The sequence below is a fragment of the Phodopus roborovskii genome, unplaced genomic scaffold (genome assembly GCF_943737965.1).
Source record: "Phodopus roborovskii unplaced genomic scaffold, PHOROB, whole genome shotgun sequence".
In the NCBI taxonomy this organism is placed as follows: Eukaryota; Metazoa; Chordata; class Mammalia; order Rodentia; family Cricetidae; genus Phodopus; species Phodopus roborovskii.
The window spans coordinates 41,982,114-42,097,500 of record NW_026126433.1 but is presented as its reverse complement, the minus strand read 5'-3'; the positions used below and the strand labels follow the sequence as shown (position 1 = coordinate 42,097,500).

The window sequence follows — 115,387 nt, the reverse complement described above, 5'->3', positions numbered from 1 at the left end:
TCATTTCAGCAAAAATGTTCCTGGTGATCTCTGGCTGCTAACCCTGAAGAATACCCCTGCCTCTATAGCCTGAAACTCCAGCTAGAGACACCACAGGGTTCTGAGTGCTGGTGGACAACACCTGCCCCTCAACTTCTTCCCCACTGCAGAAGGAACATCAATTAAAACATGTTTGTTTACTTTTCTCCTGTGGTCATATATTGTTTATGATTTATTAAAGCCACTGGAGATCCAAAATAGCAAAGCAGCCATATTAGTTAACTATAGAAGCTAAATGATGGTAGTATACACCTTTAATCCCACCACTTGGGAGGTAGAAGTAAATGGATCTCTGTTAGTTCAAGGCCACAATGAGCTACACAAAATTGATCTCATCCTAAAAAACAAATCACACAAAGATGATCTCAGCACTTGGGATCACACACCTTTAATACCAGCACTAGGGAGGTATAAAAGGCAAAGGGTCTAGAGAGTTAGTCTCCAGCCACATTGAGGAGAGCACAGCAGTCTGAGCGAATCTGAGGAGCAGTGAAGTCGGGAGCAGCCCGAGGATTGCCCCTTTGGTGTGAGCTGAGATAAAGGTAAGAACTAGTGTCCCCCAGCATCTGTCTCTGAGTCTTTTATTCTCTGTACTACATTCTCCTAGCAGAGAAAGACACTGGGCTCTGTGAAGCCCTAAGATAGACAGGCAATGACTTTGGGAGAAGTATTGCCTTGGAAGTGAGTAAGATTGCTGAATGGTTTAACTAACTCATCCTCAAGTGATGCTGGTCCCCAGACAGCATGTCCAATCACTGACCAATACACACATCCTCCGGTGTTATATCCTCCTTCTCCAGTGCCATCCACCACTCTCTGAGTATCACTGCTATTCGCCCTTCCCCTCAGAGGAATGTACCTCTTCCTCCTGGGTGTTGCTTCATTCCTTGGGCATAGGGTTATTTCAGTACAATTACATGCCATTATATTGTTTACATAGCTCCTTTGACAATTCCTAGGAAATGTTTATGAAACTGTTCTTGTTAAGCCAGTGTTTTCTTGTAAAATTGCACAGCTGCATAAACAAACAAAAGAGAACGACATCTGGCTAAGATCAGTGTTAAAATAAAACGTATACTTCCTGTAACACTAGACTTAGCATTTTATTGTCTCTAATGATGGTTTGTGTTCATTCAGTGGCATATCACAGATTGCAGTCCATCCTGCATAGTACATAAAGCAATGGTACAGTTCACCCATGAAGCCTTATATTTGGTGGCTGATAATTCTGACATCAACACAGAGTTGCTATAATGGAAAAAAAGAACTTCCTACAAGCCTGAAGGCTAGAGCTCAAATCCAGGGTCTGGTATTAATTATATACAACTGATTTAGATGTTAACTTTACATCCAGAAAAAAAAAATCCATTCTGATCATTGATTGGCAGATTTTAGCTTTTCTTTTTTTAAGACTTATTTTATTTGTGTGTGTGTGTGTGTGTGTGTGTGTGTGTGTGTATCTGTCTCTGTGTGTGTGCGCGTACACACATATGCACCTCACACATACAGATGCCAAGAAGACCAAAAGAGAACATTAGATCTGCTGAAGCTGAAGGAGCCAGATTCTTCCTCATACCCCTCCACCAGCCCATGAAATATGCAGATGGCCTAAGGTTACCAATTGGATGTTGTAGCGCAGAATTCTGACCCTTGCTATAGAGAGGCAAAGTAAGTCCAATGCAGCTTCATGCGTGGAATGCTACTATTTGGGGGCGCTTCTGGAAATTTGGGGAAGAGGATTCTAGTTAAAGAAAGTGGGTGCTGAAGGCAGGCCTTCGAAGGTTACACTTGTTATAAGCTCCTGTTCCCTACATTCTCTGTTCCCTACACTTTATGAGTGGGAAACTCTGCCCAAGCACGCAAAACCAAGAAACTGTGGCCTAAACCTTCTGTAACCATGAACCAAATAATTCTTCCTCTCTTGATTGTTCTTGAAAGTATTTGGTGTAATCAGACTTTTTCTTTGGGACCTTCAGTTCCCCAGTAATGGCACAAAGACTTATTATTAATTATGAAAGCTCAGTCGGTAGCTTAGGCTTGTTTCTAACTGGCTCTTATGACTTAAACTAACCCATTTCTATTAATTTACTTTCTGCCTTGTGACTTTATTACCTCATTTCTGTATTGTCCATCCTGTTTGCTCTGCAATTCCTGGTGTCTCCCCACGACTCTGCCTTCCTCTTCCCAGCATTCCTTCTGCCCCCAAAATCCTGCCTAGCTACTGGTAGTTTAGCTTTTTATTAAACTAATAAGAGTGACATATCTTCACACAGTATAAAGGAATTTTCCACAACAATTCAGGTCACAGTTACAAAAAACAAAATGTCTAATTTACAAAGTCAGAGAGCTAGTGCTTCAACAGCAGCATGAAGAGCAGCAGCCTGGGGAGTCTGATGGCCAACCTAATGAGATTCAGTCCCTGGACCAGCTATGTAACCATCCCTCTGTGAGTCTCTGTGTCTCTTCTGATTTTCTTAAAATTATATAAATCATGTTGGAATCAAAACCCACCCTAAGCTAGAATATCCTTATTTTAAAGAATTATACCTCCAAACCCTTGTTTTTAAATAAAATTGCATCATTGCATACTTGGGATAAAGACTATAGCATATCTTCTTAGAAACTATAATTCAACCCACAATAACAATCATCTTATTTCTCTCCAAAATTTTTAAGGTATATGTATGTGTGTGGGTATGAGATTGTGTACAGGTGAGTGTAAGTGTTCATGGAATCATGGAATACAGAAGAGGTCATGAAGCCACTGGATCTGTAGCAACAAGCAGTTTTAAGTTGCCCAACATGGGTGCTAGGACTCAAACTTGGGTCCTCTGCAAGAGTAGTACTGATCTTAATGACTTAGCCATCTCTGTAGCCCCTGTGTCTTAAATTATGTCTATATATTTCTTTGTGTGTGTTTATTTATCTACTCACAAGCCAAACTATTTCCTCTAAACTAAAATACTCCTTCCTGGAAAGATGAGGGTGGCTCTTAAGACTCTGGAAGTAAAAGAAACATAGAAGTCCAGGGAAGTAAGCACAACTTACACATTCAACGAGTCTTTCTCCAAGCTTATAAAAGTTGTAAAGAATTCCTGGCATCTGGGCAGTGGTGGCACATGGCTTTAATCCCAGAACTCAGGAAGCAGAGACAGGCAGATTTCTGAGTTTGAGACCAGCCTGATCTACATAGTGAGTTCCAGAGACCTGAAACTCCAGTTTATATCCTCCTGCACAGTGTAAAGAGTTGTCACTCAAACTGGTTTAATAAAAAAGCTGATTGGCTGATAGCTAGGATTTTCTAGGCAGAGAGAATGCTGGGAGGAAGAAGGGTGGAGTCAGAAAATGCCAGCCAGACACAGAGGAAACAGGACATGTAGAAAATGAGGTAACAGACCATGAGCCACATGGCAGAGGGTAGGTAAGAAATATGAGTTAATTGAAATGCAAAAGTTAGCTAGTAACAAGCCTGAGCTATCAGCCAAGCATTTATAAATAATATTGTTTCTGAATGGTTATTTGGGAGTGGCTACATGACAGGAACTTCCAACTACATATGTATGTCTACTATATGTGTGCCTGAGGCTCAGGGAGGCCAGAAAAAGGCATCAGAAGCCCTAGAACTGGAATTTAAGACAGTTGTGGGGGATTGTGGCACTCAGCGTCTAGGATCATGAAGAGGTTTCACCCGCAATGAGCTTCCTTAAAAGCTTCCCGCCTTATGCTCCGGCTGCAGCAGCCAGACACTGAGGCTGTGCTGAACCAGAAGGGGCTCAGCTCTGGCACCCTTTACATTGTCAAGAGTCTCCTGTCTTGGTTAGATGATTCTGGATTAGGATTCTCATTGGAATACCCCACGATTAGTTTCCAGGGACCCAAACGCTTATCCTCAAGAGCATCTGTATGTTATGGTGAATGCCAAATTTGGAGAAGAATCAAAAGAATCTCTCTCTGATGAAGATGAGGAAGACGGTGATGATGTTGAACCCATTACTGATTTGTGCCCAGCGATAGCTAAATCAGCATATTCTTTTATAATGATAGGCGAGAACTTGGTGTGTCTTCCAGGCCAGAGTGGGGCTGGTGAAAGGCTTTTTCCTTCTCCAAAACTTACTTTGCAAGACAGACCATAATGAGACAGCCAGCTGTCACCAGTAGAAGAGACTGAGACCTTTACCAACAAAGGTGAATTAACTGAGCGGGTATTTGTGGTTCTCATTTATCCCCCAAGCTTCCTGGGTGTCTTCCTTAATAGGCCTCTAATTCCTGCCTTTGCTGTGTGTACATCTGTCAGCCAGAAGGCCTACGAGGTAAAATGTACAGAGCTCACACTATACAGACTGGGTAAGAAACACGCTGAAGAGAGCCTCAGAGGGGGCGGGCTCTATCTAGCCTTTTCCACAGAGGCGTGGGTCCTTTACTTCAGGCTGACTCTATCACCTCCAGGGAACACCTCAGCCACACCTCGCCAGGACACAATACTTCTGTGCTAGCTTCTGCCCTCCTCCTCATTCCCCAGTTGCTCTATTATATTCTCCCAGCTTAGGTCCTTGACTGTCTGCCCTCTTAGCTTTCTGTAACACAATAAGCAATCTGTAATGAAGTTTGCAGAGTACTCTTGATGTTTTTGTCTTTGTAATAGTTAACAAATAAATCTAGGTTTTATATATCAAAAAAAAAAAAAAAAAAAAAAAAAAAAGACAGTTGTAAAGAGTACGGTTTTTCCGCCCGCCGCCACTGGTCTTGTCCCACCGCCGCACCAGCCCCAATTAACACACAGAGACTCTGTATTTGATATAATTTTGTTGGCCTGGTTACTTGTTTCTTATCCGCTAGCTCTGTCTTAATTATTAGCCCATTTCTATGTATTTCCACCTGGTCTTACCAGGGAGAGGCGGCTGGCGGTTCTTCCTTCTCCAGACTCTCCATCTTGACTCCTCCTTACTACTTTCTATTTCCTCCTTGTCTCCTAGTCCCGCCTATCTTGCTTTCCTATTGGCCAACAGTGCTTTATTCATTAACCAGTATGAGAAACATATACAAAGTGATATCTCCCATCAGATAGTTGTGAACCACCGTGTGGGTGCTGAGAGAGTTGAATTCAGGTCCTCTGGAAGAGCAATCAGTGGCCTTGACCACCGAGCTGGTGCCACATGGTAATACCCTGTCTCAAAAAATAGATGTAGATAGATAGATAGACAGACAGACAGATGGGGTGGGTATGTGGCACAGGCCTTTAATCCCAGCACTCAGGAGTCAGAGATAGAATGATTTCTGTGAGTTTGAGGTCAGCCAGGGATACACAATGAGACCTTGTCTCAAAACAAAACAAAAATTAGTCATATTGCAATATGACATTGCCTTTATAACTCAAGTCCTATATATTCAGTAGTCCATACCTATTGCCCCCATCTTATACATATTGCCTCATCTGCAGCTTGTCCCAAGCCACCTCTTGGTGGTACCAAAAGATCGTCTTCCTTATATTGTTCCAGTGACATAAGGAGTAATTTAAATACAAAAACAAAAGGGAACATGGAGATGATGGAAATAAACACAACTGACCCTAAAATCTTCCAGAACAGTCAGTCCATAATGCCTCACTTTCCAAATGTGTAATGTAAACAAAGCCACTAAGAAAGAAAGGTAGCTGAGGGCTGGACAGATGGCTCAGCAGTTAAGAGCACTGACTATTCTTCCAGAGGACCTGGGTTAAATTCCCAGCACCTACATGGCGGTTCACAACTGTCTGTAACTCCAGTTCTAGAGGACCTGACAACTTCACACAGACATACATGCAGGCAAAACATCAATGCACATAAAATAAAAATACATAAATTTTAAAAAAAAGAAAGGCAGCTCTTTTGAAGTCTACCATAAAGTCCAGACAGTTTATACTCAGATAACACAATATTGTTCACAAGTATACGTCTGAATAAGGGGAGGGGGGAATGGAAGCTCTGGACCACAGAAGTTAACCCTTGAGCTGAAAAGGTGACTGCCCTGCAACCTGGTGTAACCACTCCTTTCCATCAAACTCTGAGGAGCAGGTGGGGGTCAGGATTTCCTGGCCTGTCTGAGATACACAGTGAAACCAAACAAAGAAGGGTGTGGTGGCTTGGCTCATACCTGTGAGGACTCTTGCTGAGGCAAGAGGTCTGCTGTGAGCTACAGAGTGAGACTTTGAAAAAATATCAACTATAAGACAGGCTGAGTACCTGAAATCTTGCAGTCAACTAAATCCTCACTATATGGACTACCTAGACCCTGGGCCTACAGAGACCATTTGACCACACTCTAGAAAGGAAACCATCTGGGGATCAGAGGCCCACCCTAGGTACAGAGACTGGCAACCTGCTGGAGAAAGTTGACACTGACTGGACAACAAGTGGTGTCTGCAAGTCAGGGAGAAAATGGGATAGAAAAGGAAGAAAACACCCAAGATGGCATAAAGATATGAGAACATAACCCAGACCACAGAGAACTGCAAGCCAATCATTTATCATGGGTGGAATGTATGCTGTAAGGCAAGGGGCAAGTGATAAGTGTGTCCCCTGGATTGTTTTAAATTCCTTCAAGGTGGCAATAAAGATTAATCCTCACAGCTGGTACATGAGAAGAACCAAGAGTCCCCCTGGGGACTATGGATTTACCCCTAAGGATTGTGGACTTCAAAGGGGACTAAAAACCTCCTTATAATGGGAGAGAATGAAAGCCAGAGAAATTTCAACCAATGCCAACCCTGAATGATCCCCAGGCTGGTAAGACACTCTAGGAAAGTACCAATTATGTTAAAGTTCATGATGTGAAGTTGTTCTATAGAAATACATTAATGGTCCTATTATTAGAAAACCCATAATGTAAAGGGGCCATGATTAACTAAGTTCCCTTCAAGTGGTTTTAAAAAGTGTGAATAAGGGTTGGGGGACAAATATGGCAAAATATTAACAACAGTGAACCCAGGTAAAGGAGTTCCAGTCAGTTGTGAGCTACCTGACACCAATGCTGGAAACCTAACTATAGTCCAAGCACTGGAAAAAGATAAACACGGAGGTCCTAGGTTGCTTGTTTACTTTCACAAAACTGTTGAACACTTTTCAGCGTTGTTAAATAATCTTTAAAAACAATACTTGATCTTAAATTAAATAAGTCTTACTTTACTAAAACTCACAGTCCTTTTGTCTCAGCACTGAGAGTTCGGCAGTATGCCAACCGTGCCGGGCTGAAAAGACTTTCAATGGGATTAATCCACCTCCTTGCTGCATGGCAAGCAGGCACTCTGCCACCGCGCTGCATGCCCAGACTTTAAGGACAAGATCTTTTTTTTTTTTTTTTTTTTTTTTGAGTTATACATTTTCCCCCACTCCCCTCCCACCCTACCCCCCACGTTCCCAATTTACTCAGTAGGTCTTGTCTTTTTCTCCTTCCTAGGAGGATCCATGAATGTCTCTCTTAGTCTCCCCTTTGTTACCTAGGTTTCTGGGGTTGTGGCCTGTAGGCTGGTTGTAAGGACAAGAATTTTTTTTTTTTTTTCAACTTTTTTGTTTCGTATTTATACAATGGCGCCAAGAATGGAATCCAATCCCTCATGCTTGCTCTATAATGGGCTCTGCCCATAAGAGGCATACTTTCATTTTAATTTTTTTCCCCTTATGTAACCCTGGATGACCTGGCATTCGCTATGCAGACCATACAGGCCTGAAATTCAATGATTCCCCCTGCCTCTGCCTCTGCCTCTACCTACCAGTGCTGGAATTAAAGCTCACAAAGGACGCCAAAGGCCAAAGTCGAGCTTGGAAATCGGACCAGTCTGAACGCTTTTATACCTGGCTTTCGCTCTGACCCCTGGTGGCAGCCCAGCGCCTAGCGGCAACAGGGACATTCCGGAAACCCAGGGAGCGCACGCGGCCACTCGTCCATATTTACATACCCACAATGCACTGCACAGGGGTAGTTCCTTCATTTGAAAGAGCAATGCACTTTTTTGTTTGTTTGTTTTTTTTTAATTCATCCTAGTTTCTTAATTTGGTAGAAATTTCAAAATGTTTATCTTAGTTGAATGAAGCAGTCACTGTCTGTAGGGGAGAATAGTTACCATTGGTGAACTAGGAGGTACAGTCGGCCGAGAACTGTGCACCTACCAAAACAAAGCATACTCTGGTTTCTCTTCAGATCGTATAAATCTTTCGCCTTTTACTAAAGATTTCCGTGGAGAGGAACAATTCTGAGTCTTAAACTAATTTTTTGAGGCCTTACACTTTTGTAAGGCTAATAATGGTGTTCAAAGGATAGACTTGTGAGCTTATAGTATAGGAGGTAGCTGAAGAAAGTAAATGCTCTCCCAGTTCTTGGTGGGTGGAAGTATGCGATTACTTGGCCGAAATACTTAAGTAATCTGCACCCATGAAATGTTAGTGATATCAACAACATTATTGTACGTTATTGTATGTAAACTAAGGAAAACCAATAAATGTGTATATATATATATATACATACATATATACACATATATTTGTTATTTTGTTAGGATTCTCTTGAACAGGGAGATTATTAAAAGAGTAGAAGCAAGGAGCCTAGTGTTTTGTTGTTGCTGTTATTGTTTTACCAAGCTTACTTTCTACAATATGACTTGAGTAAATCTATTAACTCTTTGTATTATTTGTAAATACTTGTTTCTCTTAAACAAGACAGGCACCTACAGTTCCCAGCAATTTCAAGGAGGTCAACGCAGGTTTGAAACTCAGGTTCCAGATGATGTGGTGCCCCTTTCTGGTTCCCATCAACACCAAAAACATCCATACCAAAGATAAGACGTTAAATGCAAAAAAAAAAAAAAAAAAAAAAAAAAAAAGGGGGGGGGCATTGGTGGTGGCTCACACCTGTAGTCCCAGTACTAGGGAGGCAGAGTCCAATGTCTGTGAGTTCGAGGCCATCCTGGTCTACAGAACAAGTTCCAGGACAGGTTCCAAAACACAGAAATTCTGTCTCAGAAACTCAAAACAGAATTTTTTTTTTCTCTGTGTTCTCTCTGCCAGGTCCTAGTAGAGTCAAAACCCAACACAGCAGGTGCACCAGGCTGCAAGGTTCCGCTGAAGTTTCCACATAAAAGCCATGTCTAAAATTCTTCAAAGTTGGTTGGCTTACTATGGTATGGGGAGTTAGAATGTTGCAAATCCAGAGCCAAATTATCTTTGGTCCCGTTAATAGACCTTCATTGCTCATATTTGTATCTAACCTACCATCTCTCAGCTATGGGGGGGGGGCTTTAGAATATTTGAATTTAGCAAACCAGTAGCCTCTACAAACCCAAAAGCCAAGAGTCTCCTACTGTGCTGTAACCTGCCTGCCTGGGGTTCCCACCAACGTGGTGGTGTTTGAAAGGCGTCTTGATTTACAGATCTCTTTTGTTTCTCGACTTTAAAAATTTCTTGAACTATAAAAACTTCATGAAGCTACTTCCCTGTTAGAACTTGTTATTCAAGGCAACCCAGAGAAGACGGAGCAGCTGCACAGATGGGCAAAGTCAGAAATCTGAGCAGCGTCAAAGCCTAGGAACCTGGACTGGGCGTGGCAACAGAGCCTGGGCTAGTCCGCAAGTAGGAACGAAGCCACCTGCTGTAATAGGGACGGACTCGTTAAATGGTGCTGCCCAGACAAACTCAAAACCTCAATGACTTAATGCAACCGTGCTTTAGTGCCTGCTAGTTCAAAGTCACTGCAGGTCTGCCTGATTCTACAGGGCAACTGTCTCCCAAGGAGCAGCCCGGGAATTTCATTCTGAGGGCTTCAGAGCTGCAGAAGGGGGTAGATCTGCAGGCCTTACAGATCTGCAAGCTCCTGCAGACTACTCATTCCTTCCACATGGAAATGAAATAGGCCATTTTGCTCCAAGCCTATTATTCAAAACTAGTCAAATGTCAAGTGCCACCTCACCCTGCCCCCACTCCTCTTGCAATTAGGTTTTACCTAATGTGGGAGTAGAATTCAAAGATGTCACCCACAATCTGTTCCCTCCTTCTATGTACTCCTCTCATCAAGAAGTGGGTGTAGCTAAGCATGGTGTCCCTCACCTTTAATCCCAGCACTCTGGACGCAAAGGCAGGCAGATCTCTAGCCTGGTCTATATATTGAGTCCAAAAACAGACAAAAATTGAGGTTCTAATCCCAATGGCTCACAGCCACCTGTAAATCCAGTTCCAGGTGATCCTATGCCCTCATCTGACTTCCAAGAACTCCTGAACACATATGATACACATACATATACATACACGTAACATAAATACACAGATTTTTTTTAATATATGGTAAACTGAAATGAGAAGCCATTACTGTGGATTGAGTTCTTTGTGGGACCCAAACGAGATAAGACCAAACCAAATAGATTAATCTAACAGACTGAAAAGTTAAAGAAGCAGTTGGAGCCCAAACACAGCTAAAAGATTCTACAAACAAGAGAGTCCAGTCTCCCAAGTCACCACAGGGAGGAAGTACATTCTGCTTTAATCCTTAGAGGAAAAAAAAAAAAAAAAACTATAGCCTCCTGTTACCAGGCAAATCTCCCCACCCCATAGTACTCTGATCCCTCAACCCTCTCTCAAAACCCAGATGTGCCCCTGTCCAACAGGAGCTGCCATTCTGCTCTGCAGAATGAAGACTTCCACCATTCATGAGGTCCTAACAAAAACCAATTAGAGGCTTGTCTGTCCCTCCTGGGATGGGTAGGGGAGTGAGAAGTTAGTTACAGATGCAATTGGCCCTGGATAGCCTAGAGCCATGCTCCTGCTAAGTGCACATGCCTCAACCACAGAACCACACTCCCAGTCCTGGAAACTGCTCTTAGAAGCTCTTAGTAAAGGAAATCACATCAAGACAGAAATTTCCATTTGCAAGAGTGTCACCAGAGAAGCACTGAGTTAAATCTGCAAAACAAATATTACTGTTACTCACTTGCTTTTCCTGGCTCTCTCAAAGACGGTATTTTAAAAACCTGAACTCTACGCCTCCTGTGTGAAACTTACTCATTTTTCTGGCTGTTTGCCATGTATACATCAAGCATGAAATACAACTCCCTCTCCACCCATGGTTTTTTGTCTTTTACGGCTTTGGTTACCTCTGTTAAACTGCAATCCAAAAATATGAAATAAGAAACTTCTAGAAACCTAAAAGGAAATATGTTTCAAATCTCATGCAGGTCCAAGTAACATGAAGAGCCTCACACCGCTACCCTACTGGTCTGCTCCAAGCCCTGAAGCATTAAGATTGTCAGAGCATCTGTGGTGTTAACATGAAGAAACAACAATGTATAGACATGTGTAGAATCCAATATTACTGTTGCCCAAAGCACATGCATCTGTTCACCCAGAAAGCCAATACTCAGCAGGCAAGAGCTACCAGGTAGGAAATCAGGTTTATTCAAGGACCGACACACAGAGATGATGGAGGAGGCTAACATCCTCCCAAAAAAGACTGTCTCAAGAAAGCCAGGTATAGGGAAGGGATTCTTATATAGGGAAGGAAAGGAGGTATGTGGGGCATGGGCAAAAGACCTTAGGCTAAGTAGTATCTTCAGTCAGGTTGCGGTGGCCATGCATGTGTTTAATCCCAGCACTCAGAAGCAGAAGTAGATGAGTTGAAGACTAGCCTGTTCTACAGAGTGAGTTCCAGGACAGCCAGGGCTACACAGAGAAACCTTATCTAGAAAAACAAAAACAAAGTATCTTCAGGCTTCTAAGGTATCAGTTTTTATTTTATTTTATTCCATTTTTTTCTTTCTATATGGAACATCATAATTAACCTCAACTTCCTAGAACCTTTTCTTGTCCTATAATTCTTTCTTTTCTTAGATTGATTTATCCATGCGGATGTTTTGCCTGCGTGCATATATGTGCACCATGGAGGCCAGAAGAAGTCAGATCCTCTGGAGCTGGAGTTACAGTCGTGAGCTGTGGTGTGGGTGCTGGAAATCAAACCCTGGTCCTTTGGGAAAGCAGCCAGTGTGCATAACCACTGAGGCATGCCTGCACCCCTCTAAGTCAAAGCTTCTCCCGACATTCTTTAATGTCCATGTAGGGCACCTGCAGCCTTGGGCTCATTACACAGCTGCTGGATGCACACAGAAAGCTTGTGTTCTAATGATGCTTCAGGCTGATATGGGGCTCCACTGTTCCCAGAAACTTTTGAGACCTACACTGATCCCAGCCCAGAATTACCTACACAACCTTGTATATAATGTCATTAGAGAGTTTGCTGGTCATAGGTGTTCAAGCTTTAATAACCAGAAAAGAGCTTCTTAAAAAAAAAAAAAAAAAAAAGGAAGGAAGTTTATCTCTGTAGCCCAGACTAGCCCCAGAACCCAGTCTAGCTTCCCACTCATCTTTCTGCTCCACCTTTTGAGTTTTGAGGGTTGGGGTTATCAGCAGGCACTGCCATACTGGGTCTTTGTTCTCTTATTTAATAAGTGTATACCCCAGAATCATAAATAGTTTCATGTTTCCACACGTTCTCCATAATTATCATTCAATGACTGGGTAAAAGTCCATCGGTCTACGTGCTCTAGTTTAACAATCAGCTTATTGTGGAGAACTTGGTCTCCCTCCAGCTTGTTACATTTACCAATCACGCTACAATGAATGTCTTTCACCTGTATGTGTGTGTGTGTGCGCTCTTTTGCTTTGTTTAATTGTTTCCCAAGGGCTTATCCCCATGAGAGCCATCACTGGACTTCAGGGTGTGAACAATTTTATGGCCACTGAAACACAATGCTCTAATGGGTCTCAGGAAGGTTGTGACTACCAAGCCCACTCATCCACAGAGTGGATCCCAAAAGCTTACCAAAGTATTGCTGGCTGGGTTTTTGCTTGAGTTGGGAAGGGTGGGGTTAGTGGTGTTGTTTTGCTGAACATTAACACAGGAAAAAATAAATCCTCAATTTAAATGCTACTTGTGATTGCCTGCTTTCTTTCTGCATTTACTAAAGATAAGCAGGGACTCTGGTACACCTAGAATAGGGTGATTCCAAAAGATGAACTACCACATAGACTTCAACTGCTTCAGACCAATCTTGCCTAGTAAGAACTTAAAAGGGCAGATTTTAGCAAGAAAAAAAAAAATAATCTGCACACCATGGTCCATGCCTGTAATTCAAGTACTCAGGAGGTGGAGCCAGGAATATCAGGGGTTCAAAGCCAGCTAATACTGAGTTTGAGACCAACTTGGGACATAAGAAACCCTGTTTCAAAAATAAAATATAAACAATTTTATTTAAAATGTATTTATTTAAAATTTTTTTTCTTGCTTTGTTTTTTCCCAGACAGGATATCTCCTTAGCTCTGCCTATCCTGTAACTCACTCTGTAGACCAGGCCCGACTCGAACTTACAAAGATCCACCTGCCTCTGCCTCCCAAGTGCTAGGATTAAAGGTGTATGCCACCATTGCCCGGCATAAATAATTTTAAAACAACCATTCAGTTATGAAGAATAGTATGGACACAGACACACCTATGAAGGTACTTTATAATTAATTAAATATTTCCATTTTTTATTTATTATTATTTTATGTATTCCAATGTTTTTGCCTACAAGTATGTAGAGACTGTGTACGTGAGATGCCTACAAAGCCCAGAAGAGGGCAGCAGATCCCCGGGAACTGCAGTAAGAGAAGGAGCCAGCCTGTGGGCCTTGGAAACTGGACTTGGATCTTCTGTGAGAAGGGCTCTTACTAAGCCATCTCTATAGCCCCTGAACCAGGTGATTTAAATAGCAGATATGTAGAGGCTGGTGGAGTGACTCGGTGGGTAAAGCTCAGAAGCCTGACTACACCTGTTCAATCGCCCAGAGCCCACGTAGAGGTAGGAAGAGAACCTACTCCACAAAAGTTGTCCTCGGATGTGTATGGGTGCATGCACAAACATAACACACACACAAATATCTTTTAAAAGAAAGTTCAAGGCTGATATCTGTAACAGAAAATTCAAGGTCTGACCCACTTGAGATCCCTTCCTCAAAATGAAAACAAGCCCAACACTCTGGAGGCTGAGATCTCTGTGAGTTCAAAGCTATCCTGACCTACATAACGAGTCCAGGCCAGTCAGAGTTGCATGGAGGACCATGTATCAAAAAAGAAGGAGAGGTAGCACAAGATATCAAGAAAAGAAATTCCTCTTTACAACAGCTTCCAAAAGTACGTTCCCCAATCTCAACACCATTTTTAAAAACTGCCTCGGCAGGCACGCGTGTGCGCGTGCATGTCGCATCACTGCACAACCTTGTGGAGCCAGCTCTCTCCTTCCTGCATGTAGGTTCTGAGGATGAAACTAGGTGGCCAGGACCCCCTGAGCCATCCCGCCAGTCCTACGTAATGCTTTTCATGATCTCCTTTCTGTTTTCTCCCCTCATCCCATCCACAATTAGCCAGCACCCCGCCTAGCCGGCAGGGCTGCCTCCACCCTCCCATGCCCCGCCCCGCCCAGCAACACACACTCCAGGGCCCTGCCTGGCCTGGATTGAGTAAACTTCCCTGTGAGAAGTGCCTTTCCGGTTCAGGTCTTTCTCCGGTTCTGCATCTCAGAACCGGTCTGGCGGGGATCTACTCTCAGGCGGTGGAATGAAGTCGTCAGAAATGCTGGTGGGGCTGGCAAAGACTGGAAGAATAACAGTTCCGCCCTTACACACGTACACACACGCAACACATGCACACAAGCAAGCACACAGAGGCTCACACAGTACCCCCAACGCATCCCTGCATGGCTCTTCCAGCTCAGCCTCAAGTCTCCCTGCTTCGTATTCTACCGGAGCTGACAGGTGGAACCGGGACTCGAGCGTTTTTTCACATACATGTGAGTCGTGCACACATTTGAATCTGCACGTGAAAAAAAATCCTCAAGAGCTGCCCCCTGTACTATATTCAAATCAATGCAGGGCTCGGCTGGACCCTAAAATGTTGGTGTTCGTTAACCATTCAAAGGCAATTAATTCTCCACATGTCTATTGGGCCATGATGGAGTCAAATTAGGGGAGGTCACAGGAAGCATTGTGAGAAGTAAAAGGCTTTGGAAACTCTGGAATTCACTTTCAGAGAAGTCACATCTGGATGCTTCCTCTGGGACAGCTTGTTGCTGCTGCCCCTGCATATCTTATGAGGTCCAAAAGACATAGCTCCCAGGGAGACGAGTGATCAAAATTTGCTGTTGAAAAAAATTTGTATTTTAGCTCAAGGTCTACATCCTTTAGGTAGAGAGTACTAGGCAGGAAGAGAAGAATAAAAAGTCAGTAGCCAGCTGGGACAGAATGGAAATCTGTCAGCTTCACCTCCTACAAATGGCATGAACCAGCACTGATGATATCCTTCCTGAGATAGACAGCAAGCAATTGCTACCCTGTCTGTGACCCCTATTGAGATGTACAAATACTAATGGGCGATGCCTTTTGACATGAATAGCATGGTTAATAGCCAGTAACCCCTTTGGTCATGGCCGGTTATACCCTTTGATGGAGAGCTGGAGATTCCTAGGACAAACAAGCTGTAGACACTCACTGATGAAAAATCCCATGTCCCAACCTAAGACAGCAGCCTGACACCAGAAAGTCTTGCACATCTGTCATTCTGGCACTTAGAAGGAGGGAGGCAGGAAGGTCAGGAGTTCAAGACTCTCCTAAGCTCTATGTCTCAAGTTTGAGCCCAGTCTAGGCTACATAAAACATTGTTTGGAGAAGGAAAGGGAGAACTGTTTTACAACCTTCAGAAGACCAGTCTTGAAGCCAGAAAAGGGTCAGTCTCAACTTTGTGGTTTTACCCCCCCCCCAAACCATCCTGTCTTGCCCATCCCCACCATACACACACACACACACTCAGAGTCAAGCTGGATGGTGGTGGTGCCCGCCTTTAATCCCAGCACTCAGGAGGCAAAGGCAGGTGGATCTCTGAGTTTGAGGACAGCCTTGTTTACAGAGCGAGTTCTAAGACAGCCAGGGTTACACAGAGAAGCCCCGGGGGGGGGGGGTGGAGCCTTCAGTACTATTCACTAGTACTATGCAGCTGCTAGTCTAAAGCATTTATGGCAGAAACTAGGGTGTGGTGTTAGGAGGGGGATGTGCTGGTCAGGTGACCCAGTGCCAGAGTCAACCATAGCCTTTACGCAACAGCACTCATTTAGGAGATAACCCATCAACAAAACCCAGCTCTCTTCCTTCATTCTTGGCCTCCAGCAAGAACATTCTGGAAACTTCTTTGGGGTCCCTGATCTAACTGACCATTTTCTACCTCCTCTTCTCATCAGTGGCCTGAGGATCACTGCCTCAAAAAGAAAAGACAAAACAAAGCCCAGCATGATAATGCATGACTATAATCTCAGCACTCAGGAGGCAAAGGCAAGTGGATCTCTGTGAGTTCAAGGCCAGCCTGGTCTATAAAGTGAGTTCCAGGATAGCCAAGGACTGTTATACAGTCTTGAAAAGAAACAAACATGAGCTGGACAGATGGCTCAGTGGTTAAGAGCACTGGCTGTTCTTTCAGAGGTCCTCAGTTCAATTCCAGGCACCTATATGTCTTATAACCATCTGTAATGGGATCTGGTGCCCTCTTCTGGCACAAAGGCATATGTGCAATAAATAAACAAACAATAGCAATAAACGTTCTTAACTGCTGAGCCAGCTTTCCAGCTCCTCATCTGATATTTAAAGTTTGCTTCATTTTTAAACCATATAAATTGCTTCCTTTGAGCAGTGTAAGTCAGAAAGGCACTGGGAAGATTTTCTCTTGAAAACCCACACATACTTGGGTGTGCACTGTCCTTTTCCTGTGTGATTCTCTTTAAACACCCACACTTCGATCTGAAGTGTGTACTAGCTCTTATCTCTACTTCATAAACTCCATGACTCTCTACTTCACTCTGGCCTGCCCTGGCGCTCTCGTCTGCAGTGTAGCCAGGGATCCGCCTTGACCTGAGTTAGGTCCCAAAGCGGTAAACTCCTCAGGCTACTGACATCAGTGCTAGGCTACATCTTCCCACCACAACTGGCATATTTCCTTAAGTATTTCCCAAGCAGGCTGTTTCACACTGAGCCTCCTCCCAAGCCCTGTTTCCCTGGATCTGGGTGGCCAGCAACTTGTATGGATGCTTCCCAGAAGGCTTGGAGAATCAGCTAAGTTAGTATCATATGTGCAAAGCCCTGGATTTGATCCCCAGCCCCACACAAAACCAGAAGTGGTTTGAAGTATGTCTACAGTCCCACTTGAGAGGTGGAGACGGGGGATCAGATGTTCTGGGTCATCCTCTGCCACATAGTGAATTTGAGATGGGTGTGGGCTGGTGAGACTCTTTCTCAGAACAACACACACAAGAGAAAGGGAGGAAGGGAGAAAAGAAAAGAAAAATCTTGCCAGGCAGTGGTATCTCACATCTTTAATCCCAGCACTTAAGTGGCAAAGGCAGGCAGATCTCAATGAGTTTGAGGCCAGCCTGGTCTACAAAGCAGGTTCCCGGATAGCCAGAAAAATTCTGTCAAGGAAGGAAAGGAAAAGAAAAGAAAATTCTTCCCAAGGCATCTAAATTCCATGCATATCTTCAGCTGTTGCAGTGCAAGTTACTCACTTGTTCTAAGTTACTAAGGTAAAACTGCTTTACTCCCATGAAATGCCATGTGATAAAGTCTCCTTGCAAAGAGACCTCAATATGTGAAGTGCTTGGGGACCCGAGATCAACCCCCAACATTCAGGTAAAAACTGGGCATTAGGTGTGCTTATAATCCCAGCATTGGAGAAGAGATGTGTGAGTGAGTCCCTAGGTCGCTGGCCATCCAGACTGAGCTAATCTGTGCATGCCAGGTCCCAGTGAGAGACCCTGTCTCAAAAAACAATGTGAACAGTTCCTGAGGAACACCACCAGAGGTTAACCTTCACAGACACACACCCACCAAAGACTTGATGACAAAGAATCTTGCTTGGCTTCTGGCGAGTTAAGGCATGTCCCTGGGCTGGCCCTAAATGATGGCTTTAAAAGCCTCCCTGAAAATCCTCAACGCTGCCAGGAAACTTGACTGTTCATTCTAGTCAAAGCCTGTTAATAAAGACAGGTTCCAGATAGATCCCCAAGCAATTACTTGAGAAATGGGGATATGGCTCAACATATCCGGTTTTCCAGGACTCTGGATCTCCAACAGATTCATACATAAACACACACACTCCAACTTTCTCTTTCTCTGCTCCTCTCTCCTCCCCCATTAAAATCTAATACTGCAAGCTGTCTTCTCCAGAACCTGCACACTGTCTCAGGCTTCGATTAAAGCATATCCCAGCGCTACTGCTGGCCTTGAACCAATTTGACCTTCTTAAAATGGGGACCCTTAAAACAAAGGATCTGAAGCTACTTCTCCAGATTTCTACAACAGTCTCATGCTGAGAGCAAAAACTGCCCCCAAAACTCCTGATGCTTGGGAACCAGGAGTATGCAACAGAGCCCACCCCCCAAAACCTTCCCCTCACTTTCACTCTGGGAGGGGTTGGGGGAGGCAGCACAGCTCCATCCTTTTGTGAGCATTATCTAACTTTGTCCTATCCCTCCTATAAATTGTAACTATTGTGGGTGTGAGAAATGTTCTGTTTTGTTTTCCCTATCAAAGAGTTAGGTTACCAATGACTAATTTTTTTGTTTGTTTTTTTGTTTCTCTGTATTGCTTTGGAGCCTGTCCTGGAACTCACTCTGTAGACCAGGCGGTCTACACAGATCTACCTGCCTCTGCCTCCCAAGTGCTGGGATTTAAAGGCATGGGCCACCAACACCCAGCTGGCTAATGGTTTTTTTTGAGGGTTTTTTTTTTTTTTTTTTTTTTTTGTCTTGTTTTGCTTTGTTTTTGAGATAGAGTCTCACTATGTAACTCTGGCTGTTCAGAAACTCGCTATATAGACCAAGCTGGCCTCAAAATGACAAATAACTGCCTGTCCCTGCCTTCTGAGCGCTGGGATTACAGATAGGTGCCACATCTGACAATGCAAATCTTTTCATTCCCCATATATACAATTTCCCTATGCATATAAGTCTGTGTACCACGGGCTTGCAGTGCCTAACAAAGACACATCAGATACCCTGATACTAGAATTACAGACAGTTGCGAGCCAGGACCCCTGGAAGAGCTGTCCATCCCTATCCAGGCATTCTTAAGAAAGTTTTTTTTTCCCCGTATTTTACATATCGATACCAGTTCCCTTTTCCTCCCTCCTTCCCTCTCTCCCTCCCCGCCATGCCCCCTGACCACTCTCCCATCCCATCCCCACTCCCTCCCACTCCACAGGGAGGGTGATGCCTTCCAGGAGGGATCAACAAAATCTGTCAAGTCATTTGGAGTAAAGCCTAGGCCCTTCCTCCTGCCTCTAGGCTAAGGGAGTATCCCTCCATGGGGAATGTGCTCCCAAAGTCCTTTCATGCACCAGGGATACATCCTGGTTCCACTGTCAGAGGCCCCTTAGATTGCCCAGGCCTTCTAACTGAGACCCATATGCAGGGGGTCTGAGTCAGTCCCATGCTGGTTTCCCAGCTTTCAGTTTGGGAGCCCATTAGTTCCTCCTTGTTCAGGTCAGCTGTCACTGTGGGTTTCTGTAACCTGGTCTTGTCCTCCCTCTCTGCATCTGGATTCCAGTTCAGCTCAGTGTTTAGCTGTGGGTGTTTGCTTCTGTTTCCATCATCTACTAGATGAGGACTCTATGATGGTGGATAAGTTAGCCATCAGAAGCATCTCAGTAGGACTAAGGCCTCAGGCCACACCACTTCTCCAAGTGGGAAAAGTCACTAACAGTCAGGCACTATCAGCTAACTTTCGCTTTTTTGAGAAAGGACATCGTGTGACTTAGGCTGGCCCCAAATTTGTGTAGAGAATGAGACTGTAGAGACTCTCTTGCCTCAGCCTCCCTAGCTCTTGTTTGCAGGCAGGCACCACCACACCCAGTCCTGGATTGACTCGACTATGAAGGGAGGGGACAATGTTATGACTCTTTTATCTGAAAACTTCCAGCTAGAAGTAATCTTATGATCTTTTGGATAATTTAGAATGCCCTGTCTCTGTCCAGGGCCATAGTTAGAACTCAGCTCCCCTTAGAGTTTCAGTTACTGAATTTTGAGGAAGGATGCATCTTAAATTGCTTTCAACCATGCTAATAGCTTAGTAGCAAACCGCAAATGAATCAGTTTTTCCATTTTATACGTCTCCTCTTAATCCTGTGATATGGAATCCATATCAAGTGATGGAATCCAGTCAAGGTTCCATGGTTCATCAGGACCCATAATGCTCCGGAACCAGCCTCTCTCTCAAGTGCCTATGATGCACTCAGTGAGTGGAGCCCGTCTCTGTCTCTGATCAGGTTCCCATCTTGCTCACAGTGAATGGAGTGGGCAGACAGCTAAAAGATAGCAAGGGTAAGTATTTGCCACTAAAGAAAAGCAATTTGAATTGGACAGTAAGACCTCTGCAACCCTCGCTCATGCCAACCAAAAGAGACTGGTAGTGCTCTATGATTCTAAGTCTTCAAGCAAGCTTTGGGGTGCATTGCTGAGAGGTGCCGACAGAAAGATTGCCGGTGTTCCTGTTGGAAAGTTCTTGGAGGACTCTTGGAGTGCCAGCCAACAGCCCTATATGGCAGAGCAAGTCTGTGGGTCACTGATGGAAGGAGCAGTGGCAAAGGTCTCGTATTTTCAGCAGGTCTTGGAGCCTCTGTTGGTTAAGGCAGGAATGAGTCACTCTGCTTGTGGTCAGTTGGGTCCTAGAGGCTGGCTCTCTCAGGACAGGATGTCCCAGGAGTTTATCTCTGAGGAGTCTCCAAGGAACAGCTTGGTGGGGCCAGCCCCCCCCCTTTTTTTTTTTTTACAGTTGTTGTATTTCATTCATTGTGATTTATTAAACCAATATTCTGTGCCTCGGACATTTTAGAATAGTTTCTAGCATGCACAATCATGCTGCAATCAAATACTTTTGTGAATACGTATATTCATACTGTTAGAGATATATCTTCAGGGTAAATGGCATGAGCTACCAGGTCACAGGCTGAATGCATATGTAGATTTGCTAAGATATTGCCAAACTGTTCTCTACCAGAGTTATACATTTTTGTGTTCCTTCCAAATCTCTATGGAGCACTTGTTTTTCATAGCCGCGCCAACTGAGTCTGCTGTCAAGCTCCTGGGTCCCTGCCAATCAGATAGGCCAGGCTATTTTTAATTCTTCATGCAAATTTAGCCGCAGCAAATCCTGCAGGTAACTAACATCAATTTGGAAGTGCCAAGCCAGGGCGGGCTGGCACCACCTGGTGGCAATATATTCATTGCAGTAAAGCGCTCCTTTTCACAAGCTATTGTGCCTTTGCACTTAAGTACTTCATTTCTTACCCCTTTTTCCCTAAACAAAAGAGAAATAAATGATCCCCGCAGTAAAGCATAACTTTCCCCTAGTGTTGTAGCATGTGCTGCATCCCAAATATGAAGAAATTGCAAAAAACAATGAAGTGTCATTGGCATAAAAGTCCTATGTGGGGTGGGGATGTGACTCAGTTCCTTCCTAGCTTAGTAGCCCTCGCTTGGGTACCCAGCACTGCATCGTGCATCTGGTGTAGTGCCACATTCCTGCAATCCCAGCACTCAGAAAGTGGTGTAAGAAGAGCAGGTAGAAGCAAGCCTTCTAGAGAGTTGGAAGCTAGCCTGGGATACACAAGACCCTATCCAAACAAGCATAGGAAAAGTAACATCAGAAATACTTTTATTCCAATGACTACAGAAATACAAACTGAAATAGTATAAGCGTCCATACAATGCTCTAATTGGAAGGGAGGAACCAGGGGAAAGAAGGGATGGGATTATTGCAAAAGATTCAGACCTCGGACAGAAACTAACAGTACTTTATAGGTTATTGGAGTGGTCTGTGGTCTGGAAGTTTTTGTTAGTCATGAGGATGGTATTTTTGATAGTTAGCTGGGTGTGGTGGTGCATACCAGCTATCCCAGAAGTCCCAGACAAGTGAAAGATACTGGCTCAGAAAACCAAACCAAAACAAAAATTCTACTTATGAAGAACACCTTTAATCCCAGCACTAGGGAGGCAGGGGCAGGCAGATATCCATGAGTTCCATCCAGGGCAGTCAAAAGTACACAGTAAGACCCTGTCTCAAAAATAAACAATAAAAATAAGCAAAACCTCTATTTATGGTTTAATTTGACTTTCCCATTTTAAGATACAGATCCTTGCAAATACCATGGAGACATCCTGTACTTGGGTTTTTTCCTCTTGAGATAAGGAACCAAGTACATTCCACACATTGTTGGCAAGGAAGGAAAGACATATTTGCTGACTAACAGGCTGTGGATTAAGGCAGGTGAACCAGAGCCTCCTTGACGGTCCTCATTTCTACACTAAGGTCCTTATTTCCACTTCATGGGGCTCATCAAACAAGAAAAGCTCTTGCCAGGTGTGGTGGTCCACACCAGCAATCCCCATCAGGCTACACAGCAAGACAGCAAGTCTCTTTTTTTTCTGTTCTGTTTTTGTTTTTCAAGACAGGGTTTCTCCTTATAACAGTCCTGGCTGTCCTGGAACTTGCTCTGTAGTCCAGGCTGGCCTCAAACTCAGAGATCTGCCTGCCTCTGCCTCCTGGGTAACAGGTCTTAGATTTTCAAATCTAGAATGACAACACTTTAGTTCATAAAAACAAAAAAGTATTCCACAGGGCTGAGCAAAAAAGTTGGTACCAATATTTGTACCCAAACTGGGTCCCTTTTTCATCTTGGGAGTATGCCAATTAAACGGTGGAGGTTTTTATTGACAAAGAACAGAAGGGATCAACTCAAAATTCAAGTCCTTAACCTTTAGTGATTAGGAAAATTTGATAAGTTTAGATTAAAAAAAAAAAAAAAAGATTTGCCAGGTGGTGGTACACACAGTTAATCCCAGCACTTTGGGTGGCAGAGGTGGGTGGGTTTCTGGGAGTTCCAGATCAGTCTGGTCTACAGAGCAACAGGGCTACAAAGACAGCCAGGGCTACACAGAGAAATCCTATCTTGAAAAACAAACAAATATTTTTTTTGAATGAGTATTTTGAACCATCTAACTTCTTTTGTTTTGTGTAGGTAGAGAGAAGTATACTCCTGTGTAAGGGATGTGCATACGTTTTGGGATATGCATACATGTGGTAGATGCTGGTCCCCGTGTTCACCCCATAGGCTGTGGGAGGATGCTGGGCATTTTCCTCTGTCAAACTCCATTTTATTCCCTCCAGACAGGGTCTCTCATCAAAAGCAAATTAGGCTGGCCATCAGTCCCCAGTAATCTCTGTGGTCCACCAAAGAGTTATAGACATCTAGCTTTTCGTGTGGGTGCTCAGGATTCAAACTTAGATCCTTGTGTTTGCTCAGTAAGCAGCCTTAACCCACCCCAACCAGGGGGCATGGTTGTCAGGAAGTGTTTTGTTTTTTTGAGACAGGGTTTTTCTATGTAGCTTTGGAACCTGTCCTGGAACTCGACCTGTAGACCAGGTTGGCCTCGAACTCACAGAGACCCAACTGTCTCTACCTAGGGATCAGGAAGATCAGGATGTAAACTCAGTTACTGTTCCAGTACCTTTCTGCATGCTGCCAGGCTGCTCCCTGCCATGCTGATAATGAACTAAGTCTCTGAAATTGTAAGCAAGCCCCCAATGAAAAGCTTTCTTTCGTAAGTCGGTTCCCTGGAGCTCATTGGCCAGCCAGTCTAGACAAATTGGTGAGCTCTAGGTTCAGTGAGAGAGGTGGAGAGCTATTGAGGAAGACATCTAACACTGATTTCCACATGCATGTGCACACTGCATGAACATACATCACACAAAAGCAGAACCAGAAGACACCTTGTTCAGGATTTTTGCTTTGGCTACCTTTTCAGGTGAATGAAAAACATACAACTCTCACCGGTGAATGATTAATGACCAAAGGACCACCGTGGAAAACACTGATAGGGCGAATAGACCATTATGCCAACCTTTATTTGCTATGGAACAATCTTTTACTACCGGTTATGAGTATGTATCATTCTCATTGATTAATAAAAAGCTGGAAGCCCGTGAGCTGGGCAAAAAGTTAGGCAGGAAAGCTAAACTAAGAATGATGGAAAGAAAGAGGGTGGAATGAGAGACACCAGTGAGCCACCCAGGGCAGGTAAAACCACAAGCCATGTGGCAGTACACAGATTAATAGAAATGGGTTAATTTACATGTAAGAGCTAGTTGGTAACAAGCCTGAGCTATCGATTGAGCATTTATAACTAATATAAACCTCTGTGTGGTAATATGGGAAATGGCTGCCAGGTATTTGGGAACAGGCAGTTGGGACAGGAAATAACCAATTACATTTCTTAGGCAGGCTTTACTTTTATTATTATCGACATGGTCTCACTTAGCCTGGACTGTTCTCAACTCATTGCAGCTGAAAAAGATCTTGAATTCCTAATCCTCCTGCCTCTGTACAAGGATGGGCCACAACTGGCTGCTGGCTTTTGTTCTTAAGGTATTAGGAATTGAACCCAAGACCTGGAGTTTGTCAGGCAAGTACTCTTCCAGCTGAGCTATATCCCCAGCCCATTATTTTCTCCTTAAAGTCTCCTTCTAGCTACATGTCTCCATCCAGAGTTGGGGATACAAAGGGATGTGACAAGTTCCTTGGCTTTTCTGTGCCCGTGAAATGGGTTAGTAATAACACCTAGTAATTCATGTTTGAAAAAAGGTTCTACTAGCCATGGTGGTGAATGCCTGTAGTCCCATTATCCTATTATTCAAAAGGTAAGAGGTCAGGGAAGTGGGAAGTTCCATGCTTTGTCTCTTTGTTTGGGCTATATAGAGGGAGAACGTGTGTGTGTGTGTGTGTGTGCGTGCACACACACACACACACACACACACACACACACACACACGTGCTGGAAAGATGGCTTAGAAGAGAACCAGCTGTCTTGCCGAGGACCAGGTCTAATTCCCATAATGCACCTCACAACTGTATGTAACTTCTGTTCCAGAGGATCTGACACCCTACCCTGTTCTGGCTTTCACTGGCACCAGGCACACATGCACAGACATATGCAAAGCTCTTATCTACATAAATTAAGAAAATCAATTCCTGTCTCGAAAAAGAAAATTTCCATTTCATACTGGAGTTTCATACCCAAAGCCAGAGAAGGGATAATAAATATACTGGAGCTTAAGAATTTAAAAAGCTTCTTATAGATTACTGTGCTGGCTACATTTATGTCAACTTGACACAAACTAGAGCCATCTGAGAGGCGGAACCCTCAATTGAGAAAATGCCTCCATGAGATCATGCTGTGGGTTAACCTGTAGAGCATTTTCTTAACTAGTGATTTATGGGGTAGGGTCTAGCCTATTGTGGGCTGATGATCCTGGGTTCTATAAGAAAGCAGGAACTCAGTAAAAGAAAGAGAACTCGGGGCTGGGGCTTATTGGTTGAGAGCACTGGATGTCTTCCACAGGTCCTGAGTTCAATTCCCAGCAACCAGAAGGTGGCTCACAACCATCTATAATGAGATCTGACGCCCTCTTCAGGCCTGCAGGGACATATACAGGCAGAGTACTACAGAATACATAAATAAATCTTGAAAAAAAAAAAAAGGAAAAGGACTCAACCAGGAGCCACATAGGGACTCCAGCCCAGGGCCAGGATACAGCAACAGCTCTGCTCCATGACATGTGGCTAGCGGGCGACAACAGGCTTCTCCTCAATCCTGACTCCTGCAGCAGGTGTAATGCCTGACCCAACCCCTCACCAGCTGTAACACAATATTGTGCACATCAAAGCACACATTGGCAAAAAAAAAAAAAAAAAAAAAAAAAAAAAAAGGGGGGACTGGGCGGGGATGGCACATGCCTTTAATCCCAGCACTCCATGAGTTTGAGTGCAGGCAAGTTCCAGGACAGGCTCCAAAAGCTACACAGAGAAACCTTGTGTCAAAAACAAATCCAACAAATAAAACAAAACAAAAAGGGACAGGCTGGAAGGATAGCTCAGATGTCTAAGGCTAGGCTCACAACCAAAAATAAAAAAAAAAAAATTAAATTAAATTAAAAGGGGGGGACGACAACAAATGTATCCTTGACATTCTATTATTTCATTCCAGAGTGAGTACCTATCTCATGGAAACATCCAAGGGATTGGCCCATCCCCCCATTCCCAAATCTTTAATATAGCAGCAATTTCTAGGTCATTCTCATTCAAGAACAAGCCTATTTTTTTTTTTTTTAAAAAAAAGCTAAATTAAAATGTATCTATTTTTAATGTGGCTATCAGAGAGATGCTCAGCAGGCTAAGAGCACTGACTGTTCCTTCCACAAAACCTTAGTCTAGTTCCCAGCAAGGCATCCACGCTGCCTCTAACTCAAGGTCAAGGGGAATCCAATGCCCTCGTGTGGCCTCCCTGGCACCTGCATATACCCCACACATGTACATATTTATAATTAAAGACTAATGTTTCAAAGAGATATGTAAACAGAGATCCCTAATTTCAAATAACAAGACTACCAGGAAAATTTTAGATGTTCAAGTCACTTTTGGAGTCCCAATTATTATTTCCCCCTCCTAATTTTACTTCACCCATCTTTTACTTTTAGGCTGTTTCTGAGAAAAGGTTTCAAGTAGCCCAGGCTGACTTCAAACTTGCTGGTTAGCTGAGGGTGACCTTGAACTTATGATTCTCCTGCCTCTGCCTCTCAAAGGCTGGGATCACAAGTGATTTTATGCAGTATTGGGGGTCCAACCCAGGGCTTTAGGCATGCTAGGCAAGTCCTTTAATAACTTAGCCTTATCTCCAGTGCAGGAGCACCAATTCTCAGTACTGTAGAACTTCAAGATTTGAACAAAATCAATGTGAAAAATAAACATTACAAAAATGAAGTTTTGACATTGTAAAATGAAAGTAGACATGGCATTTCCATGGGGTATTGTAACCAGGAGAGGTGAACTCCAAGATTCTTAACTGATTCATAGTCATCAAAAGTCCCTGGGGGAATCTCAAGGGATGAAAAGGCAACGAATCACCTTGAGTCCTTTAATCTACCCTTAACCTGCTGCCACCCCATCCCCCAACTGAAACATACTTGAAAAGGCCTTACCCTTACTGAGCATTTTCAAGTTTTTCTTTTATTGTTCAATTGGACTTTATATCCTCTGGAAAACTCTGCATTGGTGCAAGACCCTTAAGTGAGTGCTTAGTTTCCAAAGGCTGACAGGGGCCCATATGGAAGAAAGCAATGACCACCAGACCCATCCTGCTAATTCCTGCTGTTTCAAACATTTAAAGTAGTTCTTCAAATGACCAGGAAACTCCCTCAGAACCTTTAGGCGTGTCCATAATACATACAGGACCGAACAGCAGATGGGCACTTTGTTCCCCACTTGACTAAAGGGGCAAATAGAACCCACCCACTTCCTCCCAGTACAGAACCAGCTTCACCCTAGCAGCAGGAGGCTGAGCACTCAGTTCTCATTTCAGAAGTGTTGCCTTGAGCCAAGAAAACAGTCCTGGGGGCCAGCCACAGGTTGTTGGGAAACATAACTTTCCAACATTTTCCTGTTTATACAAAGGAGCCCAGCATCCCTTAAAGATCTCATTCCCCAATTTCCAACAAAAACACGGTTCACAAACCACATTTTTATTTCCAACAACATCTGTCTAATATAAACACACAGATATACAACCTTGTCAAAGAGCTGGGAAGCCCTTCTGTATAACAATCAACTATTCTCTCTCTCTTTCTCTCACACACACACACACATATACACACACACACAGAGCCCACCACAGAGCCAACACTATACTCTATAATGCACACATCTCCAATACACACACACACACACCTTACAAGGGTCTGTGAAGTTGTTCCAGCCAAGGGAAGAGTGACTGCAGGCTACCAGTCCCAACATTTTCTTTAGATCAGTAGTTTAAATCTTTCTTACTCCAAGTGTCTTGGTTGACTACTAAGCTCTCCCACCTCAGAGGACGCAGTGTCAGTTTGCTTGTATCCAGGAGAATCCAAGTGGCACATTTTGTGGGGACAGAAGGCTCCAGAGACTGAAGAGCTGAGGTCACCAGCAAACACTTCAGTGCCGCCCCCCTTCTCCAGTCCCCACTCTGGGATAGCTGGCACCCATCTTCATCAGGGGAGGAGAAAGCTGGGGAATTAGGCTTAAAGTCCTTTCAAAGGCCTACCAGCCAGGTACTGGTTTCAGGTTCCTATCAGTCCAGTCATTTTTGCTGTCAATTCCAGGACTCTTGTCCAATCCCACATAAGAACAGGGAATGAAATTTTGTAACTAGTCTCAGGCCACCCAGTGGTGGTGGGCAGGAGTAAGGAAGGAAAAATAGCTGACATTACTGAAATCACATCCTAGCTAAAATAAAAGTAAGGGGTCCTGTGGGACCTAGAAGACATCGAAGGCATCCTGTGCGGCTACAGCCAGCAAGGGCTGGAACCTGTAGCACCTGAGTAATAAGGCAAGTAGAGAAGAGATGAGCCGCAGCAGGTCACACCAGGAATGATGAGGTCTGTTTGAACTCCCCCTGGGGAACAAAACATCCAGTCAACCACAGTCTCGTTTTGCTCATCAACACACAAACAGGCTAGAAACTTCTACTTGATGTGGAAGGCCTCCCCTCCTGAGGGGAGGCACACTCACCTCACTTCGAGCACTTGGCTGGCTGTAAATCACCTTTTTACCTGGTGCAGTCCTGAGGGAAAACCAGAAATGGAAGACACTCAGGCCCTAACAATTAATGTATCCTTGCCAACATAAGGGACCAGAATGCAAAACTTTGCAGAAAAACCGAGTGCAAAGTGAAGTTATCATTCCCTCCAAAACCACTGCTTTCACCCCACTCCTCCCACACCCACACCCAGGGCCCAGCTCAGCTCCAAACCACACACATCCACGCAGTATCAAGCTCACCCCTTCTTTGTTCCTGAAAAAGAAAAGCAAAAGAAAGAGGCCATGATTACTATCAGAAGAGAATGCAGCATGGCATGGGAATTCGGGGCAAGTAGAATGTGGTTTTTGATCTAAGCTAGTTAAGTTATCCATGCTCCCTGGGAAGATGGTACCAGCACATGGAGCATGGCATCAGGGTCCATAGTCACCCACAAACCATGCAAAGACACAGGACTTTTGACTGGGTACAGAAGCACTTGCTACTGTGCTCAGCACTTAAACAGCTGAGGCAGGAGGATCACGGTGAGTTGGAGGACAAAGTTTCAGGCCAGCCTGGGCTATCACAAACAAACAAGCTTGTAAGGGGGCAATACTTACTTTCAAAGTATCCTCGACTATAGGCAAACCAGATGCCAAAAATCAAGACTCCAAGGAGAATCAGTGTTACCAGGACAGCTGCCACGATGCCCCCCACATTCAGCTCCACTGTGAGACACAAATGAGATGTCAGGTGCCTTGACACGCAACTGTGCTGCTGACAGTGCTGCCAGTAACCACTTGAAAAATCAGCTTCTAATCACACCCCAGCTCTGATCTCAGGCTGCAGCCACATTCTTACTCACCAGCATCCATGCGTACGGCCTCTGACCTCATAGCTGTCCCAAACCCATTGTGGGCTTGGCAGTAGTATTCGCCACTGTCAAAGGCTGTCACGGGATCAAAGATCTAGACGGAAGAGAATAAGCTGGCTTCTTGCTCGAACGAGTCAAGCACCTATCCTGTTAGTTCTCTGACGTGTCAGCCCTAATGTTTCTTCCTCCCCACTCTCGGGGGTTCTATGGCTGCCCCTTCCCCGTTTCGTACCAGGTCCCCTGACTTTGGATCAACCGTGTATGAAGAATTGATGAAGGCACGGGTTTTCTTGGCATCCGTAAGCATATCTATCCCATCCCTGAACCAGGAATACTCAGAAGGCGGGGAGCCATCTTGTTCTGAACAGGTCAGCACTGCCCTGTTCCCAATGGTGAGAGAGGAGGGGATATTGACAGTCGGCTTGGATGGAGGCACTAGGGAGGGGTAAAAGAAAAAAGTGCTGAATACAAGGGCAAAAGGGTTACATGAGTGTAGGTAACAAACCAGGACAACACTCAACAAATCAGCTAGAGGTGCCGCCTGTACACCCTTAGTTCCCATCAAACGGGGTGGCGGGAGTGGGGTGCTAACTCCCTCTATGTCCTCCCCATCTGCAAGGTTTAAAGCTTAGCAGTCTATTATCAGGTTTAGGGAAGCAACTGGTTTTAAGCCTGCATGAAGTTATATGGCACATACCTAGCACGGTGAGGTGGATGGTGACCTCCCCATAGTTCTGGCCACCATCCTCAGAGACCATACAAGTATAATCTCCAGTGTCTTTCCGGGTCACAGAATTGAAAGAGATGCCACTGGATGAGAAGGTAACACGGTCTGCATAGGAGGCTACCAGGAGACAGAAGTAGAAGAAACAAAGTAAACTGGACAGCAAAGAAAAGAAGAAGGTGGCACTCAGGGTACATCCTTCATCCTCCACTAAAGGGAAGTAAGTACTCATTGCCTTGAGTTCCGAGTGTGCCCCCACCTTGGGAATCCAGGCTGGGCAGTGTCAATGACTCCACAATCTTAGCAATTAAGACAATTTACCTGTGATCTGGCTGTTATAGCAAACAAGTGTGGTGGTGCCACCTTGGACGAACTTCCATTCCACTCTGGGATTAGAGAAGCCAGAGTAGGTACAGGACAGCTTGACGGCTGTAGGCAGGATCAAAATGAGAGAGAAAAAGAAGTAGCCCCAAACCATAAGCTATGTCCTCCCACCACCACCACCACCCATCCTGATGCCCTCCATAGCTTTGGCCTACTCACGGTTATTCTCAGCAACTTGGACGTCTGATTGAGAACTGTACACTGAACCCTTGCCTTGTACCAAAGAGCCTGGGAAGAAAAAGAGAGGGACCCCATCAGGAGAAAAGGAAGAAAGGAGCAAGGAAATGAGGCTGAGGTGAAGGGAGAGTCAAGCTGGGCTGTTGTGATATTTTCTTTGTGTTCTGACAAATAAAGTTTGCCTGGAGGTCAGAGGGCGGAACTTAGGATCATGCTTCACTGGCCCATGTTCTGAACACTATAGTAAGTTCTGTTACAATGGCGGGCAGGACAGTACTACATCTATCAATGGAAATGAAACATCCCTTTCAAATACAACTTTTCATTTTTGGTGGCTCCTAATACTCTTAATTACATTCCTACTGGTCAAAAGGGAGTTTGAAGAATGACATTTCATGGTTCAGAGAAAACTCCAAACACTGTAGCTACTTGTCCAAACAATTCTGGAAGGAAGCCAGCAAGCTGGAGGCAAGTCAGGCAGGGGAAGGAAGGATGGGTAATAAGGATAAAACCACTGTTTGGTGTTTTTTTTTTTAGAGTATTAGCTGTTTCTAAAAGTATTTTCGGAGATGTTACATTGTTTGATCCTTGAAGCAAGCAGGGTATTGAAGCAAGCAGGGTAATAACAAGAGTTATTACCTGAATTTTACATGGGGAACTAACTGAAACTACAAATAAGGACAGGTGCACAAAATCACATAGATGGCTGTAAGACCAGGCAAGAACTAGAACTGAGCTTTGATCACCTCAATAGAATCACATAGCTGCCAAATGGAGAAAGAAGAAGAAGAAGAAAAAAAAAAAAGGTAGTGTGGGTTGGGGTAGAGATATGAAGAAGCTTTTAATTAAATAATATGGCAGCAGGGGAATTATCAGGGTTCACAGTAACATCCCCAAACTAGTGACAGAGGACTGTGGATGGAGACAAGACACATACACAGCCTTTTGTGTTTTCAAAATTCAAAATTACAGAGTGTGTTTATTTATAGCTCTAAGTCAGAATCCCTAGACAAATGCAGAAAGACATACAGTGCAAGCATGTCGATTGCATCTAAGTACTCTCTCCTTTATTTACATACACATAGAACTGGATATAGTCTCTTGGCCTCTGAGGTCTCATTCCTTATCTGAAGTATAAGAGTTTGAACTAGATGGTCTCCAAAACCCTGTTTTTTTCTCCATGCTCTCTGACATCAGTGTTTAAAGTATTTTCTTTGTGCAATGCTGCAGATCAAAGGCAGGGCCCTGTGCATTACAGGCATTCGAGTTACTACTGAGCCACGCCCCCAACCAGGCCCACAGAGTACCTTATTTGTATTAATTTCAAACAGATAATTAGCCCAGGAACTTTTTTTTCTGCTGGGTTTTGTTTTTAAGAAAGGATCCCACTGTAAGCCAGATAGGGCCTTGAACTTGTTGATCATCCTGTTCTTACCTCTCAAGGGCTGGGATTACAGGTAAATAATCCATCTTCCCAATTCCAGATCTGGGGACTCTGAAGGATTCCTGTTTCAAATCTCCCTGTACAGTAGGTAACTCTCCCTCTGGCAGACTTCATACCCTTCTCCTTTCCAGAAGTATGGATCCCAAGAGCACTCCCTAATAAATGGCATCTCAGATAGATGAGTGTTTTGCCTGCATGAATGTATGTGGACTGTACCAGGTGTCAGAAGAAGGTATCAGATCACCTGGAACTGGAGTTACAGACAGCTGTGTGTATGTACACTGTGTAAATCACTATGACTGGTTTAATAAAGTTAGGAGGGAGAGCCAGGAGTGGCCAGCCAGATGCAGAGAGAGCAAAATGGGTATGCCGGACTAAGAAAAGGTACTGCCACATGGCAGGGTGTAAATAAGGACTATGGGTTAATTTAAATGTAAAAGTTAGCTAGGAACAAGTCCGAGCTATCAGCCTAGCATTTACAATTCATATTCAGCCTCTGAGCTGGTTACCTGGGAATGGAACCTGGGTCCTTTGCAAGAGCAGCAAGCGCTCTTAGCCTCTAAGCCATCTCCTTAGCCCCTCAGATGCTACTCTTAAGTCAAGATTCAATGATCTATATGGTCCCCAGAACCTACACCAAGATCAAAAGAATCAACTCCACAAAGTCCTTAGACATCCACACACACTAATAATAAACTTTAAACATTTTAATGTATCCTTAATCCCAACATTTGGGAAGCAAAAAAAAAAAAAAGAGGAAAAAAAAAAGAAAGAAGAAAGAAAGAAAGAAAGAAAGAAAGAAAGAAAGAAAGAAAGAAACTAATGCAAGTTCCAGGCCAGGGTCTAGTGGCTCACAAGTCATCCCTGTCTGAATGCTGGGAATCTTGTTCTACAAAGCCTCTAAGGCTTTGCAATTTGCCTTCTGTGATGTACATACTGTGATGCTTGAACCAGGTATTTCATTAGGAATGAAGAACTCATTGCCCCAGTGGCTGGCAGTGCTGCCAAAAGACGGCTCCAGAACACCACCTTGCCCTAGGACCTGCTTTCTATCAGGGGTTGGGGCAGCCAGAAGCCAACTATAAGACAACGGCAGGAGGGGAGTGATGGAAAGCCCTCAGTCTACTTCCCAACCTTCCAAAGCTCCCTTAGTAGGCAGAGACGCCCCTCAGCCCCTCCCTCTTCCCAATCCTGTGTCCTGCCCCTCCTCTCCACAGGTGTGTCTTGTGTGATAATTGATATCTCAGCTTCCCAAGAACCCAACCTAAGACACCACCCAAATTATGAACAAACATCTAATTAAAATGAAATGCAGTCTCTGAAATTCAGGCACGTGCACACACACACATACAACACACACACACACCCTACAATGTCCAAATGTTAGTTACTCCTCACTACTTTCAATGCTAAATAAAATTGTTTTTGTTTTGTTTTGTTTGTTTGACTTTGTCTTTAGTTTGTTTCTTCTTTTTAAATACCAAAGAACTGTTAAAGTAACCATTGGCATTTCCTTTTTTCTTTTCTTTATCTCTGTGTGTAGTCAAGGTTGTCACAGAACTAGCTACGTTTTTATTCCAACTTAAAAACAACAAGAAAACACCCTGCATTTGGGTACAGATGCAGAGTTTGTCACTGTGGTAAAGTGGTTGTGTTGTCCTGACGGTGAAAAGCCATGGTGAAATCCCCATACGCTGTGAGCAGGATATGAACCTGTGCGGGAAGAACCCATTGGATTTCAAGTCCAACCCCTTAACCACTCAGCCATCACAGCTCACTCTAAATAAAGTTTTCAATTAATTAATCAATCAATCAATTATTTAGTGTGTGTGCGTATGCTGTGGCCAAGATGCAGAGGTCAATAAACAACTTTTTGGAAACCATTTGTCTCCTTCCACCTTGCAGACAATGTCTCTAGTCTGCTACTCTGTGTTTTCCAGGCTAGCTGGCCAAATCTGTCCTCTTACATGCCGTTCTGACCACTGAACTCACGTCAGGTTGAGTTCAAAACAAACAATACAACAAACAATAACAAATTCCAAAGTGCCTAGAACAGTGTGTGACCCACGGAAGGCCCCAAACAAGCAAGTCTCTTATTATCACTCCATATTCCCACTGGCTTTCCTGTTCACGCCTCACTTTCTGACATCAACACTGTCTTCAACAGGACATTTAAATAAGCAGTGAGTACTACATGAGGAAGGCTCATACCCCAGCCCACCAAATCCAGGCCTACTTAGGAGAGATCCTGTCTCAAAAAAACAAAGAAAACAAGTAACTAAACAAACAAGAAGCTAGGGAAGAAAGAAAGCTGCCCACAGACCAAATCCTACTGAGTAGTAACAGAGTTTCAAACCAATACTACCCAATTGCAAGACAGCACTACTCCCTCTCTACACTCTACAGCCACTGACCAAAGGTAGATTCAACTCCTCTTTTTGAAGATTCCACAAAGCCTAGGTGGCAAAATGCAAATTTTCAGCAAGCAAAGAAAATCCCAGCACTCTATGAGCTGTGATAAGCTTCCAATTTTTAACTCACTCTGCTGCTGTAACTGGCCAACTGGCAACACAAAACCACTTCCCAGCTGTTTCCCAATCCCTGCCTTTGCTCAAGCCATTTCTGCCATGTGAAACACCCTTTCCCCTTTGTCCGGTTGGCACTTATCCCTTTATGCCCCGTCCCTTTATGCCCCGCACCCCCACCCCACCCCACCCACCCCACCCCCGCCAAGACCCACCACACCCCAGTGCTCTTGGAGCCTCTTCCCTGACTGAGCTTTCATTAGCCCCCGCACAAACACCACTGTAGTGTTTCCTGAATTATGTGCTATTACATACACATAAATACTCCCATGTCTCTCCAGTACATGGCCAGACAACAGAAACCATGTCTCATTTGTCATTCTAAGTACTACTCAACTCCTAGCATAGTGCCTGATACTATGTATCAGGTATTTGCTGAGTGGCACAGAACACAAACAAATTAGGTCATGACAGAACATTCTCTTTAATACCTACTTGTTGAGGTTTATCTTCAAAGTTCAGTTTTTAAATGGGCTGGAAGACAGCAGGATGGCCAAACAAAGAAAAAACAAACTTGTTTCAAAATCTAATCTCTGCAATATTTAATACTAACACAATTTTTTTTTAATTCTAGTTTGGGGGAGGAAAAAAAAACTAGAATTATTTATTATTTTTGTTTTGTTTGGGACAGGATCTCATTTAGCCCAAGCTAGCCAATTTCTGTTTCTCCTGCCCTCACCTCATGCGTGGTTTCCTACATCCCTGTGGATCGAATCCATGACTTCATGCATGTACCAATTGAACTACACTCCTAGCTCCTAAAACCTAGTTTTGATTTTTCCTTGCTAAGTTTTTATTTGTATTTATATGTGTGTATATCTATGTATATGTACATGTGAGGGTGTTCACAGAGGCCAGGAGAGGGCAGCAGATCCCCTGGAGCTGGAGTTGCAGGTGGTTGTGAACCTCCCAACACTGGTTCTAGGAACCAAATTCAGCTCTTAACTGCCAAACCCTCTCAAGTCCTAAAACTTAGTTCTGTATTTTTGGCTTTATTTTCATGTTATTTTTTTCTCAGCCTCTTGCCCTTGCCTTTTGAGTGAGTGCTGGAATTGTGAGTGAATGCTTGAGATTACATGCTTGCTCCACCACCACTCCAGGCTTCAAAGTGATTTTAAATTCAGTTGTCTTCAAACAATGTTTTAGTTCTCTACCCATAACTCCCACTTCTGTTTTGTAAATGGGACTGATTTCTGCATCTAGGATACAGTGTGTCTGCAGGGGTTACACACACAGAGGCAGGTGCATCTGGGCTGTGTACACTGGCACCTGCAGACCTCGGGGCAAAGAACAAGGAGCCAAGAATAGAGCAAGAGCCAGAAAAACCTCTAATGCAAGTTCTAAAATAGCAAGCAGTGGGAGAAACCCCTATGACTGGCTGTGAAAAGAGAAGGGAAGGATGAGAGTTAGGAGAGGGCTGGAGAAATCAGTCACCAAGGACTCAGAATATTCTGAGTCAGACTTGGTCATTCAGGTAAAGCCATTATCAGTAAAACATGTGATCACCCTCATTCGTTTGTGGTTCTAAATCAAGTGAAAGCCAGTCACACTTGTAATTAAAAAAAAAAAAAAAAAAGTAAAGAGAGATGCCATTCGACAGAGTTCAGGAGGAGGGTTTTTTATTAGGGAAAGGGATCATAAAAGAAGGAAGCCTCTGGGGACAGGAGCAGTGGGAGAGATGGGAGAGGAGAGGAAAGAGAGGCAGAGACGGAGGTGGGCACAGCCTTTTAAAAGGGAATGTAGAGAGTGTGCACAGGTGGAGCTCTTAGTGGCGGCAGCTGAGGGCATACCCTGTCAGAACCCCAAGGACAGGCCAGTACGGATGCCTGAATACTAACACTGACACATCTGTAATCCAGTACTTGGGATGTAGTGGTGAAAGGATAAGGAGTTCAAGGTCATCCTTAGCTACTTGGTAAATGTGAATCCAGCATGCACTTCCTGGGACCCAGACTCAAAGGCAACAAAACAACAAACCACAAATGAGAACTTTTGCTTCCCTGCTCCCAAAGCATCTGTCTTCACTACTTAAAAAGTGCGTGCTATAGGGGGGAAAAATAGCAGAAAGAGGTGAATCCATTCCTAACACCATTGTTATTTTCATGACCATGACAGCAGCAGCAGCAGCAGAATAGGAAACTGCTGGCCAGTCCATTGCTTTTGAGGTCAGCTCCAAAAAGATGTTGTTATGAACTGTGTTGTTTCCCCCAAATTCTCATGCATATGTCCTAACTCTCAACAGCTCGAGAAGTATTCAGAGACAGGACCATTAAAGAGGCAGTGGCATCACAACGAAGTTCTACTGATGTTTCAATCCAACCCAGCTGGTCCCCTTAGAACAAACAGATAAGGAAGGCACACCTGGAATGTGTGGCATTCGAACAGACCGCAAGGTGAAGAACCATGTGCCAGCCAAGGAGAGAGGTCTCACAGTGAACTAATCCAGCCAGTAATCCATCGTAGACTTCCAGCATCCGGAATTCGAAGAAAACTTTTGACAAGCTACCCAACCCATGGTGTCTGTTACAGTGGCTCTAGCAAACTAACACAATGGCCCTCTGGTTTCTATGTGCACCCACACCTGCATTCCACATAGGTAAAAGAAGACAAGAGGACATTATCTGCACAAAGAATCAGCTTGTCCTGCACGATGAATTCATCACATCTGAAATGTATGATCAAGAAAGCCACTAACATTTTTTGAATATTCACTATATGCCAGATACTCTAAGCCCTTTAGTGATTTTCATTTAATCTTAGACTAATGCTATGAGACAGATACAACTATAGCTCTCATCTTCAAAAAGTGGGGCACAGAAATTAATTTGTTCAAGGTCACAAAACTAGTGGGTGGCAAAGCTAAATCTGTAACTCACATAATCTGGTTATAGAACACAAAACTGAATCAATTAACTGCTCTTAATACCATACCCTGCCCCCATGTATATTTTCTTGTGTATGTGCACAAATATGTACATGCCAATATGCCCACATGGGGCTCTTGTCTCCTTCCAATATGTGATCTCAGAGACCAAATTTAAACTGGCAGGCACAGCGACAAGCATCTTTATCTACTAACCCATCTTGCTGGCCCTTTTGTTTTTGAGAAAAAAAAAAAATTCACATATAACCACAGCCTGCCCAAAACTCCTCTGTATGACTCACGTTTTGCAGAGAAAGGTAAACCTTTGATGGCACACACCTGTAATCCTAGCACTTGGAAATGTGAGGACCAGGAGTTCAAGGTCACCCATCTTCAGCTATATAAAAGTTACAGGCAAGTCTGGGCTACATAAACTGCTACCCTTAAGAAAAAAATAAAGACGGTGCCATCCCCAAAGTCAATTTAAATCAATCTGAACTGGTACAAAAATATCTCCAAAACATAAGATTAATATATAAAATGGTACCCACACCCTTTATGAATCTCACTATGTCTGACCTGAACTTGCCATGTAGATAGTCTAGGCAAGTTCTGCCCCGAATCTACAGAGATCAGACTTCATGGGGCTTCTGACTGCTACAATTAAAAGCATCCTTCAATCTATATTATTTTAAAATGTAATAAGAACATATAATTTGAAAATAAAATTAACATTTTAAAGTCTCTAAGAATGACTCCACTTGGCAGTCTCCATTATCTCCCCAGCCCCATGCTCTGTATTTCTGTAATAAACAGGTGTAACTTAGAGGGAAGAGGAACTAGGAAGGAGGAGTCACATTTGTAGTGTCCCTATGTGGGAAGTCGGGGCAGAAGGTGTGAATTGAGGTCAACCTGGACTACAGAGTGAAATCCTGTCTCAAAACAACACAAAGGATAGGGGGAGAGGGGGAGGGAATCAGATAAACTACAAGAAGAAACACAGCCAAATAAAGAAGAGGCAAACACATAGCCAGAAACTAAAGGGCAGGGGGCTGGGAGTAGGGCCCAGTGGCAGCGCACTTGCCTAGTGGCAGGCACAAGGTTCTGGGTTCCACATCCAGCACTACAAAGGGAGAAAAGAGAAGGGAAAAGCAAGGGGCGGGGAAGGGGAAAGTAGCCGATATCAGTTAACAGTGTTAAACTGTATCAGAAAGCGAAGAATGTTCAAATAAACTTTAAAGGTGAACTGAGGTAACAGAGGAAGACATGAGAGCTGCTGGGAAGCCTATGTGAAAGAGGAAAAGGGCACAAGAATACTACAGCACAGATGTCCTGGAGACAGGACAGGAAGCAGGACGGCTGAAGGGCATGCATAAGAAGATGTAGAAAACAGAGAACAGGAAATGGTTAAAATAATCACAAAGTATTAACTACTAAGTCAGTCAATCTCCACATATTTTCATAAGAGCTATAGTTTCTTTTGCTCCCCTCCCCCCATTGCACTGGGTTTTTAGAGACAGGGTCTCAGTGTATTGGCTTGTCTGAAATCAGTCAGCATATCACACTGGTCTCGAACTTTGGCGATCCTGCTTCTGTTCCTAGAGTACTGACTGGTATCATAGGTATGTGCCACCAGGCTGGGTCTAAGAGACTTTTTTCAAGAGACCTGGTGGTTGTACCCAGCTAGTATGTTCTCCCCACACCCACTCATTATCCTCGGGGGAATGAATGCCAACAAGTTCTGCCAACACATGAAACCAAAGATGGCACTAAACCCAAAACTTTTAATAGTTTTTCTTACATGTGATAAAGCTTAATTCAAGAATTAGAAATAACAGATTAACAGTAACTCGCAATATAAGGAAATGGCAATACACTATGATAAAAGTTATTTAAGTTATGTACTATTAATAGCTAAGTGTGATGGTACATGCTTGTAATCCCAGCACTTGGGAGGTGGAGGCAGGAGGAACTCAAGACAAGCATCAGCCATCAGCCACATAGTGAGTAGAAGGCAACTCTGACCACAACAAAATTCACCCCAAATTCATATACTGTTTATTTCTGGAATTTTTGTGTTAATATTTTTCAAATCCAGATTGGCCATGGGTAACTTAAAATGCAAAAGTGAAGACAAGAATCAGGAACGTACTATATATATCTATCCATAACACTGTGTAACTTCTGAAAAATCACAGTGTATCTGAGTAATAATAAAACTGTGGTAAATGGCTTTTCCAAAATGATCACATTTATCTAGTGTTTTTCTCCCCCCACATGCACATGCATGTTTTAGGACTAGGGTAGAGTCTAAGTTCCCTTCAGTCTGGACAGAGTCCTGTGACTACAAAATAATAGCCAAGAGTGCTACATAAAATTTCTCATTAAATTCTCAAGAAGCCATGCCAGGAATGGTGGTGCACACCTTTAATTCCAGCACTCAGGAGGCAGAGGCAGAAGCAGAGGCAGGCAGATCTCTGTGAGTCGAGACTAGCTTGGGCTACAGAGAGAGTTCCAGGACAGAGAAACCCTATCTCAAAAAAAAAAGTCTCCATTGGTCAGAGAACACTAAACGTTCGTGACTGTAGACTCAAACAAAGCCAGGTACACACACGGAAAATTATGCTTTGAAAGGCACTTAAAAAAAGAGGGGAGGAGGGGGTATAAAGTCATAGAAAAAATAATAGAGGCTTTAAAAAAAGTAAAGTAATATAAAAAAATGAGTCACATGAGGATGAGAAATATAACATGGGGAGTTTGGACCTTATATGGTGCTTTGTTAATTTTGAATTTTTTGAATGTTAACGAACACAGAATGACAACTGCTGAGAGACACTGGATTATGAAAGGGACTGCTGAATTAAACCAGCCTATAGACTTTAGAGATGTCTTGGCTTCAGAATGGAAGTTGGGAAGTGTGTTGCATTGGGAGAAGAGGTTGTGCCTTTGTTTCCAGAGGAAACAAAAAGTTATGGATTCCTTCATAATTAATAAAGATCAGATGTGACCAGGGGAGACCTCCTGAGGATCTTAGCTACAGACATGAGGAAAAAAGCCAAGGAAGACTACAGGACAGGTGACATATATGCTGATCCCTCAACATGGGAACAACTGTGATACTGGATGAGACATGATAAATCTTTTTTTTTTTTTTTTTTTTTTTTTTTTAAGATTTATTATGTATGTACACAGTGTCCTGCCAGCCAGAAGAGGGCACCAGATCTCATTACAGATGGCTGTGAGCCACCATGTGGTTGCTGGGAATTGAACTCAGGACCTCTTCCAAAGTAGCTAGTGTTCTTAACCTCTGAGCCATCTCTTCAGCCAGACATGATAAATCTTGAGGGTCCTCATGACTTATTTTATTAGAGTTTGGATAAGTAGTCAAAATGGACTTACAAAGTTGACACATGCCTTTACCTATTCAAACCTAACACACACACACACAAAAATCATCTTTACCTATTTGTACACCTCCACACTTGTGTTAATGTAGATACATATGTTACCTTAAAGAGTTTAAGTGTTTTCAGAAAAAAAAAAAAAGGGACTAGGTGCCAATAAAGACAAGTAGTCCTGTGATCCAGCTTCTCAGAATGCCTCTGTTACAGTTTCCTAAAAATTCTGCATCTACAATGACTTCAAAGCTGCTGGCTGAGATGGTCCAGCCTCACAGACTACTGCAGCCAAGACTTCAGATAAGCTCTACACTTTCCCAACACACAGATTTGATGGGAGATGTCATTCTGTAAATATGTGTTCTCTTATTGGTTAATGAATAAAAAGCCCTGTTGGCCAATAGGAAAGCAAGACAGGTGGCACTAGGAAGACAAGGAAGATTCTAGGAGATACAGTAGAGGAGATTCAAGATGTAGGGATTTGAGAGGAAGAGGACTGGACCCTCTCTCTGGTAAGATTAAGACCACATGGAAACATTTAGATTGATAGAAATAGGTTAATATTTAAGACAGAGCTAGCCAATAAGAAATGATAGTAACAGGCCAACAGCTTTATATCTAATACAATGTCTATGTGTTATTTTGGGGCTGACAGGGCTGTGGGACCAGACTGGCGGACAAACTGCTTGTAACATAGACTAGACAACAAATGATACAGCTAGCTCTCCCAAGACTTGACCATTATCCCAATTTTCTCAGAGTCCCCTAAGGATGCCACTGTCCCCAGACAAAATGAAGCAGTCTAGAGAGCACAACATCCACATTCCCAAGAGGTGGGGTGGGTGGTTTCTGGTCAATAGATGTTTATCGTTGCTTAGGGGAGGATTAGTTATAAGTTGTTACTGGTCATGGTCCAAAAATCAAACAAACAAACAAACCACTAAAAAAAGGGTTATATTCAAGGATCTAAAAAAGAAAAAAAAGGGGGGGGGTAAAAATTTATAAGCTAAAAGGGCAGAATATTTAATCTACTTTAAAACTAAAACAACTATTAATCTCAAATATTTTACATTGGCATGGATTTTTGTAAATTGACACAAGTTTTTTTGTTTGTTTTGGGTTTTTTTTTCTTGTTTTACATATTGATCCCAGTTCCCTCTTCCTCCCTCCCTCCCATGCCCCCCAACCCCTTTTTTTGTTTTTTTGAGATAGGGTTTCTCTGTTGTTTTTATAGTTTTGGAAGTTGTTTGTTCTGTACTTCCTGTTTACTCCTGTGATCTTTGATGGGGTTGAAGACTTGTTACAGTTAGTTTTCATAATTACCAAATTCAGAAAAGAACTTTTAAAAAAGAGATGTAAACTGTAAGATTGACAGATATAAAAGCTTAAATTGTTTATCTAAGAAAATGTTTTAAGGTTTAAAAAGATATTTTTTAGGTTGGTAATACAAGCTATTATAGAAGTCGTTTAAGGTATAAAACTCTGGACATACTAAGATAGGATAGACAATACAGTACTTTTCCAAATTTGCAAATGCAAATGGACTGGACACTGTGAATGTAATTCTTACCTGATAATTGTTCTTATTGTAAACAGTTTTCCTGAGTTAAGAGTTAAAACCTTTCTTTTTATTTAGACAAAAAGGGGAAAACATTGTGGGATATTTGTATACTGTGTGAAGAAATGTATTGCTGTGATTGGTGTAATAAAAAGCTGAATGGCCAATAGCTAGGCAGGAGGTTTAGGCGGGACTTCCCAGAAGGGAGAGAAATCTAGGAAGAAAGGTGGAGTCAGACACAGGAAGGAAACAGGAGTTGGAAGAGAGGTAATGTCATATGGTAAAATGATGGGAGATGTCATTCTGTAAATGTTTCTCATACTGGTTAATGAATAAAGCACTGTTAGTCAATAGGAAAGCAAGATAGGTGGGACTAGGAGACAAGGAAGATTAGAGGAATAGAGAGGTGTCAACATGTAGAGACGGGAGAACAGAGGCCTGGGCCCTCCAGTAAGATGAGACCACGTGGAAATACTGAGATTAATAGAAATGGGTTAATCATTAAGAAAGAGCCAGCCAGTAAGAAATGCTAGTAACAGGCCAACAGAAGTATATCTAATAGAGAGCTCTGTGTGTTATTTGGGGCTGGCACCGTGGTGAGACCAGGCTGGCAGGAAAACCTACTCATAACAGTAAAATGTGTATTAATATAAATGGATTAATTTAATTTATAAGAACTAGTGTGACAATCCTAAGCTAAGGCCGAGTTTTCATAACTACTAAGTCTCTGAGTCACTGCTTGTGAGCTGGTGGCCCAAAGGAAAATCTGACCATAGGTATCACTCTGTGTTGTTTTTATTTTGAAAGTGAGTCACTCTGTAGTCCAGACAGGACTCCAATTCATCATCCTCCTGCCTCAGGCTTTCTAGTGCTGTGATTACAAACAGGCACTACTACAACCAACTGTGCCTCTATTACTTCAGCATTTTTTAAAAACTCTTCCCCCCCCTTCTTTCTTTCTCCCCTCCCCCACCCCTAGCCCTGCAAGCTTAGCAGCTGGAAAGTTTATTAGGAGAACTTACTGCTCCTGCAGAGGACCCAAGTTCAGTTCCCAACACCCAGTCAGGTGGCTCACAACTGACTACATGCATCTCCAGCTTTGGAGAACCTGATGCCCTCTTCTAGCTGCCTTGGGGACCCAAGCATATATGTTCATAAACATATACACATACACATAAATAAAATAATTTTAAAAAATTGAAAGAGATACTCCACAAAAAAGGATAGTGCCCATCCTAAAAGCCATGGGTTATTAAACAAAAATTTCACCAGGCAGTGGTGGCACCACCTTTAATCCCACAACTCAGGAGGCAGAGACAGGATCTCTACGAACCTGATCTACAAACTGAGTTACAAACAGCCAGGACTGTAACACAGAAATACTCGGCCTTTTTGTCTTTCTCTCTCTTTTTTTTTTTGGTTTTTCAAGACAGGGTTTCTCTGTATTGGTTTGGAGCCTGTCCTGTAACTCGCTCTTTAGACCAGGCTGGCCTCCAACTCATAGAAATCCGTGCACCATCAATGCCTGGCTAAGAAACTCTGTCTCAAAAAACTAAACAAACAAACAAAAATAAATAAATAAAAGAAATAAACCTCAGTGCTAAGTGTAGGGTACTTCCTTATGAATGTTGGTCACGCAGCCCTAGAGGCCCCAAAACATAGAGGGTGTTCCCACTGCTCTTAGCTGCCCACCTGTAACAGGCTTTCTTTTGAGCCACCAACCAACTCCCACCTTGTGCTCCTTTCTTCCTAGCTCTTATGATTTATATTAACCTGTTTCTCTCCATCTACACTTTGCCTTGGGCTTTTTACCTTTCTTTCATTCTGTACGTCTTACTCTGTGTCTGACTGGCTCTGGACGCCTCCCCTCTCTTTCTCCCTCATTCTCTTTTCTCGTTTAGTTCTCTCCTATTCTCTCTGCCTGCCAGCCCTGCCTACCCCTCTACTGCCTAACTCCTGGCTGTCCAACTTTTTATTAGACCTATCAGGTGCCTTAGGCAGGCAAGGTGAAACAGCAGCACATCTTTACATAGTTAAACAAATGAAGCATAAACAAATGTAACACACCTTCACACAGTTAAAACTAGATGGTAAGATACAACTGTTAGAGATAGAACACACTTTAGCTGTAGGATATAAAGAAGTTAAGCTGGAACTAAGCTAGAAACATTCTCCCTGCTGGCTGACTTTCACAGTTCTGGAAGGTGTCAGTGCCCATAAAGATGGTTGCTGCACTCCATCTTGGCACAAGGGCAGAGAGTTCAAAGCTGTCAGAAAGTCACAAGACCTAAAGGTCAAAGGTGTGGCTACAGTAGGATGTTTGGCTATCTTAGTCTAAATAACAACAGACCTAAATCTGAGGTGTGGCTACTCCTGACCCTCAAGGCTAGGGAATGAGAAGTTGAAGCTAAGGTGTGGTGACTGAACCCTGAGAGTAAGGAGGAAGAAAAGTCTGTTTATTTCGTATACATGTTACCATGTTCCCCTTTCTGGTTAAGAGACATAAGAGTGGTGAAAATAAACTCGTGGCATTTCAGTATTGACTGATCTGCCCTCCTGACTTTTATTCTGTGTCTCTGTCTTTTCTTTATTGTCTATAGCTAGCCTGTCCCTCATCCATACTCCCCAACTCAAGTACAGACTTGAGGCTGCTCGGCTGGCTCTGACTGCAGCCCACAAAGACCGTTCCAGACAGGAAGGTGCTATCTAGATAACTGAAAAGCAAAGTAATCAGTGCTGTAACACAGCTGTGGATCTTACTTGGTATCACACCAACCTGCCAAGCAACCATGTCCAGTGTGCAATAGTGGCATGGCTGTTACAGGAATAACCAACTGCATTCTGATAGAGGCCCACTCCACTGGAGGGAATTTATGGCCAGTACCGTGGCCCTGGTCAAAAGCATGGCCCGTGGAGGTTGGAGATTATAGGCCACGAGCCCTGCAGCTTCCTTTTGCTAAGTGGACATGCTACTCAACTGCCTTCTTTTGTTTGTTTGTTTGTTTTTTGTTTTGTTTTTCGAGACGGGGTTTCTCTGTGGCTTTGGAGGCTGTCCTGGAACTAGCTCTTGTAGATCAGGCTGGTATCGAATTCAGAGATCCGCCTGCCTCTGCCTCCCGAGTGCTGGGACTAAAGGCGTGCGCCACCACCACCAGTCAACTGCCTTCTAAATATTTATGTTTATATTAGTCAAAGGTGATTTTTTGTTGCAGATTATGGTTAATGACTTACAACCAATCAAGATGATGATTAATGAGACATCTGTATCACCCTTTCCAAGGCTCTGAGAACATCACAAAAAGACGAGTAGAAGGAATGTAAAAACTGTTAAGCTGGTGAGATGGCTCAGCCTGTAAAGATACTTTCTCCTGAGCCTAAGGACCTGAACTCAATCCCCAAGTCCCACATGATAGGAAGTAAAAAGCAACTCCCAACTGTCACAGACTACACAGTTCATGAGGGTTCGTGAATGTAGCCACTGAGGCTGCAGCGATGTCAGCTCCGAGGAATTGCTGTACATTCCCTACATCCAGAGCATTTTTTATTTTTCACTATATTTATACTTTAGCCAGTTGATTACCATATCTTAGAACAACTTGAATGAGGCTTCCAAAAAAATAATGCCATGTGAAAAGACTCATTCATAGGTAACACAGTTTTCTGGGCTTCCAGAACCAAGTTTTACATAGGCCTTTGTCTCCTTGGGAAATTCCCAAACAAGGTTCGCACAGGAGGACAAAAGTTATCCCATCGACAAATGATAGATTAAGCTAGGTGCTAGCTATCTGGAGCTAGGCCAGGTACACACAGTGGATGGATACTACCGCTGTGGCACCAGGCCAGCAGGACTGCTACACCCAACATTTGGTCTCTAACCTCCATACCCCCCCCCTCTCTCTCTCTCACACACACACACACACACACACACACACACACACACACCAGTAAATAAAATATAATTTTACAAATTGGTTTTTAAAGACTAACAGCTGGAGACTGTGGAGGAGGGCTATGAAAGGCTGTCTTCTGGGCATGGCACAGCTGTTCCACTCATAACCTGAGCAGCTGTAGTTGTCTGCAAAAGACCAGACCCATTGAGATTCAGTCAGGGCTGGAAGAGGAGCTTCTGGGTCCCTCCCCCCCACCACCACCCAGTAGATACTGGCAAATGATAGCTATTAAGGAAGTAGTGAGTCACTGTCTACAGTGTTGTAGCCACAGCTGAGTTCCTCACGGACCACTAGTTTGGGGGGATTTTGGGGGATGGTTTTTTTGTTTTTTATCTTGGTTTGGATTTTTTGGTTTTTTGAGACAGGGTTTCTCTGTAACTTTGGAGCCTGTTCTGGAACTCTGTAGACCAGGCTAACCTGGAACTCACAGAGACCTGCCTGCCTCTGCCTCCCAGTGCTGGAATGAAAGGTGTGCAGGACACGACCTCCAGCTAAAGCCAGGAGCACCACACCCAAGGCCTTGGTTAAACTCAGTGGGTCACAAAACAAAAACAAAGCAGAGGGCCAATGAGATGGTTCAGCAGGTAAAGATGCTGCCACCAAGCATGAGTTCATTCCCATGGTAGGAAACCCCATTCACACACATTCTTCCGACTTCCCCATAAATACACAAACACACACACACACAATGAGATTTAAAAAATTCAGTCCAAAAAAATTACATAAAAGGAGCCAGTCGGTGGCAGAGGCAGACAGATCTCTGAGTTCCAAGCCAGCCTGATCCACAAAGTGAGTTCCAGGACAGCCAGGACCATTACACAGAGAAATCCTATCTCAAAACACCAACATAATAATAATAATAATAATAATGATAACAATAAATAAGAATAAAGCCTTTAACCCCAGCACTTGAAAGGCAGAGGCAGGCGGATCTCAGTGAGTTCAAAACCATCCAGGTCTATAAGAGGTAGTTCCAGGACAGCCTCCAAACCACAGAGAAACCCTGTCTGGAAAAACAAAAACAAAAAAGAATGTATTGTACACAATGGCACTGTCAAAGAATGACTTGAGGAGTCCTACTTCAGCGTCAGTGTGCTGGCAATACTGACACATGCTACCACACCCATAACAAAAGTCACCGCCCCACTTTTGCTCCCAAAACATTCTGTGTTTTGTTGATGGTTGTCTGGTATATTCCAGTTGGGGATCACGCTTACAGCTCTCAGAAACAAAGATAACTAGCTGGTTCAATCCTCCCAGTCTCTAGCTGCGAATGCTCCCTGAGCCCCCCTGAAGCTGTTGCCATTATGAAGGTGACAAGGACACTGGAGACTGCAGACACTGAACAGAGCCCCCCAACCTGTTTTTAACAAGAGGGTCCAGCCCACAGCAGAGCAGCTACTTCCTTCTACTGTTTTAATCGGAAGCCCTTTGTTTTCTCTTTATACACATCCGGTTAACTGTTAGAATATTCCTCAAGATGCTTTTATGCCACTAGTTTGATTTTTTAAAAGGAAGGAAGGAAAAGGAGGGAGGCCAGCCAACCAGTCTCTGGATTTCTCTATGAACACAGTACTTCCCATTTGGGCATAGGAACCTCAGAAGATGCTCTGGACATAATGAACAAAAGCTTTCTGGGGGTTGAAGCAATCGGATACAGAATGCCTGGGCAATAGGAATGCTGTGTGCGTCCTACAACAGAGCAGGCTCAAACCTCTGAAGATGGTAGGAGTGGATAATGGCAGTGGAGGAAGGGGGCTCACTCCGTGGCTCCCTCCTGCCCTCCTGTACACTATCCAGTTTTACCTGTTCGGACACCTCCCCCCACTGCAAAGGATAGTCACTCCTGTCAGGGCAGAATTCACCCCAGGGACCTGGCATCAGACTTCCTGCCAGCCAGCTGCTTCCTCTAATCCCAACCCCACGCAGTAAAACAAATGACACAAGTTGGACTTTGGACAGAAACTGTGCTTATCAGGGAGTCCCAGGCAGACAAACTCCAGGGTTTCAACGTCTGGAAAATCACAATATGCACCAGGTCATACTGCTTCCCACACAGCCTCCTCCCAATTCCGAGACACTTCCTTCTCACTTTACCATTTGATCTGGACACCTAGCAGAGCCTGTGAGTCGAAAATAGGTATGAACTCTGAGATTTCCTTGTCTCGAAGCCAACAGATGTGAAAACCAAACCCCATTAACTCTCAATACACATATAAACTGTGTATAGCATTTCAACCCATCTGTGAGGGTTGGGAGGGGAGTGTGTCAGCACCCTCCCACTTAAATTCCAGCTGTGTGTGGAGGTTGGGCACATCCAAACAGCCCAGACCATATAGCCCCTATAATGCCAGCACGGGAAAAAACAGCAGGAGTTCTGTGAGTTCAAAACTACTAGCCTGATCTACGTAGTAAATGTAAGGCCAGCAAAGGCTACCCAGTGAAACCTGCCTCAAAATAATAACAAAAGAGGGAGAGATTCCCAGGCTATATTAAGTAAATAAACAAGATGTAATCTAATGCATACTTAAATCTCTTTAGTCTAAGAAAAGGGTGAGAAAACAAATATATAGACATGTGTGTATAACAAAACACTAGAAAGATAGACATAAGAAACTGCCAGAGATAGCTTTAGTAAGAGCAGAACCACTCCACCCCTTCCATGTATTTTGAAATCTCAAATCCTGTCAACCAATACACTTTGAGTGCAATTTTTGAATCACAGCAGCTCTGCCCAAAGCAGAGCTAGGCTGGAGGCCCTGGACAAGACCCAGTTGAGAAGAAGCAGAAGAGAAACATCACAGGTAAGGACATTCCAGAGCCCAGCCTAGCCTGCTGGCACCCTGCCCGGATCCTTTTCTTCTGCTAGCTGTAGTGCTCACTAGTTTCTAGTTTCAAGAAAATTATTTCCCCAGGAGGAAGCAGTTTTAGGGAAGTCTGCCCCCTGAACAGCACTTAGGAAATATCCAAAAGGGACTTCTTCAGAAACACCAGCAGGAAACATTGGGGTTCTAACCAAAAGCCTTGGTAGACTACCCCTCTTAGAAGGATGGGAACTCCACACCTAGGTAAGAGGGAGCAGGAAAAAAGTCAGCACTCCAACCCTGGCTTACTTTCATCCAGTGGCCACCGCTGGTAGCTGAACTTTTCCCCAAGTTCGGGTTCTCCTCGAGAGAATGGAATGCAGCATTCTGGGTCACCAATCTCACACTCCCCAAGCTCAGCTCTCCCAGCATGTCTGTGTATCCCCGCCCGCTAAGTACTTCAAGCTGGAGTTATCTTCCACTCACCCAGCTCAAACTTAGCTACCTTGCCCCTTCCTTTCTCTGATAGCAGAGCCCATGATGGCTAAAGAAAACAGGACACAGCGGCAATCTGTTTATGCTTCAGACCAGACAGCCCCCACTTTAAAAATTAATAATAGTAAAATAAAACCCTGCCATTGGGAATTTCCCTGCTTCCCTTGACCTTCTCTAGTAAGGACGGCATTCTTTCACCCTCACAAAATCCAAAGGGGTAATAGCCGTGCAGCAGCAAACCCTTCATGTCTATGTGATGTAGCTATTATCTCCATTGATCCTCATGGCAAATGCAGGGCCAGTATTATTACTCCTGTTTTATAGCTGAAGAGACTGAGCCACTAGCTTAAGGTCACAAGACAGAGGAGGGAAAAGAAAAAGGCAAAGCCAGGTGAGGTGTCCAGGCTACCATTTCCATCCTCCCCTCCCCTAGGACTGCCTTGATTTAAAAGTTACTGGGTCCACCCCCAACCCTGCCCCTAGCAGCCACTGTCCTGCCAAGTATATGCAACAGCACCCCAAGCTTTCTTTTGAATGGTGGCTGCTCACTCCAAATGCCATTGTCACAATCCATTCACAAGCAGTATGCCATAGAACCAATGCAGGAAATTAGGGGAAAAGAAGAGGAAGGAGGGAAAGAGTTAGAAGGAAGCAGCTTCAGGAAGTTATAGGCCTAACAGCTGCTGTCACTGATCCAGAAGAAACTACACAAAACAGGGATATAGGCGTGGCTAACATTTCTAAGACATGAACAGAAAATTAAATAGGTGCTGGTTGGGTAAAGAAAGGAAGGTGAGGAAAGCAGAACTGGATGAGTAGAATGCAACAGTAAAGTGAGAAAAGGAAGATCCAGTGTCTTTTTAACAAGACAGCAGGAGCTCAGATAGTTCTTGCGCCTGCCTCAGGCCTGAGAGGCTAGAGCTCCAGGAGTCCGGGACAGAGCACCTCGGTTCCATCCCCAGCTTCTACCCCCTTGTAAACTGGAAAAGTCATTTCCTCTCTCAAGACTCATTTCCTTATCTGTACAATGGAGAGAAGTGTGATCATCTATTATCTAGTCCACCCCAAGGGCTTATAGTTTTTGTGACGAGACAAAGGTATGATCTATCCACCTTGGAGACTTTCCAAAAATTCATCAAAACTAACTACCTTTAGAAGACACGACACCAACACTGACTGTTTCATTTCCTTTACCCTCTCAAAAACACGAACCTCGAAGGCAAAGAGATTCACAGAGAACACATTCCAACAAAACTACCCAATAGTAGTGGATGCCACTCAAGAATCAGACATAGCACACCCAAGTCCCTGGTTTTGGTCCTCAGCTCTGAAGGGTGGTGGCGGGGAAAATCAGACATATAACTATACAGGTGCTGACACACAATGACCAAGGCACAAACCAACCAACCTCACTCTCAGCCTCATACAAACACACCTCGAGACAGTCATGCCCCAGCATGCGAGCCTGCTTGTTTCTCAGGAAAGGGAGTCTACAAAGAAACAAAAAAACAACTCTCATTCCGGGCAAGGGGGAAGGGCAGAGTTCTGGCTCTGAGATCAGGCCAACCAATAGACCCACTCTCCCCCAGGGAATCCTCACTCAGTCAACAACCTAACAACCTTAATTAAGGACTCCTTGCTATTTATTCAAGGAAGGAATTCTGAATGCTATGATCTGAGAAATTTTTTAGAGATTTCATCTCTTCTTCAGACGCTGAATCCAGGCATTAATCCCAAAAGGTCCACAATGTAACAAAAGCGAAAGACCCTTTCTGCAAAAGCCAGGAAAGGAAACATTCCCTACCCCCGCCTCCATTACATTTCCTTCTAGGACACTTGAGCCAAGAGAGTCCGGGTGAGAGGCTCTGAGTACTCCGAGATATCGGAGGGGGAGGACGACCCTTCCCAGGTGCATATGGAGGGGAATGAGTAGCTTAAGAGTTGGGTGTGGAAGGGGTCCTCCGGCCTGAAGGAAAGACCCAGAACCGTGGACCCTCCCAGTTATTTTTAATCCCCGGCCACGGTATAGGAGGTGGGATCACAGATCACCCGCTTGGGGGAGGGGAGCCAGCCAGTATCAGGTTGGGGGAGGGGTAAGGAGAGTGACCAGACCCGGGCGAAAAAGTGGACTTCTAGGGCGAGGCAAGCGAGCAAGCAGGTTTCTGGACTCCTCCCTTCCCGTGGGCGCATGGGGTGCGCCTCCGTCCAACCTCTGACCCGACCCACCTAGTCCTCCAAAAACTCTGGGAACTCACCAAGGATCATGGACGTGAAGAGAAACAACAGTTTCCTCCCGGCTTTCCCCTCGGTGCCCATTACAGTTACAATCCCCACGCGACGGGCGAGCCACTGGGAAGAACTTCGCGATCCACCGCGCTGGGACTGGACTCCAGCCGCCAGGTTGAGCTCTGCCCGCCTTTCTCTCCACGCCCGGTGGGCGGCGCCCGGCTGTCTCATGTTCCGATTGGTGAAGGGAATGGAAGCTCCAACGACTGGACTCACCGTACGCAGGTGCAGCCCCGAACTTTCCTCCTTCTTGAGTCCGATTGGTGCCCTTCTTTCCTAGAGACCTCTGGTTGGCCCAGGAGACAGTCGCTTAAAGGAAGCCAAAGCCTCCTTCTACAGGTAAGGGCATCCCGATTGGCAGGAAGCATAGTTTGCAGCTTGGGCCTTTCTGACTGGCCCAGCACTTGATAGTTATCTCTAAGAAGGAGATGGGGAAGGTCACTGGACTCTAAGATTCAGGAATCTGCTTGGTCGATTTTTCCCCTTTACTTTTTTTTGTTGTTGTTGTTGTTGTTTTTTCTTCCCCCTCCCCTTTACTTAATGCTGCAGAATTCCTCCCCCCCACACACACACCCGACCGACCCCAGCTGCTTGGTAAGTGAAAAACACTATGGGAAATTGTAGGGAGAGGGTTAGGAGAGTAACCCAAACTGGATTACTCTGTCCTCCTGGTTACACAGAAAACACCCAAATTTTAAAGCTAACCCACAGTTCCCTGGATGACTGTGGATATGTCTTTTATACCGTACCATCTGTCAGTAGTTCTTTTGCTGGGCCTTATGTTTGAGTTGGCTTTTGTTTTCTTAAACCAGGGCTGGCTATGTAGCTGAGGCTGGCTTCAAACTGTGGATCTTCCTATAGAAAAGGCTATCCCACACTGGAGCACATTCCTGTAATTTCAGCATCCAAGAGGTAGATGCAGGAATATTGGGGGTTCAAGGCCAGTCTTAGGTACCTAGAGAGTTGTAGGCAGCCTGGGCTTCATGAGACCCTGTCTCAAAATTAGAAGAGGAAGAGGGCGAGAAGGAAAAATAGGAGGAAGAGGTGGTGGCAGAGGGAAAGAAATAAAACCAAACTCATACTGTCTCTGCCTGTAACCCAGCACTTAAAGACAGGGGTGGGAGAATTAGAGTTTAAGGCTATCCTTGACAATGTACCAAATCTGACAATAGCCTGGGTTAAATGAGACCCCATTTCAAAAATAAAAACCAGGCTGGAGAGATTGCTTATCAGCAGAGTGCCTGCTGCACTGGGCATTGTAGTACTTGCCTTTATTCCTGGACTGGGGAGGCAGAGGCAGGTAGACAGCTCTGTTGAGTTAAAGGCCAGACTGATCTACATAGTAAATTCCAGGACAGCCAGAGCTACAAAGCCAGACCTTGTCTCAAAAAGTCAGTAATAATAACAACATGTCTACAAGCATATACTAGGTGAGATAGGGAAGTACAAATAAATAAAAACAGCAGTTCTACTAAAAAGCAAGCAAGCAAACAAAGAAACACACACACACACACACACACACACACAAACAATTCTGACTTCAAGGTTGGCAAGCCATAATAAACAGGACACAGTATATAACCAAGAACAAAACTTTGTACTACTAAATTGAAACAAGTATCTGGGTAGCTGCCAGGTGCAAACTTGTTATTCAATTCTGGAACAAATCTAAACTGCTAAAGTGAAAGACATATACAGTTTTTGGAGTTGTTTGGGATGATCTCACTTTAGCCCAGGCTGTTCTAAAACTCACTATATATAACACAAGCTGTCCTTGAACTCTTAATGTTTCAGCCTCTCTAAATACAAGATTATAGTGTGAACAACTATATTTAATAAATTATGTGAAGCTGGGCAGTGGTGGGGCACACCTTAAATCTCAGCACTCAGGAGGCAGAGGCAGGGGGATCTCTTTGAGTTTGAGTCCTGGTCTACAAGAGCTAGTTCAGGACAGGCTTCAAAACGACAGAAAAACCCTGTCTTGAAAAACAAAACAAAAAAGTAAAAATATTTTTTAGAAATTTCCAGCCATTGTGCTCTGACATTATACAAAATGTTTAATTATTCTTTGCCCCTGGTAATCTTTTCTTTAAAAAAAAAAGTGTGACAGTGGTGACACACACCTTTAATCCCAGCACTCTGGAGGCAGAGGCATGCAGATCTCTGAGTTCAAGGCTGGCCTGGTCTTGAGTTCCAGGACAGCCTCCAAAACTACAAAGAAACCCTGTCTCAAAACAACAAAACTATATATATATATAAAATGTATGAGTATGAGTGCCCTATCTGCTTGTAACCTTTAAGCCAAAAGAGGGCATCAGATCCTACTACAGATGCTTGTGAACCACCACAAGGTTGCTGGGAATTGAACTCAGGACTTCTGGAAGGACTGCCAGTCTTCTTAACGGCTGAACCATCTCTCCAGCATAACAGCTTAATTTTTGTTTTGTTTGTTTTTCGAGACAGGGTTTCTTTGTATTGTTTTGTTTTGGAACCTGCCCTGGCACTGGCTCTGTAGACCAGGCTGGCCTCGAACTCAGAGACAGCTGCCTCTGCCTCCCAAGTGCTGGGGTTAAAGGCATGCACCACCAATGCCTGGCAACAGCTAAATTCTTTTGGGTCCCGTAAGGGGTATGTACTCCTTACAGGGTCCTTTCTGAGTTACCTTGAATCATGGCAGTTGGCAATGGCAAAAATGTATTCAAAGCAAAGTCACATCTCAAGCCATGATGCAGAGACTGGATAGAGGTAGGCTTCCCCTGTGACAACCTCCAAAAACCACTAAGCAAGCATACAAGAAATTCCTTAATCTCTTTTGAGTGTTTCCAGTAACTCAAGGATCTCCTGTCAGCCTCTCCTCCCCCCATTGTGTGAGCTTGCATGCGTGCAGGTATCCATGTTCACTGACATGTTGAGTCAGAGGAGGATACTAGGTGTCCTGCTCTGTCACTCTCTACTCTATTCTATTGAAATAGAGTTTCTCACTGAACTTACAGCCAGACTAGTAGCCAGCCAACCCTAGGATCCCCTTCTCCACCCACCACAGCACTGAAGTTAAAGGTGTACACAACTAATCCTGGCTTTTTAACTTGTTCTCTGAGAACTTGAATCCAGATCCTTGTGTGTGGGCAGTAATTATGAAGAAGTGATGTCAGGTGGATCTCTTGAGTTCGAGGCCAGCCTAGTCTACAGAGCAAGTTCTAAGACAGCCAGGGCTACATAGAGAATCCCTGTCTCAACAAACAAAACAAAAATAAATAAATACAGTTTCACTATTTAGCCCTGACTGGCCTTGAATTTGCTCTGTAGACCAGTCTGGCCTCAAACTCAGAGATTCACCTGCCTCTGTATCTCAAGTTCTAAGATTAAAGGCACCACTACACCCTGCCCTAGTTGTTAAAGACCTGTAGAACCTTTCTGTCACCTATCCTGGTGACCAAGTCCAACACATGGCCCATTAGGGGACACCCAAACCTTATACAAACTATAGTCTTTTTCTTTATGTAGTAAATTAATTAACCCTCCTATGAATGCTCTTAGTTGAAATTTTCAGCCAGGCATTGGTGGCACATGCCTTTAATCCTGGCACTTGGGAGGTGGAGGCAGAGCAGGCAGATCTCTGAGTTTGAGGCCAGCCTGGTCTACAGAGCAAGTGCCAGGACAGGCTCCAAAGCAATACAGAGAAACCCTGTCTCAAAATCCTCCCCGACAAAATAGAAAATTTCCCATGTGCTGTCCTTCTGATTTGTATCTATGCACATGTTTACCAGTTTACCAGTGCACAAGACTTTGCTTGGTTGTTTAGATTTACTTCATCAGATTTTTGTTTCTGTTTTGTTTTTTGGGTGGTTGGTTGGTTAGTGGTGGTGGTTGTCGTTTTGGAGACAGGGTTTCTTTGTGTAGCCCTGGTTGTCCTGGAACTCGCTCTGTAGACCAGGCTGGCCTCAAACTCAAGGATCTGCCTCCCAGGATTAAAGGCTTGTGCCACTACTGCAACACTTTTTGGGTTTTGATAAAATTTCACTATAGAGACTAAGTTAGGCTCAAACTCATTCTCCTGCCTCTACTTACGGAGTGCTGGCATTAAAGGTGAGCACCACCACACCTGCACCATAAGCTTTTTCTATGGTTTCTAGTATTGAGTCATAGGAATGTCTTTACCTCTTTAAGATAATAAACGGTTCTTGGTAGTTTCCATATTTTCAACCTTTGATCCATAGAAATATATATCATCTATTATACGAAGTATGGAACCTGTCTGTTTATCCACTTACAATGTGCTAAGTAGAGCATGACTTTTCCTATTGCTGTGACAAAATACCCGACAAGAGCAACCTAAGGAAGGAAAGGTTTTGTTTTGTTTAAGATTTTATTATGTATAGTCTTCTCCCTGCATGTGCTCTGTAGACCAACAGAGGGCACCAGACCTCATTCAAGGTGGTTGTGGTTGCCGGGAATTGAACTCAGGACCTCTAGAAGAGCAGCCAATGCCCTTAACCACTGCGAGCATCTTCTCCAGCCTGGAAGGAGTTTGAGTCAGTCTGTTGTGCTGGAGAAAGCATGGTAGAGAGAACAGCTCCAACTGTGGCAGTTGCTCACACTGTCTCTGCAAGGCAGAGAAAGATGGATGCTAGTACTCAGCTTGCCTTCTCCCTTTTGTTCACTCCTGGATCCCAGCCCAGGGGTCCACATTTAGGGACCTCAATTAAGACATACCTCACAGATGTACCTAGAGGTATGTCTCCCATATGATTTTAAGTCAAGTTAACATCAAGATTAACCATCCCTCTTGAAATAGGAATTCTGTAGGTATCCCAGGCTAGCCTTGATATTATCCTCCTGTTTCAGCCTCCCCATTGCTAGAATTATAGGTATGTGCTACCATACCTGACAACATACCCCTTTTAAGTAGTCGTGGACCATGAACAAAAATTAGCCACAGGGCAAGCCTGACCATGTTTTATGAAATCATAGAGTGTATATTTTCTGTCCCAAATAGTATGGGTCAAATGAGTAGTACATCCATTTGTAAAACTTTATCATCTGCATGTTAGTGATGCCTTTTTTTTTTTTTTTTTTTTTAAGAAAAAAAAGCAAGTGATTGTGCAGTGTGGTGTTACCATAGAGGTCTATGCTTGAACCATACTGTTTAGCATCTGTGTCCTTCATGGAATCCATTTATACATATTCATCTGCTATTTTTCCATCCTTCTTGAGTTCAAAAACCCTCTTGAGGAGAACTGCAAAACTCCTGCCAAGTACATTCTCCTAATTCTTATGAAATCCAGAGGGTTTGAAGGTCTGGAAGCTTCCCAAGCAGAAGAAATGATGATTGAAGGCCAGGGTCAAAAAGGACTATTGTGTGTTGGAGTCACCGAGGACACCAGGCTGGTGGGAACAAGCACTGGCAGGATAGTTTGATAAGGCAGGGTGAAGCCAAATCTGAACCACAGATTGCTCCAAGACTCAGGATGAGACATGTTCCAGCCACTAAGCAACAAAGGCCTACCATGAATTATCAACTTTCTGGCTGGTTAAAAAAAAAGTTAGATGGGAGGGTGGTGGTGGCAGCGGAGCGGCGGAGCACACCTTTAGTTCCAGCACTGGGGGAGGGGGGAGCAGGGGGGCAAAGGCAGGTGGATCTCTGTGAGTTTGAGGCCAGCCTGTTCTACAGAGTGAGTTCCAGGGACAGGCAGCCACATTTCAGAAGGGCTGAAATTAGAAGACTCTGAAGGTCAGTAGATTAGCAAGGCTCAACAAACACCTATTGAGAACTGATGTTCAAGGTGTTTGAGGTAAAGAAAGGGTACAAGTCAGGCATGGTGGTTCACTCCTTTAAATCTCAGCACACAGGAGGCAAAGGCAAGCAGATCTCTGTAAGTTTGAGGCCCACCTGGTCTACAAGACCTAGTTCCAGGACAGGCTCCAAAGCTACACAAGGAAACCCTGACTCAAAAAAAACAAAACAACCCACTTTTTGAAATTACATTTATTTATGTATGTGTGTGTAGGACAGAGGACACTTGCAAGAGTTGCTTCTCTTCTTTTACCCTGTGGGTCTTGGGAATTGAACTCAGGTTGTCTCAGAAGCACTCAAGTGCCTTTATCCTCTGAACCATTCTACCAGCCTATAATGCTTTTTAAAACAACCTTTGGGCTAGGTATTGGTGGCACATGCCTTTAATCCCAGCACTTGGGAGGCAGAAGCAGGAGGATCTCTGTGAGTTTGAGGCCAGCCTGGTCTACAAATCCAGTTCCAGAACAGCCAGGACTACACAGAAAAACCCCCAGTTTTGAAAAAACAAAAAATAAATAAAAATCTTCGGGCTGGATTCAGCCCTGGGCACAACACATGATGTTACAACAGTCAGGAAGTGGAGACAGGAATGTCTGGAATCCAACTCAACTACAAGAGACCTTGTCTTCAAAATCTAAATTAAATTAAAAGGTTTAAGGTATATGAGACTATATATGTTTAGTTTGTCAAAAACAAACAAATCCTTCAATAAATTAAGCATTTATACAACTGTATTTTGTTGCAAGTAAATTGTGTCTCAATAATTGTAATCATAAAAAAATACTATGATCTATAATAAAGGTAATGTGAGGGGTATGTCAACTCATGAGGAGAAGAATTAAACCCAGGGGAGATTTTCCAGTCTATTTCAGAGTCAGAGATTGGGTTTGTGGGACACACACACACTCTCTGACACTTGCCATTTACCAGACCCTGAGGTGAACACCACTTACCTCCATACTTGGGCTGGGAGGGGCTCAGGAGTGAAGCACCAGGAGACCATGTGCAAAGGAAAACCAAACTCAAAAGATGTCTGTGGAAACTCAAGTAGCCAGGAGAAAGTAGGCTGGGGCAGTGTCTGAGGCTGGAAAATCCAGGTGGGTGGGAGAGCAGAGGAAAAGGAAGTAATCGTAAAAGCAAAGAAAACAGGAAATGTCTGATAAATTGTTTTAAGCACTTGATAAAAAGCAGAAAATTGGGTTCCCATCCAGCCAGCCTGCTCTTCTAGATAAAGGAATCATAAAAATAAATAAATTTGGGGGTGGGTGGGTATTATTTTGCTTTTCATAACAGGGTTTCTCTGTGTATCTCTGGCTGTCCTGGAACTCATTGTGTAGGTGAGGCTGGTCTGGTACTGGGGTCAAAGGTGTGTGCCACCACTGCCCTGCAATTTTTAAAAATTTTAATTGCATTCTATGTGTATGGTGTTTTGTCTGTGCACCACATACCACCACGTGTGTTTCTACTAACTGAGGAAGCCAGAAGAGAGCATCAGATCCCGTGGGACTGGAGTGACAGTCAAGCTCCTGTATGGAGTGCTGAGAATCACACCCAGATATTCTGGAAGAAGATTTATTATGTATACATCGTTCTTCCTGCATGTATCCCTGCAGGCCAGAAGAGGGCACCAGATCTCATTACAGATGGTTGTGAGCCACCATGTGGTTGCTGGGAATTGAACTCAGGACCTCTACAAGAGTAGCCAGTGCTCTAAACCTCTGAACCATCTCTCCAGCCCCAGAAGAACTTTTAATTGTTTAAGAGCTCAGTGCTCTTAATTGCTGAACAATTTCTCCAGCCCCAAGGACTACTTTATAAAAGTGCATTATATTTATTTTGTGTCTGTATGGGCACAGGTTGCACATGTGAGGTCAGAGGGTTATGTGCAGAGTTGGTCTGTCTTCCCTTCCACCTTTTGGGTCCTAAGGATTGAACTGTGTCATAAAGCCTAGTGGCAAGAGCCTTTAGTTGTTGACCCATCTCACCAGCCCATATGTGAGTTTTTGTTCATCTTCTGATTGTGTTCTTTTTAGATAGCGTCTCACTATGTAGCCCTGGATGATCTAGAACTCGCCATGCAAACCAAGCCAGTCTCAAACTCCTGTAGATCCAGCTTCCTCTGCCTCCCAGTGCTGGAATTAAAGGTGTACACCACCACAACCAGCAGCTCTCTTTTGGGACAGGGTCTTGCTATGTTACCATGGCTGCATAGAAACCAGATAGCCAGGCTGGCCCAGAACTCGGTGTAGCCCAGCCCAGACTAGAACCCAAAGAATTCATGCTGCCACTACCTCTGCCCAAGAGCAGAACTTACAGGTGTATATCACCACACCTGGCTAAAATATTTTTGCATTAGGACTGGCAAGAGAGCTTGTTGCAAAATACTGAGGACCTGCATTCAGATCCCCAGAATCCATGTAAAAAGCCAGGGGTGATAACATGTGCCTGTAATTCTAGCCCTTGGGGGACAAAGACAGGTGAATTCCTGAAGCTCAGTGGCCAGCCAACAGGCCTGGCCAAATCCATGAGCTTTGGGTTTAGTAAGACTGTCTCAGTCTTGCCATGTTACCCAGACTGGCCAGGAACTGAACTCCTAGGTTCAGCTTCCCAAGTAGCTGGGACTGAACACACCTAGCTCCAAGATTTTTTTAAAGCTATTAGGTGATTATTTGACGTGCATTCTGGTCTGGAAACTGCTGTCCTAGGTCACCTTCAATTATTCAACAAACTGCTTTAATTGGGTGATAGGGAACACAGGCCTGGACAAGGATCCTGAGAAAACACTGAGAACTAGATTAATACTGGAAACCATTTTTTGTTCACCTGACGAATTAAATGCTTCTAATACTGGGTTAAATGCTCTTTATTTGAGTTTCTTATGTGCAAAGCAAGACAAGGACTTTGCCCAACCCAGCAAGGTGTCATGAGAAGTGTCACAAAAACTAAGCCTTCTACCTAGCCCTCTTTCTCCAGCCATTCCTTATAGGCTCCAGCATAGTGTCGAGCCCTGTGGAGAAAAAGAGTGCTGAAGGAACAGGTCCAGTAGGCAGTCCCCAGTCAGTTCCCAGTTAGCAAGCCTTACACCTTGTCATACCCTGTGTATCCAAGACCTTGTGCCAGCTGTGTGGCCTGGGAGCCCCGCTTGCCCATCTGACAGAAGAAAATAAGATTCTTGTCTTCAAGCGTTGGCTTCTCAGCACTGTACAAAGCTTGGAAAGCAGCTGGGTCCATGGTCAAGGCAATTTCCAACTCAGACACTGAGAGAGGACAAAATGGAGAGCCAGTGGCACGTTGGGGTTCACAATATGAGTGTAAAGGAGTAGAGTCCTGGCCAGTCTGTAGAGATTGTCCAGATGTGTGGCGACCACCCAGCACACAATCTGCAGAGATTGTCCAAACGTGTGGCGGCCACCCCACACCCCCACAGCTACCAGTGCAGGAAGTTAGGCCAGAAGCACAGCCAGCCACTTTGAGTCAGTTCTAAGGAGGCAGTAGAGGAGCAGGTGGATTAAGGAATCCAGCTTCAGGCAAGGCAAGTATAATATAGCTGCTGAGCTGCCCCTCTGCCTGCCTGTTATCCCCTCAAACTGGATAAGCTAGTTCCACTGCCAGGATTCTCCATTCAGCTTTTCTCTGGGAAACCCGAGCACTGGCTTGAGCAAATAAAAGGCCACCCCTATCGTCCCTACCCTAAATGGGGCCCCTTTAGCTAAGACCATCGTGGACTGTCCCTTTGCCAACACAAGAAATCCTCTACCAGGGATGTTGAGTGCCCCGGGGATGGTACCAGCTTCTGCCTCCTCCCGGGATCGAACATCGAAGAGCCGGGCCCTGCCTGAGGCTAGGAGTGACCGCAGTTCAGGGAACGAGACTGTAGGCACTGAGAAAGAGGACAGGGAAGAACTGAGGGCTGGGGGATCACAAAATGCCTGTGGCTTGTGCGCCCTCCCTGCGAGCTTCCCACCCAGTGGAGCTGCTTATGAGCACACCCTGTGCTCCTCTCTCCACAGACAACTCTACCCAGGGGACCAGCATATTCAACCTCACCCCCACGTCCTTCTCCGGTACCTCCAGTCATGGTGCCAGCAGCAGCAGTTGTGTGACTGAGACGCAGGAGTGCAACCCGAAACATCTCCCCTTGCTCCCTGAGCCCAACCACGGAAACCGGAAATGGAAGCAAAGGTGTGGCCTCTGGCTGGCACACACACAGTGCCCCAGTAACACCTTTTGGTGATACTCTTAACACCAGCCCACAGTTGAAACCTTTAACAGCTGCCCAGTGTAGGCCGGAAATGACATCCAGGTTTGGCACAGGTACCAGGACTCTGGGTAATGAGTATAGGAATAGCAGCACCCCACCCACCCAAAGGTTGACCCAGCCCTTACTGGTCAAAGGGTAATATGTATCTCTCCTTCCCTCAGAGCCCCACAAAAGAAGGAAAACAGACAATCTGTGGCTCTAAACAATTTTATCTTAAAAAAAAAAGAAAAGAAAAGAAAAAGAAATAAAAAGAACCATCCCTAGAAGGGAAGGCTCTCAGTGAGCCCCTGCCTATCTTTCTCCCTGGCTTCAGAGACTTCTGCAGAGGCCCCAGCTGCTCACTGGCCTCTCTACTATTCATGGGATAGCAGCCACCTAGCATCCTTCCCAACCTCTTGAATATAAGCCTGCTCCCCAGAGTAATCAGGTGCGTATCTTAACTTCTGCTCCAGGGCAAGGAAGAACCAGTGACAGTGCTAGACCCACAGAGTGTCCACAGGCCCTCTGCTGGGCACTCTAAGCAGGCACAAGGCAAGCCCAGATTTAGTGTGTCCAGTGTCGATGGATACAGCACATGCAATGTGCAAAAGGAGCACAAGGGCCCGGGGACTACACATTGGGGGCAGGCAATACGTCAGTACATGTCCACTTTGTGTTTCCCACCACTCACTGCAGACTGCCACACCACAGGGCCTCAGTTCAAAGACAAGCTTGCCAAACTCCCCCCAGTCCCATGCCAGAAGTAGGCAGTGAGGGAAAGGGGCAGGGGGTTATTAGCCTGTTGCTCCTGGGCTATCTGCAGTTCTAGGGCCCAAAGCCCCCAAATCCCCACAGTTAGTTGCTGTCATTCTTGATGACGACCTCTAATCCATGGTGCCGTAACTGAGCTCGTAGAAGCAGGTTCTTGTTTTTAAGATCTTCCACCTGCACAGAGAGGAGGCAATAAGGGAAATGACAGGGAAAAAAATTGATATTGCCACAAACTTAGTCACACACCCAGTGCTGAGGGCAATGTGAAGTGTTTTCTAGGGAATTCAAACTGGGTCAGTGTGTACTGGGCTGCCATGGGGCCTGCCTGGCATTTGTCTGACCTGTTGTCGAAGCACATCATTGTCTAGCTGCAGTTGATCTAACCCCTGCAATTCTTCAGACAACCGGTGGTTGCTCTGCCGCAGCTCCTGGATATAATCGCAGGCTTTGGATAGGATTCCACCTTTACTCTACAAGACAAAGTCAACAAAATGAGGACAAAGGCTTAAAACACTTCGCTTACCTCCCAAGAGCACATTCATACTTTCAGCCTGTTTCCCCTCAGAATGGTGATACACGATCTCAGAGAATATTGTGAAAAAGGGACTCTGAAAACAATTCCAGGAGACACAACTTTAGCCCCCTCCCTGCTACCAGGGTCTTTCCATGACCTGGCCAGACTTGGTGCTCTCCATAGAGCAGTCTGGGATGATTTTGGACAGCTGCACAATCCAGTTGTTGATCTTGTCCCGGCGACGGCGCTCCACTGTGGGGCAAATGGAGGACAAAATGACTCAGTGAAAAATGAGCAGCCCTTCCTCCCCTCACACATCACCACAGTTCCCAAATCTACTTCGGTTGCTCCTGGCTTCACATCTGGATGTCCCCTACCTTCATTATGTTGAGCCCTTCGCTTCTCATCTCGAGTTGTCCTGGGAGCCTCAGACTTCCTGACAGTAGAATCCAGAAAGAAAAAAGACTGTTTAGGGTGAGGAATTACACAGGATTTCGCAGGCATTAAAATCACTCAAAATAACTAAGAAGAGACAAGGCCACTCACGGGGAATAAGGGTGGGTCCTGGGGGCAATTGAACGCTGGCTCCCTCCCTGCAATACTTCTTGTGGTGACATCATCACAAAGAACTGACCTGTGGAGATGTGAGTTAGGTTTTTGTCAGGACTTGGGACTAGGACCCTCACCAAGGCCTTAGGACTCATTTGAGAACATGCTCCCATCTGCTAGTAGAGCAGCTCAGGCCCACTATATGCCCTAATTCTCTCTCTCTCTCTCTCTCTCTCTCTCTCTCTCTCGTGTGTGTGTGGGGGGTGGAGGTAGTGGGGATGGGGGGGTTGGACACTGTTTTTCTGTAAAGCTTTGGCTGTACTGCAATTCACTCTGTAAATCAGGCTGTTTCCCAAGTGCGTGGGTTCACCACTGCCACTGCCGCTGCCAGGCAACCCTCATCTTACTAATTACTAATAGTCAAGCACTAAGGTCCAGAGCCCACCCGCACACACATCCCCCATCCTAGCCCTACTAGCTGCCGTCCTTGTAGTATCTTACCAGTGCTGGGAGGGGTTGCCTGGCCCAGTAGTGCCTCTGAACCCTGGGTGGTAACAACAGCAGTTGTACTTCCAGACGTGGTACCCCCTGACCCATCTCCCACTGCAGTGCTGGGAAAGTAAGTGTAATGTGTTTCAGCAGCTGTTCCCTCCGACTCAACTGCATCGTCACTGGTGAAAGCACCCTGGATCACTGCCTGAGAAGGGAGATGAGAACACAGTCCAGTCATTCAGGGACACATTCCCATGCTGTCACCCTGAAGCTTCTATCTCTTACCACAAGGAAGGAGAAACACTGAGAGCCATGTGCCCAAAGTTAGCAATGAATGCAGCCCAACACAAAACTACATACACTTACTTAAAATATGAGTTGTGGGTTTTTTTTCTTAATTCAATTGTGGGGGGGTGGGGGCTAGAGAGATGGCTCAGAGGTTAAGAGCACTGGCTGCTCTTCCAGCGGTCCTGAGTTCAATTCCCAGCAACTACATGGTGGCTCACAACCATCTGTAATAAGATCTGGTGCCCACTTCTGACATGTAGGCAGGACACTGTACACAGTAAATAAATAAATCTTTAAAAGAAAACAAAAACAATTGTGTGGGGGATTTTTTAGATCTATTTTTGTATGTATGACTATTTTGCCTGCATGTATGCATGTGTACTATGTGTGTGCCTACTGCCTGGGGAGGTCAGGAGGGTATTTGATACCCTAAAACCAGATGGCTGATCTACCATCTAGATATTAACAACTGAACTCGGGTCCTCTGTTTTTGCTTTTTTTTTTATTTTGGTTTTTCTAGACAAGGTTTCTCTGTATTGCTTTGGAGGCTGTCCTAGAACTCACTCTGTAGACGAGGCTGGCCTCAAACTCACAGAGATCCGCCTGCCTCTGCCTCCCAAGTGCTGGGATTAAAGGCCTGTGTCACCACAGCCTGGCTATTCAGGACCTCTGAAAGAGCAAAAAGTGAGCCGGGCGTTGGTGGTGCATGCCTTTAATCCCAGCACTTGGGAGGCAGAGGCAGGCAGATCCCTGTGAGTTTGAGGCCAGCCTCATCTACAGAGTGAGTTCCAGGACAGCCTCCAAAGCAATATGAGAAACCCTGTCTTGAAAAAACAAACAAAAACAAAAAGAGCAAAAAGTGCTCATAACTGCTAAGCAATCTCTCAAGCCCCAATTGCAAGGTTCATGGGCATAATCTCTGTAGATGACTGTGTCATGTCTCAGTGACAAAATGTTGAATACATCTGAACCAAGTGCTTTGAGTTAAGCCTCCCAAGATTCACCCCCACTATTCTAATCCCATCCCTCCTTCCTGTTGGCTCCCTTGTTTCTCTTATGGCTAAAAGCTCTCTAGTCCTCTCCCAGCCTATCCCCCATACCTGGGTCATAGACTGAGTGGCAGGGTAGCCACTGATGGCGCCAGTGCCCTCTGTCTGGCCATCCAACTGCCCCTCAGACACCTGGATCACCCTGTACATCACCTAGAAGCAATGGAGAAGGGGGAGGGGTAGGAAGAGAAGATAAGATAAGAGTAAGTACCAGAATCCTAAGTCCTCTCAGAAAGTGCCTTTTGGACTGAGTCCCAGGAGTCTCTCAAAAACAGAATCAGCTATTTGTCCCTTCTTTCCTCATTTTGAGGCTTTAGCATACCCATCCCACACCAATCTCGCCTCTTAGCCTCCTATTAACATTTCATCCCAATAGTACAGTTTCATCTTATTGTCTAAGCCACAGCTCCCCAGAATATGTTCAAGCACCTCCCTTGATCCCAACCCCAGATAACATCTGCAGCCACCTGGCCCCTCCCTTACCTGGCCCCCATTCTCAGTTCGGAAGACGTACTTGACGTTGGGATCAGGGAAAGTAGCAGCTGACTGGATGCTGGCGATAGCTACACTAGTTGGGTCCTCTCCAGTAGCTACTGCACCTATATTAGAAGAGGCAAAGAACTTTCTGAGTTAACTGCTTTTCTCCCTGTTCTACTTGCATGTCATTTAAAAGATGGCCCAGTCAGCTGAAGGAGGAGGGAGGCTATGATGGGCTCTTGGTCATGATTTAGCATTCACCTTCCTGAATCTGCACTGTCCCCTCTTCGGTTTCAGCTGTTTTCTGCTGCCTATGTATGGTAAAAACAGAACACAAAGAGAAGATGTGAGAAGTTCACTGGCTTAGTAACGTGGTTCCTAAACTCAATAGCATTCACAACGGGCTTTAGGTTGTTAGGTTAGATAATGACAGTGTTTTAACAGTCAGTAAACAACAGATATTACTGCCAGTCGTGGTGGTGCATGCCTTTAAAATCTCCACACTACAGACGCAGGTTGGATCTCTGTGATTTTTTTTTAGGCCAACCTGGTTTACATAGTTCCAGAAGAGCCAGGCTATGTAGAGATATATTCTGCCAAATAAATAAATACAAAGACTAGTAAACTATTTATCATGTATATAGACATTAGGCTATAAGCATTTTTTTTTTTTTTTTTTCCTTTTTGGTTTTTTCAAGATAGGGTTTCTCTGTATCATCCTGGCTGTCCTGGAACTTACTCTGTACACTAGGCTGGCCTCAAACTCAGAGATCAGCCTGCTTTTGCCTCCCAAGCACCACCTGGCACACTGTCTTGATACTAATAATGACACATGAAATCAATAGGGCAATTTAATAAAGGAAACCAAAATCACATAGCTGTAAGTGGTGGAGCTGGGGGACCCAAATCCCGTTCTGCCTGGATCTAATACTCTTAGCCATTTTGCGTTCTTCAAAACCATCTCTCTCTCATCCCAGATACCACTTCTTCACTTACCCCTTCATCTCTCTGTGAGGGGGCTCATCCGAGGAACTGGTCTCTTTTTGGAAGTCTTCGTATCTCCTGACTCAAAGGCCTGAGTGCTAAATCCTGGTGGAAATTACAGAGTTTACAGTGAGGCTAGGCAACTGAATAGCTTTCCAAGTTCTGGAACATAGGCTCCAAGACAAAGCCAGGAAAATAAGCCGGTCATCTGCAAAGGACAGTTGACTCCCCAATTCTAATGGCGAAGGCTGGCACACAATGACCAAAAAGCAACTCTTCATGAGACATTGTGGCTCACTCCTGGAATCCTAATATTCAAGGGAATGAGACAGGAGGACTGGTTTAAGTTTGAGGCTAGTTTTGGCTACAGAATGAGACCTTGGAGAGAAAAAGAACCAGGTGTGCTTGCCCATGCCTATAATCCCAATACGGTGGAGGCAGAAGAATTGGGAATTTAAGGCCATCCTGGGTTGCAAAGCAAGTCTTAGACCAGGTTGGGTTATTAAGAACTTGTTACAAAAACAAACAAACAAAAATCACCATTAACTGGGGAGATGACTCAGGGGCAAAAGCTCTTGGAATGGAAGCCTGACACCTGAGTTCTAAAACCTACACAAGAAAGGGATGCAGTAGTGAGGGCATCTGTAAGTCACAGTATACCTCAAAAGACAGATGAACAGCAGAGATAGGAGAATCTCTGAAAGCTGGGTGGCAAATGCAGCAATGAAACTCTGTCTCCAGTAAGGTAGAAAGGCAAGGACTGACACACCAAGGTTGTCCTCTGAACAAAAGAGAAAAGTCAGGCTATTAAGATGGCTCAGAACACTGGACAATAGCAGTGCATGCCTTTAATCCCAGCACTGGAGAGATAAAAGCAGGCAGGATTTCTCTGAGTTCAAGGCCATCCTGGACTACAGGACAAGCGATGTGAACTATTACTTTAACTAGGCAAAGATGTGTTACATTTGCTTATGTTGCATTTGTTTAACTATATAAAACTGTGTAGCATTTGTTTAACTATGTAAAGATGTGTTGCTGTTTCATAATGCCTGCCTAAGGCACCTGATTGGTCAAATAAAAAGCTGAACAGCCAATAGCTAGGCAACAGAGGAATAGGCAGGGTTTTCAGGCAGATAGAATAAGTAGGAGGAAGGATCTAGGCTTGGAGAAGAGAAAACAAGGGAGAAAGAGAAGGACAGCCCAGGGCCAGAAGTCAGGCACTGTCAGACAAAAGAGAGGAAACAGGAAAGTAAGAGACACAGAATGAAAGAAAGGTAAAAAGCTCCAAGGCAAAATGTAGATGAGGAGAAACAGGTTAATAAGTTATAAGAGCTAGCAAAAAGCAAGCATAAGCTCCGACATATGATCTGCTGGAGCATATGAAAACCTGACCCACAAACCCAAAGCTGCAGGATTTCCACAACACAGGGCGACAGCAGGATAACCAAGAGGAATTCCAGTGGTGAGGGGCTAGCAGTGATAGGGTAACAGAAACCAGAGGTCTTGAGCCAGACCAGTGACTCTTTGCAATGAAAGCTTGCAAGTAAAGATATATGGAGGGGTTTGCTGCATAATTCACTGTCACACTGCAGCTTCCTTGATGAGACCTTTAATTTTTTTCCCTCCCCTCCTTTTTTCTCTGAAATTTTATTTTATTTGGGTAGGGTGCAGGGCAGATTTGAACAGATGGGGAAATGAATGGGATTAAGATACACGGTATAAAAGATACACAGGATAAATAAAAAAGTAAAAACAAGCATAAGGCCAAACAGTCATAACTAATATTAATTTCTGTGTCATGACTTGGAGGCTGGCAGTCAAAGAAAGCCTGCTACAATCTAGAGCTACAGAGAAACCTTGTCTCAAAAGAAAGAGTTTAAATAATGTTCTTTACACCTATCTATTTATTTATTTAGGTTTTAGTTAAAACAGGGTTTCTCTGTGTAGCTCCGGATGTCCTGGAACTCACTTGTAGACCAGGCTGTCCTCCAGCTCAGAAATTCTGCCTGTTTCTGCCTCCCTGTATGTTGGCTCGCACTGCCACTGCCTAGCTTCTCCTCCACATTCATTCCACCTCCAAGAGGGGAAGGAGATAATTATACCAGAAGCCTGAGAAATAATGTGTTTCAAGGTGCATTACTGAGGCAATTATAGATTATTACTAAGGTTATTATAGCTAGGGCCATGTTTAGACCACCACTATCAAAGAATACTTACCATGGTCCCTGATGCTTCTTAGACACAAACTGTATAATAAAGAATTCTAAGCAGGGCGGTGGTGGCACACACCTTTAATACCACAGCACTAGGGAGACAGAAGCAGGCAGATCTCTGAGTTAGAGGCCAGCATGGTCTACAGAGTGAGTTCCAGGACAGCCAGGACTACACAGAGAAACCTTGTCTTGAAAAACCTCACCAGGCGTTTTGGTCCTTTAGTTCCAGCACTCAGGAGGCAGAAACAGGTGGATCTCTGAATTTCAGGCTGGCCTGATCTACATATTGAGTTCTAAGACAGCTAAGGGTATGTAAAGAGAGATCCTGTCTCAAAATAAAACAACAACAAAGAAATTCCAGTCCTCAACATCAAAAGGGAAAAGCTGGAACCCTCTTTTTGCCATTGGAAAACCATCAGTAACCACAAAACCTAGATTTCGCTCTTGGGCAAGATTCTACTATCAGGGATCTTGTTTTGGGGGAGTTCAAATTTACAGCATCTGTTACAAACTCTAAAGCCCAAGTGCATCATATTCAAGGCGCCTTTATTTTATTCATCAAGGCTTCCTGTAGAGAAACACAGTTACTAAAATGTTGCCATGACAACTCCAAATCAACTAAGCCTCAGGAGGAAGGGGGAAAAAATCCAGGCTCAGGGTTCTGCAGGAGAAAAAGACAATGGGGGAGGAATCCATCTACAATGTTTCTGCCTTAGGACTCTTGACACCCCGCCAGAGAACAGAAAAACAAAGAACTGAGCAGACAGATGCCTCCAGAAAGAAACAGCTGCACAGTACAAAGCAATAAAATAATCTCAACAAGAAAGGGCAAGATTTTTTGTAAATTTTCCACCCATACAATCCTCCAAACCTTTCTAATCCAAAGAATATCTTTGTTTAGTGGATAAGCCTTGGAAAGCCCGCGAGGAAAGAAAATGGTAACAAAAATAACAAAAAGGAATTGAAAGTGAAACTGACCGTCCAAAGTAATGTTGCAAAGGGAGGCAGCACCAGTTTTTAGGGACCACCTAGGTCTCCCATCCTCAAAACGCCAGGAGGAAGAGCCCCTCCAAAGCTTGTTGCATGACCTGCATGAGCAGGCAATGAAGAGAAGGCAACGCACAGGAAGCAAGTGCATAGCCCACAGCTGTCAGACAGAGCAACTTCTGAGGCCACCCAGCAACGGCGTTAGGCTACTTACTCAAATCTTGGTTGTACATCCGGAAGCGTTTCCTCAGCATTAAGAATATGTGACACGGAAATCAGCATAGGATGTTGTGGTTTGCACGCTCAAAAGGAGGGCCAAGCAAACGCCCTCGCCAAGCACGGACGCAAAGGCCAAAGGCCAAAAGAAAAGAGATCAAGTTCTGAAAGAATCCAGGCGCCGGGACCTTGCCTGAGAACCAGGCGTCTCCCTGCAGGCCCACCAACTTAGGGGAGGCGCTCGGGGAGCGGAGCGCCCTCCAGGCGCGAGCCCCGAAGCCCGCGCGGTGACCCCGTCGGCCCAGCCCCGCTCGCCCCGCGCCCCAGCTGCTCCGCAAAGGAGACAGGAAAGGACGCCGGGGTCCTCCCCAGGCCTGCGGCTGGCAGCTGCGGCCCGCGGAGGGGCACCGCGGGAGGGTGGGACCTGTGCACTTCGCACCCGGGAGCGAGCTCGGCCCACAAAGCAGGACAGGAGATAAAGAGCCAGGCACGGCCCCCTCCCCCAAAACAAAGGCTTCGTCCCGCGGCGCTGCCTGCCCGGAGAAAACGAAGCAAAGCCAGGCTGCCCCGCCTCGACGCTCCACCTGGTCCCCAGACCCTGGCTGGCTCCTACGCACTCACCGACCCAGGCCGCTTTAGTCGCCGATTTCCCCCGGCAGCGTTCTCTCTCTTTGGATCTAGGTCTCTCCATAGACAGCTGCTCATGCGCAGTCGCAGCTTGCCGCCATGTTGGTGAGGGGCGGAAGTGTCTCCTCGGCCCGCCCTGCCTACTGACGGCTCCAGAACCTCCCCATTTCCGTTCGGTTCAAATCTGGATGCGCGCTAAAGCCGACGTGGGTATGTGAGTTTTTACAGGCCCCAAGAGAAGCAGTAGAGTTCTTGCTGTTTTCAGCAAGAACCAGAAAAAAAAAAAAAAAAAACGACTAAATTGTACTTCCATCTTGGTGCTAGGCGGAGCCTTTTTGGTTTCACTGAAAGGAAGTAGGGGCCATCTTTAACAAGGGCAATTTGGAACGCCATCTTGGATAAGGGCATCATTTTAAGGGGTTTTCAAGTGGACATTGGGACATTTCTGGCCATATGTAGATCTGGGTATATTCCTTTGTACTAGCGTCAGCAATCCCCAAAGACCTCATATTTTCCATTCTTTCCGAGGCTCATGTGACAGTTTTGATTCCCATTTTTCTCATTCAGGGTTTATACCCATAATGGTTTTGGAATAGTGAAGTATAAATAACTAGAATTTAGATTCTGAAATTCAGACCCCGATCTTAACACTTTCTTTGAGACCGGATTACTATGTAATTTTTAACTGTCTTATGTAGATCGGGCTGTCCCCGAAGTCACCTAGACTAGGATTAAAGGACATGTGTCACCAAGCCCCAGAAACTGCCACTTCCTAATTCTGAGATATTTGATAAACATTTTTACTTAATTACAGCTTAATTTCCTCATCTGTAAAATGGAAATACAATACCAACTTTACCAAATTAAGTGGATTAAATAAATACAAGGGCAAAGTCTTTATGCACACAAATCCAGGCCAATTCCTGGCATTAGATGAACATTATGTAAATACAAGTTTCTCTTCCCCATTTCTTAACCACCACGAACCCAGTTCTACTTTCTAGCTACAGGTTTCCATGACAACTGAGGAAGGAACTCTAAACAAGATATATACATTTTAGCAACATTCAAATGTGATACCTTTTCCACCACCCAAGACTTTAATAACAGTAAGTCCATACACTTATTTAAGTGTAAAAAAAGTCAACTTTTATTATCAAACAGCTACCATCGCTAAATGGAACCTGTATCCCCACCTGTGCAGAGAAGCAGTGCCATGACCAGACATCCCCTTTTCTTGAGATGGGAGAAGGTTATTCTAACGGGAAAAAGAAAGACCAGACAGATCTGTGCAGGACCTCTTCTGCAAAATAATTGAAGGCAGCAGATGTCATCCGTTTCCTTCAGTGAATACTGAGGACTTTAAAGAGCTTCTTGGACATGTTTCTCCTAATCTGAAGCTAAAAGGGTCAGGAGACAGCCAAGGATTTGGGAGCAAAACAGGGGTGAACAACTCTACATCTAGCCCTGTGTTCTCCACATCTACCATAGGCTTCTGTGAAGAGAAGTTCACAACCTCAGAAGAGGGCAGGAGTTTGGCTGGAATTCCCCCCTCTGTATTTAAATTTAAGGGAAAAAAAAAAAGTTTTGCTGGGCGGTGATGCATGACTTTAGTCCCAGCACTCGGGAGGCAGAGGCAGGTGGATCTCTCTGTGAGTTCAAAGCCAACCTGGTCTACAAGAGCTAGGACAGCTCCCAAAGCCACAGAGAAACCCTGTCTCAAAAAAAAACAAAAACAAAAACAAAAACAAAAGTTTCTACCTGCACTATGTTTGGTTAATAATCACAACTTCATGGGTAACAAGACTTTTCCTATATTTCTTAAGACTCTGCTAAGAGATAAGTGCTCTGTGTCTAACACAAACTCAAGGTGAAACCCACCATGGCAGTTCTTCCCATGGTCAAAACAATTAGCTGGAGGACCCAAGCCTATGGAATGGGACACTTCAACTACTGAGGATGCAAAGACAGCTAGGCAGGGGTTCCAAAGACTGATGATAATTTTCTAGTTCCTCTTGTCCTGTCCCAATCACAGCCCTTCTTCTTTCCCACAGTTAGTCTGTGTTTCAAATGCATATGTCTGGCGCTGAGGGGACATAAGAGAGACAGGAGGCTGAAGCTCTCTAGGTGGCAAACTAAGCCGACTCCTGGGCTCAGACCCTTCTATGCCTTCAGGTGGGAGTTCCAGACAGCTTAGGGGACGGGAAGAATGGGCAGGAGTCATGCTACAAAGAGAGGTTCTAGAGTTGAGGCTATAATCACCACCCCCAGTACAAGTCTGGGTCCGCCGAACTCCCTGAGCCTCAGTCCTCTGGCGTTCCCGGGCCAGAGCCACAGCAGCATCAAAGGAAAGACTACCCCCATTTCTCCAAGAAGCACGAGACCCCCAAGCCCTTTCTCCAGGAGTCCCATCAAGCCTACCAGGTCTCGGACATGGGCTTGCAGGTGCTACATGGATCTTACTACACATTGCACTGGGCATCTTGGCAAACTGTGGTTTGGGGGGCACTACAGGAACAGAGCGGACTTGTTGGACCTGAACTAGGGTGGAAGCCAGACGCATGCCCACGCCACCAGTTGAACCACAGGGACAAGAATGCAGGTCACATGCCTCAGGACTGAGCTGTTCCTCAGCCTCCATCCCTTCTGGCTCAGATGGCTGTGGAAGGCCTTGTTCCATCTCAGAAGACTGTTCATTGACTTCTTCTGTACTGTCAACCTCCAGGAACTCTACACCTGGCCCTTCAGAGGAGGCCTCCTCTTCCAAGTGGTCACCAACAGCTCTCTTGCCTTCAGTTTCTATATCTATACTTTTTTGTTCCTTGCTGACCTCCCCTTGCTTCCCATCATCATCTTCTTCTGGACTTCTACTAGCTTCATCATGTCCTTGATCTTCTCTTGACTTGTGGTCACTATTCTCCCTCAGTCCTTTGATCTCATCCTTTTTTCCTTTCTCAGCCTCTTGTATGTGTACACCTTCCCAGCTATCCCCATGAAGCAGTTTTTCCTGGACTGAATGTTCTGGATCCATTCTAGATTCTACAGTGATGTCCTCTCCTTTCTCAGCTCCTTCTTTTCTCCCAATCTTGTCTTTATCCTCTTCTCTTGTTCTCTCCATATCCTTAGTCTCTATACTTTCAATCTCTTGACCTTTGGAATTTTCTTCCATGGTCTCTATGTCTTCGCTACTCCCCTCTTCAAAACTACCCATCACCTTTTGACTTATTTCAGCCTCACCTTCATCCTCATCAGCCTCTCCCGATTCCATCTCAGTCTCTGGAATTGCCTCTGCATCTTCCCTATTATCTGATGTACTTCCTGGCTCATTCTCCTTGTCCTCTTCAGCTTCCCAGCTTTCCTGTTTTTCTTCAGCCTGTATTGGAGATTGTTTCCCACACCTTGCTGCCTCTTCCTCCAGACTCTCTACACCCTCCCAGGGTCTAGGTCCCAGAAGGGGACTCAAATCATCATAGGCACTCAAGAAGACTTCTTCCCCATTTTCCTCCTCTTCTGCTTCAGGTGTGAGGCCATCAGAATTAGGAGAACAACAGCTAGGAGCCAGGACATACTGTGCATCATCCAGAGACAGATCATCCAGGGGTGGCTCCACAGAGAACTCTTCTACCTGTAGGCACAGCATTGTGGCTAAGGACCAAGTAGCCCTATCCACTTTCTAGGCTACACACTACCCGCATACCCATCATGGCTCCTCCTTACCTGAGGCCCAACTCCCAGGAGCTCCTCCAGGTAGCCCATCCCAGGGTCGTCCTCCCCAAGGGAGAAAGCTGCTGCTCCTGCTGCTCCTGTGGCTCCTGCCTTGGCCACATCCCTATCCTCTACCCCCACCCACTCAGGCTCTGAGCTGCTCAAGTCCTCTAGGAAGGAGAAGGAATCCTGCACCTCCTGGGACAAGGAGTCCTCCAGGGCAGGAGTCGTGTCTTCTGGGCTTGAGTCAACCAGGGGACCTGGGACTGATCTTGCCTCCAACTTCTCATCTGTTGAAGGAAAGATAGTTCCAGAAATCCAAAAGTCAAGGTCAGCCCCAACCCTTTCTGATATGAGTATTTCTCACAGTGATATGCTAGGGACACAACACTCCTGGTATATAATAGTCACTCTGGTCTAAGAGGATGAGCCATGTGGAGTAACTACTTATAGCTCTCTTTATTAATTCTCACTCAAGTGCCAAACATTGTGGGTTACTTGTGTATTTTTTTGTTTTTTGGCTTTTTGAGGCACTACCCAGCACTACTTGACCTGGAACTGACTAGATAAACCAGGCTGGCCTCAACTCACAGAGATCAATCTATCTCTGCCTCCTAAATGTTGGGTTTAAAGGCATGTACCACCATGACCAGCTCTAAGTATTGTTACATATACGTGTGTGTGTGTGTGTGTACACACACACACACACACACACACACATATATATATCAGAGACAGGGTTTCTCTGTGTCGTTTTATAGCCCCAGGCTGGTCTTGAACTCAGCAATCTGCCTATCTCTGCCTTCCAGGTGCTGGGATTAAAGATGTATGCCAACACTGCCTGGCTTTGTGTTTTATATTTATAGAATTTTTATATTTTCCCTACAGAACAAAATGTTATGAAGAGGGGCTGAATAGATGGTTTGGTTCATTTGAATGCATGCAAATATGAGGACCTGAGTTTGATCCTCAGAATTTCTGTAAAAGAACTCTGAGAAAGTTGGTATACTCTTATAATCCCAGTGCTGAAAAGTGGAAGGCCAGGGTAGGGAGAGACAGGTGAGTCCACGGAGCTAGTTGGCCAACCACCCTAGCCTATTTAGCAAGTTCCAGGCCAGTGGGGGTAAAAAATCTGTCATAGAAAAAATACACTCAAAAAATAAAGGAAATATTGTGGAGGATGTTGTGTCACACCCTTTGTTGAGACGGGTCTCCTTTATCCCAGGCTGATCACAAACTGTGGAGCTGGGGATGACCTCAAGCTTCCAATCTTCCTATCTCCCCCTCTGAAGTGTTAGATTACAGACATCAGTCTACATACCAGGTTTATGCAGTGCTGAGGATCAAACCCAGGGATTTGTGAATGCCAGGCAAGTACAGTACCTACTGAGCTCAATCCCCAGCCCTTTATCCTCATTTTGCATTAATGAAACTGAAGCACAAAGCAATTTATCCAAGGTCACACAGCTAATAAGTAGTATAGACAAAATTTGAACCTCTGTCTTCTTAACTGTCCTATTTACCTCTATCCTATACAACCTCAGGATTTCTCATCAGTGACACTTTGGGAATAGGAATCTGAGCATGAATCAAACCCTACCTCTTCCTACCTAAATCAAAAATAAATTGTTTAAGACAACCTTCAGGTTCTACTGTTGTAAGAATAGCAATACTTCTATCTTCATAATATGAGAAAATGAAATGAACTAATACTACCTGCCAAGTGCCTAATACAGCCCTCAGCACGCATTGATAAGTGTTATTTAGCTTAGTATTAATGTTGCAGTGGCTCTTTGTTTGTTTTCAAGACAAGAGTTTCTCTGCATATCCCTAGCTGTACTGCAGCTCACTCTGTAGACCAGACTGGCCTTGAACTCAGAGATCCTCCTGCCTCTGCCTTCCTGAGATTGAAGAGGTATGTACCACCATCACCCAGTTTTGCAGTGACTCTTTTTTCTCTCTTGGTTTTTTCAGACAGTGGTTCACTGTGTAACAGCTCTGGCTGTCCTAGAACTAGCTCTGTAGACCAGGCTGGCACCAGACTCACAGAGATCCTTCTGCCTCTGCCTCTGCCTCTGCCTCTGCCTCTGCCTCTGCCTCTGCCTCTGCCTCTGCCTCTGCCTCTGCCTCTGCCTCTGCCTCTGCCTCTGCCTCTGCCTCTGCCTCTGCCTCTCAAGTACTGGGACTAAAGGCATACACCACCACTGCCTGACTTGCAGTCACTCTTAACATCAATTTTTGTATTTACCCATACTTGTATTTACTAAATCCTTTATGTATCTGGTACATACCCCTATTCTTGGGGTAAATCAGTGATTTGAAGCCTGGCAGAGATCCCTTCTCCACTCATTTCATATAACCTAATAATATTACTAGATTCCCAAACCCCAAATCTATTCAGGCAAGGTAAAACTGTTCAAAGCCTAAGGTCTGAATCCTTTGACCGTCTGAGGCTACATCCTCAGCAATAGTTCTAGATTCCTTTCCAGCCCTAGGCAATCTCCAAGTTCTCACCTGGGGGGCCAGGGCCTGGGCCAGGACCTGAGGCAGGGCTTGGTCTGGGCTGCAGAGCAGGACACTCAAGGCCACGGGTAAGCCTGGCCAAGGAGACATTAGAGATGATGTTTGGAGGTACACTGAGGATAGAGGTTATGTGCAGAGGGAGGTTGACATTGTAGGGGTCTGAGATATGGACACCAGCACAGCGCTCTGCACGACTGCTCCCCGAGACCCGAAGAGCTGACCGCCCAGCTCGTGGAGTTCCTGGCTCAGAATTCGCACTGCCCGTTGCCTCTGCCTCAGGCTCCTGTTCACCCTCTGCTGCTTCCATGGAATTATTCTCCAAGCTCTCAGATACCAATGAGCTTGGCTGAGAACTGCTGGGCCTCACCAGTCCCTCGGGCTCTGTGGAAGAGAGACAGGGTCACGTAGTTAGTAACCTCAGCTCCAAAGGGCTTTCATAGCTCATAAGACTCAACAGCTCTGTTTTCTTAGGTTTTAGGGATAGGATGATTGGAAGGTACCAGACCCAGCTTCCTTTGGCCACTACTGCAAATTAACCACCCAGTCAGCAGGTCAAAGGTTACACATACCTTATGGATCCTGTTCCCTCTCTGTAGATAGTCACTAGCTACCACTAACACACACACACGTGTTTATACCCACCTACCCACATACAGAGTCTCCAAGTACAAATACTCATGAATATATCCACAGCTTCGACAAAAGGATCATCTATTGTAAAACTTGACATCTGTCTCCAAGACTGGTATATAATTATGCATTGAATTTTTTTAATTACTGGACACAGTTGGCCACATTTATAGACACACAAGCCTGCACTGTGATTGTCACAGCACATACACATACACACATAACCACTAACACCTGTACTCACCGTCAATGGCCCCAGCTGCAGCGCTCAGTGAGTCCATGCTCTTAGCAGGCCGCAATGTCCCCTTATTGGATTTTTCTTCTAGAAATATGAATGTACATAGCACCAAGACCTTGCACACCCTCAGCAGAGCACAATTCCCTCATCATCCCAGACCTACCCCTGTCCTCAGCCCTCAGTGGAAGTTTACGTTTTGTCTCATGGCCAGAGCGACCCAAATTGAAGATAGATCGCCATTTCCTGACCTTCAAAGATCCCTTTCTCCTGCAGATAATGGAGGTACAATTAGGAGTGGAGTCTGGGTGATCAGTGCAAAGGAAGAGATCCCCAAAAGGAGGCCTTACTTGTGTTCTGCGATCTCAATGATAGTATGGTAGGGCCGGATCTGTGGAGGTCCATCACCAGCCTGCAAAATGCTAGGCAAGTGATAGGGAAGAGACCTGGGCATGATGTCTTCAGAACTGCCTGATGCCCTGGCCCCTGAAAGTGATTTCCATCCACTCTCCAAATCTGCACCAGCTAGGAAAATAAAAAGAATTAGCCAGCCAGTAGCAGAGTCAAGAAAGGAACCTCAAGTCCCAAGTCCATCTGCCCTGGCCAGCTACTAAGCTAAGGCTCTTGGAGATAGACCCTCTCTATCCATTTCAGAAGGGCATCCTCAAGAACGAAGAGAGCCAGGAGATCCCAAGACTTGGCATCCAAAGAGGTGATGCAGAGGCCAAGCTGTATGCTAGAATACCAACAGAAGAGGCCTGCTCAAGCCTTAGCAGTACTGATATTTCTCCAGTGTTCTCTGCATGTGATCATCACATACCTCCCTATGTGAGAAAAAGTCTTCCTACCCACAAAACTTGAGAAAACTGATCTTAGTCAAAATAATAAAACAACTAAAGCTCTCCCCAGCAGAGAGTGGTGATAGGTAATGGGCAGAAAAGGGCACTAACCAGAGAGGGAAGCACCCCCAAAGAGCTGGTCCACATGGGTGAGGATGAACTCCACAACAATGGACTGCACACGCACCTCCATAAATGCTGCTGTCCCATTGAAGCCTGAGGCCTCTATGTCCTTAGACCTGTGAAGGTGTGGAATTAGTCCCTCCCAAGTCTCAAAACCCTTCCCCATCTAAAATCTTCCTGAAAACACACACACAAGTACAAACTTCAGATGACAAACAAGGTCTCATTATGTAGCTGTGGCTGTAGCTAGCCTAGAACTCTCTGGGAATACACACAAAGATCCACATTGAACTCACAAAGATCCACCTGCCTCTGTTTCCTGAGTTCGGGTGTTAAAGTCATGTTACAAAAAAGCCCAGCCTCTATACTCTCTGCTGCTTGTCCCCAAGAAAACCATCTTAGACACCCTCAAATAATCTTTATCGTCTTTTTTGTTTTGTTTGTTTGTCTTTCAAGACAAGGTTTCTCTGTATAACAGCCTTGGCTGTCCTGGAACTAGCTCTGTGGACCAGGCTGGTTTCGAACTCACAGAGATCTCCTTGCACTGTAGCAAAAAAGGAAGAATTTTTATAATTATGAGAATTGTTATAACTAATAATGCTTTGTGTTATAGTGAGTGATACACAGCTCAGTGATGTTTGCTCAGGAAATGTTTTGTAAAGATCAGTATTCTAATCCCTGAAGTCCACAACGCAGTGTAAGGAACAAAGGCCTTGTTCTTAAGAACTTCACTTGGTCTCAGAGAAGGCCCACATTGATGGACTTTAAACTACCCGGCTATGCTACTGCTGAACTATCCTGTCTTGCTAGGTCGACATGATCCCCACATCCTCTTCAGTGTACGCACATAACCACGTCCACTTGGGTTGGGTATGTCTTTCTACATCAACATAAATTTCCCAGCAGCCACACACTGTTCATGCAGGCACCCACCTCAGCAGGTTGGGAGCCCACACAATTGCCAGATTTCGGGCATGCATGTTGGTTTGGGCACTGAATGAAGCCATATGGACCAAGTGTCTCATAAGGAACTCCAGTGTCCTGCAAAAAAAGCAAGAAAAGAATCACCTAGAAAACAGTCAAGGCCCGGATGGACTGAGACCTGAAGGCTGGGGTGGCAGGGGCAGTGTCTCTGGAATACAGAGGGTGGAACCCCACACACCTGTAGTTTGGGGCAGGGAGTTCTTGAAGCACTTCAAGGATCTTGATCAAACGTTCTGGTTCTAGCTGCACGGCCACTGCCTCCTAGTTGGGGACAAGGGTATAAAGAGACATTGACTCAGAGATGAACCCCTTGCTTCTCAGAGGTCCAAATTAAACTCAGGGATGATCTATTGCTACATTCCACAGTGGCCCCACGTAGATCCTCAAGGCACTATAAAATAGTGAAAACACCTCAGGCTGAGCATGGTAGCGCATGACTATGATCCCAGCACTCTAGAGTCAGAGATCAAGGACTGGGATGTAGCCCAGTGGTAGAGTGCTTGCCTAGTATGCACAAGACTATTGGTTCAATCTCCAGAATCACAGAAAACAAGCTTAGGACCTTTAGGCCTGCAAATGAAAGATGAATCTTATTTATACACTTAATAGTCTGCCTTGTGAGCTTGAGCAACTAAGTCACTGCCATTCCTCTGCCTCACTGTCAACTTTGCCTGCCTCAGTGTCCACCTTGGTACAGATCTGGAACTAGACCCTTGAAAGGCATCTGGGAAGGTGACCCGCTCAGGCTAATGTGGATGGACTGAGCAGGCTATGGTTGCTACTCAGAATCTCAGTGTTGTTGTACTCAGTAAAACACAAGCTCTTTTGGCAAGTAGATGGGATTTTGCTATGTTGCTCAGTCTAGGCTCAAACTCTAGGCTCCAGCCATCCTTCTGCCTCAACCTCCCAAATAGCTAGCTAGAACTTTAAAAGTATTACTCAAATCAGAACACCATTCTTGGCATGTGTTTTCTCCTCCAATGCTGCTTAAGATACAGTTACATTTAATGAAGGGACAATCCTAAAAATGTTTTTGTTATGTGACAACAGTTTTGTTCTAAGTATAGGGAAACTCTGGTCTGGGTGCTTTCCGAGGCCTCCCAGCTCTGACAACCTGCCCTTTACCTCACAAGTCTCACCACTGTGCTGTGTGTGGTCTGCAGGCCATAGGGGAAATACACCATAAGGAGAAAATGAAGACAAGAGGAACAAGGGTGGCAAAGGAGGCAGGGCCTTGAAGAGGTCTGGGAAGGAGGGCTCTTCTCAGTATTGTTTTACTGTCACTCAGAATCACTAGGATGGTGACTGGCATATGACACCACTGTGATGTCAAAATTGAAGTGGTGGCCCTTGAACCCTGTCTTCCCTCTGCCTCTCAACTCACAGCAAATTTGTCATAGAGCCGGTAAGTGAGGAGGGGATCTGGCAGTTCTCTGAAATAGGCCTTGCACAAGGAGGAGACGCAGTGAATGTCCTGGAGGTAAATGTCCCGCCGTAGGTCTGGCTTCCGCTCTGCCTCGAACTCCTGCCTGGGGAGGTGCAGAGTGGTTAAGAGTGGTAAAGGTCAGACAGAGGATATGTGGGGAGAAGTAGGACCTATACAGATCGGCTGCAGGCAGGGTCATGGTCCAACATGTGTGAGACTTGGAAGGAGAATATTGGAATGTACACACACACACACACACACACACACATATATTCACTGGCATATGTACATATGATTCCTATATATGTCAGGAAATATTAGGAATTGCATATGTGGATATATAGATGTGAATGTAAAGATGGGTGTAGAGATAGGCAAGTGGATCTGTGCATGACTAACCAGAGATATATGATTAGCAGCAAAGAGGTCCCACTATATAGCTCTGGATGGCCAGGACCAAGTTGACCTCTAACTCACAGAGATCCTTCTGCCGCTGCCTCCTGAATGCTGGCACTCAAAACCTGTTCCACTATGCCTAGCCTGGGTATGATGCTTAAAACAAACATGGTAAGTCTTCTTAGTATTGATTAGATTAGCCAGCAGTTGCTCAGACATGGCACCCAAAGTACCAATAACCAAAAGAAGAAGATAGATAAATTGATGATGCAAATTCTCCTGAGACAGGATTATTTCTGTGAATTTGGGATTAACCTATGCTATATAATAAGTTCTAGGTCAGTCTGAGTTTCAGAGTAAGATTGGACACACACACATGGGGGGGGGGGGAGTCAGGGAGACACTTCAATTGATAAACTGCTTGCCCTGTAAACATAAGGATATGAGTTCAGCTCCCCAGCACCCACAGAAGAAGCCAGGCACAACAGAAAAGGCCTGTAAGCTCAGCACTGGGGAATCCCAAGAGCTTGCTGGCCAGTCTGTCTAGCCAAATCTGAAAGCTGCAAGTTCAGCAAAATACACTGTCTCAAACAACAATGATAGTCACAATAACAAAAATGTAGAGGGGACTGGAAAGATACTCAGTGGCTAAGAGTAGTAGCTGCTATTCCAAGGACCTAGGTTCTGTTCCCAGAACCCACATGGTGCCTCACAGCCATCTGTAACTCCAGTTCTGTGCCTCATCTGGCCTCTGTGGGCACCAGGCAAACAGATGATGCACAGGCATACAAGCAGGCAGAACAACCATACACATCCAATAATAATATCTTAACAAAAATAAATTAATTTTAAAAAGTAAGGAAAACAAACATTGACCTCTGGCCTCCATGCAAATGCATGTAACCACATAAACATATACATGCATATACCATACACAAAAGAAGAAAAGAAAAGGAACATTTATATGTCAAACAAATAAAATGAACCCTGAGCTCAAAATCTCCACTACCACAAAGAAGAAGAGGAGAGAAGAACCCACAAACCACAGATGAGGAGGAAATGCTGCTCATCACACATCTGATTAAAATCTTGTTCTCACCCAGACTGTGATAGCACACTTTAATCCCAGCACTCAGGAGGCTGAGGCAGGCACATCTCTGTGAATTCAAGGCCAGCCTAATCTACAGAGTAGCCCAGGACAGCCAGGGCTACACAGTGAAACTTTGTCACAAAAAAATCTAATATTCAAAACATATAATCTTATTACAACTCAATGATTTAAAAATAGTAAGCAGAAGCCTAAGTTTGAATAGGCATTTCCCAAAAGAAGTGTATGAAAGGTATCCAACCTCATCTGTAACTGGGGAAATGCATACATAAATCACAATGACATATCAGTATATACCCACCAGGATGGCTACAATCAGACAGACAGTAACAAATGTTGGCAGGGCTGTGTAGGAATTGGAACCATCATACATTACTGGCAGGGATGTAAATGATACTGCTGTTATGGGAAACAGTTTGGCAGTTATTTTTTTTTTAAGTTCAACATGAAGTTACAATATGGCCCAGCAATTCCACTCAGATATACATTCATAATAACCAAAACTACATCCATAAAATCTTGCAAATGTTTGTAGTAGAAGTATTCATAATAACCAAAAGATAAAAACAACCTGGATAGCCATCAACTGATAAATGGGTTAAAAAAAAAAAGTAATGTAGCTATGTTGGAGAATTGTATTCATCTACAGAAAGCAATAAATTACTAGTACATGCCACAGCATGCATGGACCATGAAAGAACTCAGTGAAGAGTCAGACTTACAAAAACATGTGTCATTGGTTTATATGAAATGTCCAGAACAAACAGATCCATACAGATAGAAAGTCAAGTTAGGTGAAGGGGAAATGTAGAGGGTTTTTTTTAGAGGATGTGACATATTCTGGAATTAATGGTAATGGTTGCAGTATTATGAATATACTAAAAACTGATGCAAACATTTTTAATGGTTAATTTTAGAGTACACAAATCATGTGTATGTGCATGTGTGTATGTGTGTGCCTTAAAAGCAGACTGTATATGTGGGAATGGAGAAAGTTATGTGTGCTGGGGGGGAGTGAGCTTGGGGTCCCCACCTTACCTGACCGAACTTTAGAGCCTCTCCCTGTCTGTGCTTCCTTTTCCCACTTCCCCTTACCCCACTCCAGCTCTCCCTAGCAGCTTCTACCATGGCTCTCTGCCCACAGAGCCTGTCCACTCTGACTCACCGGAGCTTCTGGATGTTAGAGGAGACCCCTGAGAGGCGGTAGATCCCATCCACCACTCCATACTCTTGCACAAACTCTGCACAGCTCCTTAGCACCTGGGGCACTGGAGATACAAATAAGCAGAATAAAGGAAATCTGAAAAGCTAGAGACTGTCAAGGGGTTTGAGAAATGGGAGCATCATGGAAAAGGGTTCGCTGAGATTAAGGGCAAAGATAATGAAAAAAAAAAAAAACTCATTAGAAAGTTTCTTGCGAGTAATCAGGCCCAGCTTACCTAGCTTTGTATACTATGTCTATCCCATGGTCCTGGAGTCTCAGCATAAACCACTGTACTAAAGAGAATTCACCGCTATTCCATATTAACCTTCTCAATTCAATCTCCTTTTCAAAGATTAAAAAATAAAAAGAATGTGTAGGTGTCTGTACAAGAGAATTTGCCTATAGCACTGGTGCCTGCAGAGGCTAGAGACATCAGATAGCTCTGTAGCTGGTATTGTAGGGCCTTGTGAGGTGCCCAGTGTAGGTGCTGGGCACTGAATTAGGATATCCTCTGCAAGGGTAGAGTGAGTTTAAGCTCTGAGCTGCCTCTTCAGTCCCCACCTCTGTAACAGGCTCTCTTTGGTCACCAATCAGCTCCCAAATCAGGACACAGAGACTTATTAGTTATGAATACTCAGCCTTATATTATGGTTGTCCCATATCTCATTACTAAATTGAATTCATTTCTCTTCAACTGCATTTTGTCTCAGGGCTTTCTAACTTTCTTTCATTTTGTATATCCTACTCTGTGTCTGTCTGTCTGGCAGTTGCCTGGCTGGCTGGCCCTGAGCATCTTCCTTTTTTTTTTTTTTTTTTCTCTTGTTCTCTCCTTCTCTCTTCAACTTATTCTGTCTGCCCACCAGCCCTGCCTATCCCTCCACTGTCTAGCTATTGGCCATTCAGATTTTTATTAGGCCAGTCAGGTGCCTTAGGCAGGCAGCATAAACAAATGTAACATCTTTACATCATTAAACAATGCAACACATCTTTACATAGTTTTAGAAAAAATGCAGCAGAAACAAATGTAACACATTGTTGCCTAGTTAAAGAAATAATAGTCCACAACACAGCTCTACCTCTGTTAATTTGTTCGCTTTGAAACAGGGCCTCATTGTTGGGCTGGCTTTCATCTTGCTATATAGTTGAGGCAGACCTTGAATTTCTAATCCCCCTGCCTCTACTTCCTGAGTACTGGGATTACGGGTGTGCACCATCACATTCAATTTGTTTGTTTTTAAAAGTCTCGCCTAAGCCTGGATGAATTTGCTGTGTAGTTGAAGGTTACTTTGAATTCCTGATCCTACTGCTTCTGCTTCCTGAATGCTGAGATGATAAGCATGTGTCCCATACTTGCTTTATGTGATACTGGGGTCAAACCCAGGACCTATGCATGCTAGGCAAGCACTCTGCCAACCAAACTGCATCTTTGTGATATATACTTAGTAGTCTATCTTGTTTATTATTTAAGATTTACACTGAAAATGGTGGGCTAAGATTGTAGAACAACAAACCATTTACTACAATAACCTTACATTCTATTTTAACAGTATATATATATATATACTTATGTATAAATCCAGACGATAAAAACCTTACACATCAGTTAGCTTAAAAAAAAGAAGAAAATAAAAATAAAATTATTAGGCCAAGTCACAACATAAAATGGAGAAGATAAATTGTATCTGTTTGTTTGCCTGTTTTGTTTTTCAAAACAAAGTTTCTCTGTGTGGCCCAGGTCCCCTGAGTGCTGAAAGTAAAGGCATGTGTCACCATGCCTGGCTAGATAAATGGTTATCTCGATAGTGTTGGGGAGGGGGGGTGTTCGGCTGTGTGAGTGTGAGTGTGTGTGTGTGTGTGCACTCTTATGAAGAGTGTTGGGGAGGGGGTGTTCACCTGCGTGTGTGTGTGTGTGCGCACACGCGTGCACACACACACACACACACTCTTGTGAAGAGTGTATATGTATGCAGATGGCAGCCAGAAGTCATCTTAGAAATTCATTCCTCAGGAGATATCCATGTTGCTTTTTGAAACTGAGTCTTTTACAGGGATCTGGAGATCTGGACAACAAGCTCTAGGGATTCTGTTGTCTCTGTCTTCCCAAACTGGAATTATAAGCACATTTGGCTTCTAGGGGTCAAGCATGGGTTCACATACTTGCACAGCAAGCATTTTACCAACTAAGCCATCCCCTAAGCCCTAGCCTTCCATGTTTTTTTTTCTTTCTTTTCTTCTTTTCTTCCTTCCTTTTCCTTCCTTCTTTCCTCTCTCTCCTCTCTCCTCTCTCTCTCTCTCTCTCTCTCTCTCTCTGTCTCTTAGTATTGTTTTGTTTTGTTTTTTGAGACAGGGTTTCTCTGTGTACCCTGGCTGTCCTGGAACTCCCTTTACAGACCAGGCTGGCCTTGAACTCACAGAGATCCCCCTGCCTCTGTGCCTGGGGTGCTGGGATTGAAGGTGTGGCATCTTCCACATTTTTAGATGATCTTCATCTAATCTTAACTTTTGAACAGGACCAAGGATCAGATGAAATATCTTGTTGATAGGCCTGAATTTACCAGTTCCAGCTATCCTGGCTTGTTATAATAAATTCCTATAGGCTTAAATTCCTTTTTCTTTTCTTTTTCCTTTTTGGTTCTTTAAGACAGGGTTTCTCTGTGTAACCTTGACTGTCCTGGAAATAGCTCTGTAAGCCAGGCTGGCCTCCCTCTAACTCATCAATTCCCTTTTTCTTAAAAAAAAAAAATTAGACCCATTTTTATGTCAGCACTCAAGAGAGAGGCAGGCAGATTTCTGTGAGTCCAATGACAGTTGAGTCTACATAGCAAGGTCTAGGGCAGCAAAGGGATGCACAGTGAGACCCTGTCCCAAAAACAAACCAAACGACAACAAAAAGCAAACCTGTCTTATTTGACTTTTCTCCTTCCCAGAAGCCCTCTGTGCATACTAGGGAGTCAATAATGAAGGGCAGTAAAAGGTGAAAACAAAAAGCAGGGTTGGGAGATAGTGCTGCGGGTCACCCATGGAAAAAAGCTGGATGCAGTGTCTTGAATGTATAACTCCAGCACTCATTCAGCAAGATGGGAGGCAGAGAAGAGTCATCTGTAAAATGGTAGGTCAGCTAGCCTGGAGTACACTTGTGCTGCAGCAGAAACAGAGAGACCCACCTCCTACGATGGAAGGCAAGGATCAGTCCTCAAAAGCTGTCCAAATAAATAAATAAATAAATAAATAAATAAATAAATAAATAAATACAAAGTTTTGAAAGACAAAAAGTACAACAGCTATCTTATATTCAGGTTTCATCTTTATTTTTAGTACAGGGTTGCATGTGTGTGAGTGTGAGTGTGTGTGTGTGTGTGTGTGTGTGTGTATTTATGAGTACAGAGGTATTCCAGGATGCCTGAAGGGCTGGAATTACAGGTGGTTGTGAGCTGCCCAACATGAGTGCTAGGAACCAAACCCTGGTCCTCTGTAAGAGTATTGTGTGTTCTTAACAGCTGAGCCATCCTTCCAGCCTTGCATTCAGCTTTCAACGCTATAGTTATGGGAAGAATAGGTCTACAACTTCGGAACTGAAACTTCTCTTTGTCATCAGTTGTTACTCCAGAATTTTTAAAGGGGGCAGCAATTTTGTGGGGCACAGAAGGCAGAGTAAAAGACTGGTCCCAAAACTGTGTTTATGTAACACTCTACCAGCCATGATACAATGAACACTGGTTATCCCAACTGAAATGGAGCCCAGTTGAAGGCATTTAGTTGAGGCACTTTCTCTGGCAAGAAAGCTTGCAGTTATATATAACACTGGAAAGTACCATGCCTGATCACATGGTCAGGCATAGGAGGAGAGAACTGATTTCCACAAGTTGTCCTTTGACCTCCACATGCCCTTCATGGCACCTGTGTGCTCACACACACAAAATAAATAAACACTTTTTTTAAAGCAGGGTGGTGGTGGTGCACGCCTTTAATCCCAGCACTCCGGAGGCAGAGACAAACAGATCTCTGTGAGTTCAAGGCCAATCTGGTCTACTGAGCATGTTCCAGGACAGCCAATGCTACACAGAGAAACCCTGTCTCAAAAAAAAATTTTTTTAATTGCAAAAAAAATATATTATCTCCCCTAACCTTGGTCCACCAAGACTAATCTCCTTAAAGATAATATTGTGGTATTTCTCGTGTTATCTTGATATAGTATCAGCTGTAATAGAGTCTCAAAAATAAGTATTGAGTCCCATATAGAAACCCATGCAGTCAGAAGGTGATGGTGTATGCCCTTAATCACAGTACTCAGGAGTCAGAGGCAGGCAGATCTCCCTGAGTTCAAGGCCAGCCTGGTCTACAGAGCTAGTTGCAGGACAGCCAAGGCTACACAAAGAAATGCTGCATTGAAGAAAGGGGGAAAGAGAGAGAGAGAGAGAGAGAGAGAGAGAGAGAGAGAGAGGGAGGGAGGGAGGGAGGGAGGGAGGGAGGGAGGGAGGGAGGAAGGAAGGAAGGAAGGAAGGAAGGAAGGAAGGAAAGAAAAGAAATCATGGAGTCAAAGATGGCTGTGAATGTAACCTAAGTTAAAATTATGAACTAACACCCTTTCTGCACTTTAAATCCTACACTACATAAACACCAACCCAGCCTACTCTTCCCAACCAAGTACACACTGCTTATTTTAAAGATAGAGAATAAAATATGATCTCCTCAGCCTGGAATATGAGACCTTCACAAACCAGGTCTTGACAAATTCTATGACTAAGCCCTTTGCCAGTCCACAAAGTCCATAGGCAAGTTTGGGTACCATTCTGCTGTAGCTTGGATATACTTTTACTCTCAAAATTTCATGTCCTAGAAGCCTGGCTCCCACTGTGGTGATGTTGAGATGGGAAACAGTTAAGGTGGGACCTAGTGAATGATAATTAGGGAATGGGGGCTCTCTCCTCATGAATAAGTTATTACTGTCTTTTGGATTTTGTAGGGGTTTGTTTGGCTTTTTAAAAAAAGATTTACTTACTTATTATGAATATAATACACTGCCTCCATGTATGCCTGAATGACAGAGGAGGTCACCAGATCTCATTATAGATAATTGTGAATCACCATGTGGTTGTTGGGAATTGAACTCAGAATCTCTGGAAGAGCAAGCAGTGCTCTTAACCTCTGAGCCATCTTTCCAGCCCTTGGCTTTTTTGGCTGTTTCTTTTCTTCCTTCCTTACTTTCTTCCTTTCTTTTTTTTAATGCATGTCATTAACCTGGTGACTGACAGTGCCAGAAAGTCCACAGTCAGTGAATAAGGTCAGCAGTTACTCTTCGAGGACTCTAGCACACTAAGGCAACAACCAATACCTAGTGTGACTCTAGCCTTGGAGGGGTCCTTTTATTTTTTTTAATGTATGTTCTTGTGTTTGAGACATGGTCTTTATTACTAGCTCAGGCTGGCCTTTGAAGACAAGTACTGAGATTACAAATGTGTGCCACCAAGACTTACAATGCTATACCTCTTTGGGTTGGTGTTGGAGTGGGTCTTGTGTGACTAGGTCAGAGAGCAGGTTATCATAAGTAATGCCTCCCTGTGCTCCTGGTCCCTTCTATATGCAGAGAGTTTTCTTTCCACCTCACTATATTGTAACATATCCAGGGGCCTCTTGCCAGGATGCCAACATATGCTCTCTGAAACCCCAGACACTATAGTCATGAGCAAAATCAACCTCTTAATAGTTTTTCCACTCAAGGTATTTTACTGGAGCAGCACAAAACTGACTAAGGCACTTGTTTTATTCTCCTGTCTGGAAATACTTTCCCCTCCAATTGCCTGGCAAACTATTATTCAAAATATCTCAAGCATTAACTCCTAGCTGGGCAAAGTAGCACATGCCTCTAGTCCCAGCTGCTTGGAAGGCTGAGGCAGGAGAATTATTTGAGTCCTGGAATTCAGGGCCAACTGCAGTGTAATGAGACCATCTTTAAAAATAATAATAATAATAATAAACTAAGCAAACTAAACAAGGGCCGGAGCTGTGGCTTAGCAGTCAAGAGTGCTTGCTTTGAAAGCAAGAGGACTGCGGTTCAGGTCCCCAGAATCCGTATTAGTTCATGTAAATGGTTTGCAATTCCAGCCTCACAAAATAGAGACAGGAGATGCCCCAGAGCAATCAGGCTGGTGATACTAGCCATATCGGCAAACTGTGGATTTGATTGAGAGACGCTGACAAAAATAACGTGGTCAAGAGTGATGGAGTAAATATCAACTCAAGTCACCACACACATGGACACCCCCCCACACACACATACATATGGGAATAAGACAAAAATAAATAAAAAAAGACCACTATTGATCCTGAATCGTTTGCATATATCTATATTACAGTTCCCATAGTCCTTTGCTCATCTCAACATGTTTTAAAGATGTATTTAATTTGTATGTGTATATGCGCACATCCTGTAGGTGCACCATGTGCATGTGGGCACCTGAGGATTCCAGAAGAGGGTGTCAGATTAAGATGGAAATGGAGTTACAGGCAGATGGGAGCTACACTGAGAACTAACCCCTGATCCTCTGCAAGAACAACAAATGCTCTTAACTATTAAGCCATCACTCCAGTCCCCAGTATTACAGTACTTACCACACTTTTTATTATAAGTGCTTGTACCTATTCCTCCTGACAAATGGTACTCTCTTGTCAGAGAACCCTATCTCTCACTGTGGTGAAACATGAGATATTCAAATGTTTGTTAGATTACACAATGAATTAATTCAGAATTATGTGAGAATTACTGAAGTCCTTTAGAAATTTGATAAAGGGCATTGTCTGTTGACAAAACACTGAGTCCTGTTGACTGGACTCCTAGCATATGTCACTGTCAGGGGAAGCTGTGTTTCTTCTCAGCTACCTATCTTCTTGTTCCCCCAAACCCTGTGAGTTTCATATGACCTTAACTGCTATGCAGTTCAAGGGCCACCCCTAGCAGCCACATAGAACTATCTGATAAGCATTTCTGGGTCCTATTTTTGATTTCTGTTCAACCCAATTCCCTCAGTCATTTATTTGTTCGTTGTGTTGGGTCTCGGAAGTCAACCCAAGCTTTTTGTTTGCTGTTGGTTTGTTTTGTTTTTTGAGACAAAGATCTTTGTATAACAGTCCTAGCTGTCCAGTCACTCTGTGGATCAGGCTAGCCTCAAATTCACAGAGATTCACCTGCCTTCCCAAGCTTTTTGTGTAACGAATATGACAGAAAACCAGGGTAAAGGATATAGATAATAATCCCACCCACTACTGGTTTTCATTTCCTGTGACCTGATTTTCAGATCCTTTGTATTTTTGTTCATAACCGGAACTCAGGTAAGACAAGAAAAGAAACATGGAAGTTAAAAAAAAAAATTTAAGGAAGTCCTTGTTTTCAGGGTTCTGCATGTGCTAACATGCTTCATCCTTAGAATGAGGGACCTACGATATTTGCACAACGTCCCTGGAGTGAGCGGTTCCTAAATTTTTAGACTTTGACATCTTTCCTCACCTTACTCTGGCCTCAGCCTTATGGGTTATGGTTCATGCCGTCACAGTCTGTTCCTGGCTTTCCACTGCTCCCCTGTCCTTAGTTCTCTGCACTGATGCAGAGATGAGGCAGCCCTCATTGTTGAAGCTGCCGTTCTGCCATTGTGTGCCTACTGCTGCATCAGATTCTTTTGGGCACCGCATTTACTCTGCTGATTCATAAACAGTCTGCTGGCTGAGCCTGATTAATGCACACTTGTAATCCCAGCACTCAGAGCCACATAGCAAGACCATATCTCAAAATAAAACAAAATAAATGTCAATCTCCCTCTCTCACTTAGACTCCTAGGTTTAGTCTAACCCAGGTTTTCCTGTCCTATTCTTTTCAGTTGGTTTCAAACCTCTGCAGCAGGCCTCCACACAGATGGAAGACCTTAAGGAACCTGAGCCGTAAAGGAAATGGGCTGAGAGGTAACAGGGTCAGAGAGATGGTGGAACTGCAGATATAAATCAGAGAAATGAAGTCAGAGATGTAATCTAGAGACAAGATAGGGTTGATGTCGTCAACATAATGTGGAGGATATGGGTGGAGTCGAAGATGGAGGCACTACAGTGAATCAGAAACCGAAGCAAGGGAGCAAAGTATATGCAGGGTTTAGGGGATGGGAAAGATCCATTTAGAGGAGAAGAGTTGGGGAGGAGGTCTAAAGTCAAGCAAGGGCGTAAAAATGGAGAAAACCAAGATGATCGATCGGGTGAGGGAGGGTACATCATCAGTCTGTCAGAGCAGATGATCTTTCTGGCCTGGACCTTCATTTTCTTGCTGGGTCTTGGGCTATAGAAAGAAACTGTCATCAGTCAGCCTCACTCATCCCCAACACTTTCTTTCCACTTCTCTACACCAGGATGCTTTGGGTAAGGGGAGGGGTTGTCACTGAAGCTCTGGTATCCAAGATTCATCTCTCAAGCCTGGGGCTCAGGTGAAGTTCTGGGGAGGGACAGAAGGTATTTCTCACCTGCTCTGGGATTCACCTGAAATCAGGAGCCACTGGCCTTTCCTTATCCCTGGATCTCTAGAGAGAATCCCTTCACCTGCTGGGAATGGTGTGTCTGGGAATCACAGAAAGGGGACTCTGGGCTGTCTGCAACCGATGGAAATCACAGGAAAGGGCTGAACCCATGATAAGGAGGCCAAACTGAGGGTTTGCCAGGAGCTACAAGAACATCATTCCTAATAAAGTCATATGGTTGTCTGTCAAGAATCATTATCCCCGGGCAGTGGTGGCTTATGCCTTTAATCCCAACACTTGGGAGGCAGAGGCAGAGGCAGGCAGATCTCCGTGAATTCAAGGCCAGCCTGCATGGTCTACAGAGCAAGTTTCAGGACAGCCAGGGCTATACAGAGAAACTCTGTCTCGAAAAACAATAACAAAATATGGTTTGTTAGGTGGAATAGTGGATAAAGGTACTTGCCACCAAACCTGATGACTTGAGTTTGGTCCCTGGGACCCATATGATGGAAGGAGAAAATTGATTCCCTCAAGTTATCCTCTGACTGTCACACCTGCACTGGAACTAGTGTGCCCCTCCCCAAATGCATACAAAATATAAAAACAAAAGGTGTGATTCTTTTTTGTTTTTACTTTTTTTTTTTTTTTTAAAGAATGATTATAGAGAGAGTGGAGGAGCCAGGCTTGCTCAGTGAGAAGAAGAAGGCACAGCTGTAAACACTCTTTCTTGGGGCCTGGACTTTCCCTTAATGGAGGCTGGTGAGGATGGGGCCCTGTGATGAAGGAGAAAAGGGGAAGGAGGTGTCTGGGGACACAAGGGCGGGGCTAAGAGCAGGAAATGAGCTGGGAACCACCATCACCCTCCCTTCACAGCAGGCACCACAACCAGAGAAGGGGACAAAGAGGAAATGACAGATTGGGGTGGGGTAGAGTGGAGGGGGGCAGAATCATGCCTTCTTTTTGTAAGTCACTCTGTATGCTGACAACAAACTGGGCAGTGTAGTCAAGATAGCTCGATTTCAAATCAAATTAAGACATGGTTCTGAATGCATGCTAGGCAGGGTCGTGAGCCAGGAGTTGTCTCTGGGCTTGGTGGCTTCCAAGCCCACTGCAAAGCAAGCCAGGGAAGGAGCAGGGGAATCTCCAGACAGTGCCCACACCCCTCTTTATTGCAGCTTTACCCCCAACTTCAAACCAGGGCTTAAGCCGTCTCCTTCACTTTTCCTGTGCTCCCCATATCAGCAGCTTTGTCCCCTTGCCTTCCACTGCAAGCCTGCTTCTTCTTTGCTAGCAGTCTAAAGAAGAGGGCCACCCCTTCCCCCACACCCTCCTGTGGCCCAGCAAAGGTGCAGAAGGGCCAGGTCCTTGTCACTTGCTGCTGTTCTCCAGCTAGGCTGCCTCCCTCCTCTCTTCCCAAGCTATATCCTCAGACCCACTGGGCCCATCCCAACTGTGTCCCCATTTGCCATCCTATCAACTATCCCTTCAACTGCTCTTCTGACCCAGGGCCTCCGTTCTCACCCACTGGCTGTCCCCGTCTTCATCCCCTCACCTGATTCATCCGCTCCTCTAGATTGTTCAGAAGTCACCCTGCCCCCTTGGAGTTCCCATCCTTACCCTCTCAGCGACCTGTCCCCTATTACAGAAGGCAGCCGCTCCACCTTCACTGAGCTATTTCCTGTCTTGCCCATGCACAGGTTTCAGGGATGGTGATCCTGGGCCACTGGGCTCTAGAAGCTGATTCTGCCCAACAGACCAAATCAAGCTGGAGAGGACAAGCTTAGTGCCTGTGTGGCAGTCCACCCACCTGCCCACCTGCCCCCTGCTCCAGTTGGCTTCCTTACCGTCCTGGCCTGAGTGCTGTAGATGCTCCTGTAAGTCACACCCAAACACTCGTTCCTTGGAGTAGCCCTTCTTCTTTCCTTTCTGCCGAGACTTCATGGCCAGAGCCCCAGGGATCTGACCCCACCACTTCTGTCCCCCAAGACCTTTGACCTACCAGTCCCCCATGGAATCCCAGTCAGTAGTTGGGTTTGGCCCGGCCCCAGAGGGGCAGGGCTCCAAACTGGAGGTGGAGGATGGCCTGGGCAACTGACAGTAGCACTTGCCTCTGGGGCCCCCAGGGCCACACGGAAGTGGATATGGAAGAGGAAGTTACCAGAACCCTGGCATGAAGCTGTGTCTCGTGGCCAAGCTGAGCACTAGTCCTTCTCGCCTTGTGCAGCTCTAGGGGGGCCGGAAGCTGTGCAGCTCCTCAAACCCACTTCCTGTTAGAGCATCTTTGCAACCACAGAGCCTGGGGTGGGGGAGGTAGCTGACATTCACATCCTCATCGTTTCTGGGACTCCATCTATTGGTCACAAAGGGAGGTGATGTCAGAACCCTTGGGTGGAGTAATGGTGCCTGGGGTGTGAGCAGGTGACTGGCATTTTTAGAGACCAAAATTCTTGGGTGGGACAGAGAACTGAGACTCGCCGATGAGCAAGGCAAGAAAGGACCATGCCTTTGGAAAGGAGGATGCCTCTGATGGCTCAGTCATCTTGGCCAAGCCACGTTACTTCACTGAGCGTTAGTTGCCATACCTTTGAAAATGAGGACACAGACCAGCTGGCTTTTGAGTTTCAGTTTCTTTGTCTGTGAAAGGGTACATGGTTGTCCACCTCACACAGCTGCTGGAAGTTTCCAGTACAGTCAAATTTGAAACACTTTGCAAACTAAGGCACTGGCTTCCCCCAAAGGAGGTCATGTTCACCCTTTCCTACCTGAGGGCACTCAGAAATGGTTGAAAGTATTTTTAAAGCTATTTGCTTTCTTCTTAGCTGCAAGTATCTGGATACCTGCACTGCTGGGAGCAAAGGCATTGAGACTGAGTGTGTGGCATTTGTGATTTACCCAGTTCAAGGGGCAAGACAGGAATCAGACAGAAAAGGTTTTATCTGTTTATTTAAAAACAGAATATCATTTTATGTACACATATACATATATTTACATAAAATATACATACTAGGACCCCAGATCCTCGGAGTCCACAGTCCTGGGTTAGTTGGCAATGGGATTAGAGCCTTTCCTTTAGACCAGATTGCAGGCCACACAAGGTTTGGAGTCTAAGTTCCAGTATTGAGGCTGAGTAGGTTTGGGCAGGCTAAAGAGAATCAAACATCTAACCCAGGCCCCACACATAGAAAGTGCCAGAAGAGCCCCAATTAATGATTCGGAAACCCTGGGGAAAGGAGCTCTTTTCACCCTAACCCACAGCAGCTGGCTCTCCTCACCTGAACGTCCACTGTCCCTCACTACCCACTGCCCTCTACACAACTAAACGGGGGCCCTTGGCACCAAGTCCCAACTCCGAGAAGGCACAAACAACTGCAGACACAGCTAGGGGCAGGCTTGCGGGCCACGGGAGCCAAGCGCCCCATCTCTTTTCTCCTCTATTCTCCCCGTGTTTATACCTCACACCACTGGCTCCAGTCTCCTCCAGCTGCCAGCTTCCTCCTCAGAGCCTCTTTAGGTGAAGGTGCCCTAGGAGGAGAACTTTCCAGAACCATGGGGAGTAGCCCCTGCTGTGGGGTCTGCTAAACAGTTTTGTTGAATGCTTTGTGGGCTGGTCTCAATTAAACAATTCCAGTAAAAAGCATGCATATAAATCAAAAAAGGGTTTTGTTTGCTCGTTACGTTTCTTTTTCTCGAATTAAGGGAGACTGAGCAGAGCTCGGGCGGCTCCCTTGGGGGTTAATTTACAGAAGGTATGTATGTCCATGCAGCAGGCAGGCCCGCAGGCCACCAGAGGGCAGAGGGCTTTCTGTAACAGTTCAAGCCTCTGGTAGACCCCTGGGTGTCCACTCCACACTTGCTCCCAAAGGGCAGGAACACAGCTCCCCCACTTTGGAGGTCAGATTCTAATTCCAGCTGTGCCCGCACACCTGGATCTGGCCCACAGTCTCCACGTCTCACTTCCAACCTCTGCATCACTAATACTGCTCTGGGGTCTGAGGAAAATACCTGCATCTGCAGGCAGAGGTCACACATGAGGCACACTACTTACAGGCCACGCCCAAGCAAAGTTCTGCACACAGCCACAAATCCAGCAGCACACACACCATTCACATGGGCTCTTAACATGACGGCACAACGCTTACTATATGCCATGGACAGTCACCCCTCCATGCACATACAATGGAGTACCAAGAATGCTCTCTCTCTTATACACACACACACACACACACACACACACACACACACACAATGGTGGGAAGCACTCAATCAGTGGAATCCTCCTGATGAACAGAAGGTTTGGAGGTAAAAGTGGAGCGGTCAGTGGAGTGGGAAGTATCTTCCTAAAGAAATGCAGGCCTGTTAAGGAGGGTTCCCCTAAGAAGAGTTGAAATCCCCCATGGAAGCAGAAGAAACCAGGCCCGGGGAGGGAGGCCAGCCGGGGTCAGACCAGGTGCCCTCGCCCGTTGATGTAGATGCCATTGCCTGTGGGTTTAGCCCTCAGGGTCCCGTTCTCCTGAACAAAATGGTTCATGGCCTGTTTGATGCCTTCATCCTGATCATCCTCCTCTTCTGTCCGCCCAGAGCCTGGCGACAGTAGTTCAGTCTGTGTTTCGATCTCTCTCACTGTGGTCAACGTGGAGTAGCTACGGCCCTCTGGCTCTTCACTCTGGACACCAAGGGCAGAGGATGAATCAGGAGTGGAGATCAAACAGGCAGATACAGTAGGGTAGGGCTGGATTGTGATGGGGTCAGAGGTCTGGTAAAGCATGGATAATGGCTGTCCCAGAGGCATGGGGCTTGGAATTTTTGGGGTGGGGAGGGCAAGAACAGGGATGGGGAGACAGAGAACAAAGGTACAGCAGAAATATGGGGGCGGGGACCACATGTAAGCCAGGGACAAGATGCAGGGACTGGTGTAGGGGGCTGCTGTCACACCACATCTGGGGCTAGGAGAGGGGCCTGAGGAGAGTGCTGGGGACACCGGTGGGGCCGGGGGGGCCTCACCATCACAGAGCAGCTACTGTTGTCCTTGAGACTATCAGGGTGGCCCTCCGCTCTCAGCCCTACACTCTCCTCCGGCTGCAGGGGCCCAGACATAGGGGAGGAGTTAGAAGAAAGCTCTGCCTCCTCCCCTTGGCCTCTTCACCTCTCTAACTTCCACCAGCCTCCCCCCTGATCACCTTTCCCCCAATCCACAGGTTCGTGTGTCTCTGACACAATCATCTTCCCTCACTGACTCCCCCAAACCCACCCTGGAACCATCACCACCACCACGGATGGTGGATTCCTAGAGCAGCCCCCAACCCAGTGCTAAAAGGGACTTGCACAGAGGAGTCCCAGCAGCCCCAAAGCATCCATCCCCAGATAATATCCCAGCTGAGGCTATGATCCCAGCTCCAGCTATGAGTAAGCATCCAGACTTGGGATAGGGCTATGCTCCTATTTACAGAGGTGCCCAGAGCCAAGCAAGCTTGTGTGCCCATGCCCCACGCATGCACCCAACTTTATCACACACCTGGCTCCTCGGGTCTGTATGATGGGAATGCAGCCTCCGGATGGAGTTCTCCCTAGTCAAAGTCAGCTCCTCCTCGCTGGGAAAGACATCCCCTTGTCAGTAACTGAGAGCAGTGACAGCCTTCTAAGGTAAGTCTAGCCTGGCTGAGCCTGAGTACGATGGCTGGAGGGTACGATTGCCAAACTATGCCTGCAACTGAGCGTGTGGCTGCAGATGTCAATGTGGCTAGAAAGCATGGGTGTGCCACATAGTGCTAAAGTATGCATAGTAGATGATACTTGGGGAAGACGAATTTGTGTGTCTCTCAGGCATATGTCTCCCCATCCAGCTGTGGTCCAGGTCCCAGGCTTTCCTCACTTTCCTAAAAAGACTTTTCCCATCCCTGGTGGACAAGCTGTCCAGTCATTAGGCTACCTAGTCTCCTTTCTCTTCTGTTGTGGTTCACCTCCTGCTTCATCCCTCTTTGTTCTCAGCTCAGTCCCACCCGCTCGGGGTAGCCAGTACTCACTATTTCTGGGTCATCTGCTGTGCTTTTCGTCGATGATATCGGGACATGAGTACCACCACCACCACCAGAAGGCAGAACAAGAGTGCGGCAATCACACCCACTACCACCACTGAGGCCGACACTAGGTCTACTTGTTTTCCTGGATCTTGAGGGTCTGCTGGAGACAGGCCAATGTCTGAGGCGTGTGCCCAGATCCTTTCTGGATCCACCACAGGCCCCATTGCTACCCAAATGTTATCCTCACAGAATACATCCACAGCTACCCCACTCAGCTTAATCCTCTCCAAAATATATGACCCATCACCCCCCCCCAAAACATTCTTTCCCATTTCTCTTGTCTTGCTTCCTGTTGCCCACCCCCAGCTCAGGATTCAGCATCCCCATCTTTGGTCCCCAACCACTGTGCTTACCAAGAACTTCCACGGTGACCTGAGAATCCCTCGAAGAAAGTTCATTGCTGACGTGGCAGACATAGATGCCACTGTGCTCCGTAGTCAGTGCGGGAAAGCCCAGAGTATCCCCTTTCACTCGCACCCCACTAGGCAGAGGTCCATCCAGCCTGAAGAACAAGGAAGCTGAAGGGTGCTGACTGGGGCAGGCTAAGGCTGCCACCACCCAACGTGCCCAGGCAGCTCTTCATCCCCCTCCCCCATGACGTCACCCAGAGCCTCAGGCTGTTCCCACGGTGCCCCTCCCTACCCTAGACAGGTCTAGGCAGAGGCCCTTTCTCCCCGATGCCCAGCCTGACCCGGGCACCCCCACACACACTTGGGGAAGATCCACACGCGTGCCATCCCACATGCTCCCACGGGCATCACGTCATCCAGCACCAGGTAACAGGTATACATTGCTACAAAGTCCACACAACAGGACACTCCGCTCCTAGCCGGGCTCAGAGGTACTTGGAAACTGTGACTGCGTGCTCCAACACCTATGATATTGCATGGTGGAGTACCCTAGCCCCAGGCACAAGGCCACATGTACGTTCACAGGTAAGAACATGCCTACCATGGACTCACATACATGGGTATCCTACCCCTTTCCAATTCTCTGGGGGGGGGGGAAGGCAAGGACTTTGCAGGAGCTCGTGGGAGGGGGTGATTGTTTCTGAGGTGCTGACAGGATGGTTATAAGGAGTGTTGGTACAATAACAGTTATAGTCAGCTGTCTTTGTCTCACACATTTTCAGCATTCATAAATACATACAAGATTAATGTTTAATATAGTTTAAAGTTAGTTAAAAAGAAAAAAATCCAAGAAGATATCCACATCATATCCTCTATGGTAACTACACATTCCCTTGAACAAGCCAGCCAGTAATATTTGCTGACTATGCATATTTTTATATTGGTCTGAACATATGCTCCAACTTATCTAGTGTTCAGAATATGTGGTCCTAGCTCCTAACAAGTTCATCCTGGCTCTGAAAAGGAAAGGATCCTAGTCCCAAAGTAGGACTTTCTCCAGGAATAGGCCCTTACCTTGTCCAGTTGTATGAGGGAGGGGGTTGTCCTTCACTCAGGCATTTGAGTGTAGCTCCTTCTCGGCCAACATGCCATAAGTTTTGGTCCTCAAGGCCCCTCACAGAGGCCTCTGCAAGGACTGGAGGAGGGAGGAGGGAGGAGGAAGACGGGAAGATGTCTTAATCCATGGTTCTTTGAAGACCCTCTGGCCCTGCTAGAACAGCCTCCCTCTACCCTCACCCACAGCTCCTGACCACATTGCCCCCCCCCCCAAGCTCAGATGCCCTGAGCCAGCAAGTCCCTTGGGGTAATGGAATTTCACAATCTTTCTGAATCTCCTATGACACTAGCATAGTGCTATTCACAGAGCAGGTGCTCAGTAAATGCCTAACAACCCGCCAGTTTGTTTGTTTTCCTAACAAACATTTGTTGATTTCCCACTTTGTTTGTTTGTTGGTTGGTTGGCTAACTGGTTTTTCAAGACAGGGTTTCTCTGTAGCTTTGGACCATGTTCTGGAACTCATTCTGTAGACCAGGCTGGCCTTGAACTCACAGAGATCTTCCTGCCTCTGCCTCCCTAATGCTGGGATTAAAGGCACACACCACCTCCTCCTGGCTTGATTTCCTACTTTGTTCCAAATGATGGTGTAATCTGAGTTTGAAGTCTAATGCTAGGAACACACTATCATTTACTGAACCCTTGTAGGATTTAAAATCTGTGAGATACTTTGCATTTATGAATGCTAATTCCATTGAAACCCTGAAAAGTTGTTGGTATAATTACACTCATTTGCTGGTGAAGAAAATGACATCTAACAAGATTTAGAAACCGTTGGTAAATAGCAGAATGGGGGCTTGTCCCAAGTTTGTCTCCAAATCTTAAATTGTGTACTTTGCAAACACCTTCAGTTCCATATTTATATTTTATTCTCCTATCAACTCTGTAAACATAAGACAGTCTCTTCTATAAAGCTCACAAAGATGCCAGGCAGCGGTGGCACATGCCTTTAATCCCAGCACTCAGGAAGCAGAGGCAGGTGGATCCCTGTGAGTTTGAGGCCAGCCTGGTCTTCAAAGTCAATTCCAGGACTACACAGATAAACCTTGTTTCAAAACAAAACCAAACCAAACAAACACCAAGCAAAGAAACAAACAAACACAAGCTCACAGAGACCACAGTGATTTTCCCTGCTGCCTTAGGATTGATTAGACTGTGAACCCCAAGATTCAGGTTCAGGTCATAGTGTCTTAGCACTATTTTCAGAACTTAGGGACATCTTACCCATACATCCCAATACTCACAGGCCACTTGGAGTGTATGGGTGATCCTCTGGTCCTGGAGCAGGCCAGGGTGAGACACCACACAGGTCAGTGGCTGCCCATTCATGCTTCGGCTAGGCACCAGGTGAAACTCAGAAGTGACGGCAGCTGATCGGGAGTGCTTGAAGGAGCGGCTGGACTGTGTGCCTTTGACCTCTGTGTCCCAGGTCACACTGGGAGCTGGGCTGCCCTCAGCAGTGCAAGAAGCTGCCAACGTCAGGCCCTGACCCTCTTCTAGTGGTGGACCAGGGTTCAGTGAAGGCAGGGGAGGCACTGTGGGTGGGGGAGGGGAGGGGCGTGTGAACGAGCTGCACAGTTGCTATCAGGAGGCCTCTGTCAGTCTTACCCAGTTGCAAACTTCAGTTCCCTTTACTCTTTTTTTAAAATTTTATTCATTATGTATACTGTGTTCTGTCTGCATGTAAACCTGCAAGCCACAAGAGGGAACCAAATCTCATTACAGATGATTGTGAGCCACCTGAGATTTGAACTTAGTACCTCTGGAAGACCAGCTAGTGTTCTTAACCACTGAGCCATCTCTCCAGCCCTCCTCCCCTTTCTTTATCTTACCAATAAAAGTGCCAGATCAGTGCTGTAATTTCAAGTGTCTTTATATCTTTCTTCACTCTTGGAATTTTTTACAATGTACATAAGTAAATTTTTGTTTGTTTGTTTTGTTTTTTGAGGCAGGGTTTCCCTCTGTTACAGCTCTGGCTGTCCTGGAACTCACTCTGTAGACCAGGCTAGCCTCAAAGGCACAGAGATTTGCCTGAGAACGGCCTGCTTCTGCCTCCCAAGTGATTGAAGGCGTGTGCCACCACAGCCCAATAGGTCATTTTTTAAAAAAAAAATAAAAATAATTTTAGAATTAATTGGATACTATCTATGTAATAATAACAATAATAACCACTACTTACTATGTGTCAACTATTATGCTAAATACCTTGCATACATTATCTCATTTAATTCTGCCAACAAACTAATGAGGTGGGTATTATTATGCCTATTCTTCAGATGAGAAAAAACAAAGCTCAGGGAGGGTCAGTGATTTGTTCCAGGTCTTCAGCTCTTAAGTGACAAAGCCTAGAGTTACAGAATTTGTTTTGAGGTGTGTGTGTTGACCTTAAATTTTCCATCCTCCTGACTCAGTTTTCTGGAGCAGTGTAATTATAGATATGTATCACTATGCCCAGCTTTTTTTTTTTTTTTACACTCAGGTCCCCTCCTCCCCAAGACTTATGTTACTAACTTCCACCCAAAGCAAAACCAGGAAGGCTTTTATTTCTAGCTTCAAAATGGCCCAAAGCACAAAACTGAAAAGAGAACTTGACCATTGCCCATGGTCTTGGAATGTAACCTTAGACCGCACTCACTGAAGGCCCAGTCAAGGACTGTATTAACCCCCTTGCTCACAGATAATCACATCACAGCTGGGACCACATCCACATTTGGGACTCCCACATTTTAAAACCATAGAGCCTAGGGTGGTGAAGGAGGCTTTGCTTTGTGTTGGTGTCTTTCGTAGAATCGGTTAAGTGAAGCTTGGAAAAGGGGATTTAAGTGGAGTCTGGCAAAGGTTCTCCACTCTGAAAAACTGTTCAGAAGAACAAGCCCGTGCTATACTGCTCCAGAAGTGAGCACTTACTGCACAGAGTGAGATTTGGGCTATCAGAAGAACAAGCTTTCTAAAATATGTATTATTCCCCAGTGCTTTTGGAGAGAATTTATGGATTGTGTGGGAAGGGGCAGTTAATCCTCCCTCACCCCTACAGGGCCTTATCACTTACTTACTTACTTATTTTTGTTTTTCAAGACAGGGTTTCTATGTGTTGCTTTGGAGCCTGTCGAGGACCTAGCTCTGTAGACCTGGGTGGCCTCGAACTCACAGAGATCTTCCTGCCTCTGCCTCCCTTTATTTGGTTTTGTTTGTTGTTTGTTTGTTTAAGATTTGTTTCTTTATTGTGTATACATTATTCTGTCTGCATGTGTCCAAGCAGGTCAGAAAAGGGCACTAGATCTCATTTCAGATGGCTGTGAGCCATCCTGTCTGTGGTTTATGGGAAATGAACTTCTGGAAGACCAGCTGGTGTTTTTAACCACTGAGCTATCTCTCCAACCCCGATCCTTATCTTTTATATCTGCCTATTCTGCCTCTGCTTCATGGTTCTCTTCAGTCTTGTGCTGCCGCCACCCACTCACCCACGAATCCTGGTGATGCCCAGCTGGCCCTACTTACCCAGAACACGGAGCCGCATTCGTGCCTGGAAGCTGCCGGCTGGGAAGGTGCTGACTCTGCACTCGTACTCGCCCTCATCTGCTTGCACAGCGTTGCGCAGGAGCACAGAGCCGTCCAGAGGGTCTCGTGGGGGCGGTGGTTGCTCCACGCGGTCCTCATAGGCGGGACTCACATGAAGCCCGTATTTGGAGTGCAGTAAGGCCAGCTCCCGGGTACCCTCGTTTGGGTCCACCCGAGCCCATGCCACTTGCCCCACCTGCTCATCCGGATCCCCTCGGTAGAAACAGGGCAATTTTGCGTCCTGGCCCAACACCACAGTCACTAAGTCGGAGGTCTCCAGCTCACCCGCCGGGCATCGGCCTGCAGGGGGCAGACAGAAGCAGTTAGGATGAGAGGGACAACCAGGACCAAGGGAACACAAAGTGATAACGACAGCAAAGGCAACCGGAACTCCTGGAGCGGTTTGTGCTTGCAAAGCGCATTCAATCCATTACCTCATTAGATCCACACAACATTCCCAAGAGGTAGGCGTTATTATCGCCATTTAACAGAGGAGGAAACTGAGATCCAGAGGGAAGTGGCTTGCCTAAGGCCACACAGATGATTTATGGAAGACTCACCCTCTTGCAGCCTAGGATTCTATTTGAGCAAAGAAACTGTAACAGGACCAGAGACTTAGCTCCAGCCCTCCAGGAGCTCACAACCTTTCGGGAAATGAAATCTCTGCACATAGAACCAGAAAACCAAGGACAAATTTCACAGGAGACTCAACCTACCAAGCAGGGTAAAAGTAAAAGTGAATGCTTTTGAAAAGAATGGTGAAGAGCAACTAAAAAGGTTCAGACGTTTGGTGCCTGGAGTGAGGCATTTTGGGAGGATAAGGTCCATCCTGACAGGCCCTTGGGAACATTTTTCACATGGCTTGAAGATGAGAGACCTGGATTCCCAGAGAGAAGGAGGTATTCCATGTGGGAGGAATGGCATGAGCTGAGGTTTAGGGGCAGGAACCAGCAAGTCACTGAAGACAGAAAGAGCCCCCAGGTCAGGGGCCTGGAGAGATGAGGTCAGGGCAGGCACAGAGCAATTGTGTCAGAATGTTGAGCCAAAAATCAGACGACCAGGGATGAAGGACTAGTGTTTTGGTAGTTGATGAAAGATTGTACAAAGCATTTGGAAATTTGGAAGTTAGATACGTCCATTGCATAACCTTATTGGCAAATAAAGATCCATTTCTTGCCCTCATGGAACCCAAGGTCAGTTTAGGAGGAAGAAATACAAATGGTAGACATCCATCCATCCATCCATCCATCTGTCATCTATGTACTAACAGATAGGTATGGAATCATGCAATGACAATTTCTCTCTCTCTCTCTCTCTCTCTCTCGCTCTCTCTCTCTCTCTCCTTCTCCTCCTCCTCTTCTTTCTTTTTAAGACAGGGTCTAACTATGTAGCCTTTCAGGCTGGCTTCAAACTCACTAGTCTCCTTTGTCAGCCTTCAGAGTGCTTGGATTACTGGATGCACCACCACACCTGACTTGTAATGGTGCTTTCTGATTTAGTGTTTGGTGATTTAGTGTTAGTTGTGGGTTGTTTGAAGCATGTGGGAGTCAGAAGGAGGACTTCATGTATGAGTTGGGTGGGATCAGGAGGCCTAGAAAGGCATTGTAGATATAGGAGCAAGGTAAGCAAACACTAAGAAATGGAGAGGCTGGCTGTTGGTTCAGGAAGCAAAGAGAAGACCCAACCTAAGGGAGGGTGTAAGTGTGTTGAGCAGCAGTGGAAAATATAGCTGGGGTAGGGTGGGTCCAAGTAGCCCAAGACTGCCATGCCAGGAAAAGGAATTAAACTTTAGTCAAGAGGAAATAGAGTCAACAAAGCCTCTCTAGGCAGCAAGTGGCATGAAGCAGGTGACGACATGCAGTCTGACCAGAAAACAGGTCACAGAAAGAGACTGAGGCAGATACCATGAGGCCATAGCTGCATCCCTGGCAAGGTGGTACTGGGCAGATAAAAGGGAATGTTTGGTGGGGACTTGGTCACCTCCTTGGAGAGAGGTGAGCAACAGGAAAGACTCAAAGATAACTGGATATCTGCAATGAGTAACTTACAAAAGAGGTTGGACCTGGGAATGCTTATGGTTATGAAAAAATAAACAAAATCCAGGGCCACAAGCTGGGCCAAGGCAGAAGAGCACTCTGGGATGGCAAGGACTCCAACTTAGAACATCCAACTGTTTCTAATCCCTGCCTCTAACCAGTACCCCACACACCCCGTTGTCTGTCACCTTTGCTTACACTATACCCCTGCCTGGAATGCTCTCCTCCCTGTGTCTGGTTGCTCCTACTCATCGCTGTCTGGAGAACTCCTACTCATGCCTTAAGACTCTGCTTAGGCATCATTTCCTCCTGAGTCCTCCCTCCCTTCCCCCACCTCAAGCAGCTTCTTGGGTGCCCTGCCCTGTGCTTCCCCAGCGCCCTGCTTTAACCCAATCATGGCCCTTTAACCTATAGATCAGGCTTTTTATTTTCTTGTTTTCCTTCCCCAAGGCATTGAGCTCCATAAGAGTCAAAATAGGGTCATGTATCACATAGCAAAAACATGGGTTCTGGTTTCATGTTCAGTCTGTGGTATGTTGCCTTCTTCCTGTCATGTAATTGGACCTTGATGAATGCTTATTGAATGAATGAATGAATGAATGAATGAATGAATGAAGCAAGGCCTAATTCCAACACTAGGGGAGGCTCAAGCAAGAAGATCTTGGGTTCAAGGCCATCCTGGGCATGAGGGAGACAATGTCTCAATCCCCATCCCTCAAAACCAAAAAGAATATACAGATGAGTAAGCAGATGCATGCAAGAGGTGGACAGCAGGAAGAAAGTAGAATCAAGGGGAATGTGCAGTCCCTTAGTTGGTCTAGACAGAGAAAGTGTTGGCATGGCAACCTTGGAGTCAGGGTTCACTGTCTGGGTTCACTGCCAAAGGAAGCCTCTCTGGATGAGACAAAAGAAGGGGATGGAGATGGGCAGACCTGCAGTGAGGGTTCCAGTAAAACAAATGAATGGGTCTTGTGGCCCTGATAGGAGGAGCAGAGAGAAGGATGTTGCTGCTGGGGGTTGGGAGGGCCCCAGACTGGACGGGACAGACCTGCAGGGCCAGATACCAGGGCTCTGACCTGCCTAAGCTGACATTGGTCCCACCCAGCCCAGCCTGGGAGTCCAGCTAACCACTTGCACCCCTCCCAGGCACCTCCTCCTAGCACTAAAGGGAGTAAGGCTGTCAAAGAAGGCTGGGGTGGGGTAAGATATGGGCTCTTCAGCTTGCTGTGCTACAAAACTCTAATCTAGATTTAAGTCACAATAATGTGGATGCAGGTTATGGAGACCCCAAGCCCTGCCCCACTAGGAGAGACGAGACAATCCCTCCAAAGATTATTTCTGTGACGCTGTCACATTCCACATTTCCATTCTTAGATTTTACTTATTTCTTTATTTTTATTATATGTGTATTAATGTTTTGATTGCATATACATGTATACATGTATACTATGTGCTTGGTGCCCATGTAGGTTAGAAGAGGGCATCAGATGTCTTAGAACTGGAGTTACAGGTGGCTGTTAACTACCATGTGTGCTGAGAATTGAACCCAGGTCCTCTGCAAAAACAAGTGCTCTTAACTGCCATATCTCAAGACTATATATTTCTATCCTTATCCCTACACTGGCCCCCACCCCGCCTATGAATCACCCATATTCTATACCCCCCAAATACCTCCTTAGGGCACAGTAAGACATGGGTACCCATTACATGCCTGAGTCTCCATCCTCAATGCCCCTAACCTGTGAGTCCAAGGTCCTCATCCTGAAGGCACAAGCCCCAGTTTTGCAGACTGAGGAACCCAGTACAACAGGAATTTGGAATTGTCCCTACAAAACCTAAAGCTACTGTTTAGTGGAGGTATCTCAGGCTGAGGCACCCCCCACTTCCAATGGCCTTCAGTTCAAAAGAGATGAGTTAAGAGAACTTGGGCCCAAGTATCCTTGTCCTGGGCTAAATGGACCCAGGAACCCAGGCTTCCAAGCCAGGGCAGGCCAGGATTGTCTCCTCCTCTCCCCCACCCAGTGCCTGCCTGGCGTCAGCACGATGATGTCACCAGACTGAAGGAGACACACCGCCTGCCTGGTGAGGTCACCATATGGGCATGTAGTAGCCAGGCCAGGCCAAGCCCACAGACCCTTCTACTGCTGCACGTTGTTTGCTGAGGCTGGTGGCCTCTAGCTTCTAGGGCTCTCCTCCTCCTCCTTCCACCTCTCCCCACCTCTCCTCTCAAGGAGCACCAGGACAGGACGCTGGTCAGGAGCCTTAGTGACTCAGAAGCTGCCACACAGCAGCAGGCCTAGCCACAGCCACCACTACCTTGCGCAAGGGAGAGAACAGGCCCAACTGGCCAGACGGGATCCCTGCCCTCAGCCTCCCCCACCCCTGGCCAGGCCCCCTCAGGCCTCTTTGGGGCCCTGCCCTTTGTGTACCCCGCCCGCTCCCAGACAGGTCCTCCATTCCTGGCTTGGGCTAGCTGGCTACACCCTACTCTGTTCGTTGGATCCAACTTTCCTTTTTGTGTAAGACTTGGCCTCTGAGCTCAAAAGGGGAGACTGAGGCTGACCCTTGCAGGTACTCAGCCATAGCAACATATTTGAGAGCAACATCTTTTCTTTTGAGGGACTCTTCTCCATTGGCATCTTCTGCTGGTCCATAAAAGGGTATACACACATGGGGTTCCCCTAGAGATGTTTATGTGACACAAAATCAGTAACTGCTGAGTCTTCTGTGTCTGAATGCTTGGTATCTTTGGATGAGGGCTAGGCCAGTTTTTCTAGTTCATGTGCGTAAGAAGCTATTTTCTTGCAAGAACTTCATACACATATGTGTTCACATCTCTCTTCAGGGGAAATATACATGCTAACTTTTCTATACCCAGAGGGGAGAACTATGTGTTAGCATATGAAACATATATGCATGCACCCTCTGAACACACAGTCCACATTCCCATCCTGTGGAACTCCACACACATAGTAAATATTTTCATATCGTTTATCTTGGCTTCAGTATGTTTGGCTCAGCTGCTTTTGGTCAGTGTGTAGCTCTGGGCTTCTGCCCATTCTAATGTTGCCCCTGGCATCCCTCACCATCTCACCCCAAGACTTCAGGGCAGATTCATCTCAGGCACAAGGTGGAGGTAACCAGAGATGAGGTCACTGTTCCTCCAGGTGATGGGAAATTGCCACCAAGACTCCCTGACAAACAAAACAAAGGTTCCCTCTCTTGCTCTTTGGGTTCCTACAAAGAGACTCCCACCCTTTTTATCCCCTATGGCCACACCCCTGGGCCCCCCAGTACTTCTGGCCCCCCAAGCAGAGACTTTTTTTTTTTCCCTGGGAATCTCTGTCAGGGCTTTGCTTCTTGCTACCACCAGAAAAACCAGCTCTGGCTCTAGGCCTGGGGTAAGAGCTGTCTGGTGCAGGTTTGGTGGGAAGCAGCTGGGGGGGGGGTGCTGCCTGGGGCTAGGGGGAGGGTCCAAGCTGTCTAGGGTCTCATTCTTTTTTGTTAACTCTTGCCTCCCTTCACCAGCTTCACCAGAGAAGGTTGCCATAGATGTGTTAGTTTGAGGTAAGAAAAGACATGAGAGGGAAGCATCTAGACCCCCATCCACCCAGAACAGGTGACATAAACAAAGCAAAACTATTTTGGTCCTTCCTCTGTTCATAACCTTGGCCTTGGAATTGAGGAACTTTGGAAACCAAAAGCTTTCCCTCCGCCTTCACCCATCTCCCTCATTTACCCCCCAATTTTCCTAAGCCCTCCAGCTTAAGGAGAGCTTCCCAAGCTGGGCAAAGCGCCCACCCACAGAACAACAGGGAGGACAGTTCATGAGGCAGCCAACTCTGCCTTAGACACAGCTCTCAGCACAGATAAGTCCCCTAAACCCCCCGGAGCCAGAGTCTGAGCCCTGCTGAGTCACCACTGTGGGTGGGAGACCTAGAATTCAACTGCTCTCAAACTCCTGAGATCTAGCCCCCCCCCCATTCTACCTACCCTCTCTTCCATTGCGGCTAGCTCTGCCTCATTCCACATCACAGCCCCAACCTTACTTAGCCTTCAGAACACTTTTAGAGAGGCATGCTGGGGGTGGCACAGAAAGCCATGGGAACAGCTCCTCTCAGACCACAGGCACCATGTTGATGCCCGTTCCAGTGAAAGAATGGAGTTATGGTGTTGCCATTCTCCTCCAGAAAGCAGGTGGGTGACTCCCCATTTAAAACTGAATTGCTTTAGATTCTGTGCCCAGATGTAGACTCCAAAGCTCCTCTAGGCTCTGTACTCCTGACTTGGTTGCCCACTTTCTGCCTCCATCCTTGCCTTGCCCCATCTTTTGGATCAGTGTAAGTTTTGGAGACCAGATTACACAGCTATTCTCTCCTTACAGAGCTTGCTCCTCTCTGGCTGGTACCCATTCACTTTGCCAGAGGATCCCTGGATTCTGAGGTTATGATGCTCTAGAAAATGGCACTGTGCACACTAAACTTGGGTCTCTCCACCCCAGCCTCAAGCACCATCACAAAACACTAGGATGAGACCAGGGTCACTGGGGCCAAGGGCTTCCCTGGGATTCTCCTAGTTCTCCACATTCGGATAGGGAAGCAAACCTCCCTTTCTGGCTTCTCTGGGTTTGGGTAGGTCCTACAGGAAAGGGCCTGCCCACCTCTGTCATCAGGAGTAGAAAAGCAGGGATGGGGCCCCTCCCTTTCTAGGAAATTAATCTCAACAGAAAGTTGATCCTAACCTTCGGAAGAGAATTTAGAACTCACAGAATAGCTTATTCCCAGGCCCTGCAGGACCTGAAGAGCTAGAGACTGGGATCCTATTGGAAAGTAAGTTTGCAGATTCAGGCCCCTCAGCCCCAAGGCAAAAGATGGGGGAAGGAGGAGGGATGAGACCTCACCCGGAAACTCATCCCATTAAGGAGAAACAAAGAGCTGTGGTGTTGGAGGTGCCTCCCAAGCCTGGGCTCCTCTCCCTGTCAGGGGTGGGGCAGGGCCCTAGGGCTCAGTGCTCTAATGGCCCTGGAGTTAAGGGGCAGGTGTCACTTTGCAATTGAACCAGGAAGGTAGTATCCTTGAGTCCTTTCAGCCAGCCACAGGGAGACTGATCACTTCTTCCAACACCACAAACACCCCACTTCAAGCTGGACAACCAATCATGGAGGCCTACTATTTCAGAGTCTAGAAGGTCTGCAGAGACCATCCAGTACTTCTCGGTCTCCTGAAGCAGTTGCTCAGCTGTTCAAAATACCTAACAAATTAATGGAAGAAATGGGATCACAACCCAAGGCTCTTGATTTCCAAACCTGAGGGGTGTTTGGAGACAAAAATTATTCTAGGTTTCTAGGGCCATTAGAGAGACACCTACACATACACAAAGGAGAGCCGGAATGAAGGGGATGGGGCTGTCTAACCCTTGGGCTGTGACCCCAGAGTCCAAGTTTCCAGGGATCACTGGGGATAGCCTTCATCTCTGTGCAGGTCATGGCAGCAGAAGTACAGTGACATCCGATTAGTTACTAGCTTCCTGGGCAATCCTGGAGTCAGCCTTTCTCCATGGCATAGCTTCTCTCAGACCTCTGTGAAGTCTAGGGTAATTTTCTAGCCAGGAGTTCTTTCCCTCTTCTCTGGGCTTCTATTAGAAAGAACAATTTGCATCATGGAAAAGGAAGGCAGGGATAGTAGCTTTACCATTGTTTTGCCAACATCAAGTACCATAAGCACTCAACTATGATATTCTTTTTTCTTTTTTTTTTTTCAACAAGGAGTCAGGTGACCAAGACACTAACCCTGATTCTGCTTCTTACACAAAATAATCTTATAGATCTCGCCTGACTATCTGTTTCTCTCAGTTTTCCTATCTGTAAAATGAAAGAGTTGGAGTAGTGATCTCTTTGATACTACTCAAGTCCTGAGACAGCATGACTCCATTCTTCAGGTAGATTCTATAGGAAAGTGTCTGTTGGGTTCCCTGGCCCAGCAGGAGGCCCCGCCCTCTCAGTTTAAGCAAGTGCAAAGGACTTTCTGGAAGATGGGAATTAAGAGTAGGGGTTGGGGGTTGGATGGTAGTGGCAGAGGTTGGAATTTAGAACTCCGAGATTAGAGAGTGGACCATTATTCTGTTATAAGACCAGAGTAAGGACAACCTTGAATACTGTTAGTTCCGTCAACTACATGGGGTTCGACTCTTGCTCTTTAGCTGAGATTGGAGGTTGGGAGAGAGAGTCACCCAGTGCTGCTGGACAACTGACTATCCCTTGCTACTGTTTCTTGGGCTGTGCAGACAGGGCCCTGACTTACTAAGGAAAAAGAGTCTTCGGTTACTCATTCCCCAGTAACAGCCAATGGCATTCTACTGTGGTCTCCTTGTGTGCATATTCTCTCCCTCTCGCCCTGAAAATGATGCACTCTGATGATTTATATATGTTCTGAATATATTAGGCAGGCAGAAAGTATAAGTATTGTATAGGCATCCAACAGAGGAAGTGGAGCGATAATAAATAAATAAATAAATAAATAAATAAATAAATAAATGGGTCATATTCCAGCTAGAAGGCCCTTTACCTTCTAACCTCCCCCTAATCGTGTAGGAAACACATAGGATTATTCTCCACCTATTAGTGTGTATGCCAGGGAAGGAAAGGGTCTAGGGTGAGAGGACTGTCTTGGCTTCCCTGTAATCCCTCAAGGAGCTGCTCAGAATATTATCATGAGAGAAGAAGGAGGCAGAAATGCCCACCCATTCTCCAGGCACCAGGTTTCCTGCTCCTTGTGAACACTGAGGCAGTTCTGAAGCCGAGTGGGTAGGCCACAAGGCCTTCAAAAAGCCCTGGGATGAGCAGGGTCTTTGGGTTCCACTTTTCAGCCCACCTGCGTTGTGTGTGTGTGTGTGTGTGTGTGTGTGTGTGTGTGTGTGTGTGTGTGAAGCAGAGGTAGTTAGGGACTACAGACATTAGGGGCTTGGCCTTGGGGCAGAGAGGGGACTTTAGAAGAAAGAGCTGCATTGGTTCTTCTGAGGGCACTGATGGCAAGTGGAATGAACAGGAGAAAGAGATGGTCTTCTTTGTTCAGAGTCCAAGGAAAGGGAATGTTTGAATATGTGGTAGGTTCGTGTGTGAGTTTGCATTTGTGTGTGTGTGTGTGTGTGTGTGTGTGTGTGTATGTATGTATGTATTTGTGTGTGTATTTGTGTGCCTGTCTCTGCCAGGCAGGGCTCAGAAGCAAGAGTCCTGATGGTTCAGGCAAGTCCTACCTGTAAGCGACGCCAGGAACAGCAGCAGCAGCCAGGCTTCAGGGCCCCACATCTCGGCTCCCAGGGACAGGGGCATTGGCTGAAAGGCAGACCTGCCTAGTGACTCTGAAGTTCCACCGAGTTCTCCCTGGGAGCCGGTTCTGGAGCTGGGTAAAGCTCTGACCCAGAAGGCAGGAAGTCAGGAGTCTCCAGACACTGACGTACCTGTCTGCCCCACTTGGTCTCCACTAGGAGACCCAGGCCCCAGTTCTACCCACCCAGCCGTGGCTACCCCCAAGAAGCCGTGATCGGGAGCCCTGAGCTCCCCCAGAGCTGCTTCCCACGCCGTGGCCAACAACGAAGGCAGAAACCTGGGAACCTGCTAAGCAGGTCAGAACAGGTGCGTCTCCGGGGGCCGGGCCTGGCACAGAGAGGAGACTCAGCAGCCACCGCCCCCACGGCCTGGGCTAGCTAATGGGCGCCAGGGAGGGAGGGGAGAAGGGAAGATCTGGGTGCGGGCAGTGGGATCTCATTTGCAACAGGGGTTTTTACCTGTGAGGGAATGGACGGGGCGATGACAGGGCCCTGGGTGTCTTAGAGAGGGAAGCACCAGATGTGTGTGAAAAGGAACGAACCCCTCTCATATGACAGCCAGCTCAGCTGTTTCCTGGGGTTCTTGACAAGTTCCTCAAACTCCTAAAGGGCCCAGCTTTGGTGCTGCAGAATCAGAGAACTGAGGCGGTCCCTACCTCATCGTTCCGAAGGCCTAAATGGGTGGAGGGACTTACTAGAGGACAGTCAAGTTTGCCTTGAAGCAGAAAGCTAGTTCAGAGACCTCCTGGGAAAGAACTTGACTGCTTTCCTCTGGTCCATCCCTGCACAGGAGAGGCAGAGGGACTGACCAGGGAATTGGCCCTGTGGATTCCTGGTTTTCCTCTCAGAACTCTCTCTCCACAACTTGATACCTGATCAGGAGTTTTAAAAGTGCATTAGCACAGCCTAGGGAGGGGCTTTCTTTCTTCTCTATGGTCATGGGGAGGATGACGAGCCTGGACTTTGCAAGGACGATATTGATTTCACTCTATCCTTGCATCCTTACAACACTTACACTCATCTGATCACACATTTCCAATTTAGGTGGATAAAAGTAACCACCCAGTGACAGCTGGGGAACCAGAAGAAGAGGTACATATCAAGGCCCTGAAAGACAGAGGCAGACTGCAATTTCAAAGACAGGTAAAAGCCAGACATGCTAGTGCATATCTGTGGTTCCAGCTCTTGGGAGGTGAAGGCAGGAGCATCAAGATTTCTAAGACAGTTTGGCTACATAGAATTCTGGGTTATCCCGGGCTATATGAGGATCTACCTTAAACAGCAACAACATCAATAATTTTCAAAAGGCACATACATGTGGAGAAATACTCGGGAAAAGAAAATATAGAAGTTACATAGATCTCATGTCCAGAAACACAGAAAGGAAGAATGAAGTATCAGTAATGGTGGAGGTTATTGATACAGACGGTTTTCCATCACTGTTTCGCCAACTGTACCTGTTCAGGGTTTTTGTTTGTTGTTTGTTTTCTAGGTGGAGGCCTAGAGCCAGCGCTATGTGCATACAAGCTCTCTACCACGGAGCTACTTCCTCAGTCCCCTTACTTGTCAATCTTGCTCATCTCTCAAAATGGACCTCAAAGGCCACATCTCCCAAGAAGCCTTCTCAGCTCCTCCTACTTGGAATTAACCTTTCTTCTCTTCTTCCTCTGTTCTTGCTAGTCTCTTTATTATAGCTTGTGCACTCATAATTTGTGCACATCTTATCTTCTTAACTAAATTGTAAGCTTTGATTCAAGAGCCATTGATTGAGGCCTGTTGCATGACAGAGATTCAGTAAA

At 45.4% G+C, this 115,387-nt stretch overlaps 5 protein-coding genes, 1 long non-coding RNA gene and 3 other non-coding genes across 16 annotated transcripts; 2 read left to right on the top strand and 7 right to left on the bottom strand.

Moving 5' to 3' along the window:
- The first annotated feature begins 8,191 nt into the window (after positions 1-8,191).
- LOC127223761 (U5 spliceosomal RNA) lies at positions 8,192-8,309 on the top strand. The gene has a single exon (XR_007834646.1). It is a non-coding gene; the product is annotated as a U5 spliceosomal RNA (small nuclear RNA).
- A 19,369-nt stretch (positions 8,310-27,678) lies between these two features.
- Positions 27,679-52,453, bottom strand: F11r (F11 receptor). The gene is made up of 10 exons (XM_051186281.1): positions 52,237-52,453; positions 30,867-30,935; positions 30,645-30,752; positions 30,297-30,443; positions 29,832-30,034; positions 29,591-29,693; positions 29,346-29,453; positions 28,989-29,001; positions 28,719-28,770; positions 27,679-28,602 (listed from the first exon to the last, which is right to left on the bottom strand). The coding sequence occupies exons 1-10, from the start codon at positions 52,436-52,438 to the stop codon at positions 28,567-28,569; spliced, it is 1,041 nt and encodes a 346-aa protein (XP_051042238.1). The 5' UTR covers positions 52,439-52,453; the 3' UTR covers positions 27,679-28,566.
- Trnas-uga (transfer RNA serine (anticodon UGA)) lies at positions 34,021-34,102 on the bottom strand. The gene has a single exon. It is a non-coding gene; the product is annotated as a tRNA-Ser (tRNA).
- Positions 52,454-60,908: 8,455 nt separating the features above from the next.
- Positions 60,909-62,436, bottom strand: Tstd1 (thiosulfate sulfurtransferase like domain containing 1). Its single transcript, XM_051186280.1, has 4 exons — positions 62,130-62,436; positions 61,819-61,941; positions 61,156-61,318; positions 60,909-61,068 (listed from the first exon to the last, which is right to left on the bottom strand). The coding sequence occupies exons 1-4, from the start codon at positions 62,191-62,193 to the stop codon at positions 61,017-61,019; spliced, it is 402 nt and encodes a 133-aa protein (XP_051042237.1). The 5' UTR covers positions 62,194-62,436; the 3' UTR covers positions 60,909-61,016.
- A 77-nt stretch (positions 62,437-62,513) lies between these two features.
- Positions 62,514-71,627, bottom strand: Usf1 (upstream transcription factor 1). Of its 3 annotated transcripts, none has more exons than XM_051186276.1 (11): positions 71,463-71,627; positions 67,438-67,530; positions 66,703-66,752; positions 66,448-66,563; positions 66,016-66,117; positions 64,637-64,832; positions 64,133-64,220; positions 63,964-64,022; positions 63,744-63,838; positions 63,414-63,542; positions 62,514-63,246 (listed from the first exon to the last, which is right to left on the bottom strand). In XM_051186276.1, the coding sequence occupies exons 2-11, from the start codon at positions 67,443-67,445 to the stop codon at positions 63,157-63,159; spliced, it is 933 nt and encodes a 310-aa protein (XP_051042233.1). In that variant the 5' UTR covers positions 67,446-67,530; positions 71,463-71,627; the 3' UTR covers positions 62,514-63,156. The 3 variants fall into 3 exon arrangements, with proteins under 3 accessions (XP_051042233.1, XP_051042234.1, XP_051042235.1); XM_051186277.1 differs by lacking the exon at positions 71,463-71,627 and adding an exon at positions 70,840-70,991; XM_051186278.1 differs by lacking the exons at positions 67,438-67,530; positions 71,463-71,627 and having other exon boundaries at positions 66,479-66,563; positions 66,703-66,758.
- A 627-nt stretch (positions 71,628-72,254) lies between these two features.
- On the bottom strand, positions 72,255-95,353 carry Arhgap30 (Rho GTPase activating protein 30). 3 transcript variants are annotated; one of them, XM_051186273.1, is made up of 12 exons: positions 94,975-95,353; positions 84,603-84,705; positions 81,892-82,036; positions 80,686-80,768; positions 80,457-80,564; positions 79,512-79,639; positions 78,912-79,086; positions 78,728-78,831; positions 78,571-78,648; positions 77,688-78,077; positions 75,186-75,463; positions 72,255-75,093 (listed from the first exon to the last, which is right to left on the bottom strand). In XM_051186273.1, the coding sequence occupies exons 1-12, from the start codon at positions 95,069-95,071 to the stop codon at positions 73,498-73,500; spliced, it is 3,285 nt and encodes a 1,094-aa protein (XP_051042230.1). In that variant the 5' UTR covers positions 95,072-95,353; the 3' UTR covers positions 72,255-73,497. The 3 variants fall into 3 exon arrangements, with proteins under 3 accessions (XP_051042230.1, XP_051042231.1, XP_051042232.1); XM_051186274.1 differs by having other exon boundaries at positions 75,369-75,463; XM_051186275.1 differs by lacking the exon at positions 94,975-95,353 and having other exon boundaries at positions 81,892-82,032.
- On the bottom strand, positions 89,867-89,995 carry LOC127223782 (small nucleolar RNA SNORA3/SNORA45 family). The gene has a single exon (XR_007834661.1). It is a non-coding gene; the product is annotated as a small nucleolar RNA SNORA3/SNORA45 family (small nucleolar RNA).
- A 1,976-nt stretch (positions 95,354-97,329) lies between the features above and the next one.
- Positions 97,330-113,849, bottom strand: Nectin4 (nectin cell adhesion molecule 4). Of its 4 annotated transcripts, none has more exons than XM_051186269.1 (9): positions 113,517-113,848; positions 104,170-104,529; positions 101,916-102,206; positions 100,632-100,752; positions 99,561-99,709; positions 99,151-99,307; positions 98,643-98,718; positions 98,132-98,206; positions 97,330-97,793 (listed from the first exon to the last, which is right to left on the bottom strand). In XM_051186269.1, the coding sequence occupies exons 1-9, from the start codon at positions 113,590-113,592 to the stop codon at positions 97,569-97,571; spliced, it is 1,530 nt and encodes a 509-aa protein (XP_051042226.1). In that variant the 5' UTR covers positions 113,593-113,848; the 3' UTR covers positions 97,330-97,568. The 4 variants fall into 4 exon arrangements, with proteins under 4 accessions (XP_051042226.1, XP_051042227.1, XP_051042228.1 ...); XM_051186270.1 differs by having other exon boundaries at positions 99,151-99,304; positions 113,517-113,843; XM_051186271.1 differs by lacking the exon at positions 98,132-98,206 and having other exon boundaries at positions 113,517-113,849.
- On the top strand, positions 113,747-115,126 carry LOC127223582 (uncharacterized). Its single transcript, XR_007834639.1, has 3 exons — positions 113,747-113,895; positions 114,633-114,731; positions 115,081-115,126. It is a non-coding gene; the product is annotated as an uncharacterized LOC127223582 (long non-coding RNA).
- The last annotated feature ends 261 nt before the right edge of the window (positions 115,127-115,387 follow it).

Excerpts from the sequence above, each read along its gene's own strand:
- F11r (XM_051186281.1), bottom strand. The coding sequence starts at position 52,438 with ATGAGACAGCCGGGCGCCGCCCACCGGGCGTGGAGAGAAAGGCGGGCA. Across the intron at positions 30,936-52,236 it reads CTTCACGTCCATGATCCTTG|GCTCTTTGGTACAAGGCAAG; the intron begins GTGAGTTCCCAG and ends TTTTCTTCCCAG. Across the intron at positions 29,454-29,590 it reads GGCCGTACGCATGGATGCTG|TGGAGCTGAATGTGGGGGGC; the intron begins GTGAGTAAGAAT and ends TGTGTCTCACAG.
- Tstd1 (XM_051186280.1), bottom strand. The coding sequence starts at position 62,193 with ATGTTTCGGGTTGCACTCCTGCGTCTCAGTCACACAACTGCTGCTGCT. Across the intron at positions 61,319-61,818 it reads CGGGGCACTCAACATCCCTG|TGTCTGAGTTGGAAATTGCC; the intron begins GTAGAGGATTTC and ends GTCCTCTCTCAG. Across the intron at positions 61,069-61,155 it reads CAAGGTCTTGGATACACAGG|GGCTCGACACTATGCTGGAG; the intron begins GTATGACAAGGT and ends TTTTCTCCACAG.
- Usf1 (XM_051186276.1), bottom strand. Across the intron at positions 64,833-66,015 it reads CCACTCAGTCTATGACCCAG|GCAGTGATCCAGGGTGCTTT; the intron begins GTATGGGGGATA and ends CTCCCTTCTCAG. Across the intron at positions 63,543-63,743 it reads AGAGCACCAAGTCTGGCCAG|AGTAAAGGTGGAATCCTATC; the intron begins GTCATGGAAAGA and ends TTTGTCTTGTAG.
- Arhgap30 (XM_051186273.1), bottom strand. The coding sequence starts at position 95,071 with ATGAAGTCTCGGCAGAAAGGAAAGAAGAAGGGCTACTCCAAGGAACGA. Across the intron at positions 75,464-77,687 it reads CCCAGGCCCTGGCCCCCCAG|ATGAGAAGTTGGAGGCAAGA; the intron begins GTGAGAACTTGG and ends TTCCTTCAACAG. Across the intron at positions 75,094-75,185 it reads TCCTGGGAGTTGGGCCTCAG|GTAGAAGAGTTCTCTGTGGA; the intron begins GTAAGGAGGAGC and ends CTGTGCCTACAG.
- Nectin4 (XM_051186269.1), bottom strand. The coding sequence starts at position 113,592 with ATGCCCCTGTCCCTGGGAGCCGAGATGTGGGGCCCTGAAGCCTGGCTG. Across the intron at positions 102,207-104,169 it reads AATGCGGCTCCGTGTTCTGG|TGCCTCCCCTGCCTTCACTG; the intron begins GTAAGTAGGGCC and ends CCCCACCCACAG. Across the intron at positions 99,710-100,631 it reads CCCTCATACAACTGGACAAG|GCTGGATGGACCTCTGCCTA; the intron begins GTAAGGGCCTAT and ends CTTGTTCTTCAG.